This window comes from Salvelinus fontinalis, chromosome 6, assembly GCF_029448725.1.
Source record: "Salvelinus fontinalis isolate EN_2023a chromosome 6, ASM2944872v1, whole genome shotgun sequence".
Lineage (NCBI taxonomy): Eukaryota > Metazoa > Chordata > Actinopteri > Salmoniformes > Salmonidae > Salvelinus > Salvelinus fontinalis.
The window spans coordinates 13,592,105-13,736,283 of NC_074670.1; the positions used below are offsets into that span (position 1 = coordinate 13,592,105).

The following is a 144,179-nucleotide window of genomic DNA, read 5'->3' on the forward strand; positions in this document are numbered from 1 at the left end:
AACTGTGGCAAACCAGGGACTATGAAATGTAGGGAACAGGATGTCATTGGGGATACAGCCTGTCTGGTTTATATGATTAGAACCTCCTTGACATTTTAGTCATTTAGCAGACCCTCTTATTCATAGCAATTTACATGAACAATTAGGGTTAAGTGCCTTACTCAAGGGCACATCAACAGATGTTTCACCTAGTCAGCTCAGGGATTCAAACCAGCAACCTTTTGGTTACTGGCCCAACGCTCTTAACCACTAGGCTACCTGCCGTCCCGGTTTGATATTTGAAAGGTAAATAGTAGCTTGTCGACTCCAGCCTGCTGCTTGATTTGCCTAACGGGATTTCCATAGAGGTGCTCCTCCCTCACTCTCTTTACATGCAGATCAGTATGTGATTTGCATAGACTCCTAAGTCTCGCTCCTCTCTATCTCTTTCTCTATACTCTCTCCCTCCTCTCCAGGTGATTTCAAACCACTGAGAATTCATTCATCCTGTGTGTTCAGCATCCCTCTCAGGTCATGGAGTCCTGAAGTACAGTGGGGAGAACAAGTATTTGATACACTGCCGATTTTGCAGGTTTTCCTACTTACAAAGCATATAGAGGTCTGTAATTTTTATCATAGGTACACTTCAACTGTGAGAGACAGAATCTAAAACAAAAATCCAGAAAATCACATTGTATGATTTTTAAGTAAATAATATGCATTTTATTGCATGACATAAGTATTTGATACATCAGAAAAGCAGAACTTAATATTTGGTACAGAAACCTTTGTTTGCAATTACAGAGATCATACATTTCCTGTAGTTCTTGACCCGGTTTGCACACACTGCAGCAGGGATTTTGGCCCACTCCTCCATACAGACCTTCTCTAGATCCTTCAGGTTTCGGGGCTGTCGCTGGGCAATACAGACTTTCAGCTCCCTCCAAAGATTTTCTATTGGGTTCAGGTCTGGAGACTGGCTAGGCCACTCCAGGACCTTGAGATGCTTCTTATGGAGCTACTCCTTAGTTGCCCTGGCTGTGTGTTTTGGGTCGTTGTCATGCTGGAAGACCCAGCCACGAACCATCTTCAATGCTCTTACTGAGGGAAGGAGGTTGTTGGCCAAGATCTCACGATACATGGCCCCATCCATCCTCCCATTAAATACGGTGCAGTCGTCCTGTCCCCTTTGCAGAAAAGCATCCCCAAAGAATGATGTTTCCACCTCCATGCTTCACGGTTGGGATGGTGTTCTTGGGGTTATACTCATCCTTCTTCTTCCTCCAAACACGGCGAGTGGAGTTTAGACCAAAAAGCTCTATTTTGTCTCATCAGACCACATGACCTTCTCCCATTCCTCCTCTGGATCATCCAGATGGTCCTTGGCAAACTTCAGACGGGCCTGGACATGCGCTGGCTTGAGCAGGGGGACCTTGCGTGCGCTGCAGGATTTTAATCCATGACGGCGTAGTGTGTTACTAATGGTTTTCTTTGAGACTGTGGTCCCAGCTCTCTTCCGGTCATTGACCAGGTCCTGCCGTGTAGTTCTGGGCTGATCCCTCACCTTCCTCATGATCATTGATGCCCCACGAGGTGAGATCTTGCATGGAGCCCCAGACCGAGGGTGATTGACCGTCATCTTGAACTTCTTTCATTTTCGAATAATTGCGCCAACAGTTGTTGCCTTCTCACCAAGCTGCTTGCCCATTGTCCTGTAGCCCATCCCAGCCTTGTGCAGGTCTACAATTTAACCCTGATGTCCTTACACAGCTCTCTGGTCTTGGCCATTGTGGAGAGGTTGGAGTCTGTTTGATTGAGTGTGTGGACAGGTGTCTTTTATACAGGTAACGAGTTCAAACAGGTGCAGTTAATACAGGTAATGAGTGGTAGGTGAGTGGGCTTCTTAAATAAAAACTAACAGGTCTGTGAGAGCCGGAATTCTTACTGGTTGGTAGGTGATCAAATACTTTAGTCATGCAATAAAATGCAAATTAATTACTTAAAAATCATACAATGTGATTTTCTGGATTTTCGTTTTAGATTCCATCTCTCGCAGTTGAAGTGTACCTATGATAAAAATTACAGACCTCTACATGCTTTGTAAGTAGGAAAACCTGCAAAATCGGCAGTGTATCAAATACTTGTTCTCCCCACTGTATGTAGTATCTTCTATGAAGAGTGAACTGCAATCTGAGCCCTTTTATACAAGGTGAGACGACAAAATAAATATGATTGCAATAAGACTGTTGAATTTTCTTTCCTTCGCTATTTGTACATTTTCCTGGTTTATTTCCTGGTGTATTCATTTTTTTCTTCTTTATTTTACTTCATCAAGTCCGACAATCAAGACGAATTTAGACAATACACACACACATGCAAATACACACCTTTATTTGTTGAAGACAGACATACTATGTACAATGTATGTTCATAACGAGACCTCACGGACTTCAGATTACCTTGTGGTTTCAAAGGCCATTTGTATTTAGGGGCGGCAGGTAGCCTAGTGGTTAGAGCGTTGGGACAGTAACTGAAAGGTTGTTGGCTCGAATCCCTGAGCTGACAAGGTAAAAATCTGTTGTTCTTCCCCTAAACAAGGCAGTTAACCCACTGTTCCTAGACCATCATTGTAAATAAGAATGTGTCCTTAACTGTCTTGCCTAGTTAAATAAAAAAGTATTTGTATTAACCTGGGGTCTAGGAGAAATGAAGGCAGTAATATACATTATAATCCCATTTAAACATTAAAATACATTTTACAACAGATTTCACAATATATTAAGTGTGTGCCCTCAGGCCACTATTCTACAACAACACATAATCCAGGTGTATGTGTGTAACCTGAGAAACTCAATGGTATATTAACCTGAGTTTATATTTTATGTACAGTCGGCAGAACCCTGATAAGACTGAGACATTGCATACTCCTGGGAGCACTTCTCCTTGATACATCATAGCTCATACATATATATACAGTATAACATGTACAGTAGTTATTCATATTCCTAACACGACAGATATGCAACAATGAATACAGTAATATGAGCATGTTTTGAAGATACACTTACATATTTAAATGTATACATGTATATAGGATGTAATTGTATAGCACCAGATATCCAATATCCCTGGATATGAAATGTAATTCCTCTTATTTCGTGGTTTATGATCTCACCTGATGACATGTTTGTCACAGGTAATACATGCTCTTTAGGACTGGTTCTGGGTTTGACCTTCACTTAGCTACTGTATCTTCTTAGTGGCTTTTATGAACTGATGCAACTAGTATGGAGGGCAACATGCTATGGCTTCAAATTCTTCATCGCCTCCATTGTTGAATAGAAGTTTCAAATTAAAGCATGCTTCTACATTATAATGACATTCAGAGTATTATTTTGTTGCCTTATTGCCAGATTCTGGCAGAATAGAAATATCAGACAAAGTATTAGAAGGCAGAGAACAAACCAGAGAACTTTAAAATGAAGTTCCATTTCATTTGATCATATTAGATCATTAGAGATAATTAGAGTTAGATAATATTTCACCAATTCATAAATGCAGGATACGTGTCACCCTGCGTTTAGACAGGCAGCCCAATTCTGTTTTTTTTTACACTAATTGGCCTTTTTTGACCAATCACGCTAAATCTTTTCACATCAAATCGTTTTCAGAGCTTTCGGTTTCGATACTTTTTTTAAACATTAAATGCACTATACATAATGCGGGTTCAATGCTGTAACAACACAGAACAAAACAATTTTAAAAAGTCCTATGATGGTAGTACTGCTTATCACATATTAACCATCATTTATTCAAATGACTTTACTTTTATAAAATATTTCAATTGTTGTGAGCTCACAGAGAAAAAACAACGACGTACAATTAAAATAATTGAACCAACGTTGGTCAATCAGTTGTTTAAAAAACTAAAAATAGCCAACATTCGGTTAATTGCGCAGCACTAGTGACCAATTAGTGAAAAGATAAATGAGTTGACAAAATAACAGAAGTAGGCTGCCTGTGTAAACGCCGCCGATGTGGCATTAGTCAAGTACATCAAACACGGTGTCCTTAAACAACATAATGGACTTTTAACCAATCTAATCTTTTCATTCATGCGCTACACATCACTAAGTCTGTTTACACAGGCAGCCCAATTCTGATATTTTTTCCACTAATTGGTCTTTTGACCAATCACATCAGACCTTTTCACATCAGATCTTTTTCAGAGCTGATCTGATTGGTCAAAAGACCAGTTAGTGAAAAACAGAACAGAATTTGGTTGCCTGTATAAACGTAGCCTAACACAAAGTAGCCACACCAGTGGCGTGTATTCATGGATGCCAAGGGAAGCCAGGCTTCTCCCCCCCAAAAAAACCCATACAATCATGTATCTTTAGTCTCTCTGTGTTTCATAATTTTCCTTCAATTCGCAAGAGGCTGAATATATCCTGTCTAGGATCAGCGTGGCGCTAGCGGCACACCCCCCCCCCCCCCCACTGAAAAACCAGTGCCGCGAAATTCAAAAAAAATATTTTTTTAAAATATTTAACTTTCACACATTAAAGTCCAATACAGCTAATGAAAGACACAGATCTTATGAATCCAGTCAACATTTCCGATTTTTAAAATGTTTTACAGGGAAGACACAATATGTAAAGATGTACATCTATTACCTAAAAACACATTAGCATAATCCACCATCTTTTATTTGTCCACCAACACCAGTAGCCATCACCAATTCGGCTAAACTAAGATATTTATAGCCCCTAACCAACAAAAAAACTCATTAGATGACAGTCTGATAACATATTTATGGTATGGGATAGGTTTTGTTAGAAAAAAGTGCATATTTCAGGTATATGGCATAGTTTACAATTGCACCCACCATCACAAATGGACTAGAATAATTACAATGAGCAACGTGTTTACCTAACTACTAATCATCAAACATTTCGTAAAAATACACAGCATACACGAATCGAAAGACACAGATCCTGTGAATACAGACAATATTTCAGATTTTCTAAGTGTCTTACAGCGAAAACACAATAAATCGTTATATTAGCATAGCACATAGCAATTAGCAGCCCAGCATTGATTCTAGCCAAAGTGGGCGATAACGTCAACATCGCCAAAAATATATTAATTTTTTCACTAACCTTCTCAGAATTCTTCCGATGACACTCCTGTAACATCACATTACAACATGCATATACAGTTTGATCGAAAATGTTTATATTTAGCCACCAAAATCATGGTTAGACAATGTGAAATGTAACTCAGCTGGTCAGAATTTGTCCTTGCGCCACTTAGACAGTGATCTACTCTTATACATAAATACTCATAAACGTGACTAAAAAATATAGGGTGGACAGGGATTGATAGACAATTTAATTCTTAATACAATTGCGTTATTACATTTTTTAATTTATCCTTACTTTTCAATACAGTTTGCGCCAAGCGAAGCTACGTCAAAAAACATGGCGTCCTAAGCCACTAAAATGTTTCGATAGAAACACGATTTATCATAATAAAAATGTCCTACCTTGAGCTGTTCTTCCATCAGTATCTTGGGCAAAGGATCCTTTCTTGGGAGAAATCGTCTTTTGGTGGAAAGCTGTCCTCTTGCCATGTGGAAAAGTCAACTGCGTTCGGGATGAACTGAAAAGCGTGCCCAACTTTTCACATCGTTGCAAAAATAAATGTCCCAAAATCGCACTAAACGGATATAAATTGCTATAAAACGCTTTAAATTAACTACCTTATGATGTTTTTAACTCCTATAACGAGTGAAAAGATGACCGGAGAAATATAACAGGCTAAACTAACGCTTGGAACAGGTGCGCGCCGGTGTCCACTTTGCTCATGACGCAGCTCCCAAAGAATGACTAGCTTCAGGGTTTTTTCATTTGTAGGGCCTGTGAACGTGCAATCGACCCCGTTGGAATCGTCATCACGTAAAGGCATCCAGGGGAAGACGTAAGAAGTGTCCGTATAGTCATAGCAACGACAGTGCCCTTTTAAATGACTTCAGAAGAGAGGCCAACATTTCTCAAATCTGACTCCATGTCAGGGAAATTGCTGTAGAATGGGCTCTGTTCCACTTAGAGACAAAATTTCAACTCCTATAGAAACTATAGACTGTTTTCTATCCAATAATAATAATAATATGCATATTGTACGATCAAGGATTTTGTGGGAAGCCGTTTAAAAAATTAGCCACATTAGCATAAGTAGTCTAAACAGCGCCCCCATCCCCAACAGGATATCTCACAGGAGAAAGCATCCGAGTGAGCGAAACAGCGTTCCTCTGTTTCTCTTTGTGTAGACCATCTATCTGATGCTGTCTGGTCCAAACGAGTATGAAATTGTTGCCGCCGTAGCATTGAAGGCAAGGGAAGCCAGCGAGCATCTGGACTCCCTTGACAAAAAAAATATATAAAAAATGCGCCAATCAACGTTGAGCTAAACTGAGCGAGCTCAACTGTGAATGGTCTGGCGCACCAAAAAAAGTGTCAAATGGAGCCAGCTTGGATTTGACGTCACTCATATCAAATCCCATTGAAAGCACATGTCATTGACAGAAAAACTTGGATTGTTGCATCTCATTGTGTTGTTGTCCTCCGGTGGCTAGCCAGCTAGCTAACATTGTCCCTTTCCTAAATTAGCCATGGATGTTGATAGGGATTTGGACTTGTGGTTTTACTTAATTCTCTGTACTGGCCAATGACTATAACGACGATTCTGATCCAACCATTAATTCATACATTGTTGCGCCCCTGGCCTGAGAAGATGAAAGTTCAATATGTAGCTAGATGTAGAAGGCTAATGTTAGCTAACGCTGCCCATGAATGGAAGTCAGGCTAGGGAACAAGCATTTTAGCCAGGTAGCCTAGGACAACAAAAAATAAAGGCGTGTACTGTATGACAGAGTCATAGACCGTTTCTTCAACATGCAAGAGAGGAGGATGGCATTGACGTTTCTCTACAAGTATGGTGAGACATGTTTTTCTACTTGCATGAATGTACACACACACACACACACACACACACACACACACACACACACACATAAATCAGAACCATGGACAGCCACATCATATTTAGCTTACCTCAATTGGACTAAATTGTTTTTGATATATTTTAGTTGTCACTGTATCAGACCCAGCATAGGTGATTTGATGTTGAAATGTTAGCTCCTGTTTTCTTTGCGACTTGCGGTAACTCTCTGTGGTTCTAAATCAATAGTTGTTTAGTGGTCCGAAAATGTCAGAAACATTAACTTGCTTTACCATGCTGTAGGGGAAAGGGGGGATACCTGGTCAATTGTACAACTGAATGCATTCAACTGAAATGTGTCTTCCGCATTTAACACAATCCCTCTGAATCAGAGAGGTGCAGAGGGTTGCCTTAATCGACATTAACGGCGCCCAGGGAACAGTGGGTTAACTGCCTTGCTCAGGGGTACAAAGACAGATTTTTACCTTGTCAGCTCAAGGATTCAATCCAGCAACCTTGCGGTTACTGGCCCAATGCTCTAACCACTAGGCCACCTGCTGACCTGTAAGTCATGTAACTGTCTGTTACTGTACATGCAATGTGCTTTGTGGACGTCACTGGACAGAGGTTGCTGTCCAGTTTTGTGATAAAACAAAGGTGTGGTTGAATTTATTCTGCCACTGTGTCTTCTTGTCTTGGCCTTTAGGCCTCTATATCAATGTAGCAAGGCATGTGAACTAGCAGGTCATAGAGCAAACAACGCAATTATCACAACACATAGGTTGTAATATGGCTTTTTTCAGGAGGGCTTCCTCAGTGATTTTACCCACGTACCGCTACTGGCCTACACTAATCTAATGCCGCTAATCTTTTATTCCAGAAATGATCACTCTAAGCCCTGATTTTTTTCTGAATTCCAAGAGGAGATTCAACAGGCTTTGGGATATCTTATCCCTCTGTCTTTTATCCCTCATATAGATCAGGATTCCCCTTCTATGGTGGCAGATACTGGTGACCCGGCCTTTCTCAGATATCTGAACAGCAAGGTGTGTCAGTGAGAGCATGAGGATGGCTTGTGTGAGGGGACAGCCCGAATGCAGACATTTTATGCTACCCAGAGTTTCTTTATTATCTTTATTGGGAAGTAATTCCTTCAGCACCTCTTGGATACTAGAAGGCTTTATGGGTTCCAGTTTCTCCATCAGGAAGGGCCAGTTTATCAACTGTGGCACTTTCTTAAAAGTAACAAAGAAATGTGTTTTTCTAGTTGTTTTTTTCTTCATCAAGTTCTTCATATATACCCCCAGACGACTGGAAATTATTTTGGAAAATATCAAGTAGTCAACATTAAAAAGGTGCCGGTTATTCTGAATGATCGAATTTTTGAAAGGTTCAGGTATCGATTTGTGTTGAAGCATTAGATTGTAATTGATCTTTAAGATCTCTGTCATTGGAAAGCAAAAGCGTTTGTAGTGGTCCACCTTTAAACCATCTGGTGTTGGTTGTCCATAGATGATTAAGGATTTCAGGGCCATCAAAACCTCTGCTCCACTTATTTTTCCTGGCTCTCGATTTATTCTCATACCCTTTTCCTTTCTCTTCTCACTATATCCAAACTCCCTCAACATTGAGGAAACCTCAGTTATATTACCGCCATGTTCAAGGGACGATGTTTGTGCTTCAAGTAGACAGAGCTTCAGAGAAACTGGCTTATGATCTGAAATATTTTGTCTTTCTCCTGACTTTCCTATCATTTCTACATCTATCTCACAGATTTCACAACTGTGAACAGGAAACTATAGTCTCTTGCATGAAAAACATGTCTAATCTGGATTTTGTTTCTGATTTGAGGTATATTGTATTTTCATGGGGTGCAGTCTGCTCCAGATATCCACTAAACTAAGAGAGGATATGAAAGTCTCAAGATGATCTCTTAAGATATTGTGCTGAGGGTTGTTTGAAGTAGAGTTCCTGTCAAGGTCAGGGTCTAGAACTGTATTGAAATCCCCTGCGACCACTAAGATTCCAGTGGCTGTCTCCTGAAGATAGTGATTTAGTCCTTCCAGGATTGTGTGGTCATCTGTGTGATTATATACATTCACAAGAGTGAAGAGTTGACCATACAGTCGGCAGAACAGTACAATGTAGCCACCAGCGTTATCTTCATCGTGGCAGATGTATTGAAAGTCTGGTTTTATAGCGTTATTTATCAGTATGGCCACTCCTTTGCTTTTTGAATCAAATACAGTGAAGTAAGATTTCCAACCAGCCACTTCCTCTAAAAGTCTCACATCGTTAGGTGTGTCCCCAATGTGTGTCTCCTGTAGAAAAACTACAGAGGAATTTATCTTCTTCAGGTACTTTAGCAGAGGATGTAATTTGGGGAAATTCAAACCTTTCGTTGGGGTTTTTGATACCCCTGATGTTCCATGTGACAAAGTGAAGCATATTTTCCCCTGTCATTGTCATGGTTCCTAATCTTGACCCTCTGTTGTCCAATGCAGAGTTGACTCCTTCAATGAGATGAGTTCATTTTATGAATGTAGTTGTTGAGCTTGTAGTCTTTACTTCTTTCTCGTGGTGCCTGGTCATGGACCAAGGTTATTCAACCCCTGCCAGAAAACAATTACATAATTAGTGTGTTAGGTGACGCGACAAACAACGGACACTATGCAAGAATTCTACAAAACAAATCTGTTTTCACTAAATGTTAATCATGTGGTTGTCAAAATACTGAATAAATCATTTGAAAATATTAATTGTGGCAGTTGTTATCCATGTCTAAAAATCCCAATACTGTACACTCTTAGAAAAAAAGGGTTCCGAAAGGGTTCTTCAGATGTCCCCATAGGAGAACCCTTTTTGGTTCCAGGTACAAACTCTTGTGTTCCGGGAAGAAACTTTTGGGTTCCATGTAGAACTCTCTGTGGAAAGGGTTCTACATGGAACTCAAAACGGTTCTACTTGGAACCAAAAGGGTTCTACATGGAACCAAAAGGGTTCTCTTAAGGGGACTGTCGAAGAACTCTTTTAGGTTCTAGATAGCAGTATGTTATGATATCTATGTGATATGAGCCCGAATTTAAAGGAAGTGCTATGTTATTTGTGGGACAGCCCTTTTTGTGAAACACGTAAAAACGGTGTGTTCATATTTGCTCTTTGGGATGGGTATTCCTCAACCTATCAGAGTAAGATCGATGTGACATTGTATTGCCAAGAAGTATGGGAAAGTCCTGAGGGTGTGCTTTGTAGCTACGTTTTGATGTATGGGTTGTCAGGGATTGGATCAAATTCATGTTTTGCCACCCCCATTTCCATGACGGGTGCTTGATTGCTAGCTGTGTGGAAGTGCCTGACGCCGTTTGCTGAGGCAACGAGCCGGGCGAGAGGCAGCGCTGCGCGGCATTGGCTGTATTGTGCCAGCGGCAAATTTTGTGATTGACGGTTTTATTCTTTCATGTAAAAACGACCACAATTCAGTGGCTACAGCCCTACAATCGATAAAAACAGAGCTAAATACCAGTGAATTGAAAATGTGTACCATCTATCAGTGCCGTGCATTTCCCAAATGTTTTAACAATACGGAGGACTCTACATAGTTCTGTATAGATCCGCAGTGACATGATTGGTTGACGCTAGGTTGGTGTGGTACATCCTGCATAAACACAAACTCACTTTCTTGACAACAAACATGGAGAACTTTGAATAAATGCTATCAGAACAAGTTTACAAATAAAACACATTTTTATGATACCTCGTGTAAGGATTTCAAAGACACAAAAATGAAATCCCCAGGAAAGAGATCGGGGAGGCAACTGGGATAGATGCTGTAAAGAGGTCAATGGAACACAGACCGTGGGGGATAGAAAAACGCTGTATTGGTGCACATTCAACAAATCTGATTTAACAAAATGGATATTTCTCACATCCGTCATGATTGAAGTATTGTAACAGGTCCACAATGTGGTTACTAAAATCCGATTTTGGATATATTTGGCTGTTTTCGCTGCATAATATTTTTAAGTTTTCAGGTTTAGAAAAAGTGACTGCTAAATGCTATTCCTGTTTGTATCAGCTGGGCAACAGAGCTAGCATAGGGAAATCGGTGGTGGTAGTCAGGGTCGTTTTTAACTGTAATGCAGTTGATTGATGACAATGGCATGACCATGTATTGGGGTTGACATCCAGACAAGTGTTATACTCAGATTTCTATCTCAACAAAGTGTGAAATACACATTTTTATTTTGTTGTTGGCCAATGGGGAGATTCGGGATAGAGATACAGGGGGGAAAACGGTGCAGCCTTTTTTCTTCATGCTATCTTAGTTGAGCTTCTGTGTCAAGCACCGGGAAATGGACTCCAATATCTCAGAAGAGGTAAGGTCTTTTCGTTTAGCCAGTTACTTGTAATTAGCTGGATGGCTATGGAGATTAGCCCTGAATCACTACGAGTGGTGCAGACCAATTTATTGAATCCTCTGACTTCTGCGGAGGCCGTCATATTGACTACGGAATGACCATGCAGAGCCTTTAAGTTAGAAGTGTGTGTCTGTGTTAGGCTGTGTGTTGGTGTGTGCGCATGTGTGTGTGAGAAGTATCTCATTTGCAAAAAGGAGTATAAATCAAATGTTATTGTTCCCATACACATATTTAGCAGATTTTATTGCGTCTGTAGCTAAGTGCTTGTGTTCCTAGCTCCAACAGTGCAGCAATATCTAACAATACACACCAATACACACAAATCTAAAAGTAAAAGACTGGAATGAAGAAATATATAAATATTAGGACGAGCAATGTCGGAGTCTGGAGTATAAATATATATGTGTGCAGTGGTGGAAAAAGTACCCAATTGTCATACTTGAGTATGGATACTAGAAGGCTTTATGGGCTCCAGTTTCTCCATCAGGAAGGGCCAGTTTATCAACTGTAGCACTTCGTTAAAAGTAACAATGAAACTTCTGTCCTTACATCTTATTTTTGTGCTTCAGATGAATCCAAAATTATTTTGGAAAATATTTAGTAGTCAACATTAAAAGAGGTGCTGGTTATTTTGGAAAATATTAAGTAGTCAACATTAAGAGGTGCTGGTTATTTTGGAAAATATTAAGTAGTCAACATTAAAAGAGGTGCTGATTATTTTGGACAATATTAAGTAGTCAACATTAAAAGAGGTGCTGATTATTTTGGAAAATATTAAGTAGTCAACATTAAAAGAGGTGCTGATTATTTTGGAAAATATTAAGTAGTCAACATTAAAAGAGGTGCTGGTTATTTTGGAAAATATTAAGTAGTCAACATTAAGAGGTGCTGGTTATTTTGGAAAATATTTAGTAGTCAACATTAAAAGAGGTGCTGATTATTTTGGAAAATATTAAGTAGTCAACATTAAGAGGTGCTGGTTATTTTGGAAAATATTTAGTAGTCAACATTAAGAGGTGCTGGTTATTTTGGACAATATTAAGTAGTCAACATTAAAAGAGGTGCTGGTTATTTTGGAAAATATTAAGTAGTCAACATTAAGAGGTGCTGGTTATTTTGGAAAATATTTAGTAGTCAACATTAAAAGAGGTGCTGATTATTTTGGAAAATATTAAGTAGTCAACATTAAGAGGTGCTGGTTATTTTGGAAAATATTTAGTAGTCAACATTAAAAGAGGTGCTGATTATTTTGGAAAATATTAAGTAGTCAACATTAAGAGGTGCTGGTTATTTTGGATGAGCAAATGTTTTAATTGTTTAGATATTGATTTGTATCCAAGCATTAGATTGTAATTGATCTTTAACTTCTTGAGAATACAGGGGGTGCTGTTTTCGCATTAGCATAATTTCCTCTACAGATTAAACTGCCTCTTATTCAATTATTGCTGTTACTATATGCATATAATTAATACCATTGGATAGAAAACAAGCTATGGTTTCTAAACCGTTTCAATTTTGTCTCTGAGTGAAACACAAGTCATTTGACAGCACTTTCCCTGAGCAAGAAGAAGATTGCAAGATGTGTATGCTCGCTTCAACGCTCTGCCTATATATGGTCACGCCACCTATGACCCGAAACACACTTCATTCGTCTTCCTCTGGGTGTCAGGAAGACGTCAGAGGAGAAATTTTTTGTTTATCTTGTACTGACGTGAAATAAGACCTATTTCTTTAGCGTGACCGACAACTTCCGGTTCTCTGAAACGCGCGTTTTAGAGGTGCAATTGTCTTTTGTTATGCTGCCGTTACGGATGAAAACTATCTCCGTCTCGAAGTTTGTTTGATACATGTGACCATATCATCTTAATGTATGTTTTTTCAATATAGTTTAATCAGATTATTTGAATTTTTTCGGGAGTTTTGCCGTGTTCCGTTCTGTGAGTTTTTTAACTTTGGACAGAACCGTGCTAGTCGACCAGTACCTATGCTAAATGAAGAGGGAAAGTTGCCATTGTGAATGGATTGAACGACTCATCAGGACTAAGGACACCTTTATCAACATTCTGATGAAAGATCAGCAATAGTAAGACCCAATTTACGATGTTATTTCATATATCTGTCGTGCATGTGAACTGGTCGGGCGCGCCCAGCTGGTTCTGGCTGGCGTGGCTATGCTAATTTAGCGCTACATTTTGTTTTCGCTATAAAACATTTAATAAATCTGAAATATTGTTTGGATTCACCAGATGTTGGGCTTTCAATATCTGTACGCTGTGTATTTTTTCTGAAATGTTTTAAGACAAGTAATTAGTTATATGACGTTGGTCTCTGTAATTGTTCTGGCTGCATCAGCACTATATCAGATTGCAGCTGCAATGTAGAACTGTGATTTATACCTGAAAAATGCACATTTAAAAAAAAAACAACTATGCTATACCATAAATATGTTATCAGACTGTCATCTTATGAATTTGTTTGTTGGTTAGTGGCTATATATATTTTCATTTAGTCGAATTAGTGATAGCTACTGATGCAGGAAAAAACTGTTGGAGTAAAAAAATGGTGTCTTTTGCTAACGTGTTTAGCTAATAGATTTACATATTGTGTCTTCCCTGTAAAACATTTAAAAAATCTGAAATGGTGGCTTTATTCACAAGATCTGTGTCTTTCATTGGGTGTCTTGGACTTGTGATTTAATGATATTTAGATGCTACTATTTAATTGTGACGCTATGCTAACGATGCTAATCAGTGTGGGGGGGGGGGGTGGGGGGTGCTCCCGAATCCGGGTTAGGTACTCGGTAGAGGTTTTAAGATCTCTGTCATTGGAAAGCAAAAGTGTTTGTAGTGTTCTGCTTTTAAAACATCTGGTGTTGGTTGTCCAGGATTTCACGGCCATCATAGGATGCTGTTAGTGCTTCAGGTAGGCAGAGCAGAGAGAAACTGGCTCATGATCTGAAATCTTTCCATTTTTTCCTAACTATCCCCTTGTAATTTCTACATTTTGCATATTTCACAACTGTGGACATGAAACTGCAGTCTCTTGAATAAAACATAGTCTAATCTGGATTTGGATTCTGAGTTACCTTGGTTTCTCTTTAATTTTACATTGTTCTTTTGAGAGCGAATATATTGTATTATCCCGGGGTGCTGTCTCCAGATGTCCACTAGCTTCAGAGAGGAAATTAATTCTTGAAGATAACCTCTAAAAAAAAATTATTTTTTTTATTTCACCTTTATTTAACCAGGTAGGCTAGTTGAGAACAAGTTCTCATTTGCAACTGCGACCTGGACAAGATAAAGCATAGCAGTGTGAACAGACAACAACACAGAGTTACACATGGAGTAAACAATAAACAAGTCAATAACATGGTAGAAAAAATAATCTATATACAATGTGTGCAAAAGGCATGAGGTAGGCAATAAATCGAATAATTACAATTTAGCAGATTAACACTGGAGTGATAAATCATCAGATGATCATGTGCAAGAAGAGATACTGGTGTGCAAAAGAGCAGAAAAGTAAATAAATAAAAGCAGTATGGGGGTGAGGTAGGTAAATTGGGTGGGTAGTTTACAGATGGACTATGTACAGCTGCAGCGATCGGTTAGCTGCTCGGATAGCAGATTTTTTAAGTTGTTGAGGGAGATAAAAGTCTCCAACTTCAGAGATTTTTGCAATTCGTTCCAGTCGCAGGCAGCAGAGAACTGGAAGGAAAGGCGTCCAAATGAGGTTTTGGCTTTAGGGATGATCAGTGAGATACACCTGCTGGAGCGCGTGCTACGGGTGGGTGTAGCCATCGTGACCAGTGAACTGAGATAAGGCGGCACTTTACCTACCATAGCCTTGTAGATGACCTGGAGCCAGTGGGTCTGACGACGAACATGTAGCGAGGGCCAGCCGACTAGGGCATACAGGTCGCAGTGGTGGGTCGTATAAGGTGCTTTAGTAACAAAACGGATGGCACTGTGATAAACTGCATCCAGTTTGCTGAGTAGAGTATTGGAAGCTATTTTCTAGATGACATCGCCGAAGTCGAGGATCGGTAGGATAGTCAGTTTTACTAGGGTAAGTATGGCGGCGTGAGTGAAGGAGGCTTTGTTCCGGAATAGAAAGCCGACTCTAGATTTGATTTTGGATTGGAGATGTTTGATATGAGTCTGGAAGGAGAGTTTGCAGTCTAGCCAGACACCTAGGTACTTATAGATGTCCACATATTCTAGGTCGGAACCGTCCAGGGTGGTGATGCTAGTCGGGCGTGCGGGTGCAGGCAGCGAACGGTTGAAAAGCATGCATTTGGTTTTACTAGCATTTAAGAGCAGTTGGAGGCCACGGAAGGAGTGTTGTATGGCATTGAAGCTCGTTTGGAGGTTAGATAGCACAGTGTCCAGGGAAGGGCCGGAAGTATACAGAATGGTGTCGTCTGCGTAGAGGTGGATCATGGAATCGCCCGCAGCAAGAGCAACATCATTGATGTATACAGAGAAAAGAGTCGGCCCGAGAATTGAACCCTGTGGTACCCCCATAGAGACTGCCAGAGGACCGGACAACATGCCCTCCGATTTGACACACTGAACTCTGTCTGCAAAGTAGTTGGTGAACCAGGCAAGGCAGTCATTAGAAAAACCGAGGCTATTGAGTCTGCCGATAAGAATATGGTGATTGACAGAGTCGAAAGCCTTGGCCAGGTCGATGAAGACGGCTGCACAGTAATGTCTTTTATCGATGGCGGTTATGATATCGTTTAGTACCTTGAGCGTGGCTGAGGTGCACCCGTGAATGGCTCGGAAACCGGATTGCACAGCGGAGAAGGTACGGTGGGATTCGAGATGGTCAGTGATCTGTTTGTTGACTTGGCTTTCGAAGACCTTAGCTAGGCAGGGCAGGATGGATATGGGTCTGTAACAGTTTGGGTCCAGGGTGTCTCCCCCTTTGAAGAGGGGGATGACAGCGGCAGCTTTCCAATCCTTGGGGATCTCAGATGATACTAAGGAGAGGTTGAACAGGCTGGTAATAGGGGGTGCGACAATGGCGGCGGACAGTTTCAGAAATAGGGGGTCCAGATTGTCAAGCCCAGCTGATTTGTATGGGTCCAGGTTTTCCAGCTCTTTCAGAACATCTGCTATCTGGATATGGGTAAAGGAGAAGCTGGGGAGGCTTGGGCGAGTAGCAGCGGGGGGGCGGGGCTGTTGGCCAAGGTTGGAGTCGCCAGGTGGAAGGCATGGCCAGCCATTGAGAAATGTTTGTTGAAGTTTTCGATTATCACGGACTTATCAGTGGTGACCGTGTTATCTAGCCTCAGTGCAGTGGGCAGCTGGGAGGAGGTGCTCTTGTTTTCCATGGACTTTACAGTATCCCAGAACTTTTTGGAGTTAGAGCTACAGGATGCAAATTTCTGCTTGAAAAAGCTGGCCTTTGCTTTCCTGACTGACTGCGTGTATTGGTTCCTGACTTCCCTGAACAGTTGCATATCACGGAGGCTCTTCGATGCTATTGCAGTTCGCCACAGGATGTTTTTGTGCTGGTCGAGGGCAGTCAGGTCTGGAGTGAACCAAGGGCTATATCTGTTCTTGGTTCTGCATTTTTTGAACGGAGCATGCTTGTCTAATATGGTGAGGAAGTAACTTTTAAAGAATGACCAGGCATCCTCAACTGACGGGATGAGGTCAATATCCTTCCAGGGTACCCGGGCCAGGTCGATTAGAAAGGCCTGCTCGCAGAAGTGTTTCAGGGAGCGTTTGACAGTGATGAGGGGTGGTCGTTTGACCGTGGACCCGTGGCGGATACAGGCAATGAGGCAGTGATCGCTGAGATCTTGATTGAAGACAGCAGAGGTGTATTTGGAGGGCAAGTTGGTCAGGATAATGTCTATTAGGGTGCCCATGTTTACGGATTTAGGGTTGTACCTGGTGGGTTCCTTGATGATTTGTGTGAGATTGAGGGCATCAAGCTTAGATTGTAGGACTGCCGGGGTGTTAAGCATATCCCAGTTTAGGTCACCTAACAGAACAAACTCTGAAGCTAGATGGGGAGCGATCAATTCACAGATGGTGTCCAGGGCACAGCTGGGAGCTGAGGGGGGTCGGTAGCAGGCGGCAACAGTGAGAGACTTATTTCTGGAGAGATTAATTTTTAAAATTAGAAGTTCGAACTGTTTGGGCATAGACTTGGAAAGTATGACAGAACTTTGCAGGCTATCTCTGCAGTAGATTGCAACTCCTCCCCCTTTGGCAGTTCTATCTTGACGGAAAGTGTTATAGTTGGGTATGGAAATCTCAGAGTTTTTGGTGGCCTTCCTAAGCCAGGATTCAGACACGGCAAGTACATCAGGGTTGCAGAGTGTGCTAAAGCGGTGAGTAAGGCAAACTTAGGGAGGAGGCTTCTGATGTTGACATGCATGAGGCCAAGGCTTTTTCGATCACAGAAGTCAACAAATGAGGGTGACTGGGGACATGCAGGGCCTGGGTTTACCTCCACATCACCCGAGGAACAGAGGAGTAGTAGGATGAGGGTGCGGCTAAAGGCTATCAAAACTGGTCGCCTAGAGCGTTGGGGACAAGGAATAAAAGGAGCAGATTTATGGGCGTGGTAGAATAGATTCTGGGCATAATGTGCAGACCAGGGTATGGTGGGGCACGGGTACAGCGGAGGCAAGCCCAGGCACTGGGTGATGATAAGAGAGGTTGTATCTCTGGACATGCTGGTCTCAATGGGTGAGGTCACCGCATGTGTGGGGGGTGGGACAAAGGAGGTATCAGAGGTACGGAGAGTGGAACTACGGGGTCCATTGCAAACCAAAACAATGATAACTAGCCTGAACAACAGTATGCAAGGCATATTGATATTTGAGAGAGACATACAATAAGGCATAAAGTGATTGCAGGTCATGATTGGGAGAGCTAGCTAAAACAGCAGGTGAGATAACAGCAGCTAGTCAGCTAACACAGCAACAGAAGGTAAAAATGGCGACGACTGGGCAGAGAGGGTCGGATTAACTACACACAGATCCTGAGTTAAGGCACAGAGCCAACAGATAAAACACAAATAAACAGAATGGAGTACCGTGAATTAATGGACAGTCAAGCAGGCATCAGCTATGTAGCCAAGTGATCATAGTGTCCAGGGGGCAGCCGTAGATGGAGTAGTGAGGCCTCCACTAAGCTAGCCCGCGGCGTTTAAAGTTAGTAGCCCGGGGGGGTGGTCTGCTCAGACGGAGGGGGTCTCCTCAGACGGAGGCCGGTTGAGGGCACAGCGGATAGGGTATTTGTCTGCAGACCAGACGTGGTCGTGTCGACAGAGAATCCAAGCCGGATGGCGGTGGCGAAAGAGAGGTTGTGAGTTGTAGAATTGTGTTTGCTAACTGGTGCTAGCTTCGTGATTCAGACAGCTAGTCATGGGTAGCAAGCTAGCAGAAGATGGAGGTCTGTTTTTAGCCACGCCGTGCAATTCCGTCGGTAGATTAGTGGGGTTCCGTGTGGTAGAGGGGACCAATCCAATTGTCAAAATAGTTATAGTGGCCTAAGAAGATTGTTCGATAGACCTGTTCAGATAGCAGCCGATATGCTCAAGACAGCTAACGATTAGCGGGCCGCAGTTAGTATATGGACGTTCAGGTTACGTCGCGATGGAGGGGCCGGTTGAAATACTCCCTCGGGCAGATAACGTCGGTATCCCAGTCGTGAAGGCCCGGTGGGGCTCCGCATCGGCAGTAAAACGGGTCCGGATAGGTGATTGTAGCCCAGGAGTGGCTGATGGAACTCTTCAGCTGGCTAGCTCCGGGATAATTGGTGTTTGCTCCGGAATTGATGTTAGCCGATAGTCACTCGGATAGCAGCTAGTTAGCTGCAAGATCCAGGTGTAAATGTCCAGAGCTTGAGGTAAAAATCCGGGGATATGGAGAGAAAATAGGTCTGGTATGCTCTGGTCTGAGTCGCGTTGTACAAAACTGGCAATAGTTTTCCGAGCTAAAGGATAGCTGATGAGCGCTAGCTGTGGTTAGCTGAACTACTAACGTTAGCTTGTGAGCTGGCTAACTTCTGGTTAGCTTCTGTTGTAGATTTCGGATACGAGGTGAATAATACTTTTGAGGAAGAAAAAAAAACAGATCCGCACCACATTTGGTGAGGTGGGTTGCAGGAGAGTGTTTTGAAGTTGAGTTTTTAAGAAGAAAAGAATATATATATAAAAAGATATGCAAAGAAAAATATATAAAATATATATACACGGGACAAGACGAAGACAAAGGACATCTGACTGCTACGCCATCTTGGATTCAACAGTGCTTTGTGCTGCCGATTATCTAACGTGGAGCTCCTGTCACTTTTAGGGTCTAGCACTGCGTTGAAATCTCCTCTGACCACTAAGGTTCCGGGAGCAGTGTTTTCAAGATACTGACCCAGTCTCTTCAGGATTGTGTGGTCATGATCCACCTTTTACCCTTAGAACAGTCTCAATTCGTCGGGGCATGGACTCTACATGTTGACTCCAATGCTTCCCACAGTTGTCAAGTTGGCTGGATGTCCTTTGGGTGGTGGACCATTCTTGATACACACAAGAAACTGTTGAGTGTGAAAAACCCAACAGTGTTGCAGTCCTTGACAAAAACCAGGGCACCTGACACCTAATACCATAACCCGCTCAAAGTCACTTCAATATTTTGTCTAGCCCATTCACCCTTTCAATGGCACACGTACACAATCCATGTCTCAATTGTCTCAAGGCTTAAAATCCTTCTTTAACCTGTCTCCCCCCCTTCATCTACGCTGATTTGAAGTGGATTTAACAAGTGACATCAATAAGGGATCATAGCTTTCACCTGGGTTCACCTAGTCAGTCTATGTCATGGAAAGAGCAGGTGTCCTTAATGTTTTGTACACTCAGTGTACATTCACAACAGTGAAGAGTTGACCATGCAGTTGACAGAACAGTACAATGTAGCCACCAGTGTAATCTTCATCATGACAGATGCACTCAAAGTCTGTTGTGTCGGAGGGCTTAGAGGGATTTCTTATAAGCTTCCGGGTTAGAGTCCCGTTCCTTGAAAGTGGCAGGTCTAGCCTTTATCTCATTGCGGATGTTGCCTGTAATCCATGGATTCTGGTTGGGGTATGTACGTATGGTCACTGTGGGGACGACGTCATCGATGCACTTATTGATAAAGCCAATGACTGATGTGGTGTATTCTTCAATGCCATCGGAAGAATCCCGGAACATGTTCCAGTCTGTGATAGCAAAACAGTCCTGTAGCTTAGCATCTGCTTCATCTGACCACTTTTTTATTGACCGAGTCACTGGTGCTTCCTGCTTTAATTTTTGCTTGTAAGCAGGAATCAGGAGGATAGAATTATGGTCAGATTTGCTAAAATGGAGGGCGAGAGAGAGTTTTGAATGCGTCTCTGTGTGTAAGTGGAGTAAAGGTGGTCCAGAGTTTTTTTCCCCCTCTGGTTGCACATTTAACGTGCTGATAGAAATTTGGTAAGAAGGATTTAAATTTCACTGCGTTAAACAGGTCAACATTCACAAGGCCACAGGGCCAGACGGATTACCAGGACGTGTTCTGCGAGCATGCGCTGACCAACTGGCAAGTGTCTTCACTGATATTTTCAACCTCTCCCTGTCTGAGTCTGTAATACCTACATGTTTTAAGCAGACCACCATAGTCCCTGTGCCCAAGAACACTAAGGTAACCTGCCTAAATGACTACCGACCCGTAGCACTCACATCTGTAGCCATGAAGTGATTTGAAAGGCTGGTCATGGCTCATATCAACACCATTATCCCAGAAACCCTAGACCCACTCCAATTTGCATACCGCCCCAACAGATCCACAGATGATGCAATCGCTATTGCACTCCACACTGCCCTTTCCCACCTGGACAAAAGGAACACCTATGTGAGAATGCTATTCATTGACTATAGCTCAGCGTTCAACACCATAGTGCCCTCATAGCTCAGCATTAAGCTAAGGACCCAGGGTCTAAACATCCTCCCTCTGCAACTGGATCCTGGACTTCCTGACGGGCCGCACCCAAGTGGTAAGGGTAAGTAACAACACACACGCCACGCTGATCCTCAACACAGGGGCCCCTCAGGGGTGCGTGCTCACTCCCTGTTCACTCATGACTACAAGGTCAGGCACGACTCCAACACCATCATTAAGTTTGCCGATGACACAACAGTGGTAGGCCTGATCACCGACAACGACGAGACAGCCTATAGGGAGGAGGTCAGAGACCTGGCCGTGTGGTGCCAAGACAACAACCTCTCCCTCAACGTGCTCAAGACAAAGGAGATGACTGTGGACTACAGGAAATAGAGGACTGAGCACGCCCCCATTCTCATCAACGGGGCTGTAGTGGAGCAGGTTGAGAGCTTCAAGTTCCTTGGTGTCCACATCACCAGCAAACTAACATTTTCCAACCACACCAAGACAGTCGTGAAGAGGCCACAACAAAATCTATTCCCCCTCAGGTGACTGAAAAGATTTTGCATGGGTCCTCAGATCCTCAAAAGGTTCTACAGCTGCACCATCGAGAGCATCCTGACTGGTTGCATCACTGCCTGGTATGGCAACTGCTCGACGCTTCAGAGGGTAGTGGGTACGGCCCAGTACATCACTGGGGCCAAGCTTCCTGCCATCCAGGACCTCTATACCAGGCGGTGTCAGAGGAAGGCCCTAAAAATTGTCAAAGACTCCAGCCACCCTAGTCATAGACTGTTCTCTCTGCTACTGCACAGCAAGCGGTACCGGAGTGCCAAGTCTAGGTCTAGAGGCTTCTAAACAGCTTCTACCCCCAAGCCATAAGACTCTAATCAAATGGCCACCCAGACTATTTGCATTGCCCCCCCCCCCCCCCCCCCCCCACACAATCCGTTACCAAGTGTGACACTGTGGGATATATGGTAAGTAATTATAGATAGTTAACAGGTACCAATTTTTTTTTTTGTTTGTTACGAGAACCAAGCTATCATAAGTGCTTTTTATAGACCTATTATGCATTTTGTATAAACAAATAGCATATTCTATAATTGTGGTACAACAAAGGTACCACAATTTACACCGCTGCTACTCTCTGTTGTTATCATCTATGCATAGTCACTTTAATAACTCTATCTGTATGTACATATTACCTCGACTAACCGGTGCCCCTGCTCATTGACTCTGTACCGGTACCCCGCTGTATATAGTCTTGCTATTGTTATTTTACTGCTGCTCTTTAATTACTTGTTACTTTTATTTCTTATACTTATTCTTTTTTTTTTTACTGCATTGTTGGTTAGGGTTAGTAAGTAAGGAGTTCACTGTAAGGTCTACACTTGTTATATTCGGTGCATGTGACTAATAAAATTTGATTTGACTATATCTTCTGTCAGTATGGCCACTGCTATGCTTTTTGAATGAAATACAGTGAAGAAAGACTTCCAACCCGGAACATCCTCTAAAAGTCTGCCATCCTCAGGTCCAATGCGTGTCTCCTGTAGAAACGCTACAGAAGAGTTTATATCCTCCAGATGGTCCAGTACAGCATTCAGTTTAGGGTCATTATCTGAGGCTTGTCTGTGGGGTTTGATACCACAGGTGTTCCAGGTGATAAAGTGAAGAACAGGAGACCCTGGTAAAGGGAGACTCTGATCGTTCTCTGTCTCTGATGATGATTCCGATGAGTTCATTTAAATTGATGAGTGTTTTATGAGCGATGGTTGAGGTTGTACTTGTGACTTGTTCTTTGTCAGATCACTGTTGTTTAACACCTTCTGGGCAACATGACGAAAGGAAAACGTTGAAGAAGAACAATATCATGGGGAGGAGAGGGAGGTGATGTAATGTTGACATGCTGTTAGGTAGATCAAGACGTATATATTTATCCTGTAGAATGTATGAAAACTTGACTACAGAGTTCTTGTTCTAAACAAAATAATGCAGTGGATAAAGACAGAGCAACACACCTAAATGACACTCAGCAGCTAAATCAGAATTTATAATTCAAGTAAGCATTACATACAGTATAGTGATGTACAGTAAGCTAGCCTTCTCTGGACAAAGAGGCCAGTATATTTTTATTAAATGTAGAAAAAAATCGAATGTGTAACATCCATATTTTCAAGTCAATATTTTAATATCTATATATTCTCAGAAACATGTTAAATGAAATCCACAAATAACTAAACCAAAAATGATTGGAAATGCATACACATTGTGTTATGAGTATTGCAGCTCCCTTGTGCTATAGTCCAGACTATAGTTTTGTTTTCTTACAATGTACACACATTTTCTCTCTTCCCCCCCCCCCTTCTCTCTCCCCCCCCCCCTTCTCTCTCTCTCAATAAGACCATACTGTTTTTAACATGTTTTGATAACCTTTCTTCATTTCTACTGAATAGTAACAAAATATCACTTGTGATTTGTCTTTAATCTCCAAATGCATAGAACAATCTTTCTTTTTAACCCCATCGTAACTGTTTGGTCAAAAACTCCATAATACGGTATCAATATGATCTTAAAGTGTGTGTGCCTACCCCTAAATAACCTATTCCTCTAACCCAGTGAAGGACTCACCTGAGTTGTTGATCCAGGTGTCTTCCCTGCTGTGCTGTATGACCCGTAATACTCAGGTGAGTCTCTTTAAATATTAAAGGTTGTGTGAAGCCATATCAACATCTACACCCACTTCTGTGTCATCAGATACTTTGTATTGTTAACTGTTAAAGCTCCATTCTAGTCATTTCCGTTTCATCTTACATGCTTAATGGGCAAACAAGTGTGTCGTGGTGTTTTAGTTTAGTTTGTTTCCTGAGAAAATGGCAAGACATTCTTTCAACACAAGTTCAGTGATATTTGTATTTAATTAGTTGTATAGATCTGGATAAAACGTCTAACATGTGACAAACCGCTACAGTTATTACTAGATAACTGATTATATGATTCATAAATGAACGTTTGCATGTGAAAACTTAAGGACAAATTAAGTTCAGCTTACGTACAAGCTCTTAATCAAATAAGTGTTATGAAAGAATTTGCTAAATAAACTGAAGTAAATAATGTAAATAAAAAAAGAAAAGCAAAATATGTTATTGTTGAAGTAGGAACTACTGCCAATGTCATCAAAATAAATAAATAATTAAAGTCCCTTTCTTGTATTTTATAGAACATCTCACGTGTATGTTTCTTAAACCTTCAGAAGAAATGCAATCTGCAGGGTTACATTTGTCTCTGTGCTTTTCTATTGTACGGTGTAGGATAGTTATATATAGTTATATTCTCCTACATTCATTTCACATTCCCACAAACTTCAAAGTATTTCCTTTGAAATGGTATCAAGAATATGCATATCCTTGCTTCAGGTCCTGTGCTACAGGAAGTTAGATTTGGGTATGTCATTTTAGGCGGAATTGAAAAAAAGAGTCCGATCCTTAAGAGGTTTTAACAAACATTCACACCCACCTCTGTGTCATACCATGCCGAAGATTAGTCTTATGGAATTCCCCCCAACCATAAAACAGTTACATATGAGTTTCTATTTTTAATCCAGGTTTTGAATCACTACTTAGTTAGTTTTGGTCAAGCAAATTATATGATATTGTTGAAGTAGGAATTACTGCCAATATCAAACAATTGTTGTTAAACTTCACAGGGTGGTGAAAGTGTACAGTGATCTTGATGCTCCTTTCCAATTAGTATCAAGGGTCTTATTCTGGTTTCATGATGATCGATGCTTGACTGCCATCTGACAAATATAAATATTCTCACTCTTATCCATAATAATCTCTTCACGTAGACTATTTTAACAGCACAACCTACGCGCACTGTCTGCGAGCTGTTGGCTAGAGCGCAGGTGCCAAGACCAGAGTTGGCACATTTGCTATTTAACGTAACATATTTTGTGACTAATCTATCAGTGGAGTTGAAAATGTGATGGAAACACATTGAACTTTAGATTTTTATTTGGTGCATGAAAACTTAGGTGAAAAAGTACATTTTGTGTGCACTTTTTTTTTTACCCTTATTTTACCAAATAAATTGAGAGAGAACACATTCTCATTTACAGCAATGAACTGGGGAAGATAAATGAGCCAATTGGAAGCTGGGGATGATTAGATGAGGGCCAGATTGGGAATTTAGCCAGGACACCAGGGTTAACACCCATACTCGTATGCTAAGGTACCTTTGGTGACCACAGAGAGTTAAGACAACTGTCCCTTCCGAAAAACAGCTCCCCTACACAGGGCAATGTCCCCAATCACTGTCCTTGGGAATTGGGATATTTTTTTCAGTCTAAAGGAAAGTGTGCCTCCTACTGGCCCTCAAACACCACTTCCAGCAGCATCTGGTCCAGATGCTGCTATGCTGCTATGTATATATACACACACACACACATATATATTTATACACATATAAATAAATGCCATTTAAGATCCATTTATTGAACTGGTTATATCATATCATGTAACACAATCTTCAAAAAGGCAGTAACCTCAGCAGTGGCTTTTACTTGTAGAAGCCTTATGTTAGGAATCAAAGGACTATGTAAAGGTAAGTTATTAAGTAATTAAATATGATCTGAAATCAAATTGTCCCATATATACACTACCGTTCAAAAGTTTGGGGTCACTTAGAAATTCTTGTTTTTGGAAGAAAAGCACATTTTTTGTCCATTAAAATAACATAAAATTGATCAGAAATACAGTGTAGACATTGGTAATGTTGTAAATAACTATTGTAGCTAGAAACGGCTGATTTTTTTAATGGAATATCTGAGGCCCATTATCAGCAACCATCACACCTGTGCTCCAATGTCACGTTGTGTTAGCTAATCCAAGTTTATAATTTTAAAAGGCTAATTGATCATTAGAAAACCCTTTTGCAATTATGTTAGCACAGTTGAAAACTGTTGTTCTGATTAAAGAAGCAATAAAATGGGCCTTCTTTAGACTAGTTGAGTATCTGGAGCATCAGCATTTGTGGGTTCGATTACAGGCTCAAAATGGCCAGAAACAAAGAACTTTCTTCTGAAACTCATCAGTCTATTCTTGTTCTGAGAAATGAAGGCTATTCTATGTGAGAAATTGCCAAGAAACTGAAGATCTCTAAACCTTTAGAAGTAAAACATTTGTTCTCTCTATTTGACCTTCCACTGTGTAAGGTGTAATGTATACCTGTTAAAAGCATTCCTTTGAGGGGGTGGGGGAGTGTGGAGTTTTCTCTTGCTTTCAGAGGTAGGGAATGTCTTCTGAGAGTTGTGTGTGTGAACACTCAGACAAATGACATTATTTTCCTACAAGTTTAGTGATGGTAGAGCAGGATGTACTGGATAACTGGGTTATGGTCTTCATTATGATTCAATGAACTGTCTTGAGGTCCCTTCTATAAATTCACTATTATTATTGTGTCTCAAGTGTTACATGTATGTTTGTGATTCCCTTCAGTTATTACAGTGGAAATGTTGGTGTGTCATCCCTGTGGTGCTGTATGACCAGTGATACTCAGGTGAGTATCCAAGGTTGCGTGAAGCCACATAAACATCCACACCCACCTCTGCATCATCATGTTAACTGTTAACCCTGTGAGACTCAATGTTGCAAAAATGAGTTTCCTAAATGGCATCCTGTACCAGTCCTAAACTAAAGGATTATGTCAAACACCTAATGCATCTCCTTAGACCCAGATGTATCTCTCATCCTGTACCAGTCCTAAACTAAAGGATTATGTCAAACACTACCTAATGCATCTCCTTAGACACAGATGTATCTCTCATCCTGTACCAGTCCTAAACTAAAGGATTATGTCAAACACTACCTAATGCATCTCCTTAGACACAGATGTATCTCTCATCCTGTACCAGTCCTAAACTAAAGGATTATGTCAAACACTACCTAATGCATCTCCTTAGACACAGATGTATCTCTCATCCTGTACCAGTCCTAAACTAAAGGATTATGTCAAACACCTAATGCATCTCCTTAGACCCAGATGTATCTCTCATCCTGTACCAGTCCTAAACTAAAGGATTATGTCAAACACCTAATGCATCTCCTTAGACCCAGATGTATCTCTCATCCTGTACCAGTCCTAAACTAAAGGATTATGTCAAACACTACCTAATGCATCTCCTTAGACCCAGATGTATCTCTCATCCTGTACCAGTCCTAAACTAAAGGATTATGTCAAACACCACCTAATGCATCTCCTTAGACACAGATGTATCTCTCATCCTGTACCAGTCCTAAACTAAAGGATTATGTCAAACACCTAATGCATCTCCTTAGACCCAGATGTATCTCTCATCCTGTACCAGTCCTAAACTAAAGGATTATGTCAAACACCACCTAATGCATCTCCTTAGACACAGATGTATCTCTCATCCTGTACCAGTCCTAAACTAAAGGATCATGTCAAACACCTAATGCATCTCCTTAGACCCAGATGTATCTCTTAGTAGTATTTGTTGTGCCACTATGGTTATTGTGACATCAGTAGCCTGAAACATGAGAAATTGTCCTCTCGTCTGACACCTCACTGGTCCCCTACACTGCATATGCAGTGCATGACTTGAAACATGTTTCCTGTCTTCTCAAGATGTAGTAATTATGTAGAAAAAAACAAGTTGAGAAACAAACATTCCAGGCTAGAGCTAGAGGTAGTTTTGTACGTGTTGGAAAATCGCAACATTGGGTTTAAAGGGTTGCCAAACTAAGCCAGGGCCACATTCATATGTTGATAGATAAGTTAGAGCAGTGTTTCACAACTCTCTCCTTGGTGCCCACACAGACATTTCACATTTTTGTTTTAACCTGAAACTGGGACACCTGATGCAATTAGTGAACTAATCATCAAGCCTTTAACTAGCTGAATCACGTGTGCCAGTTTAGGACTAACTAGAGTCTATTTCAGCAGGCCCGCGGAAATCTAATTAGAAGAATAAAAAGTCCCCATCAAAATCCGTCAGTTTAAGCTGGAGAAATCTGTTTTTTGTATTTGGACACCTGCTCGTTGAACATCTCATTCCAAAATCATGGACATTAATATGGAGTTGGTCCCCCTTTTGCTGCTATAACAGCCTCCACTCTTCTGGGAAGGCTTTCCACTAGATGTTGGAACATTGCTGTGGGGACTTGCTTCTATTCAGCCACAAGAGCATTAGTGAGGTCACGCACTGATGTTGGGCAATTAGGCCTGGCTTGCAATTCATCCAAAAGGTGTTCGATGGAGTTGAGGTCAGGGCTCTGTGCAGGCCAGTCAAGTTCTTCCACACCGATCTCAACATTTATGTATGGATCTCGCTTTGTGCACGGCGGCATTGTTATGCTGAACCAGGATCAGGCCCCACCCTAAACTGTTGCCACAATGTTGGACGCTTAGAATCGTCTAGAATGTCATTGTATGCTCTAGCATTAAGATTTCCCCTTCACTGGAACTAAGGGGCCTAGCCAGAACCATGAAAAACAGCCTCCACCAAACTTTACAGTTGACACTATGCATTGGGACAGGTAGCGTTCTCCTGGCATCTTCCAAACCCAGATGACACGTGATTCATCACTCCAGAGAACGCGTTTCCACTGCTCGAGTCCAAAGGCGGCAAGCTTTACACCACTCCAGCCAACGCTTGGCATTGCACATGGTGATAACAGCACACACTAAACAGCATTGTTTACCGGGGCAACTCTAGCAGGGCAGAAATTTTATGAACTGACTTGTTAGAAAGGTGGCACCCTATGACGGTGCCACGTTGAAAGTCACTGAGCTCTTCAGAATGGGCCATTCTACTGCCAATGTTTGTCTATGGAGATTATATTGCAGTGTGCTTGATTTTAACCAGTGTAAGGGAATTCTGCACTATGTGCACACAAGTGACCACAGGAAAACGTATTTGATCAGAGGTTAGTTTGTTTAATAAGGATTGCAACCCGGAGTTTACACTTACAGCAATTTGCAAGCAAGACACTCAGTTCAAAAGATGGTGTTTTCCCTTTTTATCCCCTACTGAGGATCACCCCGCCCAGGGTGATGTCCCTTAACTTTAATACCATATAAGCTCATAATTAATAGTTGCTAATACAAAGATGTTTCTGCTAGGCGGAGTTCAGCTTATTGTTATTTGCAGTTCGTTTCCCAATCCTTCTTCCATAGTTTCAACAAACAGACATATGACTTTTGTACAGTTGATCTCTTCATGCACTTAGTCTCTACCACTGATTCTTAATCTCAAGATAAAGCAAAACATTACTCATTGTACTTTTGTAATCACAGGTAGAATTGTAATGTACAGATATCATAACATTGCTTACACCAGGTGTGCAGTTATTTCGACTGTCGCTGAACACTTACCCAGGTGAGGCCCTCCATCAATGAGGAGAGGCTTAAAGTTGGTGTTTGTTTGAATGGAGGTTTTTGTTTTAGCGCAGTAAACACTCTGCTTTAGGTGTTTCAGTTAAATGTTGATATTTATTAGAGGTCCAGACATGTTTTGGCATCGATTTTTATTATTTGAAACATTCTGAAAATCTCCTACTATTTACATGGCTGAACTTTTACAATAAATGTTTACAGGTGTAGATGAACTCAGTATAGTTATGCTTGTTGCTCAATCAAGAATATCTGAAGCTCGTTAGTACAGGTTACCCTGTATTGTCTTAAGTTATAAAATATATATTTTTTATAGTCTGTTCATTAAACAAATAACATAAATTACTTACATTTCATTATGAATGCAATTTAAATTCATTACTTTTATTTTGATTGTGTAATATCTGTTTATCTATTGGTTAGATATGAATTTTACTTCCATTCAATTTCATTTTCCAATCACAAAAGTTATATCAGGGAACACTAAAGTGCACTTACCGTAGAAGTGTGTTAAAAATATCATAAACAAATATACATGTTTTTTTGTTTAAAAAAGTGCATGGGAGAATTAACTGAAATTATTGTTAATAATTACTTTACACGCACATTTGGTTGTCAATATTCCTTAATGACAGTTAAATATTTTTTTCTGGTCTACGCAGGTTATTCAGGAATATAATGATTATTCCAGTGGTTTAAATACCTTGTTGTATAAATCTGGTGCTTCCAGATTTAATATTTATTACAATCAGTTCAAAGGAAAAAATATGAGTTTTGTTTTTTCGTTTTCACCTTTTAGTGAAGTAGGTAGCATCTTCTATGAAGCACCACGTGCTCTCACCACTGGTGTCCCCCAGGGCTCTGTTCTAGGCCCTCTCCTATTCTCGCTATACACCAAGTCACTTGGCTCTGTCATAACCTCACATGGTCTCTCCTATCATTGCTATGCAGACGACACACAATTAATCTTCTCCTTTCCCCCTTCTGATAACCAGGTGGCGAATCGCATCTCTGCATGTCTGGCAGACATATCAGTGTGGATGACGGATCACCACCTCAAGCTGAACCTCGGCAAGACGGAGCTGCTCTTCCTCCCGGGGAAGGACTGCCCGTTCCATGATCTCGCCATCACGGTTGACAACTCCATTGTGTCCTCCTCCCAGAGCGCTAAGAACCTTGGCGTGATCCTGGACAACACCCTGTCGTTCTCAACTAACATCAAGGCGGTGGCCCGTTCCTGTAGGTTCATGCTCTACAACATCCGCAGAGTACGACCCTGCCTCACACAGGAAGCGGCGCAGGTCCTAATCCAGGCACTTGTCATCTCCCGTCTGGATTACTGCAACTCGCTGTTGGCTGGGCTCCCTGCCTGTGCCATTAAACCCCTACAACTCATCCAGAACGCCGCAGCCCGTCTGGTGTTCAACCTTCCCAAGTTCTCTCACGTCACCCCGCTCCTCCGCTCTCTCCACTGGCTTCCAGTTGAAGCTCGCATCCGCTACAAGACCATGGTGCTTGCCTACGGAGCTGTGAGGGGAACGGCACCTCAGTACCTTCAGGCTCTGATCAGGCCCTACACCCAAACAAGGGCACTGCGTTCATCCACCTCTGGCCTGCTCGCCTCCCTACCACTGAGGAAGTACAGTTCCCGCTCAGCCCAGTCAAAACTGTTCGCTGCTCTGGCACCCCAATGGTGGAACAAACTCCCTCACGACGCCAGGACAGCGGAGTCAATCACCACCTTCCGGAGACACCTGAAACCCCACCTCTTTAAGGAATACCTAGGATAGGATAAAGTAATCCTTCTGACCCCCCCACCCTTAAAAGATTTAGATGCACTATTGTAAAGTGGCTGTTCCACTGGATGTCATAAGGTGAATGCACCAATTTGTAAGTCGCTCTGGATAAGAGCGTCTGCTAAATGACTTAAATGTAAATGTAAAAGCAAAATATGTTATTGTTGAAATAGGAACTACTGCCAATGTCACCAAACAATTGTTATTTATTAAAGTCCCATTCTTGTATTTTATAGAACATCTCACATGTATGTTTCTTAAACCTTTAGAAGAAATGCAATTTGGATGATTACATTTGTCTCTGTGACTTTCCATTGTAAGGTGTAATGTATAATTGCTGCATCCTTTGTTTTGAGGGGGTCGGGGCGTGGGAATTTAAAAATATATATTTTTGTCCTCCTTTCAGAGTTAAGGAATTGTGTGATCTTCTGAGAATTGTGTGTGAACACTCAAGGACAAATGACATTATTTTCATATAAATTCAGTAATGGAAGTGCAGAATTTACTAGAAAACTGGATTTGATTCTTGATTCAGATATGATTCAATGAACTTTCTTGAGGTCATTTCTATAAATTCACAAGTTTCTCATGTGTTTGTTTAGTCTTTACAGGGACAATGGAGGATTAGTTTGTCTAGAGGTAAATGTTATTTTGTGATTATCTTTACTAATCACTGAGACAATGTTGGTGTTTCATCTCTGTCGTGCTGTATGACCGGTGATACTCAGGTCTCTTTAAAGATTAAAGGTTGTGTGCATCAATAAAAACAGCCACACCCACATCTGCGTCATCAGATATTTTGTATTGTTAACTGTTAAAGCCACATTACAGTAATTGATATGTTTATGTTTCTGAAACCTATTAGGAGCATTTATAAATATTTTCTCTTCATTTGACTTTCCAGTGGGTTTTTGAATAGCTTAACTTTATTTAGAGCAGACATACCGTATACTATTAATCATGCTTAATTAATAGACAGACAGGTGTTGATATTTTCTGTTTACGTTTGATTTCTTGAGAAATGGTAAGACATTCTTTGAACACACGTTCAGTGACATTTCAATTAGTTGTATAGATCAGTGTGTCTAATGTTGTGTTCATAACCAAGTGGGAAGGTGGTTTTTACCATGACGTAATTTCTATAACTTCAAAAAGCTTGTGTTTGTTCAGTCTTTACAAGAACAATGGAGGCCTACCGTTCACTGAGCCGCGACAATCTCAAGGATATTGCAATTAGCAACTTCTGGATATATTTTGCTGTGTTAATGTTCTCAGTACAAAACATGAACCCCACAAATCCTATCTCTGTGAATTTTCTCAGTAGTTTTAGAAAACCGGTTATGAATCTGTAAGCCATGGTGCATTTATTTTGAGTGAACCCTGTGATGTCTGGTTTGAAAGGCTTTTCAGAAACTCCATCATGTACCCCAATACAAGCAGGGGTCTAGGTTTTATTAAGTGAACTCAGAACTGTGGCAAACCTGAGATTATGATAATACCTTTGTGTAGAAACCAAAGCTAGACACAAAGTTAAATAACCTCACATGACACGATTTAAAGAGCTCTCTCTCCCTCTTTCTCTACCTCTTCATCCTCTTTAAATGTGACACTTTGATACTGAACATCACATTTCCTGCGTTCCTGTTGGTCGAATTTACATGCCGATCAGTTTGTGATTTGCATAGACTCAAAGCTCTCGCTCCTCCAGATGATTTCTAACCACTGAGAATCCATTCATCCTGAGTGTTCAGCATCTCTCAGGACAGGGAGCTGAATCGCTGTCTCATGCTGCCTCGTCTCCTCTAACACAGAGAGCCAGCATGCAATTGGATTAGAGACCTTCTTCTATAGAACACAAACACTATCTGAAGAAGGTTTACATCTGGGGATGTTAAGGCAATAGCTCTCTACCAAATCAAAGTCTGTCAGATGTTTTCACACCCTTTTCATGTAAACAGTGATTTAAAGTCAAGCTGTGTCTGTATTCCATTCCATCTGTTGTGTAAATACATTCAGCAATATGCATTATGGGAAATCTGCAGAGCTCCATCCCAGACAAATGGGAAAGATTGGCACCATCTAGCTCCTGTTTATGAAACGGTAAACTCTGAAAGTTGGACATTAAAGACTAGAGGGAATAAGGGTCAGCAGGGGGAAGGGAGTGATGAAGGAAAGGATATGAGGATGGAGGAGTGAGAGAGGATGAGAGAGAGAGGGTATGGGGTAGATCTTGGGGAAGAGGGGGAAAGTGAAAGAGGGAGACACCTGCTTCTCTGAAATAATTACATACTGAACACCTGCCACACACACACACTACATTTGTAATTGACAAGCATCTTAACCAATATAAAGTAATCACTCCAAATATACCTACATCATATTCCAGACAATCTCCTATCAAGTCCCACACCATTACTTTTATAATTGTAATATCTCATCTTATTGTCTCTCTTATTAATAATAATCTAATCACGCCATAACAGTGAAGTTGGGGGACACAGGAGTGAGACAGAGCGAGGGCAGAAGGTAATTGATGGTGTAACATTGTGTGAGGCCTGGGAAGGCCTCGTAAGCGACCCGCTTGATTAGATCGGCCTGTATCGATCCCTGCTGCCGGAGCATCGACTAATCTCCTGGCGAGGAGGGGAATCGATACGCCGGGATTCAGTCACGCTTGAAAACAGAAAGGGTAATTTATTGTAATCAAAGGGCCAAATGAAAAACGTGAGAACAACACCCCCGTGAGGTTGGACACTGAAACTGCATCTTAGACCTACTGTAAAATGAATGCTGTCCCATCCTGAAATCAACTGATCTGTGTGAGAGAGACATAGTTAAAACCTTTCTTCTGTATGTTTTGCTTAATGGCACAGATATTTCCATATAATTAGGAATTAGAATACCAGAATGGACATAAAAGGTCTTATGACTCCATAAAAGGTCAGCCATTTTGGTCAGGGAGTCGGTCAACCATGTCCATCCAGTGTGATGTGAAGGTAGTGTAAAACAATTCATTTGAAGATTATCTGCACGTTATGTTTATATCAGTGGAGGCTGGTGGAAGGAGGTATAGGAAGACCGGCTTATTGTATTGGGTCAAACATTTAGTTTCCATATGTTTGATACCGTTCCATTTATTTCATTCCAGCCATTACAATGAACCCGTCCTATAACACTTCCCACGTGCCGCCACTGCAGTATACAAATATGCTATAATATACACCGAGTGTCCAAATCATTAAGAACACCTGCTCTTTCCATGACATGGACTGACCAGGTGAAAGCTATGATCCCTTATTGATGTCACTTGTTAAATCCACTTCAATCAGTTTAGATGAAGGGGAGGAGACAGGTTAAAGAAGGATTTTTAAGCCTTGAGCCATAGATTGTGTATGCGTGCATTCAAAGGGTGAATGGGCAAGAGTAAATATTGAAGTGCCTTTGAACGGGGTATGATAGTAAGTGCCAGGCGCCCTGGTTTGAGTGTTAAGAACTGCAACGTTGCTGGGTTTTTACACAACAGTTTCCTGTGTATCAAGAATGGTCCACCACCCAAAGGACATCCAGCCAACTTAACACAACTGTGGGAAGCATTGAAGTCAACATGGCCAGCATCCCTGTGGAACGCTTGACACCTTGTAAAGTCCATGCCCCAACGAATTGAGGCTGTTCTGAGGGAAAAGGGGGGTGCAACTCAATATTAGGAAGGTGTTCCTAATGTTTTGTACACTCAGCGTAGATTAAAAGACGTAGTTTGTAGTGTAAAATCGTGAACTGAGGAATATTGTTAAAATGTACAACAGAAGAATTACTCTCTCATCAGCACCTTAACAATCTTTTGCCAATAATTGATCAATAAGTAAACTTGTGACAGATTGATATTTTATTACAAACCATGTAAATCCCTATCATTAGATTCTAAGCCACTCAGACATGCACTCAGACACACGTTTTCCACTCAAACACACACTTTTCCTTCAAAATTCACTCATTCTGTGATCAGTCTCTGGCTCTTTGTCTGTTCCACTTTCCTCAATCCGTTCCCTCTTTCTCTCACTCTCCTCTTACTTCCTGCTCCTCTCTTCAGAAGTTGCCTGTATGTTCAGTTTTGTCTAATGGTTAAGGTTGGGATTTGAGGAGGATATGCTGATCCTAGGTCTGTCCCTACAAGCATCTCTTACCTGGAGCACCAATCAGGAGGGGCGGATAAAAGATCAGGACATGACATTACAAACAAGGAAGTGACATCATTCACGTGAGTCGCGCTCCATTTCCTCATTCTCCAAGAGGTGGGCAGGTCTATAGCGGCTCACGCCCCTCCCATCTACCACTTGGAGAGCGGGGTTTCGGCATGTGTCGTCCATGCTGCCCAATGAGGTGTACCTGTCAGAAGACGGACAGAGGACTCAGTCAGAGACTAGGACGGGGGAGTAGACAGTGAGAGGAAACAGAGGACATGCTTGATTAAGAGGTGTGTATGTCTTCTAACCCTTTATCATATAGAATACAGTAGGGCACATATAGCGTCCTCAGGAATGACCAGATATCATGATACGTCCAGTCCTGATGGGGGGAGACAGAGAGGGGGAGGGAGAGAAACCAAGAAAGAGGGTGGAGAGAGACAGACAAGAGGGGGGAGACAAGTGAGAGAAGGAGAAAGAGGGAGGAAGAGAGAGCATTAGAAGTATATCACACACACACACACCCTCAGAAAGGGAACATTGCAAGCATCATGTCTCACCAGCAGGGGGTTGACCCTCATGTAGTCCGGCCATCCAGGGTCAGTGAGACACATGGGTGTGAGTGTGTGTGAGTAGGGGTCACTCCTCCTGGTGCCCATACACACAGCTCTCAGCTCCGGCCTCCTCTCCTGTACCTCACTCAATGCCTGCCGAATACTGCCCTCCACTGAGAAAATCTCCAGGGCATACCTATGGGAGACAGGATGGAGCTCTGCTAAATAGTGAGCCAAAGTCTCTGTATAATAATACATTTTACTTTCAGAGTTTTGCTCAAACTCAAAGATGCAAGGCAGACCAAACTACAACCATACAGACTTGTTGGGGACAGAAAAAAGTACATAGCTAACAGAGGTGCAGTATATAGGGATTGAGGAAATGACCTAGCGATGCTAACGCTAACTACAGAGACCGATAGCGCACCTCTTTATTGTGTCCTGGAGGAATCTCTCCATCTCTGGGAAGGGAGAGACGATGCGAATGTACAGAGCCTTTACCTTGTCCTTACCCTCCGGATACCGCCTGTGAGGGAGGGGAAGAGAGAAGGAAAGAATAAATACGAGGTAGATGTTCCCAGTAAACAATCAATTCAGACAGGATAACACAAAATATGGGTTAAAAGTCACATATCGTCTCATTCCTTCATTCCGTCTTTATTGCCATCTCTCTCTCTCACCGTTTCAGTGCAGCGTAATATAGATGTAGTAGAGCAGTGCAGTCTTTGCCTCCATTGAAGCCCACACAGATCTCCCCTGCCGAATACTGATCCAGAGCAGTCTCTATGGTCTTCAGAGCGTTTGCCACTTTATCACCCAGAGGCGTGCCTATGGGAGATGGAGTTCATACGGACAGTTGGGGTCATGGGGAATGTAGTCACTGTCATTTTTTATGGGTACCCTACCTGTCCGTCCCTCCACCACCCCTCCCCCCTTTGCTCACACACACACACACACACCGCTGTTGGCCAGTGTGTAGACCTCCTCAGTAGCGATGGACACAGGGTCCGTGACCAGGGGAACCACACTGCCTTTGGGCATCTCCTCCAGCAGCTGAGCCCGGGCCTTCTCCACCTCCTCAAAGCTGTCTGAATCCAGCACTAGCCTGACCCGGTGGTAGTTACTGAGCCAGTCAGGGTAGGAGCCCAGAGCCGCCCTCTTCCCCCAGCCCGCCTGCAGGCGGGTCAGCACCGGGGCGATCAACGCCTCGTCTGCATCCACAAACACCTACAACACAACGCAGGGGAATACGTAACATTATAACAGGCATCCATTGCAGCAGTGGTCCTGTGCAGGCTTTGTTCCAGCCCAGCAGAAACACAGCTGATTCAGCTCATCAAGGTCTTGATGATTAGTCGATAAATTGAGTCAGATGTGTTAAATCTGAGCTGGAACACAAGCCTGCCCACCCTGTGGGTCTCCAGGCCCAGGAGTCATGCGACGTTTGTCTACATATTGAAGACGTCCTGGCGACTGTATTGTAGTGGAGCCAGACGGTTGGTCACCTCACCTCTCGTGTGTGGAAGGTGGTCCCTGAGCCAGCGAACAGGTGCTCCAGACCATTGAAGGCTCTCTCCAACAGAGACGGGATCCCAGGGAAGATGTAGACGTTACGCACACTCACCTGGGAATGACACAGAGACGGAGTCTGACACCAGCATGACATCAAGCATGTCCAGACTCTTAAGCTGGTGGCTCCAACGCACTCATATCTCCTATCATTAAAATATATTTGACCTGGTTTCAGACACTGACCATCAGGTAGAATGTTCATGTTTTCTACATGATATCATGTTATATTACAGCGTTGAAGAATCCTAATTTCTGATTGGCTAGAAGGGCATTCTAGAATGGACATTAAAACCAGATAACTGGACTAGAGGTCGAACCGATTAATCGGAATAGCCGATTAAATCGGGGCCGATTTCAAGTTTTCATAACAATCGGAAATCGGTATTTTTGGGCAGCAATTTTTTTTTTTTTTTTTTTTTTTTTACACCTTTATTTAACTAGGCAAGTCAGTTAAGAACACATTCTTATTTTCAATGACGCCTAGGAACGAGGCAGAACGACAGATTTTTAACCTTGTCAGCTCGGGGGATGCAATCTTGCATTGATTACATTGCACTCCACGAGGAGCCTGCCTGTTAGCAAATGCTAAGGTAAGGTAAGTTGCTAGCTAGCATTAAACTTATCTTATAAAAAACAATCAATGACTGTCATTGCTCCAATGTGTACTTAAGAAAGGCATTGATGTTTATGGTTAACATCAATACACAAGTATATATTTTTAAACCTGCATATTTAGCTAAAAGAAATCCAGGTTAGCAGGCAATATTAACCAGGTGAAATTGTGTCATTTCTCTTGCGTTCATTGCACGCAGTCAGGGTATATGCAACAGTTTGGGCCGCCTGGCTCTTTGCAAACTAATTTGCCAGAACTTTACGTAATTATGACAACATTGAAGGTTGTGCAATGTAACAGGAATATTTAGACTCATGGATGCCACCCGTTAGATAAAATACGGAACGGAATAAACGTTTTGTTTTCGAGGTGATAGTTTCCTGATTAGTCAAAGGTATATGGTTTAGAGAGAAATAGTCGACGCGTTATAATTCCTGTAATAACTTGCGGCTGAATTTGAAAGGGGTTCCTTCGTTATTTTACCGTTCATGTCTTCCATAGAGAATGTCTTGATCTACTTCAAATAAGGTCTGTGTTTCGTGCAGGCTTAAACCGCCTCGACGTTTTGATACCCGTGTAAATCTCACTAGGATAAGGTAACGTTTGTCAACATATTTTCATAAATCCACTCTATAAGCGAAGATTTAAAAAAATGTATTTAGCCAATATTGATCAGAGTTACCTTGTCCTATGGATATCTACACAGTTATAAAATTGGCACGGTGATGTAAGCCTACACGAAACACAGACCTTATTTTAAGTGAATCTAAATATATCCTATGGAATAAATGAAGGAACCGCTTTTCGGATTTTGCTAGAAGGTGTCATGGGAATTATGACTCGCACTTTGGTTGTTAATTCTTACCATGCCCATTATTAAAATAGGATTTCCTGCATATAGAAATTAAAGTTTTTGTTTTCAACATTCATCACAGGTAACTTAAACTCTATTTTTATTCAAACAGTTGAGAGTATTTGTCTCCTAAGCAGACTCTTCAGTATCATTGTCACTTCATAGCTGTGTGCGTGTGTGTATTTATGTATTATATTAAGGTAAGTCTTCATTGTTCATTCAGTATTGTTGCAATTGTCATTTTTACAAAAAAATGTGTGTGTGTGTTTGATATATTTATATATATATTTATAAAAATAAATATTTTTTTAAATAAATCAGCGATTAATCGGTATCGGTATTAAAAAAAATCATAAATCGGTCGACCTCTAAACTGGACAGTTGGAAAAGATATTGGGATGCCTTGCAATCATGACGCAATATGCGCCTACACTTGCAGACCGTACTTGTTACTGGAAGTGAAAACTGAGAAACTGAAATTTGATAAATTGTAAACGCAGGTCCGTGGAAAAAAAACGTAGCTAGCTAGCGTTGATTTGTTTTTGCAGAGACATTTTTTGGAACATCTGGTGACCTAACGTGGTGAGTGATAAACATGAATCTCTCAATGTTCCTTCTAAACTGTGCGTGTGCACAGGCACGACACAGTAAAAATAAAAGCCTGCACAGAGAAGCACGAGATTGAATTTCACTTAACTTTCTAGAGTTTTTCCCCCTTAGTTAACACTATGAACGTTTGTTTCCCTTTACTGTGGGAATTGTGATCGAATCAACGCAATATTAGCCACTGGCAATGCAACATATTTAGTATCCTAAACTAACTATGCAATAGATTTTTGGTAGGCAGAACGCGTCGGAGAAGGATTCTGTTGCATTGACATGCACTACTCAGCCCTTACTCTACAGACAGGTGCGGCATAACCAATCAGAGCAGCAGTAGCCTACATGCAAATAGACCATTGCCATATATGGATCTGTACAAAAACCGAAGAACATACGCACATCCACGTACTTTTCGCAGGTGAATTTATGGAAAACGCTCCACACTGCTTCCAAACTGTTTCACTAAGTGACGTCACTGAGTATGCCCATATATATATATATATATTTTTTTTTTACCTTCATTTAACTAGGCAAGTCAGTCAAGAACAAATTCCTATTTTCAATGATGGCCTAGGAACAGTGGGTTAACTGCCTTGTTCAGGGGTATATATACACACACACACACACACACACAACTCAGAAAAAAAAGAAACGTCCCTTTTTCAGGACCCTGTCTTTCAAAGATAATTTGTAAAAATCCAAATAAGTTCAGTTTGAGCTGGTCATGGGTGCACCTCAGCCACGCTCAAGGTCCTAAACGATATCAGAACCGCCATCGATAAAAGACAGTACTGTGCAGCCGTCTTAATCGACCTTGCCAAGGCTTTTGACTGTCAATCACCACATTCTTATCGACAGATTCAAACAGCCTTGGTTTCCCAAATGACTGCCTCACCTGGTTCACCAACTACTTCTCAGATAGAGTTCAGTGTGTCAAATCGGGGGGGCCTGTTGTCTGGACCTCTGGCAGTCTCAATGGGGGTGCCACAGGGTTAAATTCTCTGGCCGACTCTTTTCTCTGTATATATATCAATGATGTCGCTCTTGCTGCTGGTGATTCTCTGATCCACCTCTACGCAGACGACACCATTCTGTATATTTCTGGCCCTTCTTTGGACACTGTGCTAACAAACCTCCAGACGAGCTTCAATGCCATACAACTCTCCTTCCATGGCCCCCAACTGCTCTTAAACACTAGTAAAACTAAGTGCATGCTCTTCAACCGATTGCTGCCTACACCCTCCCACCCAACTAGCATCACTACTCTGGATGGTTCGGACTTAGAATATGTGGACAACTACTAATACCTAGGTGTCTGGTTGGACTTTATAAACTCTCCTTCCAGACTCACATTAAGCATCTCCAATCCAAAAATTAATCTAGAATTGGCTTCCTATTTCGCAACAAAGCCTCCTTCACTCATGCTGCCAAACATAGTATGTTTAACATACCCTCGTAAAACTGACTATCCTACCGATCCTTGACTTCGGCGATGTCATTTACAAAATAGCCTCCAACACTCTATTCAGCAAACTGGATGTAGTCTATCACAGTGCCATCCGTTGTGTCACCAAAGCCCCATATACTACCCACCACCGCAACCTGTATGCTCTCGTTGGCTGGTTCTCAATACATATTCGTCGCCAAACCCACTGGCTCCAGGACATCTATAAGTCTTTGCTTGGTAAAGCCCGGCCTTATCTCAGCTCACTGGTCACCATAGCACCACCCACCCATAGCACGCGCTCCAGCAGGTATATTTTTCCTTCCAGTTCTCTGATGCCAATGACTGGAACGAATTGCAAAAATCATTGAAGCTGGAGTCTTATAACTCCCTCTCTAACTTTAAGCATCACCTGTACACAGCCAATCTGTAAATAGCACACCCAACTACCTCATCCCCATATTGTTACTTATCCTCTTGCTGTTTTGCACCCCAGTATCTCTACTTGCACATCATCATCTGCACATCTATTACTCCAGTGTTAATGCTAAATTGTAATTATTTTGCCTCTATGGCCTATTTATTGCCTTACCTCCCTAATCTTCTACATTTGCACACACTGTACATATATTTTTATTTTGTGTTATTGACTGTATGTTTGTTTATGTGTAACTCTGTTGTTTTTGTTGCACTGCTTTGCTTTATCTTGGCCGGGTCGCAGTTGTAAATGAGAACTTTTACTCACCTGGCCTACCTGGTTAAATAAAGGTGAAATAAATCAAATTAAAAAACAGATCTTCATTGTAAATGGTTTAAACACTGTTTCCATGCTTGTTCAATTAACCATAATTAGTGAACATGCACCTGTGGAACGGTCGTTAAGACACTAACAGCTTACAGACGGTAGGCTAGGGGTCACAGTTATGAAAACTAAAAGAGGCCTTTACTGACTCTGAAAAACACCAAAAGAAAGATGCCCAGAGTCCCTGCGTGAACGTGCTTTAGGCATGCTGCAAGGAGGCATGAGTACTGCAGATGTGGCCAGGGCAATAAATTGCAAGGTCCGTACTGTGAGACGCCTAAGACAGTGCTACAGGGAGACAGAATGGACAGCTGATCGTCCTCGCAGTGGCAGACCACGCGCAACATCACCTGCACAGGATCGGTACATCCGAACATCACACCTGCACCAGGTACAGGATGACAACTGCCCGAGTTACACCAGGAACGCACAATCCCTCCATCAGTGCTTAAACTGTCCGTAATAGGCTGGACTGAGGGCTTGTAGGCCTGTTTTAGGCAGGTCCTCACCAGACATCACCGGCACTTTTCTAGCTATACCAGGCAAAAATCGGGCATTATCAGCTCATTGTTATCGATTTATTCAAATGAATGTCAATAGAAAACATCTACTTTGCTGTTAATCTTGCTGAAGAGTTTGTGACTGTGTTAGCCATAGCTAGCGGGCTAGCTAGCAAGCAAGGGATAAGAATGTTGGCAGCAAGCATGGCAACGGGACAAAGAACAAACGACTGGTTCACGTCCATAAATATCGAACTAATCATAACGAACCACTGGGTCCAGTCTTTAGCAACCAAAATATGAGTATGAATTTGCTTAAATAAGTGAAAATATCAACAAAAAATTATACCGGAAAATGTGTGCTTAGTATTGTTTTCTTTGGCAAATGTGGTAGAAACGGGATAAATAGCTTAAACAAATGCAACAAAGTAAACTTTGCTGTTATTCGGCTGCAGAGGTCAGGACTGTGTTGCTGTAGCTAGTTGGCTCCGCCTCATCCCGCTCTGCCGTCCGTTGTTTCCAACGTAATGTACAGAACGTGGGCGTTTATCCCTTACATGTTAAAGGAATCCGATGATGCATTTTGCATCATAATGATGTGGCAAGTGACGCTTTACTTCTTGAAAGTCCAATATCTTGACTTGACTGCTAACATTCAAAACATTTAGGGACTGTATCAACAGTGGACTAATGAGAAAAACAAAAAATATGTTTTGGTATTTTTTAACAGTAGTCAACCACTGACCAGTGGGTAGCGTAGTGGCTGTCCAGTCTGAGGGTCAGTGCCGTAGTTGAGCTTGGCCGAGCGGGGGACCATGGCTAGCTTCATGGCTGCACTCTCCATATCCACCACCCCAAAGAACTCCTCCACCAAACGGGTCAGCTCCGGGTGGGCATGCAGCTCCTCCTCAAACGCCATGGCAACACTCTCGAAGGTGACATCATCGTGGGTGGGGCCTATTCCCCCAGAGGTGAGCAGGTGTGTGTACTGTGGGGCCAGGAGGGCCACCTCCTTTGAGATGACCTCCTGCTGGTCAGGGATTACTGTGACACGCTGGACACACACTCCCAGCTTCCTCAGCGCTCGCGACAGGAAGGCGCTGTTAGTGTCCACCGTGTGACCCTGAAAGAGAGTGGGGATTAGAGAGAGGGAGAGAGACTCTTTAGATTAGCTAACTCCTAAGAGATAGGGACTTGGGGAGGATATTGTTGTCATAGATCAGGCATATTCCACTCAGTACCAAAGTGCCCATCTCCAGTATCACCTTGAGTATCTCGTCCCCGATGATGAGGATGGCTGCTGTGACAGCACCCCCTTTCTGTTGACAGGAGATACCGCAGCTCTGGTGATTCTGAGCCATGGTTACAGTGGTGACTTGGACCTGGGCGGCCACTCTCCTCACTCGCACCGCTGCTCTACTCAGCCTGGACACAGCCTGCAGCATCCAGACCTGAGACAGAAAGAGTGGGGGAAGAGAACCAACTAGAGAGGTAGGTAGGGAAGGAGAGGGACATGGAGGGTGAGTTATGGAGGAGGAGAGGGAGAAAGAAAAGGGGAGAATGGGTACTGAGCAGTACATACTAGTTCCAACAAGATCAAAATGTAGTCATTGGACAGCAATAAGTTTGTCATCTTATTTACATAAGGCAGGGAGGGTAAACCAGGGGAGGAGTGTTACATACACAGGGCTTCACCATAAATTATGGTCCAGTTAGCTACCTATTCTATTTGAAATCCAAGCATTAACTTGATGAAGTTAAGGTGGCTCAAATGTATTGCTGTCTAAGTTCAAGACGTGGTTCAAGACGTTCACACGTGGTCCCGTGTGGCTCAGTTGGTAGAGCATGGCGCTTGCAACGCCAGGGTTGTGGGTTCAATTCCCACGGGGGGGGACCAGGGTTCAATTCCCACAGGGGGACCAGGGTGAATATGTATGAACTTTCCAATTTGTAAGTCGCTCTGGATAAGAGTGTCTGCTAAATGACTTAAATGTAAGATACATGCCTGCTGTAGTTATAAGCCACCTGCCTATCTAGAGTGGCAGCCCTCATTCTCCACATACAACACCCGTTCTGCCAGTCACATTCTGTTAAAGGTCTCCAAAGCACACACGTCCCTGGGTCGCTCCTCTTTTCAGTTCGCTGCAGCTAGTGACTGGAACAAGCTGCAACAAACACTCAAACTGGACAGTTTTATCTCAATCTCTTCTTCAAAGACTCAATCATGGACACTCTTACTGACAGTTGTCACTGCTTTGTATAACGTATTGTTGTCTCTACCTTCTTGACCTTTGTGCTGTTGACTTTGCCCAATAATGTTGGTTCCATGTTTTTGTGCTGCTACCATGTTTTTGTCATGTTGTCATGTTTTGCTGCCTTATGTTGTTGTCTTAGGTCTATCTTTATGTAGTGGTGTCTCTCGCTGTGATGTGTGTTTTGTCCTTTATTTATATTGTATTTGTTTTTTTAATCCCAGGTCCCCGTCCCCACAGGAGGCCTTTTGGTAGGCCGTCATTGTAAATAAGAATTTGTTCTTAACTTAACTGACTAACCTAGTTTAAATAAAGGTTCAATTTAAAAAAGGGCGTTCTCGCCACGGTCATTCCGCGAGGAACAAGCCAGCCACAACCATTGCATTGGACCAGATACGGAAAAGGAAGCGAGACATCCCACTCGCACATATTTTTCTGGTTCATATTAAGTCTATGAACTAAGCAGACCAGATCCAGCTGCTATCCCTAAAACAGACCGGAACTATGACAACTATTTAAGGTAAACGGCCTGCGTAAAATACCTTAATTTAGCCTATGATTGGACATCATATGCTAAAAGCTAGCTAGTTACCCCCTGCGCGACGCGCACATGAGCTTGTATGTAACCATGATCATTAGTTTAATGGCAACGTGATACCCTTTCTACAGATCATAATCTATCTCTGCTGTGACAATAGATAGCAACAATCATGTATTTGATAACCCGTGTAATCAACAGACAAGTGCTTACCCTAACGTCGCATACGTCCTCGTAATGTATTAGCCGACCAACTGCATGTCCTTCAAACCCCGGGCGGTTCTGGGGAGCCAATCAAGAGCAATAAAGTGCAATCTCTGAATCCAGAAAGCCAATGAGCTGTGAGAAGGCGAGACGGAAAAGTTATCACGTGTTTGTGTAGCGGAAGTACATGGTGTGCAGTGTTGCGCTGATAACGTGGTTTTGTCTAGAAGGGATACAACTTTTTTTTTCGTATTAGGTTTAGCATAACGTGAGCAGTAGGTAATGAGAACTAGGTCAAGGTTATGAAAATAGTTGGGATTAGCTAAAATAAAATACTTTTTACGTCAAATTTCACAACCTGTATCCCTTCTAGACAAGACTCTGATAACATGCACCCAGAGTATGCCTACAATATTATTTTATTATAACATTATTAATATATTAGCCTCGACCAAGCAAAAACACGTGTTTTAAGCCTATCTGCAACAGAGTTTACAATTCTTATAATGATTTGTGATAAACCATAAGAAAAATAAGAAGTAGGCGATAGAATGTACACTATGTAGATATGTAGACTGTCTTTTGTAGCTTAATTGGTAGAGCATGGCGCTTGGGTTGTAGGTTCGATTCCCACGTTGGATCAGTACAAAAAAATATTCAAATATGCACTCACTACTGTAAATCGCTCTGGATCGTCTGCTAAATGTAAATGTTTTTATTTTTTATTTTCTAATACTGTCAAGTACAAATATTAATATGTGCGCGTGCAAATATGGTATCTACCAGCAGAGGACTCCAGTGAACAGTATTCACTATGCATAAATGACTGGGCTACATGGAATTATCTAGACTATAGGCTATTTATCATATTTTACCTATTCAATAAGGGCCTATTCTATTATTGAACATTATTTGGTCTCAGTGATCCAATCATAAACATTATGAACTGTTCTCGTGCTCCTCGGTCAATAAATGTTGTAGCCTATAACATAGGCATTACAGTTGCACTATGCAAATAATGTGTGATTCAACAAAGACTGTGTCTATGTGGTTTAATGTCAGTTTACTCGGTAATACCGTAGGCTGGTTTGTTATTGTGGGAAGTTATCTTTTTGCGCAATCCCTTTCTGTCAAGGCCACTCAACCGCGGGCCAGGTGCAGAGAACCACACAAACTGACTGGCAAATGACATTACCATTTGTTCGCGGAAGTGGCTTTTTTTTGTGTTGGTAGAAAGGGGGAGGAAAGGAAGAGAAACTAAAGAAGAAAAGTTTCAGCCCTCTTTCTAAATAAATTCATATGCACACTGTACGACAGCTGGCGATTTGAACCTTCACATTCAGCCACTTGTGTCATTTAGTTAGAGGTAGGCCTACGGGACAACAACAGCTGGGAGAAAACAAGAGGCACAAAAGGGACAAGGAGTAAGATAGCTGGTAAGTTCTTCTGACAAAAGTTCACCACACTTCTCTGGGCATGGTTTGGGCTTGAATTTTAAGGGCTGCGTGTTGTAACGTGGTAGAGAGACGTTTTAGGACATTCGAATACTAAAGCAATAACATTCTGTCTGACAGATTAATATTATTTGCTATAGGCCGATTGTAGCCTGCCTTACTTTTTGTTGTGCCATCAGTTCGATGTTGGCGAAACAATATTTTGCTGATATCTATTCTAGCAAGACCTGCTGAGTTGTGTGGCCGTACAACGAAAATATGTAGTTAATGTAACATAGCGAAATATAGCCTAGTGATACAAAGTAACTAGCCTAGGCCGCACATTAAACATTGTATCCATTCAACAGAAGTCGCAAACAACCGTGTTGTCACTTTTGGGTGTTTTCAAAATAAAAGTGGTTTTCTGCATGGGCTACTAGAAATAGTCAGTTCTGTAGGCCTGGGTCCCTGGGATATCATTACTTTCCTCACACCAAGTTGTCCAACTCTGTCATTTAAACTGTTCTGGAAACACTTTATAGACCTACATGAGTACTAATACTGTAACAAGAAAAGGAACAGCATTGTTTGTATTGACATGTTGTTTATGTACTACTATAGCAATATGGAGTTTTGTTTGTTTTTCTACACGTGGAACAGGAACTGACCACTATTCCGCTTATGTAAACTCCACAAGACCTACTATGCAATGGAAACTATGCTACCATTTTTACTATGTAATAACATGTTAATGCAAGAATATTACTAAATGAATCCCAGTGTTACCACACAGGTTTAGAGAAACTGAATCTAAAGTCTGACTAAACAGGCTGGTTTTGGCTTTCTGTAAATGCTCTAGTTATTTTTCAGCAACCTAATCAGAAGTTAGGATTAAACTACATTTAGATCTTAGATCTTTAGCATATTGTCAAGATGGCATTCTCATGGAGATTATTTAATGTTTCAATAGGTCTAGGTTCTATATTGTCATGGAGATGATTTAATGTTTCAATAGGTCTAGGTTCTAGATTGTCATGGAGATGATTTAATGTTTCAATAGGTCTAGGTTCTAGATTGTCATGGAGATGATTTAATGTTTCAATAGGTCTAGGTTCTATATTGTCATGGAGATGATTTAATGTTTCAATAGGTCTAGGTTCTAGATTGTCATGGAGATGATTTAATGTTTCAATAGGTCTAGGTTCTAGATTTGTCATGGAGATGATTTAATGTTTCAATAGGTCTAGGTTCTATGATTGTCATGGAAGTGTAACTATTTGTTTCAGACAACAATGATCATTTAAATCATCTGTAACAATCTCTGACTAAAACAGTGCTATGTAGTTGGATACGTGCCATAAAGAACATTCAACAACAAGCTGTGATTCTGGGCCCTTCATTAGCCTATGATTTGGGTTGTATTGGTGTGGCCAGATACGTAAACACACACAGTTGTTATGGTTACCTACAGCTCAGTCTGTGATGGGACTACTGTTGTTTGACAGCTGGCCTGGTCCTGAGCCCTATACTACGCATGTGGTTTGAGGAGTTAGCGAGGTAACTTTGGTCAACTCTGAGTTCTACTCGGGATAACTGGTACCACGACAGTGGCTCACCTTTTAGCCAGGTACATTTCTATGGCAACAAATCCAGAACTAACCTGCCCCTGGGCAGGCTTACTCAGGGTTAACTCCATGTATCCTGAATGAAGTGTCACGAGTTAAAGACCAATAAAATCAAGTAAAACGTGTGTATAACTTAATACAATTCTTATATGGTTAGGAGTGGGGGAAAGGTGCTCGTGTATTGATAAGCACACTAAAGAAGGCATTAACGGTAATCAAATAAAGGCGGCACTTCAACAAGCCTATTTTACACCACAGCCTGCTGAAATTGCAGCATAACTCTTTTCATTTTGCACAAATTAAGACGTGGCACTGACTCGCCCATGGATGGATGTTTCAGCCTTGTCTCAATGAAAAGTTTGGCGTTCCACCAGACACGTGTGACATGCATGCGCAGTTACAAGCCTGCTAGAGTTAGCAGCAGGCATATAAGCAATATCCACGGTTGTAGTACGGATGAAGCATGAGCTGGAATGTGACTAAAGCTGGCTAGCTTTAGAAAACCCTGAGTAGATCTAGGTTTAATCATAGTATACCACTCTGATGGTTTGGAGACACCCCAGACAGACAGGGGTCAGGGATGGAGTGGATAGAGGTAGGCCTATGTGTCTGAAAAGACTGCTTCATAATATGCCCAGCTCCCATATCACACACTCACACACTCCTTAAGCTCACTGTCAGTGGGTTATCTCTCTGATGGTGATGAAGAGGAGGAAGGCTTGACTGACTGCTGCATGGCTGGGCCTGGGGATAATACACTCAGAGACAGAAATGTCAGTGATAGAAACATACACACACACACACTACCAACGAATCTATTAGTCTATCTGTCAATCAAAGACATCCTGTCTGACACAGAGCTTCACAATCCACCTCAGACCCTCTCAATCAAACAGGGTCTGCCCAATCTAATGCAGACCCTATCAATCAAAAGCAAAACCAATCAGTCCTGTCTGTGTGATAAGCTTGGCTGGGAGACACCTTTCGTTAACTCCCTTTTGATTTGTCAGACAGGTGTGTGTATCTCCGCTCAAAAATAAGTGTGTGCGAGCGCGTGCACGTATGCATGTGTGCGCACGTGTGCCAGCCCTTAGTTGCAATTGGCAACAGTCTTGGATTTCACTCAGCGTCAATTTGTGTATCAATATGAGGCAGTGTCTGACATGTAGCTCACTGCCAGAGAAAAAAGCCAAGCAGCTGGCTAGATACTGCTCTGTGTTAGCTGGCAAGATACTGTTTCAGCTGTTGTGAGCAGCAGCAGCTTATCTGCTTCGAGAAGAGATTTTGTTTCCATGGTTTTAAGAACATTCATATGTATGACCTTTGACTTATTTGGGTCCTTCACTGTAACACTTAATTGTGGACCCAACTAGTTTTCAGCGTGGGTGGAAACACTGTAGGAGCAGTTATCTGGGTCTCAGTGTGTGGTTGTCCGTCTCTTACAACGTAGCGGAAGAGATGGTGAGACCTGAGCTCCACTTCCTGCCCTGCAGCCCTGGTCTGCCTCCTACTCACTTCACATAGACACTTAGACTACATGCTGAGCTGCAGACAGATTCACTCCCACATAGATACATTTAAACTAAAGTTCCACTAGTATTTACTTGATGTACATATAACTAACTGTAAGTCGCTTTGCATAAGTGTCTTCTAAATGGCATATATAATAATCAAGTCCCAAAGTAATTATTATGATACCACTATTCATAGATTATTAGATTTTTTGTGATACAAAACTGGGAGCTTTATCAGGGTTGCACATGCTTCATACTCAGGCCAGTAATATACTGATGCTTCCTGCCGGTCACATTTGGTCAGCACAGTTAGAGATGCACAATCCTAATGTCGGATGTTATTAACAGGAGTACATATGAACAGGGAGCGAAAGGAACTCCTGTCTGCTGAATGGAACCGAATTAAATGAATAGACTGGTTAGCTCCCGTCTCCTTTATGACATCTCTGTGCCTAATTCTGTTTTCTGCCATCCTAGGTTCATGGCATTGGGTCTGTGTGGTGTGACCTCTGTGTGGGAGGTTAAAAGGAAACTGTTTCAGTCTCACATCCTGCTCTGGCCCAGAGGCTACAGTTTCCAGGGATTTCTTATTGTTTCTCTGTAAAGTGTTACACTCTGAGTTCCCTATGGTGTGCATTCTTTGTAGTGTTACACACTAATAGTTCCCCTGGCTGGCTGAGCCTGTAGTCAGAGCAGTGGTGGAGGAGTTCTCTGTCTACCATACCAGTATGTTTGTGAATAAAGTGATACGACTCTAGGTTTCTTTGGGCTGTTGTCTTGAAATATCCAATTTATGTGGGCCATGAGGCTATGAGTCAGAGCGAGTCTGTATAGATTTGGACAGGACAGACCTGTCCTGTGTGTTGTAAAGTATTGATCTCCGTTAAGGCCTGTTGTTCTGGACAGTAAGGTGTGTGCGCGTGCGTTTGTGTGTACAGCATTTATGGGGACCTGTAGAATTGGTTAATATTCATCAAAGCAGCAACACAGAAGGGAGAGGGACATGGGGAGAAGAGATGGAGAGAGACTGATGGGAGATAGATATCTTGTTATTCAATCAATTCTAGCAGTGACTGCCCTGAGAATCTTTGGTTTATATATGATAGCTTTGCGCACTCTTAGTGAAGACATCAAAACTATGAAATAACGCCATTATTCTACAATGTAGAAAATAGTGAAAATAATGAGTAGGAGTGTCCAAACTTTTGACTGGTACTGTATATACATTTTTACGCCCAGGTTAAAACACTCACCAGACAGATTATTAGGTACACCTATCTAGTACCGGGTCAGACCCCCTTTGCCTCCAGAACAGCCTGAATTCTTTGGGACATTCTACAAGGTGTCGGAAACGTTCCACAGGGATGTTGGTCCATGTTGGCGTCATGGCATCATGCAGTTGCTGCAGATTGGACAGCGGTACATACAAGCTGTGAACGGCCCGTTCCATCTCATCCTAAATATGCTCTATTGGGTTGAGGTCTGTGGACTGACCAGGCCGCAACAGTAAACTGAACTGGCTGTCATGTTCCAGGTGATGTTTCCACTCCTCAATTGTCCAGTGTTGGTGATCATGTGCCCACTGGAGCTGCTTCTTCTTGTTTTTAGCTGATAGGAGTGGAACCCGGTGTGGTCAGGACAGAAGGCAGGCAGAATGGGAATGTTTGTGTGTTTTGAGTCTGAGAGTAGCTAAGTATGTGAGTCGGCAATAAAAAAAAAAAAACTTTACTTTCAGACTGCCTGTTCCTTTTTAATAGCCGGGCAGCGGCACACATTCCAGCAAATAAACACCTGTTTCAAATAAATGCTGTGTCTAAATGTGATTGTTTACGAGTGAACTTCAGTGAGTACAGTAAAGATTGTTCAAAAGAAGATAAAGGAGAGCCATGGATGAGACGGCAGTGTGGTTTGACATGGTCGGCACCACTACGGTGGATACAAGATTGAGTGAGACAATGGTGCTGAAACGTGAAATCGGGGGTGTATGATAGGCAGCCTAGTCTTTGCATGTCTGATCTGCGATGGATTTGTTATTACAATGTTTATACTGGTCACAATCAGTGTGGTAGTCTTTTCAACATTTTATTGAACAAGAGCTGTGTGCGTTAAGGAAATAGACGCCTGGCTCAAATAGAAGCCTGTCTCTAATAAGCGCCGGTTGTGTTCAGTGATTAAAGCAAATAAACACCTGGGATATTAGTTGAAGTTTTACAGTATTTGGTATTGAGGGATAGAGGAGGGGACAGACTTGGAGATCCTGAGAAGAAAAGAGAAAATCAATGAGAGAGAGCAGACAAAAGAGAGAAAGGGAAACAGACAAGAGTAAGTGAAGGAAGGAGAGCGGAAAGAGTGAGAATAAATCGAGGAGAGCGGAAGGGAGAGTTTCGTTTTGTTTCCCCCTATCTGTTTGTCTCACATGTAGAACTGTTAACTGGTCGGTAAGGTGGTTGGGCTTGCTGAAGGCCTGGCTAATCTAATGTCCATACCACCCCCTAATCACATTGATATACCCTCAATAACCTGACTATTTCTGGACCTGTTGTGTCACATTCCCAACACACCACCTGACACGGATATATGTTGTGCGTGTGTGTACACTTATGACGGATTTTGGGAAGGAAAGCTGTTGTCTGGATTTATTTGACTAGTTCCTGTTAGTAATTCCTTGCATTCCACAATGTGTGTCTGAACATGCTCAATACACACTAGAGGTCGACCGATTTATGATTTTTCAATGCCGATACCGATTATTGGAAGACCAAACAAAGCTGATACCGATTAATCGGCCAATTATTTTTTTTTACATTTATTTATTTATTTGTAATAATGACAAATACAACAATACTGAATGAACACTTATTTTTATTTAATATAATACTTAAATAAAATCAATTTAGCCTCAAATAAATAATGAAACATGTTCAATTTGGTTTACATAATGCAAAAACAAAGTGTTGGAGAAGAAAGTAAAAGTGCAATATGTGCCATGTAAGAATGCTAACGTTTAAGTTCCTTGCTCAGAACATGAGAACATATGAAAGCTGGTGGTTCTTTTTAACATGAGTCTTCAATATTCCCAGGTAAGATGTTTTAGGTTGTAGTTATTATAGGACTATTTCTCTCTATATGATTTGTATTTCATATACATTTGACTATTGGATGTTCTTATAGGCACTTTAGTATTGCCAGTGTAACAGTATAGCTTCCGTCCCTCTCCTCGCTCCTACCTGGGCTCGAACCAGGAACACATCGACAACAGCCACCCTCGAAGCAGCGTTACCCATGCAGAGCAAGGGGAACTACTACTCCAAGTATCAGAGCGAGTGACGTTTGAAACGCTATTAGCGCGCACCCCGCTAACTAGCTAGCCATTTCACATCGGTTACACCAGCCTAATCTCGGGAGTTGATAAGCTTGAAGTCATTAACAGCGCAATAGCTGATGGCAAACGCACGAAAGTGCTGTTTGAATGAATGCTTACGAGCCTGCTGCTGCCTACCATTGCTCAGTCAGACTGCTCTATCAAATCATAGACTTAATTATAACATAATAACACACAGAAATACGAGCCTTTGGTCATTAAAATGGTTGAATCCGGAAACTATAATTTCGAAAACAAAACGTTTATTCTTTCAGTGAAATACGGAACCGTTCCGTATTTTATCTAACAGATGGCATCCCTAAGTCTAAATATTGCTGTTACATTGTACGACCTTCAATGTTATGTCATAATTATGTACAATTCTGGCAAATTAATTACGGCCTTTGTTAAGAATAAATGGACTTCACACAGTTCACAACAAGCCAGCCGGCCCAAACTGCTGCATATACCCTGACTGTTTGCACGGAACGCAAGAAGTGACACAATTTCCCTAATTATAAGAAATTCATGTTAGCAGGCAATATTAACTAAATATGCAGGTTTAAAAATATATACTTGTGTATTGATTTTAAAGAAAGGCGTTGATGTTTATGGTTAGGTACATTGGTGCAACGACAGTGCTTTTTTTGCAAATGCGCTTGTTAAAAATCATCACCATTTGTCGAAGTAGGCGCATCGACTATATGCAACACAGGACACGCTAGATAAACTAGTAATATCATCAACCATGTGTAGTTAACTAGTGATTATGTTAAGATTGATCGTTTTTTATAAGGTAAGTTTAATGCTAGCTAGCAACTTACCTTGGCTTCTTGCTGCCCTCACGTAACAGGTAGTCAGCCTGCCACGCAGGCTCCTCATGGAGTGCAATGTAAGGCAGGTGGTTAGAGCGTTGGACTAGTAAAAAACAAATTGGCCATATCGGTGTCCAAAAATACGGATTACCGATTGTAATGAAAACTTGAAATCGGCTCTAATTAATCGGCCATTCCGATTAATCGGTCGACCTCTAATACACACACACTCACAGTCTTTGGTATGTGGGGATACAAAAACAGCTTGCCTAACGTGTGTGTGTACCTTTTGCGCTCACCTGAGCAAGGAGGTCACATGACTCTCCACAGCTGATCCCGGGAGCAATGCATGCTCCAAGTGTTTGTGAGGGGATCCTTTAGGAGATCTATGATTCGCTACATGTACAACGCACAGTGATTGGTTAAGAGTGTGTGTACCGTGTGCTGATGTGCGCTTGGTGTTTTTAGGGTTACAGACACTCACAGGCAGTCAGTGTTGTCCCATGGAATACGTGGTAAGAACTTGAGACACACACACACAGAGGCATATGGGTTGCTGGTTGCTCCTCCCACTGTCAGCATCTCCCTGCTGTAAAGGACATTGTTTATTTGTCTGTCTAAGCCATTTAGAGCTATATATATATATATATATGTGTGTGTGTGTGTGTGTGTGTGTGTACGCTGGTGCAGGGCCTGGTGTGGGGTTGCTGGGTGTGCGTTCAACAATCACAACAATCACTCTGTATACCGCTGTGATCTGTATGGTGAACGGTGTCATCACACTGTGGGTGTGCGGTCAACAATCACTCTTTCTGTGGGCAACGCTTTGTAACGCTGAGGTGTTGACCTGGGTTCTGTGGTTCTCTCCCTGATTCTGTCTCTCTAGCGGTTCTGCAGTTCTAGATCTTCTGTGTTTCTGTCTGAATCTCGGTTCTCACTTGGTCCACTGATCACTTTGGTTTTCTCTTTTCTTTTTAAGACTTGAAGAATATGTATCTTGACAGCCACATCAAGTGTATTGTTTCTGTTGTTACTGTCCTGTTTGTGAGATAATAACCTGTTCTTTACCAGCGGTGAACTCAAGTGGTACTGTAGCTGCTTGGCATTGTCAGGTTAAGTGTCCATATTTGGCAGTGTACATCAATGCCCTCAAATCAGCCTGCATCTCTGGTCTGTGTGGTCTGTCTGTCTGGTCTGTCGAGAGAGAGACTCTCCCCTCTCTTCCTCTGTCTGTTTCCCTCCATCTCAATTCAATCTCTCCCTCTGGTTCTCAGGTTACCAAACAGGAATAAGGGGGAGGAGCCTTTTAGAGGGGAAACAGCCCATGTGGGCTCTACTATCTCCATCCCCTCCTCCATCCATCCCTCTCTCCTTCCCCTCCTCCATCCATCCCGTTGTCCTTCCCCTTGTGTGTGTGTGTGTGTGTGTGTGTGTGTGTGTGTGGGGGAGAGAGAGAGCAACGCTCAGTGCACACGTGTGCATATACTGTTAAATGATTTAGACTGCAAAATGGGAGAGGAGAGAGGGAAATGGAGGGAAAGGGGAGGGAAATGGAAGGAGGGAGGGAGGGAAATGGAACGAGAGAGGGAGGGAAATGGAACGAGAGAGGGAAAGGGAAGGAGGGGTGAGCGGATGAGACAGAGGGAAAAAAAGCAGCAGCGCATGAGCGAAAGAGAGAGGCGGCATCACCCAGACAGACAGATAGACAGAGAGGGAGAAGGAGAGGATAGACAGCGGGCTCGTCTCTCACTCAGACAGAGCTGGAAGGAAAGCAAAGGGTGATGAGAGAGCGAAGCAAGAGGAGGAGAGGAAGACAATGAAGGAGTGCCGTTGTTCAGCCCTGCCGTTCTGCTGTTTCACATTCCTCTGAGACGGAGAAGAGAGGAGGAGGACAAGCGGAGGAGAGGATAGATGGAGAGGATATGAGATCTGGCAATGACTTTGTGATTTAAACGAGTGGAAGAGAGGAGAGGGTGTTTAAACATGAATATGGTTCTGATGTGAATATGGAGCTCTGTTAATACCATGCTACGGATAATCACCTCTACTCTGTCTAACCCAAAATAAGGAACAATTGTTTTACATTTTTCATTCACTCTTGAAGCAAAGGAAGAGTTCTCAAGGAATTTATTCACAACTCAAAACAACAAAAAAACATTTTGGGGGGTAAAATAAACAATTATAGGTGGAAAAAAACCTGCTCTGCAGATTATTATACAATCACCACCTTTGTCGTTACTGACCTAACAGTTAGGACTGTACAGGAAAACATTCAGGTTGTTGTTATGCAATTCTTTTCTAAAGTGTTAGCTTTTGTGATTAGTAAAGTTGATTAATATTGACTATCATATATGAAAGTATTTCATCCTCTGAAGCAATATATGTTGTGTTAATCCATGTGTCCTAGCCAGAGTCTGGAATCAGCCAGGTTGGGATGTCAACATTGATTTGGTTTTATGGCCGGTGCGACGTGGGCCAAACTTTGATCATTTCCTGAGTGGTATTGATCCCTCCAGGAGTCTCTGGCTGGCCGACCGGCTGTAGTTTCTCCAGTTAGATGTTAAAGACCGTAATGGGTCCGTCTCAGCTCTGCTTAGCTGCTGCGGGGCTCTGATTTGTGGAAGCAGTCTTATCTCTTTGTCTGAGATGTTTCTGGCGCTGTCAGGATTTCTCAATATAGATCCTTAGCAGGTTTCTCTTTTAATGTCTGTTGCCATGGCAACTTGCAACCGCCGCAGTCGGAGACAGACTGAGATGTAAAGGTCTTTTTCTCTTTTTTTCAAACACTGGTGCTGTTCTATCTATACGTGTCTGTCTAGGGTGGTGACGACCAGGAGAAACAGTCTAGACAGGACCAGACTACTGGTGGGGTGGTGACGACCAGGAGAAACAGTCTAGACAGGACCAGACTACTGGTGGGGTGGTGATAACTAGGAGAAACAGTCTAGACAGGACCAGACTACTGGTGGGGTGGTGACGACCAGGAGAAACAGTCTAGACAGGACCAGACTACTGGTGGGGTGGTGATAACTAGGAGAAACAGTCTAGACAGGACCAGACTACTGGTGGGGTGGTGACGACCAGGAGAAACAGTCTAGACAGGACCAGACTACTGGTGGGGTGGTGACGACCAGGAGAAACAGTCTAGACAGGACCAGACTACTGGTGGGGTGGTGATAACTAGGAGAAACAGTCTAGACAGGACCAGACTACTGGTGGGGTGGTAACCAGGAGAATCTGTGGACCAGACTACTGGTGGGGTGGTGATAACTAGGAGAAACAGTCCAGACAGGACCAGACTACTGGTGGGGTGGTAACCAGGAGAAACAGTCCAGACAGGACCAGACTACTGGTGGGGTGGTAACCAGGAGAAACAGTCTAGACAGGACCAGACTACTGGTGGGGTGGTGACGACCAGGAGAAACAGTCTAGACAGGACCAGACTACTGGTGGGGTGGTGATAACTAGGAGAAACAGTCTAGACAGGACCAGACTACTGGTGTGGTGGTGACGACCAGGAGAAACAGTCTAGACAGGACCAGACTACTGGTGGGGTGGTGATAACTAGGAGAAACAGTCTAGACAGGACCAGACTACTGGTGGGGTGGTGATAACTAGGAGAAACAGTCTAGACAGGACCAGACTACTGGTGGGGTGGTGATAACTAGGAGAAACAGTCTAGACAGGACCAGACTACTGGTGGGGTGGTAACCAGGAGAATCTGTGGACCAGACTACTGGTGGGGTGGTGATAACTAGGAGAAACAGTCCAGACAGGACCAGACTACTGGTGGGGTGGTGATAACCAGAAGAAACAGTCCAGACAGGACCAGACTAGTGGTGGGAACCAGGAGAAACAGTCTAGACAGGACCAGACTACTGGTCTGGTGGTGATAACCAGGAGAAACAGTCCAGACAGGACCAGACTAGTGGTGGGAACCAGGAGAAACAGTCTAGACTGGACCAGACTACTGGTGGGGTGGTGATAACCAGGAGAAACAGTCTAGACTACTGGTGGGGTGTTAGTGTGTAGAACCTCTAACCTATTTATGTAAATATATGCTCTGTCTAGAATTCTAGACTGAATTTGATGCAGTGTTCTTACTGGTTTGCCATGAGATGTATCTCTCGTTCTCTCTCTTTAGCTTGTGCTGTGCCATCTTTGCCGGTAACTAGCATCCTGACCTGGACAGGTGGTATACCAAGCCGATGTCAGAAATGACTGGACAAGTCTGGATTATAATCAGATGATTCTACTGATACTGTATGTGGACATATTCACTTTGTACAGCTGTGGAACTGTGTAGTCTTAACTGGTATCGTCAACTGTGTGTTGTTTATGTGTTAGTGTAGTGGTGCCTTTCTCTACTTGTTGTGTGTGTTTTCTATCTGTGTGTGGGAGAATCAAGACATCTCCTCAGGTAGAGGGCGCTGTACTCTGCACTCGTCTGACCTACACTGTGTTTTATTCTGTGCACTAACATCTGGCAGGGCGAGGGTTAAACCTGCTGTACTAGCATTTACTAGTGTTAACCTATGTATGTTTGCTAACTGACTCGTTGGCTATGTTTGTGACATCTCGTCACTGTTAGTGAGTGTTGCTAGCGTTTCACAATTGAACGCAACTCTATACGTTCATCTGTGTTGACATTTATATTTGAGCCATTTAGCAGACACTCTTTTCCAGAGCGACTTAGAGTTGTGAGTGCATACTTGTTCGTACTGGTCCCCTGTAGGAATCGAACCCACAACCCTGGCGTTGCAAGCCTAATGCTCCACCAGGTGAGCGACACGGGACACGTTGGCTACAGCCACTAATTGACCGTCGCAATCTGACCATCTAGCCTGCAGTTAGCATTCCACTGGTAGTGCTACAGCACTAGGACAAATAGACATTAGAGCATAGACTATAATGGAAGATTCTTGTAGTTATGCAAAGACACTTAGGCTGTGCTAAGAGCCTGACGTAGGCTGTCGTAAGACCTTCATAGCTAATCCCAGTCTGTATCCTGATGTGTTCTGGTGCTCTCTGTCTGGTAGGAGACGTTAGCTAGCGAGTGCTGTGGCAGGCTCCGTAGACAGACCCTCTGGTGCTAGACTGGTGTGATCGAGCGAGCGTCCCTCTGTCTGTTGCTAGGCAGCCAAAATCAAACGGCTGCTGGTAACCCTCTGCTTCCAAACATACAGGGCTTTAGCCGTTAGCGCTTGTTGTTGAAAGTCTACTTTCTCTGGTATCATCGTGAAACTTTTGGTGCCAAATTGTCAATCTGTTACAAAGTTTTATCTCAGTGGGTCAAACCTGGCAGAGTAATGGTTAGAACATGTGTAAAGTGCTGGAAACAACACTGATATGTGAGCTGACAAGCCCCTGGAGTTATATTACAGGTTCAACCTCCACTATTCACTTCTGTGAGTTGTGTCTTGCAGCTGGAGACTGTTCATGTAAGACAACTTTAGTTTTCTCTTTGGATGGACTATGCAGATTGTTCGGACTGTAGTTAGCTCCTGTGTTTCTAGTTAGGCTAGTACTGGACCATACTGTGTCAAGAAATACACATGCTTCTCTCAGGTAACTGACTATTGGCTTGTTTAAACAAGACTGCTTCTGTTGTATCAGTAAGGAGAGCGAGAGAGAGGGGAGGGAGGTTTAATTGAGTGTAATGACTGGGTGATTGAGTTCTCTAACAAGCCTCCAGTACCATTCAGGTCTCATTGTCATCAAAACAATCCCACCGGTGGTGTCATCAGCCAATTACCTACATTCTCTCTTGTTACATCACCACTGTGTGTGTCACTGTTTCTGTATCCAGAAAAAGGCAACTTCTCCAACTCTAGCACCTCTGATGCTATGGTGCTCCAGAACATATCCACTCTAACCAGGGCAGCAATGTTCTAGAACAGCTCTACCTACTGTTTTAGCCATATCAAAAACTTCAGTCAGGGACAAGCCCAGCATCTGGTGTTTTCTTATCTATTGGTCTTTTTCTTAACCTAGTAACAGACACCACTAGATATGTGCATTGTATAGACTCTGGCTGTAGTTAGAGTGAGTGATTGTGGAGAGAGACAGACAATCTTTAAAGTAGAGGGACTGTTTAAGAGGACAGTCTGGAGAACGGGAAAGGAGACGAGGGGCGGGGAGAGGGGGAGCGAGAGATCATTTGGAAGAGAAGGCAGGAAGTGGTGGAGCGAGAGAAGGAGGAAGTGCAGCGGCTACTGAGGGAGGCACAGAAAACAGTGTGGAGGAGGAGAGAGGGATTCCAGGAGAGGATAGGAGAGGACAAGCTGAGGGGAGAGAGAAGTGCAGAGAGAGGGAGAGAAACCGCCCAAGAGGTGATCTGGAGGAAGAGAGAGGAAGAGGGGGAGCAAGAGAGGGAGAAAGCCAAGGCCATCCAGAGAGGACACGAGACCATCTGGAGGAAGAGAGAGAGGGAGTGAGGGAGAGAGGGAGAGAGGGAGTGAGGGAGAGAGGGAGTGAGGGAGAGAGGGAGTGAGGGAGAGAGGGAGTGAGGGAGAGAGAGAGAGAGAGAGAGTGAGTGAGGGAGTGAGGGAGAGAGGGAGAGAGGGAGAGAGGGAGAGAGGGAGTGAGGGAGTGAGGGAGAGAGGGAGTGAGGAAGAGAGGGAGTGAGGGAGAGAGGGAGTGAGGAAGAGAGGGAGTGAGGAAGAGAGGGAGTGAGGAAGAGAGGGAGGGAGGAAGAGAGGGAGGGAGGAAGAGAGGGAGGGAGGAAGAGAGGGAGGGAGGAAGAGAGGGAGGGAGGGAGGGAGGGAGGGAGGGAGAGAGGGAGGGAGGGAGAGAGGGAGGGAGGGAGGGAGGGAGGGAGGGAGGAAGAGAGGGAGGGAGGGAGGGAGGAAGAGAGGGAGGGAGGGAGGGAGGAAAAAAGGAAGGGAGGGAGGGAGGAAGAGAGGGAGAGAGGGAGGAAGAGAGGGAGAGAGGGAGGAAGAGAGGGAGAGAGGGAGGAAGAGAGGGAGAGAGGGAGGAAGAGAGGGAGAGAGGGAGGAAGAGAGGGAGAGAGGGAGGAAGAGAGGGAGAGAGGGAGGAAGAGAGAGTGAGGAAGAGAGAGTGAGGAAGAGAGAGTGAGGAAGAGAGAGTGAGGAAGAGAGAGTGAGGAAGAGAGAGTGAGGAAGAGAGAGAGAGGGAGTGAGGAAGAGAGAGAGAGGGAGTGGGTGAGAGAGTACAGAGGAGGAATAGTTAAATTTCTTAGAAGTATTGTCCAGCAGCCTTCGAACCTGAAAACAAAGCTGCTCACAGGAGAGAAAGAGGAATAAAAAGCAAGAGGAATAAAAAGCAGGAGGGATGAAGAGAGAGAGGAATAAAAAGCAGGAGGGATAAGAGAGATTTTCCCTGCCAGAATTGGTGTCTGGCCATAGATCAGGGGTTCTTAACAGAACTTTGCTATATTAAGCTCTGCAGATAATCTAACTCTGTTGTATCGACCCGTCACTGCTCTGTTTTGGCAGTGTGTGTGTGTGTGTGTGTGTGTGTGTGTGTGTGTGTGTGTGTGTGTGTGTGTGTGTGTGTGTGAATCAGCACTGTGTGTGTGTGTCAGCCCTGTGTGCGTGTGTGTCCCTTCTGATCTACTCGTTGGCAGCTGATAGGGTTTTTATGGGCCCGTGTCAGGCAAGAGAGGCTAGTGAGCTACTGCCCCGACAGACAAGCTGAGACGCGCACACACACACACCACTCAGACTCGCACACTCTGTGCCATTTACAGGCAGTAGAGTAGGTTTCTACTCCAACACGTGCGAACACACACAGACACATGAGGGTAGGCCCCTTGATGCAGTAACTCATACCACCTGAGTGTCTGTGTCAATAGACAATCACATTCTGAGGTTGTATGTGGAATCTCCATGGTGCTCAAAGATGAACAACTGGACTTAAGTGCCATGCTACATTAGTTGACATGCTGATGTGCTCAAACAGCAGTTTTCAGAACAGCTGCTGCATACTTGATCACAAAAATCCTTTTGGATTCTGTCTATTGGAAAGTGGCATTCATTTCTGTGGATTGAAAGTCATAAAATGGTGTAAGACTGACAGCGTAGACACCAAACAACTCTGAGTATCACTCCATCAGTGTGCTGGGTTAGACTCTTAGAGAGTGATCCCCTCTGATCTTCAATCGCTCCTCTTGCTGCTCTCCTCTGTCTTGTAGATGAAGGTGTTTCTTGCGCAGTGTCTGCCCCACTGCCTGACAATGACGGGAGGAAATAAAACAGGGCGGACGGACAGACAACGGTCACTGAGAGGGAAAGAAAGACGAGCGTGTTTTTGAGTGAGAGACTGATAATACAGAGAAAGAGAGAATGAACCACCGTTGTTGTTCAGACTGAATCACACCAGAGAGTGTGGACTTGTTAGAGAAACACTGAAATAACATTGAACATCTCAGATCCATGATGGAGCTGGTCCCTAAAACTAAGTACACTCACTTCCGGAGTGAATCTCTCAGTTCGAATGACGATACCAACTCCAACCCTTTCTCCCTCCCCCCTTCCACCCCCGCAACCCCCCTCACCCCTCCTGGGCTACCCTCCTCCCTCTCCTCCTCCTCTCTCACCCCCATCCTCCCCCCTTCCTCCCCCCGCCGGGCCGAGAACAGCCCCACCACGCTCTGTTCCTTCTTCCCCAGGATGGGAGCCCTTCGCCTGGGTGTCTCTGCTACTCTACTCCCAGGCCTCAAGGTCTCCAGCAGGCCTCAGCGGGCTCAATCCCCCTTGGGGTCTTCAGGGGGTAACAGTTCCAGCTCTCCCACTCCTCACCCCCCTCCCTGTCTAACAGCCCCCTCTCCCCCCCATCGCCCCCCTCTGCAGGATATGAACCGGCTGGGTGGTGCGTCCAGGAGGGCGCGGGTGGAGGGGGGGCAGCTGGGGGGAGATGAGTGGACGCGCCACGGCTCCTTCGTCAACAAGCCCACCAGAGGATGGCTACACTCAGACCACGTGGTCAGCACCACTGGGGTTGCCTACTCAGTACGGGTAAGAGTCGGTTGTTCTGTCTGTTTTTCAGTTTGTAGGATGTAGGCCTATAGGCTAGTACTTGCATATTTCTTTAACTTTCCATATATGTCAATTTTTCTGTTGCTCTCTCAAAATGATCTATTCTCTTGTCTGTCCATCTTTCCGTCTGTCTCTATCTGTTTCCATCTGCCCCTCCGGTCAGTGTGGGTGTTCTGGAGGAAATGGAATCTTAGTTCATATGAGTTCCTTTCCTGTTTCCTGTGTAGTGTATGGGCCGTGTGGAGAGGAGTGCTGTAGGAAGTGGCATCCCTGTTCATATGTGTCTCCTCTCTTTCCTGTGTAGTATATGGGCTGTGTGGAGGTGCTACAGTCTATGAGGGCACTGGACTTCAACACCAGAACTCAGGTCACCAGGTGAGAACCTCCAATTGTTCAAGGGATAGTTCACCCAATTACAAAATGTCATATTGGTTTCGTTACCCTGTAAGTAGTCTACGGAAACATTATGACAATCAAAATCCCCCAGAAGTATCTAAAATTGATTGTGAAGCTCAACAAAGTCACTTAAAAATGATTTGAACATGATGCGCGGAAAATATCGGTACCATGACTTGAATGGGATTTGTGGAACAATTGCTAAAACGTTAGCATTTGGAAACAGTGCCAGGAAAACTAAACCAAGGCATGGATTGCTGTCATACCTTGTCCTTAGACTGCTTACAGGGTAAGGAAACCAATGTGTTATTTTGTCATTTGGGTGAACTATCCCTTTAAGCTGTTGTTTAGGGCTAATGATCAAGTTAAGTTGAATTTGGGGTGGCAGGGTAGCCTAGTGGTTAGAGCGTTGGACTAGTAACTGAAAGGTTGCAAGTTCAAATTCTTGAGCTGACAAGGTACAAATCTGTCATTCTGCCCCTGAACAGGCAGGTAATCCACTGTTCCTAGGCCGTCATTGTTAATAAGAATTTGTTCTTAACTGACTTGCCTAATTAAATAAAGATAAAATTTTAAAAATAAAAGTTACTGCACGCAGATAAGTGCTGTATAGGGCTCTGGTTCAAAACATTGCAAATCACAAAAAGTATTCTTACTAGCTAAAATACATTATTTATCTCCAGTTCATGAGGAGACCCAGTTCTCTTTTTTGCCCTGTTCTATTTTGGTCCCTAGCCGCTACAGTGTTTGCCAATCTGAAAGGACTGTATAGGTTTAACAGTATTGTGTGTGTGCCTACCGCCCTCGCAATCTCTAAATTAGCATGTTCTGGAATCCTGGTGGTTTCCTTCTGGTTTCTATAGTAATGTTTGTATCCATGGTGAGGATGAGTGTGGTTGTCAAGATGATCAAGTCTGTGTCACATGTTGCCAGATTTCATCTAATCTGCTGCACAGTGTGAAATCTGCACAAGTGTGTTACAGAGAGATTCTCTCACGTGTTGTTGTTTCAGAGAGGCTATCTCAGTGGTGTGTGAGGCAGTGCCTGGAGCCAAAGGAGCCCAACGCAAGAGAAAGGTACACCAATATACACACACACACACACACACACACACACAGAGTATTATTTATTTATGTGTTAAGTGGAGGACTGTAGTCAGGGCGTTGTTGGATCTGGATTTAGCTGGATTGTCCACTCTGTGGTCAGTGGTACTTCCAGGTAATTACCTCTCTCTCTTTCTCTCTCACTGTCTCTCTCTCACACATGTACACACTGCCCCTTGTATGAGGGAGACTTGTGACTAAGTTGTGTGTGCCGAGACTAAGCCAACTCCAACTGGGCCGGGCCCAGCCCGTCTTTATGGGGAGGGGGGCATTCCTGTAAAACTTAAAGCATCCACCCAAACACTACATAAAACAGCTATATACACAACAGACTGGTTTGGCTAAAGCATGTCTGGCCCTGGGAGACTGTGGACTGTGTGGGACTTGACTAGACAAGCTTACGTTTGTGTTGACCATATGAACCATTGAACAGAGCAGAGTCAGACAGGATCACTGGCAGCCTGCAGCTGTTCTTCTATATACACACACACACGGCTCAGACATGCTTCTCCCTCTCTATTGCCTTCACACACACATTCTTCTCTGTATATTGTACAGTACGTTTACTATGCTCTGTTATCTTCTTTTAGAATAGCTTCTGTTTAATCTTCCTTATTGGTGAAATATTTCTTTCCCTGTTGGCCTTCTGTTTAACATGAATGGTTAATAAAGAGCTTTTAAAAGTTCTCTCCCTCCCTCCCCTCCCCCTCCAGCCGTCGTCTCGCTGTATGACGTCCATTCTGGGGAAACGTAACCTGCAGTTTGCTGGGATGACCATCAGCCTGACGGTATCAACCAGCAGCCTCAACCTGCTGGCCTCCGACTGCAAACAGGTGACACACACACACACACGCACACTCGACATGGATCCTGAAAGAGTGTTTGTTATTATTGATCTATCTGGGTTTGTTATTACAGACTGTTACATAGTGTTAATTACATCATCCAGTCAGTTAGGTATTTAGTATACACTATATCTAACTGTCAATGGAACCAACCCCTACTGCTGAATGGAGAAACATGACCTGTCTCTCTCTCTCTCGCTCGCTCTCTCTCTCCACCTCAACATCTCAACTCTTCATCATTCATCACACTATCATGCTCAAATCCCTCTCCCTCCCTCTCTCTCTCTCTCTTTTCACAGATAATTGCAAATCATCACATGCAGTCCATCTCTTTCGCTTCTGGAGGAGACCCAGTGAGTCATACAGCCCTCTCCCTCGCTCACCTCACTATCCATCCTCTATCCCCACTCTATTCATTGCTCTGCCTCTGTCCACCCATCTACTCCTCTATGCCTCTCTCTCCCTGCTTCACTCTGTCCACCCATCTACTCCTCTATGCCTCTCTCCCTGCTTCACTCTGTCCACCCATCTACTCCTCTATGCCTCTCCCTGCTTCACTCTGTCCACCCATCTACTCCTCTATGCCTCTCTCCCTGCTTCACTCTGTCCACCCATCTACTCCTCTATGCCTCTCCCTGCTTCACTCTGTCCACCCATCTACTCCTCTATGCCTCTCTCCCTGCTTCACTCTGTCCACCCATCTACTCCTCTATGCCTCTCCCTGCTTCACTCTGTCCACCCATCTACTCCTCTATGCCTCTCCCTGCTTCACTCTGTCCACCCATCTACTCTCTCTCTCTCCCTGCTTCAAACTGTCCACCCATCTACTCCTCTATGCCTCTCTCCCTGCTTCACTCTGTCCACCCATCTACTCCTCTATGCCTCTCCCTGCTTCACTCTGTCCACCCACCTACTCTCTCTCTCTCTCTCCCTGCTTCACTATGTCCACCCATCTACTCCTCTATGCCTATCTCCCTGCTTCACTCTGTCCACCCATCTACTCCTCTATGCCTCTCCCTGCTTCACTCTGTCCACCCACCTACTCTCTCTCTCTCTCTCCCTGCTTCACTCTGTCCACCCATCTACTCCTCTATGCCTCTCTCCCTGCTTCACTCTGTCCACCCATCTACTCCTCTATGCCTTTCTCCCTGCTTCACTCTGTCCACCCATCTACTCCTCTATGCCTCTCCCTGCTTCACTCTGTCCACCCATCTACTCCTCTATGCCTCTCCCTGCTTCACTCTGTCTACCCATCTACTCTCTCTCTCTCCCTGCTTCACTCTGTCCACCCATCTACTCTCTCTCTCTCTCCCTGCTTCACTCTGTCCACCCATCTACTCTCTCTCTCTCTCCCTGCTTCACTCTGTCCACCCATCTACTCCTCTATGCCTCTTTCCCTGCTTCACTCTGTCCACCCATCTACTCCTCTATGCCTTTCTCCCTGCTTCACTCTGTCCACCCATCTACTCCTCTATGCCTCTCCCTGCTTCACTCTGTCCACCCATCTACTCCTCTATGCCTCTCCCTGCTTCACTCTGTCTACCCATCTACTCTCTCTCTCTCCCTGCTTCACTCTGTCCACCCATCTACTCTCTCTCTCTCTCCCTGCTTCACTCTGTCCACCCATCTACTCTCTCTCTCTCTCCCTGCTTCACTCTGTCCACCCATCTACTCCTCTATGCCTCTTTCCCTGCTTCACTCTGTCCACCCATCTACTCTCTCTCTCTCTCCCTGCTTCACTATGTCCACCCATCTACTCCTCTATGCCTATCTCCCTGCTTCACTCTGTCCACCCATCTACTCCTCTATGCCTCTCCCTGCTTCACTCTGTCTTCCCATCTACTCTCTCTCTCTCCCTGCTTCACTCTGTCCACCCATCTACTCTCTCTCTCCCTGCTTCACTCTGTCCACCCATCTACTCTCTCTCTCCCTGCTTCACTCTGTCCACCCATCTACTCTCTCTCTCTCTCACTGCTTCACTCTGTCCACCCATCTACTCTCTCTCTCTCTCTCTCACTGCTTCACTCTGTCCACCCATCTACTCTCTCTCTCTCTCTCTCTCTCTCTCTCCCTGCTTCACTCTGTCCACCCATCTACTCTCTCTCTCTCTCTCTCTCTCTCTCTCTCTCTCTCTCTCTCTCCCTGCTTCACTCTGTCCACCCATCTACTCTCTCTCTCTCTCTCCCTGCTTCACTCTGTCCACCCATCTACTCTCTCTCTCTCTCTCTCCCTGCTTCACTCTGTCCACCCATCTACTCTCTCTCTCTCTCTCTCCCTGCTTCACTCTGTCCACCCATCTACTCTCTCTCTCTCTCTCCCTGCTTCACTCTGTCCACCCATCTACTCTCTCTCTCTCTCTCCCTGCTTCACTCTGTCCACCCATCTACTCTCTCTCTCTCTCTCCCTGCTTCACTCTGTCCACCCATCTACTCTCTCTCTCTCTCTCCCTGCTTCACTCTGTCCACCCATCTACTCTCTCTCTCTCTCTCCCTGCTTCACTCTGTCCACCCATCTACTCTCTCTCTCTCTCTCCCTGCTTCACTCTGTCCACCCATCTACTCCTCTCTCTCTCCCTGCTTCACTCTGTCCACCCATCTACTCCTCTCTCTCTCCCTGCTTCACTCTGTCCGCCCATCTACTCCTCTCTCTCTCCCTGCTTCACTCTGTCCACCCATCTACTCCTCTATGCCTCTCTCTCTCTCTCCCTGCTTCACTCTGTCCACCCATCTTCTCTCTCTCTCTCTCTCTCTCCCTGCTTCACTCTGTCCACCCATCTACTCCTCGCTCTCTCCCTGCTTCACTCTATCCACCCATCTACTCTGTCTCTCTCTCTCTCTCTCTCCCTGCTTCACTCTGTCCACCCATCTACTCTCTCGCTCTCTCTCCCCCCGCTTCACTCTGTCCACCCATCTACTCCTCGCTCTCTCTCTCCCCGCTTCACTTTGTCCACCCATCTACTCCTCTATGCCTCTCTCCCTGCTTCACTCTGTCCACCCATCTACTCTGTCTCTCTCTCTCTCTCTCCCTGCTTCACTCTGTCCACCCATCTACTCTCTCTCTCCCTGCTTCACTCTGTCCACCCATCTACTCTCTCTCTCTCTCTCCCTGCTTCACTCTGTCCACCCATCTACTCCTCTCTCTCTCCCTGCTTCACTCTGTCCACCCATCTACTCTCTCTCTCTCTCTCTCCCTGCTTCACTCTGTCCACCCATCTACTCCTCTCTCTCTCCCTGCTTCACTCTGTCCACCCATCTACTCTCTCGCTCTCTCTCCCTGCTTCACTCTGTCCACCCATCTACTCTCTCTCTCTCTCTCCCTGCTTCACTCTGTCCACCCTTCTACTCTCTCTCTCTCTCTCCCTGCTTCACTCTGTCCACCCATCTACTCTCTCTCTCTCTCTCCCTGCTTCACTCTGTCCACCCATCTACTCTCTCTCTCTCTCTCTCTCCCTGCTTCACTCTGTCCACCCATCTACTCCTCTCTCTCTCCCTGCTTCACTCTGTCCACCCATCTACTCTCTCTCTCTCTCCCTGCTTCACTCTGTCCACCCATCTACTCCTCTCTCTCTCTCTCTCTCTCTCCCTGCTTCACTCTGTCTACTCCTCTATCCCTGTCACGCTGCCTCTCCGTCTTGCTCCATCTATCTTTCTTTTCCTCTATCCATCTCTCTCTGTATTCCATAGCTCCTTTCCTCTTTTCCTCCCTCCTTTGTCATCATCCACGTCAGTGGAACTCCCTACCTCTCTTCCTCAGACATGTATTCTTTCTCTGCCAGCTCTTCTTCCTCCTCCTCCCTTCCTTCTCTCTAGATCATTGTGTGTTAATAGCTCTTCCTCTCCCTCCTCTCTAGATCATTGTGTGTTAATAGCTCTGCCTCCTCCTCCTCTCTTCCTCCTCTCTAGATCATTGTGTGTTAATAGCTCTTCCTCCTCCCCCTCTCTTCCTCCTCTCTAGATCATTGTGTGTTAATAGCTCTTCCTCCTCCTCCTCCTCCTCCTCTCTAGATCATTGTGTGTTAATAGCGCTTCCTCCTCCTCTCTAGATCATTGTGTGTTAATAGCTCTTCCTCCTCCTCTCTTCCTCCTCTCTAGATCATTGTGTGTTAATAGCTCTTCCGACTAAATGTCTTTGCTTCCTTCTCTCTTCCAACTCACCCACTCTCCCCTTTTCTCCTCACCCTCCTCTTCATATTTCCTTCTCATTTACCCCTCCCACCCTCTCTTCCTCCTCCCCCTCCCCCTCTTCTCTTCTCTCTCCCTCAGGACACAGCAGAGTATGTAGCATACGTGGCCAAAGACCCAGTCAACCAGAGAGGTGAGACTCAATGTCATCCCTCCAATAGATTTATCCAGCAGCACATCCAGTCCTTGTTCAGTACCTTACATCAATGTCATTCCTCCAATAGATTTATCCAGCAGCACATCCAGTCCTTGTTCAGTACCTTACATCAATGTCATTCCTCCAATAGATTTATCCAGCAGCACATCCAGTCCTTGTTCAGTACCTTACATCAATGTCATCCCTCCAATAGATTTATCCAGCAGCACATCCAGTCCTTGTTCAGTACCTTACATCAATGTCATCCCTCCAATAGATTTATCCAGCAGCACATCCAGTCCTTGTTCAGTACCTTACATCAATGTCACCTGCCAATAGATTTATCCAGCAGCACATCCAGTCCTTGTTCAGTACCTTACATCAATGTCACCTGCCAATAGATTTATCCAGCAGCACATCCAGTCCTTGTTCAGTACCTTACATCAATGTCATCCCTCCACTTTGTTGTGTTTATGTATTTTGTTTTGTTGCTTTTTGTGCTGTTGCTCTGTCTGCGTGCTCACTGCTCATTGATTGGCTGTATTGTTATTGTAATTGTTTTTAATAACCTGCCCAGGGACTGCAGTTGAAAATTAGCCATCTGGCTAAAACCGGCACTTTTACTGAAACATTGATTCATGTGCACTGTCCATGTAAAAATAAACACAAACTCAGTATATTCATCCAGCATCACATCCAATCCCTTTTCAGTACCTTTCTTTGGACAGCGAGGCAGTGCCAATATTCTGTTTCCTTACCTCTGTTGTTTACCCTCCTCTCTGCTTCCTTTCTGTCCAGCGTGTCATATCCTGGAGTGTTCGGAGGGCTTGGCCCAGGAAGTCATCAGTACGATAGGGCAGGCCTTCGAACTGCGCTTCAAACAGTACCTGAAGAACCCCCCCAAACTGGTCACCCCCCATGACAGGTGTGTGTGTGTGTGTGTGTGTGTGTGTGTGTGTGTGTGTGTGTGTGTGTGTGTGTGTGTGTGTGTGTGTGTGTGTGTGTGTGTGTGTGTTTCTCACTCCGGAGTTCTGACTCCTCTCCCCTTTCTCAGGATGGCTCCGTTTGACGGTTCAGCGTGGGAGGAAGAGGAAGATGAGGGAGCACCACCGCCTACAGATGTTCCGTACTATAATAACTTCCCCGGGAAACAACCTCCTCCTGGGGGACTGGTGGACATGAGGGCCCGCCCTGGGGCTACGCTGGTGAGATGTATATACACACACATCAATTGTATTGAATCCAGGCTGCAGCTCCAGGGGAGAGAGAGCAGTTCAGTATGTAGGCTAATCATCTGACCCAGTCTCACCCTCACATCACAGCAGGCCTTAGTCTTCCACTCTCTCTGGCGCTCTCCTTATTCACCTCACAGTGTGTGTATGTCTCGTCAGTTGGTCAGTGTAATGTATGTTTTTCCATCTATCTTAATTGCTTCTGGTGTGTGTGTTTTCAGCCCTATGGACAGCCGGGTCAGAATGATATTCACAAGCAGCCGCTTCCCCCTCTACCAAGTGAGCCATCTCTCTCTCACACACACACACTCTCTCTCTCTCACACACACACACACACACACACACACACACACACACACACACACACACACACACACACACACACACACACACACACACACACACACACTCAGCTAAAGGATATGAGGTGACACATAATACAATGACTTGCAGTGAGAGAATGACATGGACACAGTGAGAGGAAATTAGTCAGATTGACCCTGTGTGTGTTACTCTAGGACAGTGTGTGTTACTCTAGGGCAGTGTGTGTTGCTCTAGGGCAGTGTGTGTTGCTCTAGGGCAGTGTGTGTTGCTCTAGGGCAGTGTGTGTTGCTCTAGGGCAGTGTGTGTTGCTCTAGGGCAGTGTGTGTTGCTCTAGGGCAGTGTGTGTTGCTCTAGGGCAGTGTGTGTTGCTCTAGGGCCATTCTAGGGCAGTGTGTGTTGCTCTAGGACAGTGTGTGTTGCTCTAGGACAGTGTGTGTCAACTGGTCTCTGTGTTCCCATAAGGGTGTCGTGACGTGAATACCATTGATGCGATGACAATGATTTAATCAAGTCAATTTACTACGTTTAAATTATTATGTGATTAAATTAATGATGTAACAATTAACTCATTAGCAATCTTGGGACACCACAGAAAAAGTTTGTTTAATGAGTTACCATTTCCCCGAATTGACTGAAGAATATACCTTTATCATATTAGTCATCCATTAATTATTATTACCTCATATCAGTCTCATTCTGAACGTCGTTGACTTAAATCTGCACCAACCCTAATCTGCATGATGATTCAGCGATACACAAATTGGCTTAATTATTTATTTAATAACTAACTAAATAATCACACAGAATGACATAAACACACACACAGGATAGATTATACGTTGATTACTAACATAATGCAATGAAAAGTCCCTAGTGGACTAACCCGATATGACGGCTGGTTACACAGTGAAAGGGCTGGGGAAAGAAAGAGCGGGAGAAGGAGAGACAAAGGAATTCAACTATCGTACATGCAGTTGAATAATAATACGTTCATCGTAAATATGGATATTTAGCACCCTAACACCTGCTCATTCAGATTTAGAAATGCAATGAACATATTTACGCTTGTATGTCTTTGTCGACTCGCTCTGCTGAAATCGCCCGATCCGTCTGTGACGAATAGTTCAACAGAAAGTCTCTGGTTGTGTAAGTCTCTGGTTGTCCACTAGAGGTCACCATGTCCTTAGTAGTTGTAGTAGGTTTCATCTAAATCCATCTCCTCCCACTTCCCGCCACTGGACTTCCTCTCATCACCATATCTGGTGGTGAGAAGAAGTTCTAAACGGATGCCTCAGATTTATACATCCTGTGAATTATCTGGGTTCTTCTATCTGTGACATCGCAGAGCAGATATTCTATATATCTGTTCTACTCTAAATGTTTCCCATCACTGAACACCTCCCAGGTGATACCGACAGACAGTTATGTGATTAAACTCCTCTGATTGGTTGTTTCAGTGGGAGCAAAGGAGGGAGGACGGGACCTGTGTGATGACCCCTCATACGTCAATGTGGATAAACCCCGCCCCACAACAGCTGCAGCCAATGGCAACGCTCACAGAGATGCGTTCGACATGAGTGAGTCCCAGTTGGCCCTATCAGCTAGAGTCTGTGTACAATACATCGACTGGCCCTGCAGTCTGTAGCAGTCACTATCAGTCATCTCAGATAAGACTAATTAGAATGGTTATCAGCTATATTGCAGTAATTACACTACAGTAGAAGTCATTAGTTTATTCATTTGGGTTTGGACATAGGGGAAATTAGAATATTGGTATATTGGTATCAAGAATGAATCTGGTCTGGTCGTATAGTCTCACAACGTCTCTCTAGCTCTGCCCTCTCTCCTTCTCCTCTCAGAGCCGTTTGATGATTCCCTGGGTGTATCAGGTCTGGGGGTCTCAGCGGCGCCCCCTCTGGTGGAACAGCTGCAGTGCGAGGCCTGGTTCCACGGCAGCCTGAGTCGCAGGCAGGCTGAGAGACTGCTGACCCGTGACGGAGACTTCCTGGTCCGAGAGTCAGGCACCACCCCTGGACAGTACGTCCTCACTGGACAACAGGGGGGTCAGCCCAAACACCTACTACTGGTCGACCCAGAGGGAGTGGTGAGTTGCAGGGAGAGGTGTCTGAGTTAGAGCGAGCCATCCGACCCCTTCCCACTTATCAGCTGTGACGTGCTATGTTTTGTTGACCCTCTCTCTTTCTCTTTCTCTATCTCTCTGTGTGTGTGCGCATGTTGTCCTCAGGTACGTACCAAAGACCACCACTTTGAGAGTGTGAGCCACCTGATCAGTTACCACATGGACAACAGACTGCCCATCGTATCAGCAGGCAGTGAGGTGTGTCTGCAACAACCAGTGGAGCACAGGGCCTGAACACACACACAAATACAGCAATGCAACACACACACACACTCTCAGAAACACTACACACATAAGCAGTGCTGACCACATTAAGGAAAGCCAAAAAAACACCTCTGTCACTCTTTCTGCCAAAATCATTTGTTCTCTGCTTTTCCTCACACCCTCCTCTCCTCCTGGACGACTCACTGTTACCTCCGTGATCCCTCCTTCTGTTCATCCTTCCGTCATCGAGGTCCACCTCCATTCCTCCATCCCTCCAAAGAACGTGGGAGTAACATCTAGGAACACTTTTTATTTTCCTTCTCAGTGGGACAGAAATAATACAATTGAGTAAAAAATGTAGCATTATTAATTAAATCATGCCATAGAATGATTCAGAAATGATACAATCATAGTAAAGGAGGACCTTGGAGGGGAGGAGTGAAACGTAGAGAGAGGGATGGGGGGGAGAGGTCTTGATCCAGACATGGCAGAGGAAACAGTTTCTCTCACCGTCACAGAAGCACTCCAAAGACTTGTCTGATGATTGGACTCATCAGAGAGCTCGGACATGGACCCTCCAATCAGATATCAGTGGAACACAGGAACAGCCAATCAAATATCAGTGGAACACATGAATAACCAAACATGACTGAGATCAGGCCTCCTGTTAATATGCATAGACATACATTTTTGTGTCCACACCAATCAGGGCCCTCGCTCACCCTCAAGCCACTCCCATTAAAATACTTTTCATCTTTGACCATTGACCCCCTGAGTGATACCCGGTGATGTCACGGAGGACGTCTCTGTATGCAAAAAGGGGGTTGCTATGCCAACAACCATTGTCTCCGTCTGTCCAAATATGGACACGGTTTCTTTCCGGCCTCCGAAGGTGGAGTTTGATAAAAGGATGTGATTCATGCCCATCCGACATCCGCCTGTCTGTCTGCAATGGACTGGTCTCCCTGTCTGTCTACAATGGACTGGTCTCCCTGTCTGTCTGCAATGGACTGGTCTCCCTGTCTGTCTGCAATGGACTGGTCTCCCTGTCTGTCTGCAATGGACTGGTCTCCCTGTCTGTCTGCAATGGACTGGTCTCCCTGTCTGTCTGCAATGGACTGGTCTCCCTGTCTGTCTACAATGGACTGGTCTGTCTGCAATGGACTGGTCTCCCTGTCTGTCTGCATGGGACTGGTCTCCCTGTCTGTCTGCAATGGAATGGTCTCCCTGTCTGTCTGCAATGGACTGGTCTCCCTGTCTGTCTGCAATGGACTGGTCTCCCTGTCTGTCTGCATGGGACTGGTCTCCCTGTCTGTCTACAATGGACTGGTCTCCCTGTCTGTCTGCAATGGACTGGTCTCCCTGTCTGTCTGCAATGGACTGGTCTCCCTGTCTGTCTGCAATGGACTGGTCTCCCTGTCTGTCTACAATGGACTGGTCTGTCTGCAATGGACTGGTCTCCCTGTCTGTCTGCAATGGACTGGTCTCCCTGTCTGTCTGCATGGGACTGGTCTCCCTGTCTGTCTGCAATGGAATGGTCTCCCTGTCTGTCTGCAATGGAATGGTCTCCCTGTCTGTCTGCAATGGACTGGTCTCCCTGTCTGTCTGCAATGGACTGGTCTCCCTGTCTGTCTGCATGGGACTGGTCTCCCTGTCTGTCTGCAATGGACTGGTCTCCCTGTCTGTCTGCATGGGACTGGTCTCTCTGTCTGTCTGCTCTGATCATGACAAAGAAAGTGGACTTGGTTGGACTGGGGCAGCAGAAACCATGGAGATGACTCCTACACCAACATACAGTGTGTTAGTCTGTATCTGTCATGTGTACCTTCATTGGGTGTATAGTGTCTTTACATAGAGATGGGTGGAGAGAAGACTGGGAAGGGGCAGGGGGGAGGTTCCACATCTAGAGATGTCATCAGACTTAGACACGATGTCATCTGAAAGAGCTCAAAACCAATTCTACGACGATGTCAGTCAACCCAAATGCGGCTGTCACAATTTAATCGGTACTGTGTTGGAATTGTAGTTCAGATTATTGCCAATATTTTCTTGCTTTTCAATGGATTTGTTGTTAATATCTGTTTGCCTTGACAATCTATAGCCATGTTTCTGTCTGGACGGGTAGGGGGTGGAGAGGTTGGTGGGCATACTGGATGAAGTGTGTTTAATGCCGAAAACATTCGATCCAGAGCATTCAAAGCAATGATTTTCTCTCCTCTCCAAATGTGCTGCAACACTTGGTCAGGAGATTAGCTTTTAGCGTTAGCATTAGCGTTAGCATTAGTGTGTGATGTGTTTCTTCTCAGCTGACTGCAGGGAAAACTGTTATCAGCACTGTTCACAACGGAATCTGGGAGCTTCACGAACGTTGGTCAGACGTTGGACTTTGACGTGTTGTTTTCCTTGGAATTAGAAGATAGTAGAGGGAGAGAAAGTGGAGGAATCATCCTCTCCCTCCTTCTCTTCATGATATTTTTTGTATCTTTTACTCGTGCCTTGTTTCTTCGATGCAGTCACCTCAGTGCAGTCTGTCACCTAATGTACTGTGCTTATTGTACAGTCAGTTGATGTACCTAATCCAAATGTAGTGGATCCTGTCACATGGTCTCTCAGTCCATCAAAGACTGCAAAAAGGACACTGACTCTCACCACCCAGGTCCAGTGATGGCAATCTGCTCCTCTATTGCACATTTGTTCTTACTTCCTGTTGTCACTTGTTGTTGTCACGGTTGCTCGATGTCGCAGCTCTCATTGGAGGGATTTCCACTCCACCTGTAAATAACATCAGATCTGATTGGTCGGTTTGAGTTCTTGGTTCTGAAATTAAAGTCTTTATTGTTTAGATTTTATTAATAAAATGGGTGGGACAGAACCAGATACTGTATTTCATATATAATACTCACAGAATACTTTTCTCTCTGAATCCAAGTCATTTTGATTCTAGCCAATGAACCATGTCCAGATTTTTGAGGGTGGCTGAAACCAAACTGTAAACGTGGAAGTGAAGAGTAAACTGGGATCTGCCACCTGCTGTACAAAATATTTCAGTCTCATCAGGAGGGTTCCAGAAATCCTGGTTGGAGGATTCATGGAATTCCTGTTAATTCGCTCGTGTAATTCTAGGATTATTTTAACCAGGATTTCTGGAAAACCGGGGAATTTGGGGAAAGTTATCTGAATTCTGCAACTCTAGTCATGAGAAAGGGTTCTCTGAGCCTGGACAGGTAACTGTTTTATTCATCTTTCTCATCGTGCTTCTGTGTGTTTGTGTTGTGAGAGAGGATGTGTGGATGATCAGAGTTTATGGTTGGGAGTGTAGGGGGTTGTGTAGTTCTTACATGGTGGCACATGTGCTCTGTGTGAGGCCTTTGCTTCATTCTGTCACAAACACACAGGAGGGACAGCTGTGTTAGACACCGACTGTTTAAGTGACTATAGGTCCTGGATAGGCAACAAGGAAACTAGTATACAAGCCCCAAGGTGTGTGTGTAAAAGGAATAATCTATCCTCTACATTATTTGTGAAGCATTCTAGCGTTGCCATTGTTCATCACAGTTGCCTTTGTTGCATGGAAATCATTTTTTACAGTTTCTACATTGTTGTTTTGATGTACTTTTTGATTTGAGTTTTGAAAGCCAAAGGGTTATTTTCAATTATCCTTCACAAATATTGATTTACTTTTTTACTTTTTACAGCTCTGTTGTAATACTCTTGTTCTTTTGGGGGGAAATACATCTGTTTACACCTGTATCTGAAATCACAGATTGCATATATCATGAATCTTTCTTGGTGAGTTTGGTTTTAAAATGCAGTTTCTGGATTTACTCTTTGGTCTCCTGTGATGTTTTCTTAAATGTTGATTCATAACTATTAAATAGAACATATCCCCTTTACTTATTTATTCTGCTAAATACAGGTGAAGACTATATATTGTTTTAATTAAAGTTCTACACTTCGAGGAGACGACCAAGGAGATTATGAGAGGACAGGACAAGGAAAGAGACAGGATCGGGCAGGAAGAAGTTACTTGAGTTACCACAGGGGGAGGCTTGTTGAGTTACCACAGGGGGAGGGGGAGGCTTGTTGAGTTACCACAGGGGGAGGGGGAGGCTTGTTGAGTTACCACAGGGGGAGGGGGAGGCTAGTTGAGTTACCGCAGGGGGGAGGCTAGTTGAGTTACCGCAGGGGGGAGGCTAGTTGAGTTACCGCAGGGGGGAGGCTAGTTGAGTTACCGCAGGGGGGAGGCTAGTTGAGTTACCGCAGGGGGGAGGCTAGTTGAGTTACCGCAGGGGGGAGGCTAGTTGAGTTACCGCAGGGGGGAGGCTAGTTGAGTTACCGCAGGGGGGAGGTAGAGGCTAGTTGAGTTACCACAGGGGGGAGGCTAGTTGAGTTACCACAGGGGGGGGGGGGGGCGTGTTGAGTTACCATGGGGGGGTTGTTTAGTTACCACAGGGGGGAGGTAGAGGCTAGTTGAGTTACCGCAGAGGGGAGGCTAGTTGAGTTACCGCAGGGGGGAGGCTAGTTGAGTTACCGCAGGGGGGAGGCTAGTTGAGTTACCGCAGGGGGAGGTAGAGGCTAGTTGAGTTACCGCAGGGGGGAGGTAGAGGCTAGTTGTGCCTCTACATTAAGTGCCAAGGCCTACAGTAGGGTCTAGGGTTAGATAATGTGTATTGGTGCAGGGTCCATGTCAGCAAATGTTGTATATTCAGACCTCTGGTGAGAACATGTCCTATAGCTGTCATTCACAGAATAATTTCAACCTGGACGATGACCACCACGCATTCATCCAACAGAATAGAAATCAGAATAGTGGGGCTTACTTATTTCAACCTGTTCAGAACACAAAACACAGATTACCAGAAGAGAGAAACAATAGGCTGTCACACAGTCCTGGACTAAGAGAGGAGGCATATTGTGCGCTTTTACAGTAGAGCTGCATTGAGCAGGTGATACTGGAACTATCCTGAGGGGTGTACTGTAGGTGTGGTGGATAGATTATGCTTTACATAGAGAGAGACGGAGAGCACCGAGCTAGTCTGTTCCAGACTGGCAAAAACCCTAGAGATGCAGAGAGAGAGGGGTGAAGGGAGGGAGAGAGAGAGGGGTGGTGGGGTGCAGAACACACCCAGAGCCAGTGAACAGAATGTTTCACAACCAGGGGTGACTGGTGTGTCTGTGTTCCAGAGTGTAGAAGAATAGAATAGAGAAAGATCAGGAGCTGAGAGAACACCCCCTGGTGTTGGTAGTGTTGATGTCACTATAGGAGGAGCTCTCTGTCCACTCACACCCAGTCCAACCCTGGTCTTCTCCTCTTCCTTTCCTCCTCTACTCCTCTGGGATTGACCTGACCCCTATTCCTCTCATCTCCCATTTCTATAATTTCTTCCTCTTGTCCTTCGTGTGGAACAGAGCCATGCACCCCCAGCGTCCTATTCCCCAGGCCATGCCCTCCTCCCTCGGGCAGAACCTGCGTGACATGGCCATGGGCCTAGGCAGAGGGAAGAACTTCCTTGGTGGTAACATTGCCTACGGCTTCATCCAGTCCCTCAAGGAGTGCCTCTACTTTGTACTCTGCTGCTGGTGCATCAAGGAGATACTGGACTGACTGACTGAGACACTACGAGAGGGAGAGAGGGGCATGAGGGTGAGGTTCTCTTTCCTGCGTGTCTCTCTGGACGTGTTTCTCTTTTCCTCCTTTTCACTCTTTCTCTTCCGTTTTTCTCTCACCAGCTAAGATGTTAAACACAGCGTGTGAAGCGGTGTAAGTATGAGTCTTGTCATTACATACATTAGATACTGTGCATAGTTTGACTCCAAAATAGAAGATGTTTGCCAAACTGTTTTCTGACAACATAATTTCCTTTCAGCTACGGTACATGTCACCTGTTAAATATTCTACCAAATATGTAGGACTGTGTAGTATGTTATGGTTTACATGTTGTACTATATGGCCCTGGTGTGTGGATTTGCTCCTCTTTGTGCCCATGATGCAGTTCTGTATTCCTGCCTGGAGGCTTGAGAAACTGATGTGCTGCCTGGTGTATCAGAGGATCTCTGTTATTCTCTGATCCTGAGTCAGTCGGTCTGGAGACCTGCAGTGTGTGTGTGTGTGTGTGTGTGTGTGTGTGTGTGTGTGTGTGTGTGTGTGTGTGTGTGTGTGTGTGTGTGTGTGTGTGAAAAATCGTCTTAACACCAATCAGCTGATCCTAGACCTGTGGAGAAACCAAACCTGTGAGGCAATGGACATGGCTTTTGATGCTGCTTAGGTCATATTTAATTCCAAGTTTTATTAATTTCTGTACAGTCTTAATATGCAAGGAATAAAAATGAATGTAATATCTGATTTTGTTTGTGTGTGCTAACCAGAGTCAGGTGATGTGTGTGTGTGTGTGAGAAACAAAAAAGTGGAGCGTGACATCTGCCAATGTCATCATAGTGTCAGGTGGCACCACTCAACATCGGAAATGCATTGCGTATGGTATATTTTGCATACCCACTCTTATCACCTGCGTGTGTCAATCAATCTGAAAGTGTGCCCATTGAGCGACGCGAGAGAGCGATGATCATTGGCGAGATGGGCAAGGAGGGGTGGGACGTCAGAGAATGTCCTTCCCGGTTGGACAAGAGAGCGTGGCTCACGCAAGTGTCAAAGAGACTCTTCCAAGTACCGAAGCTGGATGCATTCAATTAATTTGGCAGAAAAGGATTGATACACAATTGCCATTTTTATAAGGTAAACAACGCGTGCTGTAGAAAATGTCATGTTACTTTGTGTTCTTGTTACTATTTTGTCGTTAGATGTGACTGTTTCCTGTTTCTCGACAGAGGTTAAAGTAACTATCTGTATTTTCGGTGGAAGGGATTAAAGTTTTTCATAGTAGGTTGACAGATTTAAACCTGTTATCTTTAATTGAATAGTACATGTTTTATAACGGATGTAGGAAAGTTTCAGTATTAATTAGTTCTATATTGTGATTATGATTATTTTTTTCTTGGTTCATCAATGTAGATGAGGTGTGACAGTTGTTGACATTTGAATACACACCTTCTTTGTCGACACTGAGATGACTAACATGCAAATTATGTGTCAGAGAGCGATGATTCATTGCCAGGTTTAGGATGAACACTTGTTTAAACATTTTACAGCCTAGCATCGACTACACAAGGCCAGCAGTGTAGCGTTGTGACCATTTTTGGTAATTTTCTTTCGCGGAGACACAGATAAAGATATATAATAGGCTGTTGGCACACAGACGGAAGAAGCATGTGACAATGCAAAAATATGTAATTTCAGATTAAAGAGAAACTCGTTTCAAAGCACATCGTTCTCTATTACCCAGGCCTATTTTAAGCAAATATAAAGAGGAAAAGGTGGTTTGCAGTGGACGCTTGTATAGGCCAAGTCTACTACCACTGGCGCCGATGCGTTTGTGAAGTTGATGGGTCAAGAGTGTGTCTCAGAAGTTCGCTACTCTGTCGAGAGCTCCATGGCTGTCAAATTAATACACCACTTCAGAGGTTTTGTCTAGAAGGGATACAGCTTTAGTCAAAATTGACTTTTCATAGCAGGTTTAAGATAAATTCTGCAGCAGGTTAGGCGAATGAAAGTAACAGGTTAGGTGAGCTAGGTTAAGATCAGGAAAAGGTTTGAGTTACCTAAAATGCAACTTTTGACTTCAATTTGACAAAAGCTGTATCCCTTCTAGACATGATCCACTTCAGAGAGCGAGTACGGAAGAATGAGGGTATCTTTCATTGACACATTTTTTTTCTTTAAACAAGCTAGATTTATTTTATATAAATATAATTATAGGCTACTTACTATAGGTTTAGAGAACATGTACTATTTACAGTGGCTATTTTAACATGTAAATCTTGGTGGGGCAATATATATATATCAACAATACATTAATTGCACTATAGTGGTGACAAACGGTGCTTTCTTATTGGCACCATGGAATGAATCCTTACCACTGCTACACCTGGCTATCAGCGGAGTCTTGTCTGGCAGCGACAGTTCATTCAGACTCATTTACTGTCTTTTATAAAACATAGCTGATTTGGCTGACTTAATGTTGAGGACAGAGGGTGCAGTTTTCACTTTGGGGGAAAATCGTGCCCAATTTAAACGGCCTTGCACTCAATTCTTGCTCGTACAATATGCATATTATTATGACTATTGGATAGGAAACACTCTCTAGTTTCTAAAACCGTTTGAATTATATCTGTGAGTAAAACAGAACTCATTTTGCAGCAAACTCCCTGACAGGAAGTGGAAAATCTGAAATCGATGCACTGTTCTAGGGCATGCCTATAAATGTCCTTGATATTTATTAGTATACATGCACTTCATAGGTCTTCCACTAGATGTCGACAGGCAGTGAGAGAAGAAATGGAGTGTATAACTTGATCTGGGGTCGAATAAAAGCTCTCGGCATGACGTGTCACCAGTTTCCTGTTTTCTGGAGAGCGTGTGAAGGGACCTGGTATTGCCTTCTGAAAGGCTGTCGTTATAGACGACTAATATCTCCGGCTTTGATTTTATTTGATAATGACAATATCATCGTAAAGTATTTTTTTCAATATAGTTTTATTAGATTATTGAAATTTATTCGGGACGTTAGGCGTGTTGCGTTGTGTGCCTTTGTTCAGGGGCTATGTACTGGTGCAGTGATCTGTGAGCTGCTCTGACAGCTGGTGCTAAAAGTTAGTGAGGGAGATATGAGTCTCCAGATTCAGTGATTTAAAAAAAAAAATAATAATAATAATAATTTTTTTTTTTTAAGTATTTCGTTCCAGTCATTGGCAGCAGAGAAGTGGAAGGAAAGGTGGCCAAAGGAGGAATTGGCTTTGGGGGTGACCAGTGAAATATAACTGCTGGAGCGCGTGCTACGGGTGGGTGCTGCTATGATGACCAGTGAGCTGAGATAAGGTGGGGCTTCACCCAGCAGACTTTTAGATGACCTTGAGCCAGTGGGTTTGGCGACGAATATGAAGCGAGGGCCAGCCAACGAGAGCACACAGGTCGCAGTGGTGGGTAGTATATGGGGCTTTGGTGACAAAACGGATGGCACTGTGATAGACTGCATCCAATTTGCTGAGTAGAGTGTTGGAGGCTATTTTGTAAATGACATCGCTGAAGTCAAGGATCGGTAGGATAGTCAGTTTTACAAGGGTATGTTTGGCAGCATGAGTGAAGGATGCTTTTTTCGAAAAAGGAAGCCGATTCTAGATATAATTTTGGATTGGATATGCTTAATGTGAGTCTGGAAGGAGAGTTTACAGTCTAACCAGACACCTAGGTATTTGTAGTTGTCCACATATTCTAAGTCAGGACTGTCCAGAGTAGTGATGCTGGACGGGCGGGCAGTTGTGGGCAGCGATCGGTTGAAAAGCATGCATTTAGTTTTACTTGCAGTTGGAGGCCACGGAAGGAGAGGTTAGTTAACAGTGTCCAAAGAAGGGCCAGAAGTAAACAGAATAAGTGTCTTATATCGACTGAAAGCTTAAATTCTTGTTAATATAACTGCATTGTCCAATTTACAGTAGCTATTACTGCGAAGAAATGGCATGCTATTGTTTGAGGAGAGCTCCTAACAAAACACTTTTTTCACCGCGATAGGTTTGATAAATTCCGCTCTGAAGGGGAAATGTGTACTTAAGTCCTGAAATCTTGCTCTGATTTATCATCTAAAGGGCCCAGAGATAACATGAAGTGTCGTTTTGTTAGATAAAATAATTTTTCATATCCTAAAAAGGTCCATATAGCATGCACGATCAATTTTGTATTTCCACTCGTTCAATTTGCCATGAAAGGAATCTGTGAAAAGCTCACCCTAAACGTTGTTAGAACGAGTCAAATCACATTTATATGTATTCCTCAGAGATCCTAGAAGGTAACAAGACTTCACTATGTCGTTAGGGGTGTAGTATATCCTATAGGACACCATATTTGGTCAGAGTGCGATGCCTTAATGGCACGCCGATGACGCGGGCGGTCATCACTTGAACTACTGTAGCTTTGTCAAATATGCACCAATCGGGGTCAAACAAGGCCAGCTAGATAGCCAATGAGCTGGGCTTTACCATGCATATGTCGTAAAATGTAGCTACTAACCTTGTACGACAGCATCCCTTTTCATTTTGTACAAAAATTATAAGGGTATTCACAGTTATGAAAACGGGTTTTGCAAATGTTGAACGTATAATATGGCTACTAAAACTTGGAAAGCTAAAGTATACAGATTTGATGATATTCTTGCTGAAAAATGTTATATGAATGCGAATGTCTCCTTCATGATTTGCCCAAATGTACCTGGGGACTTCACACTAAAAGTCTTGTAGTTCACTCATACTTCAAGTTATCCATCTGAAACTTTGCACATACGCTGCTGCCATCTTGTGGACACCATCGGAATTACAACCAGTGATGGCTACAACTGTGACCTTTCTCTTCCATTTCAAAGATGGTGGTAGAAGACCGGTTGTTTTTTCCTTTGTATTTTCTTCTACCAGATCTATTGTGTTTATATTATCCTACATTCAATTCACATTTCCACTAACTTCAAAGTGTTTCCTTTCAAATGGTACCAACAATATGCATATCCTTGCTTCAGGGCCTGGGCTAGAGGATTATAGATTTTGGTATGTCATTTAGGTAAAAATAAAAAAAGGGGGCTATCCCTAAGAAGTTTTAAAACAAATGTGGTTTCTACTGACAATTGAGATGTACTAACTATGTCATAATGGGACAACGAGCGGATAAGAAGCATTCCATAATTTCGATTAAGACAATGAGTGAGCTAGGATGGACATAGTCAATATAACTTTGTTCAGCAGTTTTGAAATGTACAGCGACAGAATTCAGAACATGGGCTGTTCCTCTGGTTCTGACTTGGTGTACAGGTAGAAAACAATAATAAAAATAAAGGGGGCATATATGCAGACAATGAAAGCTCTTACAATATTTGATGATTACGTTTCTCTAAAACATGGCTATAGGCTACTTGTACACCACCAAGTCAGAACAGTACAGAACAGGGCGGCAGGTAGCCTAGTGGTTAGAGCGTTGGACCAGTAACCGAAAGGTTGCTAGTTCAAATCACCGAGCTGACAAGGTAAAAAAAAATAGTTCTGTTCCTGAACAAGGCAGTTAACCCACTGTTCCTAGGCCGTCATTGAAAATATGAATTTGTTCTTAACTGACTTGCCTAGTTAAATGAAGGTAAAATATATATATATATATATATATATATATATATATTTTTTTTTTTATTATGAGGGGGAAAGGGACCAAATTATTAGGGTGAGGCACATGGCTTACTACACAACATATTACTTTCTTAGCTATAGTATACATATCTCCCTGCAATATTACATTTATGCAGCAGCATACAATACATTTTTGGACTCACCTTGTGTTGTGGTCACTTGAACAGGAAGGTGGCGCAGCGGTCCTTTGTGGGCAATTTCTGTCATCAAACTTTGTCATCAAAGTCTGGCATTCTCTGGATTTATGGTGCTTTCTAGACAGCTGGGAACTCAGTGGGGGAAAAACAAGGTGAGCTCTAGAAAGAGGCCCAAGTCCCGACTTGTTATTTAGAGATGGATGACCGTTCAAAACGTATTTTCCCAGTCTGAGCTTTTTTTTTTTTTTTTTTACACGTTCCCAGTTGTCTGAAACTCACTGAAGTCTGAGATTTCCCAGTTGTTTTGAATGCTGTAGAAGTCTGAGTTGACAGCATGGCTAATGTATTCACCCTTTTATGGCCCATGGTGTTTGAATGTTTATACTTTTAAGCTTGGAAAGAGACCCTCAAACCCAGACTTGGACTACACACCACCTCCACTGAATAGCAGGCTAGTGATTGCTTTGCAATGTTTGTAGTTAGCCACTGATTCCTTCCAAACCACTCATTGTTGAATTTTAAATTTCCAACTTGTTGTGTAATGTTTATGTCCAATTACCGATGAGCAACGATACATTTTATGTATAATTTCTCTTCATATGACAAGTATTGAAAGGATTTGCCAGTAGATTGTTGACTTGGTTCCTGATTTTGACTGTTAGCTAGGACATTGAAAGTATGATGTTGACATGATCAGTCCAATCAAAGCTTCGGTAGACATGTGATTTGACAACATTTTATCTGTGGCCAAAGACCTTGAGCCTTCTTGGATGGGTACCCAAGTGGCTTGAATTTAAGCTCTACACGTAGATTTTGCGGTGACTCAGTGTCCCCATGAGACACCTGCATTTTGGAGCTGCCTTGCTCAAGAAAGCGAAAAAGAGACTATGCGGATTTATTAACTCAATGATTGTTTGCAAACTGACATTAATGCAAAAAAAATACATGTATATATGTGTTATTTGTATATTTTTAGCTCTGCCCTGAATGACGGGTCGCCACTGCCTCTTTAAATGCTCCACAGTTGAGACAGTGGCGCTCCTTCAGAATGCGTGTGCATGTTTGATTGATTCACCAGGGCACTGTTCGCTCTCTCTGTCTTGGAGTCTATCTCATTGGCTCTATATTTAGCTAGGCTAATATCTATATTTAAGTCATTCCGCGATATGCTCCACAATCCTCCGTTGGCCCTAGGTGACGTTCAACAGGCCTCTCATGGGAAGAGCCTGATTAGAAGACCTAAATGACTGTGGGACAGAGAAGAGACATGGGGGACTGAAGTGTGTCATGCTGTGATCTGACAGAAGTGGCATGATTGAAGATGGTGTCAGACACAATGACAATAATAACCCGTATTGGAAGTAGCCTAAAGTCCAATTTAATAGAAGAACATACTTTTGAAAGTAGACAGGATACTTTTTTCTAGGCTTTCCAGAAACATACTAATGCATGTATGCAGTTTATTGCACCGTTTTATAATCCTGTCAAGTATTTTCAGTCAGTTGGTTTCTGCTCCAGTAATTTCAGCCTGAGTGGAGGTGCCTCCTGCACTTCCTGGCCAGACATAGAATCACAATGACTAGAATGGACTAGCTCTCTAAAATCCACCATACAATAAACTTTGAGAAAGGCACAATAAAATAGATTGTGTTTGGCATCAATTAATCGAACATTAAATAAATACTGGGCCTTCCTGCACCTGATATGGCTCCTGGTGTAGGCCAATCCACTGCTCCTTTGGGAATGTCTGTTCTACTAATTCTAATTCTACAATGGCCCGAGCCATAGTAACCCCTGTCTCTGCCAAAGCATGCGTCAGCCAGTCAGAAGCCAGGGTAGCCACAATGTTAGCAACACACACTATACTACTAATGAAGGACTGAATGCAATCACATGAGTGTGCACTTCATGTACGTACACACACACACACACACACACACACTTCCCGTGCATGTAAAAACAGAGGATGTAAATGAGGAGTTTAAGCAGCAGAATGAGGAGTGGAACAGTACTGTAGCATACTGATGCTGTAGGGCCTTCAGTAGCAGAATGAGGAGTAGAACAGTACTGTAGCATACTGATGCTGTAGGGTCTTCAGTAGCAGAATGAGGAGTAGAACAGTACTGTAGCATACTGATGCTGTAGGGTCTTCAGTAGCAGAATGAGGAGTGGAACAGTACTGTAGCATACTGATGCTGTAGGGCCTTCAGTAGCAGAATGAGGAGTGGAACAGTACTGTAGCATACTGATGCTGTAGGGCCTTCAGTAGCAGAATGAGGAGTGGAACAGTACTGTAGCATACTGATGCTGTAGTAGGGCCTTCAGTAGCAGAATGAGGAGTAGAACAGTACTGTAGCATACTGATGCTGTAGGGCCTTCAGTAGCAGAATGAGGAGTGGAACAGTACTGTAGCATACTGATGCTGTAGTAGGGCCTTCAGTAGCAGAATGAGGAGTGGAACAGTACTGTAGCATACTGATGCTGTAAGGTCTTCAGTAGCAGAATGAGGAGTGGAACAGTACTGTAGCATACTGATGCTGTAGTAGGGCCTTCAGTAGCAGAATGAGGAGTGGAACAGTACTGTAGCATACTGATGCTGTAGGGCCTTCAGTAGCAGAATGAGGAGTGGAACAGTACTGTAGCATACTGATGCTGTAGGGTCTTCAGTAGCAGAATGAGGAGTAGAACAGTACTGTAGCATACTGATGCTGTAGGGCCTTCAGTAGCAGAATGAGGAGTGGAACAGTACTGTAACATACTGATGCTGTAGGGACTTCAGTAGCAGAATGAGGAGTGGAACAGTACTGTAACATACTGATGCTGTAGGGTCTTCAGTAGCAGAATGAGGAGTGGAACAGTACTGTAGCATACTGATGCTGTAGGGCCTTCAGTAGCAGAATGAGGAGTGGAACAGTACTGTAGCATACTGATGCTGTAGGGTCTTCAGTAGCAGAATGAGGAGTAGAACAGTACTGTAGCATACTGATGCTGTAGGGCCTTCAGTAGCAGAATGAGGAGTGGAACAGTACTGTAGCATACTGATGCTGTAGGGCCTTCAGTAGCAGAATGAGGAGTGGAACAGTACTGTAGCATACTGATGCTGTAGGGTCTTCAGTAGCAGAATGAGGAGTGGAACAGTACTGTAGCATACTGATGCTGTAGGGTCTTCAGTAGCAGAATGAGGAGTGGAACAGTACTGTAGCATACTGATGCTGTAGGGTCTTCAGTAGCAGAATGAGGAGTGGAACAGTACTGTAACATACTGATGCTGTTGGGCCTTCAGTAGCAGAATGAGGAGTGGAACAGTACTGTAGCATACTGATGCTGTAGGGCCTTCAGTAGCAGAATGAGGAGTGGAACAGTACTGTAACATACTGATGCTGTAGGGTCTTCAGTAGCAGAATGAGGAGTGGAACAGTACTGTAGCATACTGATGCTGTAGTAGGGCCTTCAGTAGCAGAATGAGGAGTGGAACAGTACTGTAGCATACTGATGCTGTAGGGTCTTCAGTAGCAGAATGAGGAGTGGAACAGTACTGTAGCATGCTGATGCTGTAGGGCCTTCAGTAGCAGAATGAGGAGTGGAACAGTACTGTAGCATACTGATGCTGTAGTAGGGCCTTCAGTAGCAGAATGAGGAGTGGAACAGTACTGTAACATACTGATGCTGTAGGGCCTTCAGTAGCAGAATGAGAAGTGGAACAGTACTGTAGCATACTGATGCTGTAGGGCCTTCAGTAGCAGAATGAGGAGTGGAACAGTACTGTAGCATACTGATGCTGTAAGGTCTTCAGTAGCAGAATGAGGAGTGGAACAGTACTGTAGCATACTGATGCTGTAGGGTCTTCAGTAGCAGAATGAGGAGTAGAACAGTACTGTAGCATACTGATGCTGTAGGGTCTTCAGTAGCAGAATGAGGAGTGGAACAGTACTGTAGCATACTGATGCTGTAGGGTCTTCAGTAGCAGAATGAGGAGTGGAACAGTACTGTAGCATACTGATGCTGTAGGGCCTTCAGTAGCAGAATGAGGAGTGGAACAGTACTGTAGCATACTGATGCTGTAGGGCCTTCAGTAGCAGAATGAGGAGTGGAACAGTACTGTAGCATACTGATGCTGTAGGGCCTTCAGTAGCAGAATGAGGAGTGGAACAGTACTGTAGCATACTGATGCTGTAGGGCCTTCAGTAGCAGAATGAGGAGTGGAACAGTACTGTAGCATACTGATGCTGTAGGGCCTTCAGTAGCAGAATGAGGAGTGGAACAGTACTGTAGCATACTGATGCTGTAGGGCCTTCAGTAGCAGAATGAGGAGTGGAACAGTACTGTAGCATACTGATGCTGTAGGGTCTTCAGTAGCGTGGAACATTTAAAAAAAAAAATAATAATAATGTGTCATTTAGCTGACGCTCTTATACAGAGCAATTTGGGTTAAGTGCTTTGCTCAAGGGCACATCGACAGATTTCTTTTTTTTTACCTAGGCTGGTCAGAGAATCAAACCAGCAACCTTTCGATTATTGACCCAACGCTCATAGCCACTAGGCTACCTGCCGCCCCTACAGTGATGAACTGTAATGTAGCATACTGACTCTGTAAGGCCTTCAGTATCAGAATGAGAAGTGGAACAGTGAACTGTAATGTAGCATACTCTGTAAGGCCTTCAGTAGCAGAATGAGAAGTGGAACAGTGAACTGTACTGTATCATACTGACTCTGTAAGGCCTTCAGTAGCAGAATGAGAAGTGGAACAGTGAACTGTAATGTAGCATACTCTGTAAGGCCTTCAGTAGCAGAATGAGAAGTGGAACAGTGAACTGTAATGTAGCATACTGACTCTGTAAGGCCTTCAGTAGCAGAATGAGAAGTGGAATAGTGAACTGTACTGTATCATACTGACTCTGTAAGGCCTTCAGTAGCAGAATGAGAAGTGGAACAGTGAACTGTAATGTAGCATACTCTGTAAGGCCTTCAGTAGCAGAATGAGAAGTGGAACAGTGAACTGTACTGTATCATACCGACTCTGAGCGGATGGTCGGGGGGCCGGAACAAAATTACAAATAGTTTTAGACTGTAAATTGACCGCAAGAAGCCCAAACAGATACTTTTTCTTGACACTGTATCTGATCCCTTTGGAAATACCTGGATTTCTGCATAAATTGGTCATAGAATTTGATCTGATCTTCATCTAGGCCACAACAATAGCAGAAAGTCTTCTTAAACTTATAACACACAAATAATATGTTTTCTTGTCTATTGAACACACCATGTAAACATTCACAGTGCAGGGTGGGAAAAGTATGTGAACTCTTAGATTTAATAACTGGTTGACCCTCCTTTGGCAGCAATAAGCTCAACCAATAGTTTTCTGTAGTTGTGGATCAGACCTGCACAACGGTCAGGAGGAATTTTGGACCATTCCTCTTCTTTTTTTTTATAGGGCAGGGCAGCTCTAACCAACATCTCCAATCTCGTTTCATTGATTGGACTCCAGGTTAGCTGACTCCTGACTACAATTAGCTTTTGGAGAACTCATTAGCCTAGGGGTTCACATACTTTTTCCAACCTACACTGTGAATGTTTAAATGATGTATTCAATATAGACAAGAAAAATACAATAATTTGTGTGTTATTAGTTTAAGCACACTGTTTGTCTATTGTTGTGACTTAGATGAAGATCAGATCAAATGTTATGACTAATTTATGCAGAAATCCAGGTAATTCCAAAGGGTTCACATACTTTTTCTTGCCACTATGTTTGACTAAAATAATAATTTCAAACCTTGCTTACATTTGTATACAACACGTGTCTCTCTGTTATGCATGGGAATACTTGAGAACAGACTTATTGAATTAAAATCTCTTGGAGCTGATTTCCTGGTGATTTTACAGTCTTTTTAGTATCTGTACATAAAGCCTATAGCAATACTATTTAGGCCCTGGGGGCCTCTCTGCAGGTGTGCTGCCTTTCTCCTCTCCCTCTGGCCCTTACTCTATCAATCAATGTCATGTAATCGCCCATGACAGGCACACACTTGGTTTCCCAGGTTTAAATCAGTTGAAGGAAAGAATGAAAACCAGTAAACTGTGGACCTGGATTTCAATAATACTGGTCTACTGTAGGTCTATCTATAGCCTGTGCTGAAGTACTGTGTTTGACTTGCAGGTGCTGGACAGAGCCACGAGGGGACAATGTCTGACAGCAGTGGTGCTGCCAACAGCAATAGCTGGACTGTCCTCACAGCTGAGGTACGCTCTCTTTACACTTTAGTGTGTGTGTGCACTGCAGAGTTTACAAAAGTTTGAGTTTTGAACATTTGTTTTTCAAATGGGATTAATGTGTCACCATATGGGTCAATTAAATAATGTGTGTGTCTCAGGAGACTGTTGCTGAGACACTGAGGCCTGTAGAGGAGGGAACAGAGCACCATGAAGATACACCCAGTCATACTGCTGCAGAGAAACCTACTGGTACTCCCAGTCATACTGCTGCAGAGAAACCTACAGGTACTCCCAGTCATACTGCTGCAGAGAAACCTACAGGTACTCCCAGTCATACTGCTGCAGAGAAACATACAGGTACACCCAGTCATACTGCTGCAGAGAAACCTACAGGTACACCCAGTCATACTGCTGCAGAGAAACCTACAGGTACACCCAGTCATACTGCTGCAGAGAAACATACAGGTACACCCAGTCATACTGCTGCAGAGAAACCTACAGGTACTCCCAGTCATACTGCTGCAGAGAAACCTACAGGTACTCCCAGTCATACTGCTGCAGAGAAACCTACAGGTACACCCAGTCATACTGCTGCAGAGAAACCTACAGGTACACCCAGTCATACTGCTGCTGCAGAGAAACCTACAGGTACACCCAGTCATACTGCTGCTGCAGAGAAACCTACAGGTACACCCAGTCATACTGCTGCTGCAGAGAAACCTACAGGTACACCCAGTCATACTGCTGCAGAGAAACCTACAGGTACACCCAGTCATACTGCTGCTGCAGAGAAACCTACAGGTACACCCAGTCATACTGCTGCAGAGAAACCTACAGGTACACCCAGTCATACTGCTGCAGAGAAACCTACAGGTACACCCAGTCATACTGCTGCTGCAGAGAAACCTACAGGTTTATTGTAATGGTGAGAGATTAGCATGTCTTGGGGGTATGATATATAATGCCAGCCTCTCCTGTTATTGTAATGGTGAGAGGTTAGCATGTCTTGTGGGTATGATATTTGTGCGTCTAACTTTCTGACTCATCATTATTCACGATTCATTCAGGACTATCCATAATCATGGTAGCATCCACATAAATGTAGAAGTGTGTTTTGAAGTGTTTATTTACAGTAAAAGTGACTACAAAATGACACTACATTATTTACCATTCATTTCCATTGGGCGCAACACAATATGAAACACAACCAGAACAAACTGCAAATGCATCCAACAAGTTAGTAGAGTAACACGCTTACTGCAATCATTGTGTGCTAGGAATATGGGACCAAATACTAAACTTTGGACTAATTTAATACACATAATATAAATTAATTTGTCCCAGTACTTTTGGTCCCCTAAAATGTGAGGACTATGTACAAAAAGTTAGGTAATTTCTAAATGATATGGATGAATATACCCTCAAATTAAAGTTGAGTCTGTACTTTAACCTCAAGTCACTTTATCATTTCAAATCCAAAGTGCCAGAGTACAGAGCCAAAACGACAACAAAAGATTCCCTGTCCCAATACTTTCGGAGCTTACTGTATTGCCACATGAGAACCTACAGGTACACTACACATATTGCCACATGAGAACCTACAGGTACACAACACATATTGCCACATGAGAACCTACAGGTACACTACACATATTGCCACAGTGGCGATTTTAGCATGTAAATCTTGGTGGGGCAAACTCAAACATTTTTTTTTGATTCATGCCACTAAAGCCACTAAACAACACTACACAATACATGAATTGCACTATAACAGTAACAAACAGTGCTCACAAACTGTTGGGCCTACATAAAGCTGTCCCAACAGCAGAGCTTTCTTTTCAGCACCATGGAGTGAATCCTTACCACCACTACACCTGGCTGTCAGTGGAGCCTTGTCTGGCAGCGAAACAGTTCATTCAGCCTCATTTACTGCCTTTAAAAAAACATAGCTGATATGGCTGACTTGTTAAAACAAATGTGGTTTCTACTGACAATTAAGATGTACAAACTTGTGCCATAAGGGAACGATGAGCGGATAAGAATCAATCCGTCATTTTGATTAAGACATTAATGAGCGAGCTAAAATGGACGTAGTCAATATAACTTTGTTCAGCACTTTTGAAATATACAGTGACAGAATTCAGAACATGGGCTGTTCTTACAGTAGTATCCCTGTACACCAAGTCAGAACTGTAGGATCAATAAAGTGGTCATATAAGCAGACAATGAAAGCTCTTACAATATTCAGTGACTATATTTCTCTAAAACAGGCTATAGGCACAAGTCAGAACAGTAGGCTAAATTATGAGGGAGAAAGTTAACAAATCTATTAGGGTGAGGCACATGAGCTACTAATAGCTTACTACACAACATACTTCGCTTGAGTATACATATCTCCCTGGCATATTATATCATTTATGCAGCAGCATGCAAGACGTGTTTGGACTCACCTTGTTGTGCTCACTTGAACAGGAAGGTGGCGCAGCGGTCCTTCTTATGGGCAAATTTTGTCAGCATACTTTGTCATCAAAGTCTGGCATTCTCTGGATTTATGGTGCTTTCAAGACAACTGGGAACTCTGGGTGGGGGGGGGGGGGACAAGGTCAAATCATGATCTTTAGGTTGGAGCTTTAGAAAGAGGCTTGAGTTCCCGACTTAGAATTCAGTTGGATGACCATTCAAAACATATTTTCCCAGTCGGAACTCGTTTTATTTCCCAGAGTTCCCACTTGTCTTGAACTCACTCAAGTCTGAGATTTGTTTGTTCAAAACAACGGGGCAGATTTCGGAACTGGGAAATCTGACTTGAGTGAGTTTATCCTTTTAAGCTTGGAAAAGAGACCATTAAACCCAGACTTGGACCACACACCCTTTCCACTGAATAGCAGGCTAGTGATTGCTTTGCAACGTTTGCAGGTAGCCAATGATTCCTTCCAAACCACTCATTGTTGAATTTGCGATTTCCTACTTGTTGTGTAATGTTGGTCCAATGGCCGATGAGCAACGATGCATTTTGTATAATTTCTCTTCATATGACAATTATTGAAAATGATTTGCCAGTACATTATCGACTTGACTCATGATGACTGTTTACTAGCTAAGATTTTGAAAGTATCACGTTGACATGATCAGTCCAATCAAAGCTACGGTAGATAGTGTATTCAGACCCATTGACTTTTTCCACATTTTGTTACATTACAGCCTTATTTTAAAATGGATTAAAAAAAACTATCTACACACAATAACCCATCATGACAAAGCAAAAACGTTTTTTATTTTAGCAAATTTATGTATCACATTTACATAAGTATTTAGATCCTTTGCTCAGTACTTTGTTGAAGCACCTTTGGCAGCGATTACAGCCTCAAGTCTTCTTGGATATGACGCTACAAGCTTGGCACACCTGTATCTGAGGAGTTTCTCCCATTCTTCTCTGCAGATACTCTCAAGCTCTGTCAGGTTGGATGGGGAGCATCGCTGCACAGCTATTTTCAGGTCTCTCCAGAGATGTTTGATTGGGTTCATGTCCAGGCTCTGGCTGGGCCACTCAAGGACATTCAGAGACTTGTCCTGAAGCCACTCCTGCATTGTCCGGGCTGTGTGCTTAGGGTCGTTGTCCTGTTGGGAGATGAACCTTCGCCCCAGTCTGAGGTCCTGAGCTCTCTGGTGCAGGTTTTCATCAAGGATCTCTCTGTACTTTGCTACGTTCATCTTTCCTTCAATCCTGACTAGTCTCCCAGTCCCTGCCGCTGAAAAACATCCCCACAGCATGATGCTGTGGTCGCAATTGTAAATGAGAACGTGTTCTCAATTTGCCTACCTGGTTAAATAAAGGTTAAATAAAAAAAAATAAAAAAAAATTAAAAAATGCTGCCACCACAATGCTTCACTGTAGGGATGGTGCAAGGTTTCCTCCAGACGTGACACTTGGTATTCAGGCCAAAGAGTTCAGCACTCCACTATGGAGTGCTGTCAAAGTGACCATAGGGTTCTCGGGCCTTTCTCCCCCGATTGCTCAGTTTGGGCGGGCGGACAGTTCTAGGAATAGTCTTGGTGTTTCCAAACTTCTTCCATTTTAGAATGATGGAGGCCACTGTGTTCTTGTGGACCTTCATTGCTGCATAATCTCCCCGTAGATTTTGCGTTGACGTAGTGTCCCCATGAGTGACAGAACACTGACCCAATCACGACCCAACTAGAGAACATTTCCAACCCCTTCGATCTGTATTTTCCGCTGGCTGCCCCACCACCACAGAAAGCGCTGAGCCTGGCAAAAACACCTGCATTTTGGAGCTGCGATACTCAAGAAATGTGAAAAGAGACCATGTTTGTATGCAGCGTTATTAACTCATTGTTTGCAAACTGATATGTGAAACGTATTAATGCCAAATAACATACAAAACAGGTGGGGCTCTGCCCTGCCGTGAATGACGGGTCGCAACTGCAATAGTAGAACCTACAGGCACTAATACTGTTATACTACTTAACCTCTAACATGTCTGTCTGTCTATCAGAGAGTAGGCCTGGGGAGGATGCAGTGTCTGCTGAAGAGTCTCACTCTGTGAAGCTACAGCAGGTTAGAGATCCATCTCTATTGATACCCCACCTAGGATCATATCTAGCTAGAGGAAACACTGACTGGTCTTGGACTCTAACAGTTGTTTCACATCCATCCCCAGGAGACCCAGGAAACACAACCAGAGAGAGACAAGGATTACACCCCTGTTGTAGAGAGTCCCACCCATGACCTTCCCTTTGACCCTGCCCTTGACTCCACCTCTGCTAGTGTTGCTCCTCCGAGCTCTCTGTTAGAAGTCCCCGCCCCCACAGGCCGTGACCCAGATACACACAGCCAATCCAGAAGCCTTCCTGGGAATCCAGCCCCTCCCATCTCTGACCCTGATTCGTTCTCTGACTCCTACACCCACATTAGCTCCTCCCCCGACCTTGAAGAGCCCCCTGCCTTGCTGCTCAACACTGAGCCACCGGAAGAGGTGGGGCTTGTACAGGAAGCGGAGGGGTATATACAGGATGTGCATCATCATTATGAGGAGGGGCTTGGGCCGGAAGAGGAGGAGTCTGATCTGTCTGAGGTCGGGGCCAAGACAGGTGAGACACAAGGCATCTGTCTGGAGCATCGTAACAACATTAGCTTCACTGTCACTTCTCCTTACAATGTAGTTTGTGTAAACTGTCCCTTTTAAAGCTAATGTTCAGTGGCTATAACTCCTCTCTTTCTCCCTGGGCCAGACTCCCATCTGGAAGCAGAGGTGGTGGGGGAGGAGGAAGGGGTGTCAGGGGTGAGGAGGAGGAGGGGGTCTCTCCTGGCGGCTCTGGAGCGGATCGGAAGGAAGGAGGACGAGGAGGAGGAGGAGGATGAGTTCCGGATTCCGCAGCAGAGGGAGCAAGAGGAGACTGGTTTCTCTCTCAACAAGTGCATCCTAGGAGCTGTCATACTGCTGGGCCTCGGAACCATCTTCTTCTCAGGTGTGTGTCTCTGCAGTTTCTGTTGTCATGGTAACATACAATATTGTTACCTTTAAGTGACCTGTGTATGACCTACACACACCTGTATGTCACCTGTGCCTGTCTCTTCTCTATGACGGTAACACAACGTGCTTCACATAATGATGAATGATTAGACTAAAGGGATTTGTCCCCCACATCACAGCTAGTCAGTAGTGTGTTGGTTGAAGTAGTGGTCACAGATAAAGGTCTATCTGAGACTGTATTATGTCTACAGGTGTCTTCATGGACCTGGATGGTGGTAGGTTGTGTATGTGTGTGTGTGTGTGTGTGTGTGTGTGTGTGTGTGTGTGTGTGTGTGTGTGTGTACCAGAGGAAAAGAGGAGTGTTATGCGATTAACACTCGCATGCTTGGTTGATAGTGCTCTCTATGCTTTCCCAAGATGCACTGCTCTTTCTAGATCTACACTGTATATAATATTACTATTCAATGAATGTTAGAAATTAATATTCGCTTAATGATTTAGTTTTTTCCCCCCTGTGTAACTGAAGGGCTACTTAGCCAATTGCAAATGACAAGTGCATGTTGATAATGATAACATGTGTGTGTGCATGCTGAGGGGGCTTTGTGCAGGTGATGTTGCCTGCCCATCCTCATGACACCGTTTGACTGTTTTGATGCATCATGTTGTTTCTCAATGCTTTGATGAGGAAGCTCCTGACATGCACTGATGCACTGTGTGTTGCATTCCATCCTTGTGTTTTGTTGTCATGGTGATAGTGCATCCTAGTGTTTGTGTGTAGAGTGACGTGTATTGTCCCCAATGATCTATCTATTATGTGATATGATGTCTGTGGTTGTCTCCATTGTCTTTATGATGCATTATACTTGTTATAACAGTGATATAATGCATTGTAACATTCTGTGTCAGTCTTGTGATGTGTTATAACAGCTGTTGTCCTTCCAGAGGGGGACTATGATGCCAGGGAGCTGAGAGAAACAGAGGTGGTGGGAAAACAGGTCAGCCTCTTTCTCTATATATCTTATTCCCCTCTAACTTCAAAATTCAAATGGTAGTGTGTGTGTAATGTTTGTCTGTGTGTCTGTTTGTCTGTGTGTCAAAGGAATGGCTGAATCCTGAGGTTCCTCTTCCTCTTGACAGTACAGACCAACTGAATAAACTGGCTAAAGAAGACCCACGGATAGCTGTACTGCAAGCCCAACTCATGGTAGGCCCCTCGCTGTGTCTCTCTCTCTCTTCCTCTCTCTCTCTCTTTCTGACCTAATGTACAACTGTGTGTGTGTGTGCTGCCTATATTCTCAAAGGGTCCTCTTTTCTTTAAAAAAAATGTAATCAGGCACAGAAAGAGGAGCTAAAAGTAGCCCAGCAGGAGGCGGAGGATGGAGGGAAGGAGAGAAAGAAGAGAGAGGAGGTGGAGAAGGAGCACGGTAGGCTGAAGAAAGAGATGACATCGCTCCCTGTCCTTCAGAAGGAGAACGAGAGGATGAAGAGAGAGCTGGAGTCTGTTCCTGTCTTACAGAAGGATCTAGAGACACTCAGAGCCACAGTGACTGAACTAAAACACAGCACAGGTACTTAGGAGTAGACCTGGCTTCAAATACTATTTAAAATAATTTACAATACTGTACTTCAGCTGGGCTTGATTGAGAATGCCTGGCACAATAAAATTGTCTTAACTGCAAACCCCGCCCACCTGGTACACCAGGCATGCTAAAGCCATCCCTAAAAGTATTTGGAAGATTTCCAATAGTATTTGAACCCACAGGTCTGTGTAGGAGAGAGGGAGGGGAGTAGGGAATGTGAAGGCGGGAGGAAGAGGACAGGGGGAAAGAGCTAGCTAGTGACACTAATAGCCACAGTGACTGAACTAGCACACACACACAGACACACACACACACACAACATGTACATGTACACAAACACAAAAATGTCTAATTCTCTTAATTTCTTTCCTTAGCCAAAGAAGCAGCATCACCTCCAGTCTCTGCCTCTGTCCCGCCCCACTCTGGCCAAGCTGGGGATGACAGCCAGAACACAGCCGGAACAATAGAGAGGGAGGGCAAGAAACCAGGGAAGGGAGAGAAAACAGATCAAAAAGAGTTGAAGGAAGAGAAAACGGATTGGAATAAGGGAGGGAAGACAGATTGGAATAAGGTAGGGAAGACGGATTGGAATAAGGTAGGGAAGACGGATTGGAATAAGGGAGGGAAGAAGGATTGTGAGGTAGAAAAAGAGTGGAGAAGTGGAAAATATGACCAGGAGAAAGAAGGAAAAGAGGAGAAAGAGTGGAAGAAGAAAGAAGACAAGAAGGGAGAATGGAAGAAAGATAAATCTAGCAGAGGGGATGAGGGCAAACCATGGAAGGACAGAGGAAACATTATTGAATGGAAGGAGAAGAGTGAGAAAAAAGACTGGAAGGTGGAGAAAGATTGGAAAAAGGGAAAACCTGAAAGATGGAGTGATAGCAAGGAGTGGAAAAAAGGCAAGGGCGAGCAGAAGGGAAAAGAAGAGAAAAATCAAAAGAAAGGAGGTTGGGTTGAGTGGAAGGGAGAGAAGGAGTGGAAGAACGACAGGGATGACTACAAGGACCTTGGCAAAGGATGGAAGGAGAGAGGAGAGAAAAAGGAGTGGAAGGGAGAGAAGAATGGAAAAGAGGACAAAAATCTAAGAAAAGGAGGTTGGAATGAGGGCAGGGATGAGTGGAAGGGAAAGAAGAATGGAAAAGAGGACAAAAATCTAAGAAAAGGAGGTTGGAATGAGGGCAGGGATGAGTGGAAGGGAGAGAAGAATGGAAAAGAGGACAAAAATCTAAGAAAAGGAGGTTGGGATGAGGGCTGGGATAAGTGGAAGGGAGAGAAGAATGGAAAAGAGGACAAAAATCTAAGAAAAGGAGGTTGGGATAAGGGCAGGGATGAGTGGAAGGGAGAGAAGGAGTGGAAGAACGACAGGGATGACTACAAAGACCTTGGCAAAGGATGGAAGGAGAGAGGAGAGAAAAAGGAGTGGAAGGGAGAGAAGAATGGAAAAGAGGACAAAAATCTAAGAAAAGGAGGTTGGAATGAGGGCAGGGATGAGTGGAAGGGAAAGAAGAATGGAAAAGAGGACAAAAATCTAAGAAAAGGAGGTTGGAATGAGGGCAGGGATGAGTGGAAGGGAGAGAAGAATGGAAAAGAGGACAAAAATCTAAGAAAAGGAGGTTGGGATGAGGGCTGGGATAAGTGGAAGGGAGAGAAGAATGGAAAAGAGGACAAAAATCTAAGAAAAGGAGGTTGGGATAAGGGCAGGGATGAGTGGAAGAGAGAGAAGGAGTGGAAGAACGACAGGGATGACTACAAAGACCTTGGCAAAGGATGGAAGGAGAGAGGAGAGAAAAAGGAGTGGAAGGGAGAGAAATATTGGACAAAGAAAGACGTCAGTAAAGAGTGGAAGAGTAAGGACAACAGGAGAGAAAATGAGTGGTCTGATGGAAATAGAAAGATGGAAGGCTTGAAGGAGAGAAACGGTGGAAACTGGGAAAAGGACAGAGGGAATGAGAAGGACCACCACCACTACTCTAAGGAAGGGGAGAAAGAGAGGAGAAAGAGAGAAAAGGGCCCACCCCAAACCCACCGCAGACCCCACCTTGAGCAACCTGACTACTGGAGTCACCAGAGAGAACGACTGCAGCACAAACCCAACCCTCAAACCCACTGCAGTTCAGTGGAGGCCTGCGCCCAGGCAGAGGGGCTGCTCCCTGTCACCATGCCGGAGTTTGAGGCCCTGCTCCTGGGTTACCTGGTCAAGGCAGAGAGGGTGGGGGTGGAGGCCTCCAAGAGGGAGGAGCTCAGTAAGCTAACCAAGGAGTTCTTCAGTGACGGAGTGTTCGTTCATGACCAGATGAGCTTCAAGGACTTTGTGGAGGATGTGGATGACATCTTAGAGGATATGGTGGAGGATGAGGAGGTAGAGGAGGAGATGGATGACTTTGAGGAAGAAGCCATGAACAGGTTTTCAGTTCCAGGGGGAGGAGAGAGGGAGAAGTGGAGGAAGGAGAGTGGGAGAGGACGGGTGTGATGGAGTGAGAAAGGGAGTCAATGCATGTCAGGAGGAGCGGAAAGATGGAGGTTTAGGAAAATAGATGGATGTGCTGCAAGGTAGAATTTAGGAGGAGCAACACACACATACATATATATACTACCACCGTTCAAAAGTTTGGGGTCATTTAGAAATGTCCTTGTTTTTGAAAGAAAAACACTTCTTTTTTTTTTGTCCATTAAAATCAAATTGATCAGAAATACAGTGTAGACACTGTTAATGTTGTAAATTACTATTGTAGCTGGAAACTGCTGATTTTTAATGGAATATCTACATAGGCGTACAGAGGCCCGTTATCAGCAATCATCACTCCTGTGTTCCAATGGCACGTTGTGTTAGCTAATCCAAGTTTATAATTTCAAAAGGCTAATTGATCATTAGAAAACATTCGTGTCTAGTTTGAGAAACAGATGCCTCAAGTCCTCAACTGGCAGCTTCATTAAATAGTACCCGCAAAACACCAGTCTCAACGTCATCAGTGAAGAGGCGACTCCGGGATGCTGGCCTTCTAGTCAGAGTTGCAAAGAAAAAGACAAATCTCAGACTAGCCAATAAAAATAAAAGATTAAGATGGGCAAAAGAACACAGACACTGGACAAAGGAACTCTGCCTAGAAGGCCAGCATCCCGGAGTCGCCTCTTCACTGTTGACGTTGAGACTGGTGTTCTGCGGGTACTATTTAATGAAGCTGCCAGTTGAGGACTTGTGAGGTGTCTGTTTCTCAAACTAGACACTCTAATGTACTTGTCCTCTTGCTCAGTTGTGCACCGGGGCCTCCCACTCCTCTTTCTATTCTGGTTAGAGACAGTTTGCGCTGTTCTGTGAAGGGAGTAGTACACAGCGTTGTATGAGATCTTCAATTTCTCGCATGGAATAGCCTTTGTAGATATTCCATTAAAAATCTGCTGTTTCCATCTACAATTGTAATTTACAACATTAACACTGTTTCTAATCAATTTGATATTTTAATGGACAAAAAAGTTGATTTTCTTTCAAAAACAAGGACATTTCTAAGTGACCCCAAACGTTTGAATGGATATATATATATATATATATATATATATATATATATATATATATATATATATATATATATATATATACACACATACACACATACACACACACACACACACACAGTCTTGTATATCTAACCTTGTATAACTAACCCATTCAAAATCCTCTACCCAAAATGAATCCTTAAACCTAGCTCCTAACCCTGAACTTAATTCTAACCATAACACTAATTCTAACCTTAACCATAAACCCCCTAGAAATAGCATTTGACCTTGGGGACTAACAAAATGCCCCCAGTTGGTCAAATTTGTTTGTTTACTATTCTTGTGGGGACTTCTGGTTCCCACAAATATAGTGAAACATGTCCAAACACACACTATCTACTAATGTCTTTAATCTTATGCTGTTTTCCATTTCAACAGTTTAAAAGTCTGAATGAATCATGTATTACACACACACACACACACACACACACACACACACACACACACACACACACACCTCAGGCATTCATTTGAGAGGGATATGTGAAGTTGTTGATGGGAGTAGAGAGAGAGACTAGCAGGCCAGTGGCACTGAGGAAACGGAGACCCATCCAGCAGTCTTAATAAAGATAGTGGGAGGGGACTAGAATTTGTCTCTCAATGGCCAATCCCAAATCAACCCCTCGCCTAACCTCTTACTGTACTGTACCCAAGCACATAGGAAACCAAACCACCCAGGATCGCTAGCCTAAAACAGGGGTGTAACACTTGTCTGTTTCATAAAGAGGAGTGTGTTTCCCCTGTAGATTACACTATGCATCGTGCACTGCCAAGTTAACCCTTTCACTGGCCGCGTGTAGTGTTGGTAGCTCTCATTCATGTCAATCATTTCTGTTAACTTATTTATTAATAACTTCATTTTTGTTTGTGAGACGTGGTCTTTAAAAGTCATTAAAGGATAGATTTCCAAAGTGACTGAAGTACTGAGGAGGAGTGAATGTAACGTGATGCAGGCCTTTATTTTCATGTCAATGTTTAACAGGTTGTAAATAGTGCAGTAAAACACCACACACTTACAAAACATTTGAATGATATATTATATTTAAAATAAAATAGAGGATTTTAGAAATGTCAGAAGGCACATTAACTTGCTTTGGAGACAATGTAATATGTTGACCATGCATCCATCCTTTTGGATAAAGAGGGAATGTATTGAAAACACTAAAACGTCTTTACTTTTGCTTATGTTGCAACAGTTCTTATGAAGCAGAATGCTCATGGTACTTAAGATAAGGATTGTCTTCAGGAAAGAGAAGAGATGGATGTTGTGGTTCAACTTGACTTTACAGTCCTGTATTTACCAGTTATTTACTTACATAGTAGAATGATCATCAGAATAACCACCTAATAACTTTTGTATTATTTTTTAAACTATTAATTGTAATAGTTTCTAATTCTGTTGAATTCTTTGAGATAAGTACCAAAAGGTATGACTTGTTACCATAGTTTTATAGTAAATACCTGGTAGATACCAGATGAAGCAGGGCTGTAAAATAAAGTCTTACTGATGCCCTATGTTTACATGATGGTAACTGTGTAAAACTGATGATTGACAAGCCCATATCCACTCATTAAAACATTGATTGAATGGACATTCAAGTTGAACCAGGTGGGCTTACAGCAGCATCTTTGAAAACTCCTTTGTGTGCTTTAAATGTAATATGGTACGATTGTGATAAAAGCAACCTAATAAATGAAGCTTTGACCTTCTGAAGAACAGTTGTCGTGTTGTTGTGTCCAAAATGTCAGCTTCATGCCAACTGATGTGAGAATGAAAAGGATTGCTGTTCTGTCCATTACAGGTCTGTTCTGTCCCTTACAGGTCTGTTCCGTCCCTTACAGGTCTGTTCCGTCCCTTACAGGTCTGTTCCGTCCGTTACAGGTCTGTTCCGTCCGTTACAGGTCTGTTCCGTCCGTTACAGGTCTGTTCCGTCCGTTACAGGTCTGTGCCGTCCGTTACAGGTCTGTGCCGTCCGTTACAGGTCTGTTCCGTCCGTTACAGGTCTGGTAATTCCCCTTCAGCACTTCACAGCAACAGTGAACCTCTATCTGACTATTTTAAACCTGCACAACAACTTCTGCAGTCAAGACATTGTTTTCACTTCCCTTTTCTCAAGACATATTTAAAGGTTGTTCTCTAGTATTCTGCACCAGACTGGAGCTGTCTAGGTGTCGACAGAAGTACTGTAAGCAGAAGTACAGATCTGTCCCTCCATAGAAGCACAGAGGTCTGGCAAAAGAAGACAGTTTTTAAACACGGAACACTGAGGTGAGCAGTCCTATTTCACTTTGACTGTCCTATTCTTCACTTGTAAAGTCCATTTTAGTTTCCTATCAGCTGGTATGTACTTGGTATTTAATGATTGTGTTAAAGGAATTTTGATTCCTGTTTATTAACCAATTCAATTAAAACACTCTGCCCATAAATAAGAATTTGTAAGATAACTATCAGCATAAAATGGACAGATACCAGTCTTAAAATCAATCAATCAATAGTGTTTATTCTCGAGAGTACTGAATCATAGTACAATTTACATCAGGTTATATAATAAAGATGATGTCATAGGTTTTAATGTCCAACCTCCTCTCGGATACAATGGCAATACAGTTCGAGTTCTCATTACTGTCTGCCACCTGTTCAACTATCTACAACCAACTCAAGGTCTTTCCCCTCCCTGGGTAGAGACATCATTCTAGCCTGTCTGAAGATACCCATTTTTTTCTAACAAGGAACACATAACATTCAACATTTATGAGTTATAATTCTAAGTCAAATGTATACATATTTTAGTCATTCAACACAAAAATCCCGTAACATATCCACCCTATGACTAAATATTATACCTTTAATCGTACTTCTAGTTTTATTAGAAATATTAAAAAGCACAATTCTATTTTTATTAGAAATATTTCTTGTTTTCCAAATACAACCTAAATCAACCACAACACAACTGTTTGTAATGTGCCAGGCCATACAATAATAGTGTCCTTCTGTAACTGTGAAAGGAGGAATGGAGGTAATGGGCACATGGGGATAAAGGTTATGCAGATCAAAGCAACTGTCATTGTCTGGCTTCACTGCCTTCATGAACAGCTTCATCATACAGGCCATTCCCCTGAGTATATCAATTCCATCAAATGGAAAGGAGATGGTGGTCAGCTGTGGTTTGGCAGTAGCACAGACATTTTAACCAACGTTGGAATCCCCAAACCCAGTCTCCACCTCTATCACTTCTTTAAGGTAATTGTCTGAACTATTCGTACAGGTCCTTTACCCTGGATGTTTATACTAGGAATGTCCGTGGTGTTAGGGAGATGAATTGAACTCTGGCCGACCATAGTCTCCTTGCCAGCTCTAACCTCTGCCACCTGGAATGGTACCATAGTATCAGTTGAAAACTGGTCAAAACCAACATACCATAACCCGAAATCCTGGGACTTTACCGTTTTAATGTTAATTCATACCTTATATACAATACTTCCTCTGCTCGGGAACACAGTCAGAAACTATAACCCTTACTATACTCCATCTGTTCCTAAATTGGATGTATGGGTTTACATAGCCCTCTCTCTCCGTATGTGAGCTATGACCTGTGTCCATGAACCACACGGGGACCTACACAGATATATTCTATAATGGCTCTTAGTCCTAGACTGCCCAGGAGTCAGAGACCCCATTTTGTTACATAAAACTCCATTGAGACATCCTTCCCAACCTCCACTCTAACTTCCTGTCTATCCAGATCAAGGGATCTCTTATGCTTGGTTAATACAAAACTCTCATCATCGAAACCATGGGTTAAGTTACCACCTTCTGCATACTCAGGTGGGGTGTGGTGTATTAGGAATATGGCTCCCACAAGAAGACAGCTCAGACCAATCAGCGCCCCTGTAAAGCCCCACCCTCTCCCAGAGAACACATCAACCGCCAGAGGCCAAGCCATACTTTCACTTCTATGAAAGCTCACAGCGGGGAAAGGTCGGGTATAAGGGAATCTTCAGTAAGAGTTGGCCCCCAGTACCCTGTTGGTTCTGGTTCTGCTCCTACCCCTGTGATTGTTCGACAGTGTCAGTGTGTCTTACCCTCCTACAAGTGTGAAATGCCCCCAGGTAGCTCTTTCAGCTATTCTCACTGTGAATGCAGTCACAAGGAGTGCTTGGTCTGGCCCCTCCCAATGGGGCTGCATTCCATCTATTCTCCTCAGGTGATTGGACCCAGACCCAGTCCCCTGGCCCAATCATGTCGGTAATCCCCTCCTGTAGTTCTCCCGTAGAGCATAAAATCTTGGACATACAGGTTTGGTTAACAAACAGTTTTTCATTTGTTCTAGTTAAAATTATTATTATTTTTTATTTATTTTTTATTAGTTTATTATCCAATAGGCCCCATCCTATCCTAGACCATCCCCCCTTTTATACTTGGCTCCGCCCTTGTATCAATACTGGATCAACCTAACAATTCTCTGTTAAGTGTTTTATCTACTTTAAAAGTTATCATTGTTGCCCCTTAGTTCCTGAAACCAACTAAGTTTTTCATTCCCTCTGTCTCCCCTCAGTAACCGTGACCCAGTCTGTGCCACTCCTATCTCTCTGCTCTGCTCTGCTCGCACCCACCCTTCTAAGTTCTGTGTAATGGTACGGCTTATATCGGGACGCATTCCACTGATTATACTGGGCCTTGAGTCCCTTCACTGCCTGTAGCTTGGTCCCAAACATTAACTAAGTGTCTCTCTGTTATCTGAACCCATGGAATTACAAACCAAACAAAAAATGTCTATGGTGGCAATTTCTAAAGTCCTACATAGGTTAAATAAGGTTATCTCGATGCTGTCAATAATCCTGAATCACCACAGATAGCTCGCCACTTTTTACAATTCACACTATGATCATATGAGGCCAAAACGAATGCCAACCATATCATATGCTTTCTGTACTAATGAGATATCTCCTTCAGAAGCCCACTGTATTTTATCTAACCTTACATAAACCTCCATAAGTTGACCAATGGCGCCCTCTAGTGACTTTTCATCCTCCACCAATACCTACAATATCAACCTTGTACCACCTCAGAATCCATCAGCCATACCACCACTTCAAAGAAGTGTTATTTATTATATTATACAAAATAAAGAACCCTTTATCTAAAAAATTAACGTATTTATGAAAAATCAGAAAACAAAACTTCAAATATTCCATATTTGTGTCCCTTCAAGATATTTACACATGGAATTCCCCTCTAACCCAAACGTTTACCACAAACAAAACATCCTTTAATTATGATAATACCCTCAAATCATTCGTTTTAAATTTCCTCGATGTTTCATGTAACTCATTCAGTCTTTTTTTCAAATTGTCTCCCCAAAATACTTTATACCCTGCCATTACACTCACACAACTGTGATAAACGTGTACTGTCCCTTTAAAATAAAACACTCCCAGCCAGCCATACCAGTTTGCGCGCCGTTCATTTTTCCCCATAATGAAAACAGATCATGTTTAGAATACGTTTACTTCTTGTTCGAATTCCCTGGTGATATCAAAAACCAAAAACTTTTAGCCACTTTTGAAAAGTGACTCAAAGCTATAATGCCCGCATTTTCCGACACAAACCATTTTCTCTGTCCCACCCTCAGTCACAACATCATTGCCTGGTTGCAAAAGTGCATTGTGAATTATGTCAACAACGAGCGCTCAACCCGTGTTCAGACCGCAGCAACTTTCAGCGAACTGTAAATCATTGTTGACTAACTGCAACAGGCAATAGTACGGGTTCGATAAACCAAAACCAATTCATCACCAAGGTTGGATCTTGAATAGAATTTACAACATCAATCAATATCTCTCAATCAAAACCATACTGCCAGAAGTACAGAAAAGAGTGTACCTGAACAATGGCCAAATCCATTCGAGTAACGTTATTGTGTATCCCACCTAATGACGTTGTTTTACGTCGTTACACAACAAATCAACCTGCCTCTAGCAACGTACCCTGAAAATTAGTAGCCAATACAATACCAAAACTAACTCTCTTATTCCTGCCTCTAGGCAAAAACATCTACTTACTCCAACTGAGTTTTGCACCAAAACTATCGTATAAGTAAAATCAACTTCTCAACTTTCTCTACTCCAAAATGTAAACTTACCATATACTTCGCTAAATTTATATCGCATGTCATTCATCCATAATAATTATAACATTCCGATGGGCACAACTTTATCGTATTTCTCCGTTATTCTTTAGAATTCATCAAGTTTAGGTAACTGTCACTTCTACGATTCAGTAATATAAATACGACTCACGTCTCCATACATTATTCATGCAGATCATTGAGGCAAAACAACTTATCACATCGAAAGCGCATCGCTATCATTTAGAATTAGATTAGTCTTTCATTTTAACCTAAACAAGTTATTACAACGTTTCAGTTTATATCCTATATACATTTTACAGATCCCATGTGTTTTACATTGTTTATCTTGTTATTAGTCCCATCCTTCAGCTCCATTCAACCCCTCCCATCTATCTCTCAACATCATCCATTTCTGATTTCTGTTTGCCATATATTTTTCAACTGTGCTGTGATGCTTCACAAAATAATTGAACCTTCCTATTCTCAAGCTTCTACAGATTGTAAATTAAAAATAAACATTTTTGCTAAAATAATTATTATACACTGCTCAAAAAAATAAAGGGAACACTAAAATAACACATCCTAGATCTGAATGAATGAAACATTCTTATTAAATACTTTTTTCTTTACATAGTTGAATGTGCTGACTACAAAATCACACAAAAATTATCAATGGAAATCAAATTTATCAACCCATTTATCAACCCAATATGGTACATTTATCATAATTTGGTTTTAATCCAGAGAGGATAGCAAATGTATCTAGATCCTCTAAGAGGCCGTGGAGAGACTCTAATTGTGGTTTTAAAAGAAAACATGAATCATCAGCGTACAATTAGTTTTTAAGCCACGGATATCTAATCCCTTAATATTATTGTTTGATCTAATATTAACAGCTGTTAATTAGGTGTTTGTTATAAGGATCATGTAATTACTGTATGCCATGTAGTTCTAATAAAAAGTGTGCTGTAACATAGATGTTCTGTGTTTCATTTAGGTCTAACACCAAGAATGACATTTGTGTTTTGGGTGTGGAGGCCCAGTGTGAGTGTGCTGCTGCTCTTGTGTGTGTGACGGAGCAGAGGGGGTGATCAGGCGTCACTGTGACTGCTATGAGGAGGATATGTATGTACAGAAAGACATCGGAGGGTTCATACAGTGTTCCCTTAAGCCTGGCCTGGGACCCTATGCTGAGTGCACAGAGATCACTGACCTCAGGTAGGTTACATACAACCAGGACAATAGAACAGAGATCACTGACCTCAGGTAGGTTACATACAACCAGGACAATAGAACAGAGATCACTGACCTCAGGTAGGTTACATACAACCAGGACAATAGAACAGAGATAAGCACTATACAATATTACATCCTCATACAGTCTATAGTTTGTAGTCAGATATGCTCTGTGGGCAAACAGACAGGGGGAGACCTGTCTTGAAAAAGCCTGTGTGTGTGTGTATGTATGTATGTATGTATGTATGTATGTATGTATGTATGTATGTATGTATGTATGTATGTATGTATGTATGTATGTATGTATGTATATAGAGTGTGCAAATCTGTCATCAAGGCAAAGGGTGGCTACTTTGAAGAATCTGAAATATAAAATATATTTTGATTTGTTTAACACTTTTTTGGTTATGACATGATTCCATATGTGTTATTTCATAGTTTTGATGTCTTCACTATTATTCTACAATTGTAACCTCTGTTTCCAACTCACACTCTCAAACACGTAGATCCCCTGAACGCAGCTCACTCTCCAGATCCCAATCACCTGAACTCTGATCACCTGTTCACACACCTGTATGTCATTTACACACACTATTTAGTTCAGTTCTTTGCACCCCATCATTGTGAGGTATTGTTTGTTTTGATTCACTTTTCTATTCGGGGCTCTGGTGTTTTCCGTATCAGTCCTCCGGTGTACCATAGTTTTGGCCATCCTCACTAACGACGCCTTTTAGCCTATTCCCTGCTTGTACTGTACGCCTGATCTCCTGCACTACGTCATTAGCCTTCTCCATGCCTGTACTGTTGCCTTTTTGGACCCCCTGTGTATGACCTTCTGCCTGCCCTGGACCCAGCTACCTGCCTCCTCCTGTGGTCCTTTACAAATTAACACCAGCTGCGCCCTGCGCTTGAAACCAGCTCTCTGTCTCCCATTGTATTCATTACAACAATGAAGAAAATAGTTAAAACATAGAAAAACCCTTGAATGAGTAGGTGTGTTCAAACTTTAGACTGGTACTGTGTGTGTATGTATATATAATATAAAGAATCAATCACCAATCTTATCTTTCGTTATCTCAGGTCTGGGCTGGAGGAGCTGTTTCCTGATGTGTGTTCTCTTTGTATCCTTCACTCCGCCTCCTCCCTGCCTGCAGACTCCTTCTCTCACATTCCCCTCCTGGAGCACCTCTATTTGGATGGCTCACACCTGGCAAAGGTACACTTGGTTTCTGATCTGACTCATCAGACTCAAAGGAGTTGGATAAAGCATAAACAGACTGGTAACCAAGCAGTTGTCATATATAATCATAGAATAACAAGCATAAACAGACTGGTAACCAAGCAGTTGTAATATATAATAATATATGCCATTTAGCAGACACTTTTGTCCACATCACCAACAAACTAACATGGTCCAAGCACACCAAGACAGCTGTGAAGAGGGCACAACAAAACCTATTCCCCCTCATGAGACTGAAAAGATTTGGCATGGGTCCTCAGATCCTCAAAAGGTTCTACAGCTGCACCAGCGAGAAAATCCTGAGTTTCTGCATCACTGCCTGGTTTGGCAACTGCTCGGCCTCCAACCGCAAGGCATTATAGAGGGTAGTGCGTACGGCCCAGTACATCACTGAGGCCAAGCTGCCTGCCATCCAGGACCTCTATACTAGAGGAATGCCCTAAACATTGTCAAAGACTCCATCCACCCTAGTCATAGACTGTTTTCTCACAACGCTGGTCCCCTCTGTTATAATCTATGCATAGTCACTTTAATAACTCTACCTACATGTACATGTTACCTCAATTACCTGGACTAACCGGTGCCCCCGCACATTGACTCTGTACCGGTACCCCCTGTATATAGTCTCGCTATTGTTATTTTACTGCTGTCTTTAATTACTTGTTACTTTAATTTATTTTTCTTTTTTTCTTTTTTTTTACTGTATTGTTGGTTAGGGGCTCGTGTGTAAACATTTCACTGTAAGGTCTACACCTGTTATTATCGCAGCATGTGACTAAACAGTTTGATTTGAAAGCGACTTACAGTCATGCATTCATACATTTTACGTATGGGTGTTCCCAGGAATGGAATCCACTATCCTGCCGTTACTAGTGCCATGCTCTACCTACTGAGCTACAGGACTCCTATTGATCTTTTGAATGTGAAAATGAATTGCCATGACTATGAACAACAAATGAGCACAGGAACAGATCTGTCAACCAGGCTAATGTTGTAATATGCTAACCCTGACTCTGTAGGTGTGGTCCTGGTCTGAGGCAGCTGTCTGTGACTTCTGAGGATCTGTCTGGTATGGACCTGGGGTTCTGGACTGGTACCGGTCAGTTACAGGGTCTGATGATGGTCCTGACCAAGCTGACCAATGCCTTGTTCTGCTCTGCAGGGGGAGGGAGGGTGTGGAACCTCACCTCTCTCATTCTCCATGGCAACCACCTCACTGAGATCACCACTGATCAGGTCAGTCTGTGTCACTTCTGTTTAATGTCTATACCTCAACTAACTGAGATACAATAACTTTGCTGACAAATGTATTTGAATTGAGATATTTGTATGATGCTATATAAAATCAGTATGGCGATGAGTATGATGTTTGTCATGATCATTCTCAGTTCTCCTGTATGCCCCTGCTGGAGCGTTTGGATCTGAGTAGGAACCATATCTCCTCCCTGGCCCACCGGGCTCTCCAGGGGATGCCGCTCCTCCGCGTCCTCGACCTCACCCACAACAAAATCTCCCTGCTGGGAGAAGACGACTTTGAGGGCCTGCCTGCTCTAGAGGTCAGATCAGGATATTTGTGTTGATGTGGTAACTGCTATATGTTTGGAGGGGAAACAGATTATGGTAATCATTTATTGATGATGTGACTGTAGGTTCTCCTCCTGGAAGGGAACAAGATCTCGGGGGGCATCGCTCATGGGGTGTTCCGTAGACAGCATCGACTCCGAGACCTCAGCCTGGGAGAGATAGACATTATCTACCAGCTCTACCTCAACATGCTGTTCCTGGGCTTCCCCACCAAGCTCCAGCACCTCCTCATCGACACAGGCCCAGGAACCTACCTCACCGTAGGCCATGTTCCCGCTCCTGAGTTCCCCATGGTCCTGGAACTCAGAGGGAAGATGATCCAGTCCTCTGACTGTGACAACAACATGTTCCCCATGGTCCGAGAGCTGAAGGTGGGCCAGGATGAGGAGTTACTCTGTGTTGTATCTCAATGTGATGTCTAGCAGTAATCTTCAACCATGGTCCTGGCGGAAGTAAAGGTGTGCATGCTATTGCTCCATCCTCCAGTACTAACACACTTCCCACTGGGCAAAAACTAATTGAATCAATGTTCTTTCCACATCATTTCAAGCAACAACAATGTATCTGTAATGACGATGAATCAAAGTGGAAAACTGATTGGATTTGCAAAAAGTCATCAACCTAAGAACATTTAGTATTTTCTTCACCAAACTTTAAATCTAATGACATGGTGACATTTGTTGTTGATTTCATGTTCAATTCACGTTAGTTGACAAGTCAACCAAATGATGTCTGTGCCCAGTGGGTTGGTTCACCTGATCAACTTATATCAAGCTGTGGTTCCACAGGACCAGGAGTGAAGAACACTGCTTTATAGCTAAGCAGCAGATCTTGTTCAGGAAAATGTATCATACTGGTAGCTATCACATTTTATTTGTCACATACACATGGTTAGCAGATGTTAATGGAAGTGTAGCGAAATGCTTGTGCTTCTAGTTCCGACAATGCAGTAATAACCAACGAGTAATCTAACCTAACAATTCCACAACTACTACCTTATACACACAAGTGTAAAGGGATAAAGAATATCTACATAAATATATATGATTGAGTGATGGTACAGAACGGCATAGGCAAGATGCAGTAGATGGTATAGAGTACAGTATATACATATGAGATGAGTAATGTAGGGTATGTAAACATAAAGTGGCATAGTTTAAAGTGGCTAGTGGTCCATGTATTACATAAAGATGGCAAGATGCAGTAGATGATATAGAGTACAGTATATACATATACATATGAGATGAGTAATGTAGGGTATGTAAACATTATATTAAGTGGCATTGTTTAAAGTGGCTAGTGATACATTTTTACATACATTTCCATCAATTCCCATTATTAAAGTGGCTGGAGTTGAGTCAGTATGTTGGCAGCGGCCGCTAAATGTTAGTGGTGGCTGTTTAACAGTCTGATGGCCTTGAGATAGAAGCTGTTTTTCAGTCTCTCGGTCCCTGCTTTGATGCACCTGTACTGACCTCGCCTTCTGGATAGTCATAAGTTTCTGCTACTGCCAATTCATGTTATTGTCATGCCTCAACAACGTTGTGCTGAAGGACTTGGCTGCAGCAGACACTGACCTGGCTAGCTACCAGTAATTTTCCTGTAAACTTAGTAATACAAATATTCTGAAAATAGGTGGGCGAGGGAACAACATTTGACTGCAGCAACCTTTTCCTGGCCCCCTACTTCCTCAACCTGGAGTCGTTTGAGTTCTCAGCCAACCCTGAGAAGTTTGCCACCCCCTACACCACCATCAACCAGCTACGAAAGCTGAAGAGGCTCAAACTGACCAACCACACAGACCCCAGTGTTACCTTCAGGAACCACACAGACCCCAGTGTTACCTTCAGGAACCACACAGACCCCAGTGTTACCTTCAGGAACCACACAGACCCCAGTGTTACCTTCAGGAACCACACAGACCCCAGTGTTACCTTCAGGAACCACACAGACCCCAGTGTTACCTTCAGGAACCACACAGACCCCAGTGTTACCTTCAGGAACCACACAGACCCCAGTGTTACCTTCAGGAACCACACAGACCCCAGTGTTACCTTCAGGAACCACACAGACCCCAGTGTTACCTTCAGGAACCTGACAGAGCTCAGGAGCCTCGTGCTGATCAACTGTCGACTCCACTTCATCACCAGGGTACTAACTAGCTATTGGTCCATCAATCGAATCCTTCATTGATTGATCATTTTCCCAACCGCTTTTAGTTTCATGCCTACTGATAATGACCCTGGTGTCTCTACCTTCACATTGAGAGTCCTTAGATCCTTCTAGTGATGGCATCACGTGTTACTGCCAATGCTGTCTTCCACATTACTGTATGTCTCGCTCTCGCTCTCAATTCAATTCAATTCAAAGGGCTTTTTTGGCATGGGAAACATATGTTTACATTGCCAAAGCAAGTGAAATAGATAATAAACAATAAAAAATGAACAGTAATCATTACACTCACAAAAGTTTCAAAGAAATAGAGACATTTCATATTATGGCTATATACAGTGTTATAACGATGTGCAAATAGTTAAAGAACAAAAGGGAAAATAAATAAACATAAATATGGGTTGTACAACCCCTTTTCTTGTGGAAACAGTTCACAAATCTTGCTGCTGTGATGGCACACTGTGGGCAGTGTCTCCTCTTGAGAACCAGGTCTGCCTATGGCGACCTCTCAATAGCAAGGCTATACTCACTGAGTCTGTACATAGTCAAAGCTTTCCTTAATTTTGGTTCAGTCACAGTGGTCAGGTATTCTGCCACTGTGTACAGTCTGTTTAGGGCCAAATAGCATTCCAGTGTTTTGGTAAATTCTTTCCAATGTATCAAGTAAGTGTATTTTTGTTTTCTCATGATTTGGTTGGGTCTAATTGTGTTGCTGTCCTGGTGCTCTGTGGGGTCTGTTTGTGTTTGTGAACAGCGCCCCAGGACCAGCTTGCTTAGGGGTCTCTTCTCTGGGTTAATTTCTCTGTAGGTGATGGCTTTGTTATGAAAGGTTTGGGAATCACTTCCTTTTAGGTTATTGTGGAATTTAATATCTCTTTTCTGGATTTTGATCATTAGCGGGTATCGGCCTAATTCTGCTCTGCATGCACTATTTGATGTTTTACGTTGTACACAGAGAATATTTTTGCAGAATTCTGCCTGCAGAGTCTCTATTTGGTGTTTGTCCCATTTTGTGAATTCTTAGTTGGTGAGCGGACCCCAGACTTCACAACTATAAAGGGCAATGGGTTCTATAACTGATTCAAGTATTTTAAAGCCAGTTCATAATTGGGATGTCGAATTTTATATTCCTTTTGATGGCGTAGAAGGCGTTTCTTGCCTTGTCTCTCACATCGTTCAGAGCTTTGTGGAAGTTACCTGTGGTGCTGATGTTTAGGCCGAGGTAGGTATATACACTGCTCAAAAAAATAAAGGGAACACTTAAACAACACAATGTAACTCCAAGTCAATCACACTTCTGTGAAATCAAACTGTCCACTTAGGAAGCAACACTGATTGACAATAAATTTCACATGCTGTTGTGCAAATGGAATAGACAAAATGTGGAAATTATAGGCAATTAGCAAGCCACCCCCAAAAAAGGAGTGATTCTGCAGGTGGTGACCACAGACCACTTCTCAGTTCCTATGCTTCCTGGCTGATGTTTTGGTAACTTTTGAATGCTGGCGGTGCTCTCACTCTAGTGGTAGCATGAGACGGAGTCTACAACCCACACAAGTGGCTCGGGTAGTGCAGTTCATCCAGGATGGCACATCAATGCGAGCTGTGGCAAAAAGGTTTGCTGTGTCTGTCAGCGTAGTGTCCAGAGCATGGAGGCGCTACCAGGAGACAGGCCAGTACATCAGGAGACATGGAGGAGGCCGTAGGAGGGCAACAACCCAGCAGCAGGACCGCTACCTCCGCCTTTGTGCAAGGAGGTGCACTGCCAGAGCCCTGCAAAATGACCTCCAGCAGGCCACAAATGTGCATGTGTCTGCTCAAACGGTCAGAAACAGACTCCATGAGGGTGGTATGAGGGCCCGACGTCCACAGGTGGGGGTTGTGCTTACAGCCCAACACCATGCAGGATGTTTGGCATTTGCCAGAGAACACCAAGATTGGCAAATTCGCCACTGGCGCCCTGTGCTCTTCACAGATGAAAGCAGGTTCACACTGAGCACATGAGCACATGTGACAGACGTGACAGAGTCTGGAGACGCCGTGGAGAACGTTCTGCTGCCTGCAACATCCTCCAGCATGACGGGTTTGGCGAGGGGTCAGTCATGGTGTGGGGTGGCATTTCTTTGTGGGGCCGCACAGCCCTCCATGTTTTCGCCAGAGGTAGCCTGACTGCCAATAGGTACCGAGATGAGATCCTCAGACCCCTTGTGAGACCATATGCTGACACAAGCACATTTGTGGCCTGCTGGAGGTCATTTTGCAGGGCTCTGGCAGTGCACCTCCTTGCACAAAGGCGGAGGTAGCGGTCCTGCTGCTGGGTTGTTGCCCTCCTACGGCCTCCTCCACGTCTCCTGATGTACTGGCCTGTCTCCTGGTAGCGCCTCCATGCTCTGGACACTACGCTGACAGACACAGCAAACCTTTTTGCCACAGCTCGCATTGATGTGCCATCCTGGATGAACTGCACTACCTGAGCCACTTGTGTGGGTTGTAGACTCTGTATCATGCTACCACTAGAGTGAGAGCACCGCCAGCATTCAAAAGTGACCAACACATCAGCCAGGAAGCATAGGAACTGAGAAGTGGTCTGTGGTCACTACCTGCAGAATCACTCCTTTTTTGGGGGTGGCTTGCTAATTGCCTATAATTTCCACATTTTGTCTATTCCATTTGCACAACAGCATGTGAAATTTATTGTCAATCAGTGTTGCTTCCTAAGTGGACAGTTTGATTTCACAGAAGTGTGATTGACTTGGAGTTACATTGTGTTGTTTAAGTGTTCCCTTTATTTTTTTGAGCAGTGTAGTTTTTTTGTGTGCTCCAGGGCAACAGCGTCTAATTTGAATTTGTTTTTGTGATTCTGGCAACTGACCTTTTTTGGAACACCATTGTTTTTGTCTTACTGAGATTTACTGTCCGGGCCCAGGTCTGACAGAATCTGTGCAGAATATCTAGGTGTTGCTGTAGGCCCTCCTTGGTTGGTGACAGAAGCACCAGATCATCAGCAAACAATAAAAATTTGACTTCAGATCTCTCTCTTTCTCATTACTGTATCTCTATCTCCCTCTGTCTTTCTCTCCCTCCCTCACATTGTCATTACTGTATCTCTCTCTTTCTCTCCTCTTTCTTTCACCCCCTCTCCCTTTTCCTCCCTATTTCTTTCCCTCCCTCCCTCCCTCCCTCCCTCCCTCCCCTCCCCTGCGGTCCATGTTTACAGACCTGGTGTCTCTATGTGTGTTGAGGCTGTACAGTGAGAGCCCTCTGATCCTGTTGGAGGGGGTCTTCATTCCCCTGCTGTCTCTCTCCACGCTGGTCTTTGACCAGGTCGACTTCCGCTGTGACTGTTCCAACGGCTGGCTTCTGGACTGGGCCGACAACTCTCGTAAAACACAGGTAGAACAAGTCAGGTGCAACTAAAGCTCTCATCTGCTGATAACATATAGATTATTGTTGATCAATAACAGGTAACAGTTTTTTACTAAGGATCATGTATTTATGTTTGATTTCTGGTCTTTAACGGGTGCTGTGAACAACAAATTATATTGATTATAATCTTTCAACAACAGACAATTTATAGATTTTTGATAATTGACTTTAAGAGGTGGTGTTGACTAGGGTTGATACAGTAAATTGATTACAGATGATTAATGATTGATTGGTTATGGATTCAAGTGATGCTCCTGCAGCGACAGCAGTGCATCTGGCACTACCAGCGACTCAACTTCCTGTCCACCATGGAGTGCCTCTGCCAGACCAAAGACGACTTCCTGTCCTACGTCTCCACAACGGCCGCTGTGTGCACCCTACTGTGCCTGGCGCTAGGATACCGCTTCCTCCGCTGGCCCTGTGTCGTTCTATTCTTTCGTCTGAGAGGATGGGTGGAGCGACGTGTGGGGAAGAGGTGGTGGAGGAGGAGGAAGAGAAGAATGGGGGGACAGTGGGAGGAGCTGATAGAGGGGGAGGAGGTGAGGTATGATGCGTTTGTGTCGTGACGAGGCGTGGGTACTGGGAGAGATGGCTCCGATGCTAGAGGAGGAGGGGGGACTACTACTGTGTCTGCACCACCGAGGCTTTGAGGTGTGTGTGTGTGCGCACGTGCTTCGACATGCAAGTGTGAGAATGGAGAATATGGTGCTATAATGGTACAAATACAAATACATTAGATTAGATTGATAAACAGCACCCAGCCTGTTGTGTCCTGTCCTGTCCCAGGTAGGGAAGGGCATCGTGGATAACATCGCTGAGAACATCTACTGCAGCAGGAGGACGGTGTGTGTGTTGACCAGACGCTACCTGAGGAGTGACTGGTGTGGCCTGGAGATGAGAGTGGCTACACACCGCCTGTTATCTGAGCACAGCCACAGACTCATCCTCATCTTCCTAGAACCCATCTCCCCCTTCGAGCTGTCCGCCTTCCACAGGTAACACACACCAACTCATCTCCTGAATGGACTTAACTTAGAATGGAATACATTGTATATGAACAGTAATGATATGAACAGTAGTGATATGAACAGAAATTATATGAACAGTAATGATATGAACAGTAACGATATGAACGGTAATGATATGAACAGTAATGATATGAACGGTAATGATATGAACAGTAATGATATGAACAGTAATGATATGAACAGTAATGATATGAACAGTAATGATATGAACGGTAATGATATGAACAGTAATGATATGAACGGTAATGATATGAACAGTAGCGATATGAACGGTAACGATATGGACAGAAATTATATGAACAGTAACGATATGAACAGTAATGATATGAACAGTAATGATATGAACGGTAATGATATGAACAGTAGCGATATGAACGGTAATGATATGAACAGTAATGATATGAACAGTAATGATATGAACAGTAACGATATGAACAGTAATGATATGAACGGTAATGATATGAACAGTAGCGATATGAACGGTAACGATATGGACAGAAATTATATGAACAGTAACGATATGAACAGTAATGATATGAACAGTAATGATATGAACAGTAATGATATGAACAGTAACGATATGAACGGTAATGATATGAACGGTAATGATATGAACAGTAATGATATGAACGGTAACGATATGAACGGTAATGATATGAACAGTAATGATATGAACGGTAACGATATGAACGGTAACGATATGGACAGAAATTATATGAACAGTAACGATATGAACAGTAATGATATGAACAGTAATGATATGAACGGTAACGATATGAACGGTAATGATATGAACAGTAATGATATGAACAGTAACGATATGGACAGAAATGATATGGACAGAAATGATATGAACAGTAGTGATATGAACAGTAGTGATATGAACAGTAGTGATATGAACAGAAATGATATGAACAGAAATGATATGAACAGAAATTATGAACAGTAGTGATATGAACAGTAGTGATATGAACAGTAGTGATATGAACAGTAGTGATATGAACAGTAGTGATATGAACAGAAATTATATGAACAGAAATTATATGAACAGAAATTATATGAACAGAAATTATATGAACAGTAGTGATATGAACAGAAATTATGAACAGTAGTGATATGAACAGTAGTGATATGAACAGAAATTATGAACAGTAGTGATATGAACAGAAATTATGAACAGTAGTGATATGAACAGTAGTGATATGATGTACTGGGTGTTTGTGTTGCAGGCTGGCTAAGCTGGCCAGAACCTGGACCTACCTGGACTGGCCCCAGGGTGAGGACGAGAGGGTAACGTTCTGGGAGCGTTTACGACGAAAGATCGTAGAGAGAGACGCAGACGAACTGGTGAGAGAAGGGGTCAGATCAGACATTGCACCATTTGTCCTGCTGTTCTCATGAAAGTAATCTATTTCTATCTGAAGTGTAACCACTCCACTGTAATGAGTAACTTTGTAACTCAGTTACACAGAAGGTCAACCTGACCCTAGTACTGTTACAGTATATACCATACTGTATGTGTTTTCAAATGTCCGTTCATTCTACGTTCATTTTGCAGCATGATCCTCCGGAAGCATCCTGAAGTCATCTGCATGTTCCCCGCGATGTTCTACATTCTACGTTTAGAGAGATAGTGTTAGCTACTGATCTCAGATAAGGGTGACGTCAAGGGACTCCTTTCTGGACTTTTTTTTTTGCATCATATTTTGACGTTGATTTCTTTGCCTTCCATTTATCAGACGCTCTTATCCAGAGCGAAAGTGGGGGGTTAAGTGCCTTGCTCAAGAGCACGTCGGCATATGTTTCACTTAGTCGGCTCTGGGATTCGAACCTTTTGGTTACTGGCCCAATGCTCTTAAACGCTAGGCTACCTTTCCTTCGTCTCCTTTCTTTCATTCACTGATTGTTCAATTAACTGTTCTTGGATCTGTGCTGTGTGTATTTGAGCACAAAGACAACATTAATATGTTAAACATTCTCCCATGGAAACAACACATTTCAATTGGTTAGATATTGTTTCCAGTATATGACCATTTGTTTTAATACATGCTGCACTCTGTAACTCATTGATGCAGTGGGATTTTACAGCAGCTTTATAGTGCAACACTCCTCCCATCTAAAGCAGAGGCCCACATAGTATAGCTGCTGTCTCAGCTATACTGACTACAATGTGTGTGTGTGTGCATGCTTGCAAGAGTCCTTGTCTGTGTGTGTGTTTGAAAGTGGTGTATGCTGTCTACCTGCCCTCTCCTCAGTAAGTACCAGGGCCTGTTCGTTCTAACCCTCTGCAGCAGAAGGACAGTGTGTCTTGTCATCACGAGACATCCATTGCTACAGGCTGAGAGATGAGGGTTAATAAGCCATTCTGGTCTGTGTGATAGCTGCTGACTAATCATGCTGATGATGCATTTCTACAGCTTTGCATGAATAAATGGGGGACGTGTCTTTTTAAGATTTGGAATAGTCTAAACCTTCAGACAAAGCCCTGTGTGTGTTTCACTTTCAAATACAAAGATAACAGAGTAGTGTTGGACAAATACAAAAGATAACAGAGTAGTGTTGGACAAATACAAAAGATAACAGAGTAGTGTTGGACAAATGTTTTTGTAGTTATATCCTCATCACTCTGTTTGCTCAATTATTAAACTGACATTCAACTGCAATGGAATTAAACTGTGCATTTCCTGTGAGTGTGTGAGCATGAATGTATACGTGCATGATGTCACATCAAACCGCTCACTCAGTGGAGTTGGATTCAGACTCCTCTGTGTCTCATTAGTTGTGAGGTTAATGTCAGATATTGTTTGACTAGGAGAGGAGATGCCACTCATGCCAGAGGGTGGGAATAATTTGCTTCCCTTTGACTCTGGTCAGAATGAGAGACTCACGTAACTACACTCACAGTAAATCTGACTTTATAACACTGATGTTAGATATGAATCAAGACAGACTCATATCAATAGAATATTCTAAATGCAAGCCAAAGGGCGAAACATGCAATACACAATCCCTCATTTCTGCTGATGATGAAGTTGATTTGTCCCGCCCAAAGTGAAGTAAACCAGAAGAGCTGCTCTGAGAGGTTTTAGCATAAGCATAGCGACTTTTTACATTCATATGGCAGCCAGACAGGAAACCTGAGTGTTGCATCAGCTGATATTGCATCAATGAGATCCTCACTCTACGTTAATATGGTGGTCTATTTAGTCCACCAGGTTCTGCACACACTTCCATGATGGCTGCCACACACAAGCTATGCGCTGGTGTTCTTGGTGACGTACAGTACTATTGCTGTAACATGTCTGTTTTCTGCTTACCCACCAGCCACCACAGCCTCCACCTGTTAGGTTCTGTATTTCATTCCTGCAGGGTGATTGGTATAGCACACCTTGCTCTCTGGCTGTAATTAATATTAGTTTAATATTATGGATGCTCTAGCAGTGAGCTACCCCGAAGGAGCAAAGCCTAACGCCTAGACTAACGTATTGTAATCTTTAATAATAAATGGTTAAATGAACACATGTGGTTTCCTGTCTGAAGGTGAGTGCTGTTCAGGGTTGTATAAATCCAATAATCACGTCATGGAAAGAAACCAGTGGTCAGTGTGGGGTCATTTAGCTTACACTATTACAGACACCTTAACCTTGAAGTGGACGGAATGGACGCCATGACATGAGAAATATTTACAAGAGATGAGGGGGGGGGCTTGATTTTATGAAGAGGAGGTGAGTATAAGAGCAAGAAAGAGAGAGAGAAAAGCTTACCTTCACACATACCACCTCAACACACTCACCACCTCAGCCACCGGCAGCAGTGTCCAGGTGAGTTAATCATTCTAATCTACCTCCATATTTCTCTATAAGTTGAATATACATATTCTATCTCCCTCTCTGTTTAAGGTTTCGTTCTCCTGTCCTCCCATCTTTCTCTCCTCCTCTGTAACACTTGCTGTTTTTCCTCAATGCTGTATTTGACCTGACTTGGTCTGTAGTATTTTATCTTCGTATTTATATGATTTTCAGTTCAATAACCTCTCCCCTGAGTCTGACTTGTATTCTGTTTAGTCCCATTAGAACACAACCTCTTCTCCATGCTTTCTTCCTGTTTCTCTGTCAGTGATGGAGTCAGCCATTGGTGTACTCGTGTCCCAGTTCAAGGCGTTTGCTGGAAGTGATGGATCCTCAGACACACTGAGCAGAGATGAGTTCCATAGCCTGGTCAAAACCCAACTCCCCAACTTCGTTAAGGTAATTACATGTTAATTATACTGTGGTAACGTTTGAGTAATACTATAATAACCAGTGATCACCATCCCCTGCCCTGGTGTGCAGGCTTTTATTCCAGTCCAGCTATAATACAACTGATTCAGCTTGATGATTAGTGCTGGGCTGTAACAAAAGCGTCCACCCTTTAGCTCTCCAGGAGCGGCGTTGGTGAGCCACAACATCAGCTTGTGGTCCACTTCATTTCCTCTAGATGGAGACATAGACAGCACAGATGCCTCTTGTCCTTCCAACCTCTGCCTCCTGTGGTATATCAGTATGGCCATGCTAAAATAGACATTTGCATGTGTGCTTGTAAAGTGCTGTTCCGCCATCCTTTCTAGAATGGCCAAATAGTGACACCCAGCAAATAGCTTAATTTCCTTGTTCCCTTCTGATGACCTCAGATGGTAGAAAGGTTTCTTCTCGTCACATGGCTTTTCTGACAAGTATAATCAGATCAGTCAGTGTGGTTCTGAATCTGAGGAGAAGAGGAAAGGAAGCCTCTTAATTAGTGATTCTGACGGCCCTTATTGACCCCCTGTAGAACGCTGGTGACCCAGCTGTCATCGACCGACTCATGGACTCAATTGACGAGAACAACGACGGAGAGCTCACCTTCCTGGAGTTCTGGCAGCTGATTGGACGACTAGCAAATCAACACGGCGGCTTTATCCAATAGGATGTCTCCATGTCTTGTTCTGTTACTACCATATAATTACAATGATAACTTATTCTAATGGTATGGTTATCCCCATGTTGTGTTTCTAAATTGTCAAGTGTTTGCTAAAGCTATGGAGGATTGGTCCAGCAAAATAAAAACATGGATGAATCATACAACTATAGTATCTATGACTACCTGACCTTACTCACTCTCTCCCTCTCTCTCTCCTCTCTCTCCCTTTCTGTCACAGCCAGAATTCCCTCCTTGTTTTGAGAGCATAATTATGTCTCGCCAAACTAGCCAGACTAAAACTAATACTGCATACACACACACACAGAGCAGTGATGGCATCATACTGTGTCTGCATTGTCTGTGTAAATTGAGAATGTAAGCAGAATTTATTCTGTCCCTGTTGTGAATGAGACTGCTAGTGTTTTCCAGGAGGTTGTACCTCTTGCCAAATGAACAGGAGGCTGTAGGACGGAAAGAGAAAAACACCATTGTTAAGTGTATAGTCACTAGGCAGGAGTAAAGAATTGTGGACATAGCCTGGATGTCAGTCTTGCAGTCTTACTGCTTCAGCCAATGATGATTGCTATGACTAAACATGTTTGGTATGACAGCAGGGAAGGAGTTGGCTAAAGCAGAATATCTGGCTCCCAGACTATGGAGAATCAGTAGCAGTGAGTTGGTCAAATCAATGGGGAAGCCAAGACAGAAAAAATAAAAGCCATATTACAACCTTTGTTTGCTCTATAACCTGTTAGTTCATATACCTTGACACCGTGATGTATAGGCCTAAAGGCCGAGACAATAAGAAGACACAGTGACAGAATAAATTCAACCATTTTTTTTTCTTTTTCAGATAGCAACCTCTGCCCAGTGAAGTCCACAAAGCATATTGCATGTACAGTAACATAACCTACAGCATGGTCAAGCAAGTTCATGTTTTCAACATTTTTGGACTACTATACAACTATTGATTTAGAACACTGGAGAGTTACCGCAAGTCACAAAGAAAACAGGAGCTGCCTCCACTATTCCAGCACCATTTCAACATCATCAACTCACCTCTGCTTAGTCTAATACAGTGACAGCTAAAAGATTCCAAAAACAATTTAGTCTAATCAACTTAATCTGTGTGTGTGTGTGCGTGCGTAAGTAGAAAAAAACATGTTGACTCACCCTACTTGTAGACACACCAATGCCATCCTCCTCTCTTTCATGTTGCCGAAACAGTCTATGACTTTGTCATACAGTACACGCTTTTAGTTGTTGTTGTCCTATAGGCTGGCTAAAATGCTTGCTCGCTAGCCTAACTTCCCTTCATGGGCAACGATTAGCCAGCTTGTTTATATTAGCCTACTACATCTAGCTACATTGATCTTCCATCCTCTCCGGCCAGTAGCACAATGTATGACTATGGTTGGATCAGAATCACCATTATAATCATTGGCCAGAACAAAGAATCACAGTGGGTTCTGAAAGTATTCAGACCCCTTGACTTTTTCCACATTTTGTTATGTTACAGCCTTATTCTAAAATGGGTTAAATAACACATGTTCCTCATCAATCTATACACAATATCGCATAATGACAAAGCAAAAACAGGTTTAGACATTTTTGCAAATGTATTACAAATAAAAAACTGAAATACCTTATTTGCGTAAGTATTCAGACCCTTTGCTATGAGACTCAATAATTGAGTTCAAGTGCATCCTGTTTCCAGTGATCATTCTTGAGTTGTTTCTACAACTTGATTGGAGTCCATGTGTGGTAAATTCAATTAATTGGACATGATTTGGAAAGGCACACACCTGTCTATATATGGTCCCACAGTTTACAGTGCATGTCAGAGCAAAAACCAAGCCATGAGGTCGTATAGGAATTGTCCGTAGAGCTCCAAGACAGAATTGGGTTGAGGCACAGATCTGGGGACGGGTACCAAAACATTTATGCAGCATTGAACACAGGAACACAGTGGCCTTCATCATTCTTAAATTGTGCTCCCGAGTGGCGCAGCGGACTAAGGCACTGCATCTCAGTGCAAGAGGCGTCACTACAGTCCCTGGTTCAAATCCAGGCTGTATCACATCCGGCTGTGATTCGGAGGCCCTTAGGGCGGCGCACAATTGGCCCAGCGTCGTCCGGGTTTGGCCGGGGTAGGCCGTCATTGTAAATAAGAATTTTGTTCTTAACTGACTTGCTTAGTTAAAGGTTAAATTAAATTTGAAAACACCAAGACTATTCCAAGAACTGGCTGCCCGGCCAAACTGAGCAATCAGGGGAGAAGGGCCTTTGTCAGGGAGGTGACCAAGAACCCAATGGTCACTCTGACAGAGCTCCAGAGTTCCTCTATGGAGATTGGAGAACCTTCCAGAAGGACAACCATCTCTACAGCACTCCGCCAATCAGGCCTGTTTCGTAGAGTGGCCAGACGGAAGCCACTCCTCAGTAAAAGGCACATGAAAGCAGGCTTGGAGTTTGCCAAAAGGCACCTAAAGGACTCTCAGACCATGAGAAACAAGATGCTCTGGTCTGATGAAACCAAGGTTGAACTCTTTGACCTGAATTCCAAGCGTCACGTCTAGAGGAAACCTAGCACCATCCCTACATGAACATGAAGCATGTTGCTGGCAGCATCTTGCTGTGGGGAGGTTTTTCAGCAGCAGGGACTGAGAGACTAGTCAGGATCGAGGGAACGATTTACAGAGCAAAATACAGAGCGATACTTGATGAAAACCTGCTCCAGAGCACTCAGGACCTCAGACTGGGGCAAAGGTTCACCATCCAACAGGATAACTACCCTAAGAACACAGCCAAGAAAATGCAGGAGTGGCTTCAGGACAAATCTCTGAATGTCCTTGAGTGGCCCACCCAGAGACCGGACTTGAACAAGATCTAACATCTCTAGAGAACGGAAAATAGTTGTGCAGCTTGAGAGGATCTGCAGAGAAAAATGGGAGAAACTCCCCAAATACAGGTGTGCCAAGCTTGTAGCGTCATACCCAAGAAGACCCAAGGCTGTAATCACTGCCAAAGGTGCTTCAACGAAATACTGAGTAAACGTTCTGAATACTTATGCAAATGTGATATTTCAGTTTTTTCTCTTTTTTTTGCAAACATTTCTAAAAACCTGTTTTTGCTTTGTCATTATGGGGTACTGTGTGTAGAATAAGGCTGTAATGTAACAAAATGTGCAAAATGTCAAGGGTTCTGAATACTTTCCAAATGCACTGTAAGTAAAACCACATGTTTTTTAGCCTCTCCATCCATGGCTAATTTAGGAAAGGGACAATTTTTGCTAGCTAGCTAGCCACCAGAGGATAACAACACAACGAGATGCAACAATTCAATTTTTTTCTGTCAATGACGGTTGGCTTTTGATGTGATGTGATTGGTGTGAAGCCAAATCCAAACTGGCTTCCCTTGACACTTTTTCAAGCTGGGCCTGGACCATTCACAGCTGAGTTTACTTAGCCAATCAGCATTGAGATAAACTATCATTGTAAAAAATATATATATATCAAGGGAGGCCAAATGCTCACTGGCTTCCTTTCCCTGCATTCAATGCTACAGGCGGCAACAATATCATTCTCTTTTTGACTAGACAGCATCAGATAGATGGGCTACACATACAGAGGGCCGCTGTTTCGCTCGCTTGGTTGCTTTCTCCGGTGAGATCCATTCAACCTCTTGTGAATTGAAGGAAAAAAACGTATCAAACACAGAGACAAAAGATACATTCTTTTATCTGTTTATTTTTTTTAAACATTTCTTGGGGAAGCCTGGCTTCCCTTGGCATCCATGAATACATGCCACGGAAGAATGTAGCCTACGTGTAAATAACCAACAGACTAAAAACATGGCTGTGAATATGTTCTTAATGTATCTGTCTGTGAGGTCTACATGACTAAGTTTCTCCTTGCTTTGTGAATAATTATACATTAAGGTTTGTGTTTCTGAGCAATGTGGTTGAATAAACTCAAACTGATGTTGACTTTAAGGGTGTGGTGGAAATATGACTTGGTCTACTACCATGCACAGACACACACACCTTATTGCCTGTTTATACTTGCTCACTCAAGGTGCTGATGCAATGTGGTGGCTAAAATATTTGAGCCATCCCTAACATTAATCTGTGTAAAGTAATTTTAAGTAACTTATGTTTTGTGGAGGGTTCATAATAGCATACCTAAGTATCATATTAAGGCTACAAATTGTTACTTTTTTTCTAAATACAACATTGCATTATGTTTTTAGAATCAAACTATAGGCTATAGTCCACAATAAACCATCTATTGTAAACATGAAAATAAAATAACTGGCAAACTACAGAGTAGTTAACACCCCATTCAGAACCAATCAGTCGATATAATCGAGAAAATCATCAGAAATCACGCGGTATGAAACAGACAGTGGGGCGCCGCCTGGCCCACTAGTTGATCAGAAGGTTCAAATCAACGTTTCATATCGTAAAGAGTAGTTATTAACACAATAAAATGAATCTGTTGGCAGCCCTTCCCCCTTCGTCTATTTCCTATCTCCCTTGCTCTTTCCCATCCACACGCCCCCCTTTCCCAGGCACACGCCCTTCTGTGACACAATACAAAAAAGTTTGGTGAAGAAAAATTCTATCACGGAAGAGATTCTTTTGAGTGCAACTAGTTGATCAAGTTTGAGCCTTGAGAAGAGTGCCTGAGAGACAGAGAGAGCCTGGACAAGATAATTGACATCGAGCACATTTGTTTTTTCTCATTCACAATCTAACGGTGAGTAGATAAAGTAACTGAAGTATGTAGCCTAGCTTGTTTGTCTGAAGTTCCGTTGACTTAAGCAGGCCATTGCGTTGATGGATCCAAATGGGCCTCCCAGAAAATGTTCCTCCGTTCGAACATTAATAATGTATAGTTTGCGAGCGGATCTATTGTCCTAAACCCACCTAACATGATAGCACTGGGATCGGCTTCTCCTTGTCGGTAACCCAATCCTCAACCCCTTTACAATTCAGGACAAACCAGAGAGCGCGTCTTTATTTATTTATTTCCCCTGTCAGTCTTACCTCGGGACCACTCTACAAATCGACCGTATTAGTTCGGCTAAAGGCGGCGGCGGGGGGGGGGCGCAAAACCACGGTGGGTAGGCTACCCACAATCGTCTCAAATTATGCACGAGTCGAAGAGTGAACCGTTCGGTTGTAGTTACAAGCTTGTGGACAATGACATTCGTTCGAGTCTGTCTACAACCTCAACACCGACCGTGGCCCTGTGTAACAGCAGCTAGGACAGCTCGCTCTCTAGTCTTTTCACCCTGAATTATTAACGAACGGTAAGACGCTGGTAGCGCGAGTCGAATGGCAACCCAAGGTGTATTGAATAGCGCGGGGAGAATTGGCTTGTGGAAAACGGCGTTGACAGTACCATGCAGGTATGGTTGCGGAAGTGAGCCAGTCACACCTTGTAAGTTATTGAACACATCACATCCCCGCTGATTGATTCTGGTTGGCCATCGAAATAATCAAAGCTCATGCAGGTGAAACGAGTCCACTGAACCGAGCTTCACACAGTTAATAGGCATGGAGAGAGTGAGTAGACTTGGCTCTAAATAAGCTATTGTGTGAAAGTCTGCCCGTTTATGTAGTTAGGCCTGTAGTAGTGGTTCTCAAACTTTGCTGTGACCCACCCAAAGCCTTCTGAATATGATTATCCTAATTAGACTGAAGCAAGTTCTCTGCCATATTCAGGCTGCCACATGTATCTATCCCCTAAATGTGTTAGGAAAGGAGAAAAATATGTACATTTTCAGGTTGATGATCACATTGCAAGCCATACCATCCCAGGTCAAGCCAGGTATAACCCACAATGCTTTATAGACACACAACCCACTCGGCATACACTGGTTGAATTAACGTTGTCTCAACATTTATTTGCTAGCGTATTGTGACGTGAATCAACATGGTCAACCAGTACTGTTTTCATCTCGTTTCAACTAGCATGGGAAACATTGAAATGTGGGTAAAACTTCAACTTAAATACATTGACTTAACCTGACGAAAAGGTTGTTACAGTACATCAGTCTAATTTCAACATAATAATCAGAACTATGTATACGTTGAAATCCTTAAATTCCCCTTAAAAACATAAAGAATCATTTTATCATTCAATATGGATGAATTTACGTTGAGTTTCATATTTGGTTAGACATATTTTACGTCATTGTTTCAACGTCATGGCATTAACCTAAATATAGAGGTACATCGAAATAGTGACGCCACAGTTCTACAACTCCTGCCTGAACATTGTCTCCTAGTGGAATACAGGAGGAAATTCCCTTCAGTCAGATCAAGTCTACCATCTAGATACATACCTCTATTGTACCCTGCTTAGCTATGGAAACAAGCTGTTAGATTCAACTGAGATATCATGTCAACACATAAACATTATTCAGCTTCCATACTCATTTGTGTAGACTACCTAAATAACGTTGACTAGTTGAAAGTAACTCTTAACTTTTATTACACAAGTTGGATGTGAAAGTAAATTCATAGTGAGGTTTATTAAACATCAAACATGTCTCTCCCGAGTGGCACAGCGGTCTAAGGCACTGCGTCTCAGTGCTTTAGGCGTCACTACAGACTCCCTGGTTTGATTCCGGGCCGTATCACAACCGTCCGTGATTGGGAGTCCCGTAGGGCGGTGCACAATTGGCCCAGCGTCGCCTGGGTTTGGCCGGTGTAGACCGTCATTGTAAATAAGAATTTGTTCTTAACTGACTTGCCTAGTTAAAGGTTCAATTTGAAAAAATATATAAAAAATGTCTTGTTGGAGCCAGCACTGACCTGGTTTTCCCAAGTCATTACTTCAAACATAAAACACCAAACTAGTGTCACCTACTGAACTCTGCTGTCTCTTAAGTTCTCCTCTCCTTCCTCCCGCTGACCGTGTCCTGTCCAGGGTTCTGTTCTGTATTCTGGTGCAGCCCGGGCAGCTTGCTTTCACACCAGTTAGTCTCATTACATCCTTTGTTTGGGTCTAACAAGATACTCATGGATCGATCTGCTCATCAATCACTCTATCTAGGGCTCAAACACACACACACACACACACACACACACACACACACACACACACGATATATATAACAAGGATGGGCAACTGATGGGGGTGGGGTGCCACAGTAGCTTGCGGGTCTGCGTACCCGCATCCATACCCACACATGCAGTCAGAGCCGGCCCTAGCCTTTTGGGGGCCCTAAACAAAATTCTGCGTGAATTTCCTGCGATTCCCATGTATCATCAGATTAAATGAATATTAAAAACAGCAAACATTGGTCTCATGGCAAATGAGACCAATGTTTGCTGTTTTTAATATTAATTTAATCTGATTATACATGGGGGTCCCGGTCGGTAATTTGACCATGATTACCTCACGTTTAGATAGCTGGCCGCTAGACTCGTTTACCAATATAACATGTTTAGCTGACATGGCTAATTGAGTGACTGACATAACAAGAGAAACTGTTGATGCACAACCACATGTAGAAATGTCACCTTGTCTATTCTACTATTGTAACTCTCAACATTAAGTTGAGACCCTGACTGAGGTCCTGAAAATGTGTGGAAATTGATCCGCGGGCCTACAAAGGGGTCCAGGTGCCCATCCCTGATATAAAAATAAGATTCCATTTAGCAGACTCTTTTGTCCAAAGCGACTTAGTCATGCGTGCATACAAACCCACTACCCTGGCGTTACTGGCACCATGCTTTACAAACTGAGCTACAGAGGACCACACACAGCGTGTCCTAATTATGGGCCATGTGCGTAGAAGGTGTCTCTTGCTCGGGACACCCGCAGGCTGGTGAAATAGTGATGAGAGGGATGAAGATGATGACAGATGTCCAGCGGTGTGGGTCTGGTTGGCTAATGTGTTTGTTACAGCGGAACTCAAACAGGATAGTGTGTGGCATCAAGGTGGGATATGAAACAGAATCCTACACCTGGCATCAGACCATGGGTGTGTTCTGCTCTCGCTCACCCACTAATTAGGCTAATGTAAGAGCAGTCCTAATTGGCCTAGGCCCAGGGGACAGGTGTGTGTGTTTGTGGGAATGCGCATGCATTTTGGTGTGTGTGTGACAGTGTCAGATGGGAGATTTATTTGTGGATTGGGGCTCTAGGGTTACCCTCATCAGGACCTACCCTCAGGACATCACCTGACCTACCCTCAGGTATCACCCTAATGTTAAAAGAGAAAGGGTTAGAGATACTGTAGAGGGGGTAGGGTAGCGATATATATCTATATTAGAGGTCAACCGATTAATTAGGGCCGTTTTCAGAACAATTGGAAATCGGTATTTTGGACACCGATTTGGCCGAATTATAAAAAATATATTTTTTTAAAGTTTATTTAACTAGGCAAGTCAGTTAAGAACACATTCTTATTTTCAATGACGGCATAGGAACGGTGGGTTAACTGCCTTGTTCAGGAGCAGAACGGCAGATTTTTACCTTGTCAGCTCTGGGATTCAATCTTGCAACCTTACGGTTAACTAGTCCAACACCCTAACCACCTGTCTTACATTGCACTCCACGCCTGTTACGCGAATGCAGTAAGAAGCCAAGGTAAGTTGCTAGCTAGCATGATTTTTATAAGATAAGTTTAAATCAATCAATCATAAACACTAGTTAACTACACATGGGTGATGATATAACTAGTTTATCTAGCGTGTCCTGCGTTGCATATAAGCGATGCAGTGCGCATTCGTGAAAAAGGACTGTCGTTGCTCCAACGTGTACCTAACCATAAACATCAACGCCTTTCTTAAAATCAATACACAAGTATATATTTTTAAACCTACATATTTAGTTAATATTGCCTGCTAACATGAACTTCTTTTAACTAGGGAAATTGTGTCACTTCTCTTGCAACAGAGTCAGGGTATATGCAGCAGTTTGGGCCGCCTGGCTCGTTGCGAACTGTGTGAAGACTATTTCTTCCTAACAAAGACAGCTAACTTCGCCAAACGGGGGATGATTTAACTAAAGCGCGTTTGCAAAAAAAGCACAATCGTTGCACGACTGTACCTAACCATAAACATCAATGCCTTTCTTAAAATCAATACACAGAAGTATATATTTTTAAACCTGCATATTTAGTTAAAATAAATCCAGGTTAGCAGGTAATATTAACCAGGTGAAATTGTCACTTCTCTTGCAATGAACGCAGAGTCAGGGTATATGCAACAGTTTGGGCCGCTTGGCTCGTTGCAAACTAATTTGCCAGAATTTTACGTAATTATGACAACATTGAAGGTTGTGCAATGTAACAGGAATATTTAGAGTTATAGATGCCACCCATTAGATAAAATACGGAACGGTTCCGTATTTCACTAAAAGAATAAACGTTTTGTTTTCGAGATAGTTTCCGGATTCGACCATATTAATGACCCACGGTTTGTATTTCTGTGTGTTCTGTTATAATTAAGTTTATGATTTGATAGAGCAGTCTGACTGAGCGGTAGTAGGCACCAGCAGGCTCGTAAGCATTCATTCAAACAGCACTTTCGTGCGTTTTGCCAGCAGCACTTTGCAATGCTTCAAGCATTGCGCTGTTTATGACTTCAAGCCTATCAACTCCCGAGATTAGGCTGGTGTAACCGAGGTGAAATGGCTAGCTAGTTAGCGGGGTGCGCGCTAATAGTGTTTCAAACGTCACTCGCTCTGAGACTTGGAGTAGTTGTTCCCCTTGCTCTGCATGGGCCGCAGCTTTGTGGAGCGTTGGGTAACGATGCTTCGAGGGTGGCTGTTGTCGACGTGTTCTTGGTTCGAGCCCAGCGAGGAGAGGGTTGGAAGCTATACTGTTACACTGGCAATAGTAAAGTGCCTATAAGAACATCCAATAGTCAAAGGTATATGAAATACAAATCATCATATAGAGAAATATTCCTATAATAACTACAACCTAAAACTTCTTACCTGGGAATATTGAAGTCTCGTGTTAAAAGGAACCACCAGCTTTCATATGTTCTCATGTTCTGAGCAAGGAACTTAAACGTTAGCTTTCTTACATGGCACATATTGCACTTTTACTTTCTTCTCCAACACTTTGTTTTTGCATTATTTAAACCAAATTGAACATGTTTCATTATTTATTTGAGGCTAAATTGATTTTATTGATGTATTATATTAAGTTTAAGTGTTAATTCAGTATTGTTGTAATTGTGATTATGACAACAACAAAAATAATCAGCCGATTAATCGGTATCGGCTTTTTTTGGTCCTCCAATAATCGGTATCGGCGGTGAAATATCATAATCGGTCGACCTATCTATATATATATATATATATATTACTACAGCTAAGACCTGTCTTGTCTGTTACTCTCTCTCTCTCTATATATATATATATATATATAGAGGTCAACCGATTATGATTTTTCACCGCCGATACCGATTATTGGAGGACCAAAAAAAGCCGATACTATATATATATATAATATATATATATATATATATATATATATATATATATTATAATATATATATATATATTATAATATGAGAGAGAGCGAGTAACAGACAAGACAGGTCTTAGCTGTAGTAATGTGAACCCATGGCCTTCTGCTGGCTTATGGTGATCAGGTATCCCTCTCCATCAGACATCACAGCTCCCATTGTTTACGTCAGACTCCTCCCGTCCCTCCCTCTCTCTCGCTCCATCCTTTCCTTAGTTTACCTCACCGGGCTCTCCTTATCTTCCTCCATCCCTCTTTCATTCTTTTTTTTATTCTGATGTCCTCTTTCTACACTCTTAGATAAAAAGGTACTATCTAGAACCTAAAAGGGTTTTTCAGCTGTCCCTATTGAATAACCCTTTTTTGTTCCAGTTCGAAACCATTTGGTTCCAGGTAGAACCCTTTTGCGTTCCATGCAGGACCCTTTCCACAGAGTTCTCTATATGGGGACAGCCGACAAATTCTTTAAGAACCCTTTTTTCTAAGAGTGTACCTTGTCTTAACAGTTCCATCTAGTTCCAGTGAAACAGTTGCTGCATTCAATTGTCTAAACTTTAGATTTTTCTGCACCTCTCCTCTCTCCCAGTAGCTATGGAGTCGGCCATCCAGACAGTGGTAGGAGTGTATCTGAAGTCTGCCAAAGGGAAGGACAGTCTCGGAGATAAGGACTTCCAGGGCCTCGTCAATAAACAGCTCGGCAACATCATGACTGTAAGTTCCACCTATCCTTGTATTACTACTCCTCAACCCTGACCCTAGGTTCGTGTCCACGTCCCGGTTAAACGTGAGTCTCAACCACAACCCTGACCCTAGGTTTTTGTCCACGTCCCGGTTAAACGCGAGTCTCAACCACAACCCTGACCCTAGGTTTGTGTCCACGTCCCGGTTAAACCCGAGCCTCAACCACAACCCTGACCCTAGGTTTTTGTCCACGTCCCGGTTAAACGCGAGTCTCAACCTCAACCCTGACCCTAGGTTCGTGTCCACGTCCCGGTTAAACGCGAGTCTCAACCACAACCCTGACCCTAGGTTTGTGTCCACATCCCGGTTAAACCCGAGCCTCAACCACAACCCTGACCCTAGGTTTTTGTCCACGTCCCGGTTAAACGCGAGTCTCAACCTCAACCCTGACCCTAGGTTCGTGTCCACGTCCCGGTTAAACGTGAGTCTCAACCACAACCCTGACCCTAGGTTCGTGTCCGCATCCCGGTTAAACCCGAGCCTCAACCTTGACCCTAGGTTCGTGTCCGCGTCCCGGTTAAACCCGAGCCTCAACCCACGACCCTAGGTTCGTGTCCAAGTCCAGGTTAAACCCGAGCCTCATCCACGACCCTAGGTTCGTGTCCAGGTTAAACCCGAGCCTCAACCCACGACCCTAGGTTCGTGTCCAAGTCCCGGTTAAACCCGAGCCTCAATTCACGACCCTAGGTTCGTGTCCGCGTCCTGGTTAAACCCGAGCCTCATCCTCGACCCTAGGTTCGTGTCCGTGTCCAGGTTAAACCCAAGCCTCAACCACGACCCTAGGTTCATTTCCAGGTTAAACCCGAGCCTCATCCATGACCCTAGGTTCGTGTCCAGGTTAAACCCGAGCCTCAACCCACGACCCTACGTTCATTTCCAGGTTAAACCCGAGCCTCATCCATGACCCTAGGTTCGTGTCCAGGTTAAACCCGAGCCTCAACCCACGACCCTAGGTTCGTGTCCGCGTCCAGGTTAAACCCGAGCGTCAACCACGACCCTAGGTTCGCTTCCCGGTTAAACCCGAGCCTCAACCACAACCCTAGGTTCGTGTCCGCGTCCCGGTTAAACCCGAGCCTCATCCACGACCGTAGGTTCGTGTCCAGGTTAAACCCGAGCCTCAACCCACGACCCTAGGTTCGTGTCCACGTCCAGGTTAAACCCGAGCCTCAACCACGACCCTAGGTCCGTGTTCGCTTCCCGGTTAAACCCGAGCCGCAACAACGACCCTAGGTTCGTGTCCGCGGCCCGGTTAAACCCGAGCCTCAACTCTAGTCATAATGCATATCAGCACCAGGTGTTATTGGGGAAGTAATCTTTAATGATAGACTCTTTCTCTCTGTACCCCCACTCTCTTCATCTCTCCCCCTCTCACCTCATAGGGAACAGACAGTTCCTCTGCAGTGAAGGAGATGCGTAAGGGATTGGACGAAAACAAAGATGGGAAGGTCAGCTTCCAGGAATACATGACTCTGATTGGCTACGTGGCAAACACCCTCAGCGAGCAGAGGACTGCAGCCAACACACCTGCCTCATAGGAACTACATATGGCTTCATAGACACTATAAGATGTCTTATGCAGTCTATAAGGCAGGGTTCTTCAATCCTGGTCCTAGTGACCCACAGGGTGTGCAGGCTTTAGTTCCATACCAGCACTGACACACCAGATAAAACTCGTGAAGGCTTTGATGGGATTGATTACAGTGTGTGTGACCACAGGGCCAGAATTGAAGAACACTGCCATAAGGCCCCATGTACCTATAGAGGCTCATAGACCTGTCATGGACTGTCAATCTCCCTTGGCTGTATATCACTACATAATCAGACTTAACTTCATCTCAAAATATTCTATATGCTTACAATACACTACCAATCTTCATCTCAGTTATAACAATGTTACTGGTTTTATAAATACTTTATTAAGGCATTTTTTACATTAAGTTTAACAGTTCACATGTTTTAGTATAACTACTCTAAATCAACACTTCTGCAGTAAATGGTTTGTTATCATGTTGAAATAAATGCCATGGCAATGTTTTAAAGTCTTGTCGTCTTTCACTGCTCTAACGTGATCTCTAAATGAATTCTCTAATTGGCCCTGTGTCATGATGAAGACACACCTTATAGAACCAACACGCTGATACCTGCTTCCATGGCCACCAGTGGCCCCTTCTTAATATAGTGGTGTCACGCTCCGTGGCCACCAGCGGCCCCTTCTAAATATAGTCGTGTCACACTCCGTGGCCCCTTCTAAATATAGTCGTGTCACACTCCGTGGCCCCTTCTAAATATAGTCGTGTCACACTCCGTGGCCACCAGCGGCCCCTTCTAAATATAGTGGTGTCACACTCTGCGGCCACCAGCGACCCCTTCTAAATATAGTCGTGTCACACTCCGCGGCCCCTTCTAAATATAGTGGTGTCACACTCCGTGGCCACCAGCGGCCCCTTCTAAATATAGTCGTGTCACACTCCGCGGCCCCTTCTAAATATAGTGGTGTCACACTCCGTGGCCACCAGCGGCACCTAAATATAGTGGCGTCACACTCCGCGGCCCCTTCTAAATATAGTGGTGTCACACTCCGTGGCCACCAGCGGCCCCTTCTAAATATAGTCGTGTCACACTCCGCGGCCCCTTCTAAATATAGTGGTGTCACACTCCGTGGCCACCAGCGGCCCCTTCTAAATATAGTCGTGTCACACTCCGCGGCCCCTTCTAAATATAGTCGTGTCACACTCCGCGGCCACCAGCGGCCCCTTCTAAATATAGTGGTGTCACACTCTGCGGCCACCAGCGACCCCTTCTAAATATAGTGGTGTCACACTCCGTGGCCACCAGCGGCCCCTTCTAAATATAGTCGTGTCACACTCCGCGGCCCCTTCTAAATATAGTCGTGTCACACTCCGCGGCCCCTTCTAAATATAGTGGTGTCACACTCCGCGGCCCCTTCTAAATATAGTGGTGTCACACTCCGTGGCCACCAGCGGCACCTAAATATAGTGGCGTCACACTCCGCGGCCCCTTCTAAATATAGTGGTGTCACACTCCGTGGCCACCAGCGGCCCCTTCTAAATATAGTCGTGTCACACTCCGCGGCCCCTTCTAAATATAGTCGTGTCACACTCCGCGGCCACCAGCGGCCCCTTCTAAATATAGTGGTGTCACACTCCGTGGCCACCAGCGGCCCCTTCTAAATATAGTCGTGTCACACTCCGTGGCCCACGATGCACCAGATTATTGAAATTGGACACCAATGTATAACACCACCTATTGTGAACAGCAAGGATACACACACACGTCTTCTGCCAACAGAATACAATGCTGCATTGCACCAGGGAGAGATAAACAAGTCTATACTGTAATACAGGCAGATCTATACACTAGAATCCTACTTTCCACTCCCCCGGGGCAAGCAGCCTCAGAGCTGAAGTGGGTGCAACTGTAACAGTAGTAACTTTACGTCGTCCCCTCGCCCCGACACGGGCGCGAACCAGGGACCCTCTGCACACATCAACAGTCACCCATGAAGCGTCGTTACCCATCGCTCCACAAAAGCCGCGGCCCTTGCAGAGCAAGGGGCAACACTACTTAAGTCTCAGCGCAAGTGACGTAACTGATTGAAATGCTACTAGCGCGTACCCGCTAACTAGCTAGCCATTTCACATCCGTTACACTCACCCCCCTTTCAACCTCCTCCTTTTTCCGCAGCAACCAGTGATCCGGGTCAACAGCATCAATGCAACAGTATAACTTTAAACCGTCCCCTCGCCCCGACACGGGCGCGAACCAGGGACCCTCTGCACACATCAACAACGGTTGCCCACGAAGCACGGTCGTTACCCATCGCTCCACAAAGGCCGAGGCCCTTGCAGAGCAAGGGGCAACACTACTTAAGTCTCAGAGCAAGTGACGTAACTGATTGAAATGCTACTAGCGCGTACCCGCTAACTAGCTAGCCATTTCACATCCGTTACACAACATACAAGTACGGTATGTTACATTAACATTCAGACTTAACAACAAGCCGTGCACAGACACTATACAACTCAGTGGTTGTATAAGCCTGAGTCGTGGTCAAAGAAACAGCACAGATTAACAAGGAGACATTTAGTTTCCTGTTTTGGTTTGTGGAGTGCAGTTGTCATTAAAATATACATTACAATAGCTATGCATTTGTATGAATGTAGGATTTGTGTGTAATTTTGTTTGCTTGTATACGTGTGTGTTACAGAAGTGATAGCTATGCATGGCTGCCTGTCAAGGGTGTTGTCTCCATTCAGCTAGTACCCTCTGATCCTGTATCAGCTTCCCTTTCAAACAGACGCAGGCCAGACACACACCCACTAGGCTAACCACAGCCTCTGGTCTGTTGGGCTGTTTACATTATAAACCCCCTCTGGAGCTCCTATATTACCCTGATGCCATTCCAGCATGTTCTGCCCTTCAGTTCAATAACCACTACCATCTAACCTACTGGGAGACAGAACCATTGTTTCAGGCCTAATCACCAGCTGAAATTGGCTGCTACCAACCAGTGGGTCCAACACAGCATTTGGAAACACAATGCCAGGCCAAGCAGGGCAGCTGTTGGACCAGGCCCAGCCAACAAGGTCATCACACCCCACGCCCTGAGGGGAACAGACACAGTTCACTGAGCAGATGCTTGAGAATGACAGATTACAGTTTTTCCTAATTGTTTACACACTAAAATTGGAACTTGAAACGCAGTCACCGAAACCTGAAACTCATGTACCAAATCCTTAGACCAAGTCTGCAAAATTGCAAGCTCTATAACAATGCCAAGCTCTATAAACCAATTGGCAACACCCACTCCTCACAGGTGTAAACACTAGTTGCTGAATTGTTCACTTAGAAATCAGAACTTTAGCGCTATAAAAGGCCACAGATAAGCTCTCCTCTTCTGGAGGGAAATGGAGGTCAATGGTGAAGCAAGAGCTAGAGGTGAAGGAGTGAGAAGAGGAGGACGAGGACGAGGAAGGACAGTTGTCTCAGATGAGATCAGGGCCACATTGGTTGACCATGTGCTCAACTATGGATTGAGGATGAGGGAGGCTGGCAGAGTTCAGTTCAACCTGAGCCGCTACACGGTTGGATCTATCATCCGTACATTCAGAAATGACAACCGGTAAGTTACATACCATCTACACTACTGCATCTATCATCCGTACATTCAGAAATGACAACAGGTAAGTTACCTACCATCTACACTACTGCATCTATCATCCATACATTCAGAAATGACAACAGGTAAGTTACCTACCATCTACACTACTGCATCTATCATCCATACATTCAGAAATGACAACAGGTAAGTTACCTACCATCTACACTACTGCATCTATCATCCGTACATTCAGAAATGACAACCGGTAAGTTACCTACCATCTACACTATGCTCTTTATGTTTACTGCAGTCCGACATACCAGTAGAACTATGTTAATCAGGGATTGTTGCCCAACGTTACAGTAATGTCATCATGTTTGTGGCTCTTCTGCAGAACTGAGAGACGGCCCGGCCATGGTGGAAGACACCGGCTGTTCACACCAGAACAGGAGACCGCTATTGTGAACATGGTGGTGGCAAACAATACCATTAGACTACGAGGAATCCAGAACCACATCATTTCAGAAACACAATATTTAATAACATTCACCAGGAGGGCTTGTCTACACTGGACCGTGTGTTACAGCACAACCGAATCCGGATGAAACAGGTCTACAGGGCGCCATTTGAGCGACACTCAGAGGGTTAAAGAACAGCACTATGAATATGTGCAAGTAAGTACTATACTGTGAATTTACTATCATATCAGCACTGTATAGAGACATTACAGTACTGTAATCCAGTGTATTGTGCCTCACCATACTGACTGCTCTAGGTCTATGGCACCTTGTCTTGTCTGCTTCAGAGTCTTGGAGCTGGATGCTAGCCAAAAGAAGGGGACGGAACATTATTGGCCACCGTGCCATTGTGAATGTCCCTGGACAGCGTGGAGGGAATATCACCATGTGTGCAGCCGTTAGCCAGCAAAGCGTCCTCCATCACCATGCCAACCTTAGTCCCTACAACACCGCCCTTCTCATCACATTCCTGGACATACTACAAGGCATCCTCATTCCAGCCGAGCAGAGGGGTGGACCAGAGCAGTCCAGGTATGTTGTCATCTGGAACAACGTGAGTTTCCACCGGGCTGCTCTGGTCCGCAACTGGTTCATCAACCACCCACAATTTGTTCTATACCTCCCACCATATTCCTCATTCCTAAACCCAATTTAATAGTTTTATCGGCATGGCGATGAAGGTGTATGACTGCCATCCCCTTACACGCGTGCCTCTTCTCCAGGCAATGGAGGAAGCATGTGGTGAAGTTGATGGGAGGGCTTTCGGCGGCTGGATCCATCACTCCAAAAGATTCTGTTTAGCCAGGGAGAACATCGCTTGTGATGTAGATGAGGTGCTGTGGCCAGACCCAAATTAGAGGCAGGTGTAATGAACACGAGGGGTGACAGAGCTGGTTTGAAGCGTTGTTTATTGCAAAGGACCACAGGAGGAGGCAGGTAACTGGGTCCAGGGCAGGCAGAAGGTCATACACAGGGGGTCCAAAAGGGCAACAGTACAGGCAGGGGAAAAGGCTAGTAACGTAGTCCGGGAGATCAGGCAATAGGTAGATAACAGGAAATCCGCCGGTACATTAGCCTATCGGATTTCCTGTTTTAGTTGTGTTGAGCACATCATAAACCTACTGCTGGGATATTCATAGTAGTGTTTTGTGTTGAGCACATCATAAACCTACTGCTGGGATATTTATTGTAGTGTTTTGTGTTGAGCACATCATAAACCTACTGCTGGGATATTCATAGTAGTGTTTTGTGTTGAGCACATCATAAACCTACTGCTGGGATATTTATTGTAGTGTTTTGTGTTGAGCACATCATAAACCTACTGCTGGGATATTCATAGCAGTGTTTTGTGTTGAGCACATCATAAACCTACTGCTGGGATATTTATTGTAGTGTTTTGTGTTGAGCACATCATAAACCTACTGCTGGGATATTCATAGTAGTGTTTTGTGTTGAGCACATAAACCTACTGCTGGGATATTCATAGTGTTTTGTGTTGAGCAGATCATAAACTTACTGCTGGGATATTCATAGTAGTGTTTTGTGTTGAGCACATCATAAACCTACTGCTGGGATATTCATAGTTGCGTTTTGTGTTGAGCACATCATAAACCTACTGCTGGGATATTCATAGTAGTGTTTTGTGTTGAGCACATCATAAACCTACTGCTGGGATATTCATAGTTGCGTTTTGTGTTGAGCACATCATAAACCTACTGCTGGGATATTCATAGTAGTGTTTTGTGTTGAGCACATCATAAACCTACTGCTGGGATATTCATAGTAGTGTTTTGTGTTGAGCACATCATAAACCTACTGCTGGGATATTCATAGTGGTGTTTTGTGTTGAGCACATCATAAACCTGCTGCTGGGATATTCATAGTAGTGTTTTGTGTTGAGCACATCATAAACCTACTGCTGGGATAGTCATAGCAGTGTTTTGTGTTGAGCACATCATAAACCTACTGCTGGGATATTCATAGCAGTGTTTTGTGTTGAGCACATCATAAACCTACTGCTGGGATATTCATAGCAGTGTTTTGTGTTGAGCACATAAACCTACTGCTGGGATATTCATAGTGTTTTGTGTTGAGCACATCATAAACCTACTGCTGGGATATTCATAGTTGCGTTTTGTGTTGAGCACATCATAAACCTACTGCTGGGATATTCATAGTTGTGTTTTGTGTTGAGCACATCATAAACCTACTGCTGGGATATTCATAGTAGTGTTTTGTGTTGAGCACATCATAAACCTACTGCTGGGATATTCATAGTGTTTTGTGTTGAGCATATCATAAACCTGCTGCTGGGATATTCATAGTAGTGTTTTGTGTTGAGCACATCATAAACCTACTGCTGGGATATTCATACGGTTTTGTGTTGAGCACATCATAAACCAACTGCTGGGATATTCATAGTGTTTTGTGTTGAGCATATCATAAACCTGCTGCTGGGATATTCATAGTAGTGTTTTGTGTTGAGCACATCATAAACCTACTGCTGGGATATTCATAGGGTTTTGTGTTGAGCACATCATAAACCTACTGCTGGGATATTCAAATTAGTGTTTTGTGTTGAGCACATAAACCTACTGCTGGGATATTCATAGTAGTGTTTTGTGTTGAGCACATTAACCTACTGCTGGGATATTCATAGTAGTGTTTTGTGTTGAGCACATAAACCTACTGCTGGGATATTCTTAGTTGTGTTTTGTGTTGAGCACATAAACCTACTGCTGGGATATTCATAGTAGTGTTTTGTGTTGAGCACATCATAAACCTACTGCTGGGATATTCATAGTGTTTTGTGTTGAGCATATCATAAACCTGCTGCTGGGATATTCATAGTAGTGTTTTGTGTTGAGCACATCATAAACCTACTGCTGGGATATTCATAGGGTTTTGTGTTGAGCACATCATAAACCTACTGCTGGGATATTCATAGGGTTTTGTGTTGAGCACATCATAAACCTACTGCTGGGATATTCAAATTAGTGTTTTGTGTTGAGCACATAAACCTACTGCTGGGATATTCATAGTAGTGTTTTGTGTTGAGCACATTAACCTACTGCTGGGATATTCATAGTAGTGTTTTGTGTTGAGCACATAAACCTACTGCTGGGATATTCTTAGTTGTGTTTTGTGTTGAGCACATAAACCTACTGCTGGGATATTCATAGTAGTGTTTTGTGTTGAGCACATAATAAACCTACTGCTGGGATATTCATAGTGTTTTGTGTTGAGCACATCATAAACCTACTGCTGGGATATTCATAGTAGTGTTTTGTGTTGAGCACATCATAAACCTACTGCTGGGATATTCATAGTGTTTTG

At 43.4% G+C, this 144,179-nt stretch overlaps 6 protein-coding genes across 11 annotated transcripts; 5 read left to right on the plus strand and 1 right to left on the minus strand.

Annotated features, from left to right (window-relative positions):
* Positions 1-34,214: 34,214 nt before the first annotated feature.
* LOC129857098 (FAD synthase-like) lies at positions 34,215-45,755 on the minus strand. The gene is made up of 10 exons (XM_055925029.1): positions 45,661-45,755; positions 43,923-44,140; positions 43,403-43,780; positions 37,781-37,894; positions 37,230-37,497; positions 36,951-37,098; positions 36,698-36,796; positions 36,277-36,466; positions 36,025-36,098; positions 34,215-35,918 (listed from the first exon to the last, which is right to left on the minus strand). Exons 2-10 carry the CDS (start codon positions 44,100-44,102, stop codon positions 35,783-35,785), a joined length of 1,587 nt encoding a protein of 528 aa, XP_055781004.1. The 5' UTR covers positions 44,103-44,140; positions 45,661-45,755; the 3' UTR covers positions 34,215-35,782.
* Positions 45,756-46,817: 1,062 nt separating this feature from the next.
* On the plus strand, positions 46,818-77,783 carry LOC129857099 (SHC-transforming protein 1-like). 3 transcript variants are annotated; one of them, XM_055925032.1, is made up of 13 exons: positions 46,818-47,087; positions 63,213-63,377; positions 63,703-63,773; positions 64,807-64,870; positions 65,611-65,730; positions 66,042-66,095; positions 70,005-70,056; positions 70,858-70,984; positions 71,114-71,264; positions 71,513-71,570; positions 73,073-73,192; positions 73,475-73,719; positions 73,861-77,783. In XM_055925032.1, the coding sequence occupies exons 2-13, from the start codon at positions 63,216-63,218 to the stop codon at positions 73,987-73,989; spliced, it is 1,353 nt and encodes a 450-aa protein (XP_055781007.1). In that variant the 5' UTR covers positions 46,818-47,087; positions 63,213-63,215; the 3' UTR covers positions 73,990-77,783. The 3 variants fall into 3 exon arrangements, with proteins under 3 accessions (XP_055781007.1, XP_055781006.1, XP_055781005.1); XM_055925030.1 differs by lacking the exon at positions 46,818-47,087 and having other exon boundaries at positions 61,341-63,377; XM_055925031.1 differs by lacking the exons at positions 46,818-47,087; positions 66,042-66,095 and having other exon boundaries at positions 61,340-63,377.
* A 755-nt stretch (positions 77,784-78,538) lies between these two features.
* On the plus strand, positions 78,539-80,271 carry LOC129856662 (lens epithelial cell protein LEP503-like). The gene has a single exon (XM_055924403.1). It carries the CDS (start codon positions 79,373-79,375, stop codon positions 79,562-79,564), a length of 192 nt encoding a protein of 63 aa, XP_055780378.1. The 5' UTR covers positions 78,539-79,372; the 3' UTR covers positions 79,565-80,271.
* A 294-nt stretch (positions 80,272-80,565) lies between these two features.
* Positions 80,566-103,924, plus strand: LOC129857100 (pre-B-cell leukemia transcription factor-interacting protein 1-like). 3 transcript variants are annotated; one of them, XM_055925035.1, is made up of 11 exons: positions 80,566-80,692; positions 91,528-91,610; positions 91,742-91,868; positions 96,098-96,159; positions 96,263-96,692; positions 96,834-97,070; positions 97,327-97,350; positions 98,018-98,070; positions 98,175-98,279; positions 98,409-98,499; positions 99,030-103,924. In XM_055925035.1, exons 2-11 carry the CDS (start codon positions 91,554-91,556, stop codon positions 101,123-101,125), a joined length of 3,282 nt encoding a protein of 1,093 aa, XP_055781010.1. In that variant the 5' UTR covers positions 80,566-80,692; positions 91,528-91,553; the 3' UTR covers positions 101,126-103,924. The 3 variants fall into 3 exon arrangements, with proteins under 3 accessions (XP_055781010.1, XP_055781008.1, XP_055781009.1); XM_055925033.1 differs by having other exon boundaries at positions 80,567-80,692; positions 98,409-98,643; XM_055925034.1 differs by lacking the exon at positions 97,327-97,350 and having other exon boundaries at positions 80,568-80,692; positions 98,409-98,643.
* A 16,692-nt stretch (positions 103,925-120,616) lies between these two features.
* Positions 120,617-124,126, plus strand: LOC129857101 (protein S100-A11-like). Its single transcript, XM_055925036.1, has 3 exons — positions 120,617-122,845; positions 123,141-123,271; positions 123,834-124,126. The coding sequence occupies exons 2-3, from the start codon at positions 123,143-123,145 to the stop codon at positions 123,966-123,968; spliced, it is 264 nt and encodes an 87-aa protein (XP_055781011.1). The 5' UTR covers positions 120,617-122,845; positions 123,141-123,142; the 3' UTR covers positions 123,969-124,126.
* A 4,397-nt stretch (positions 124,127-128,523) lies between these two features.
* On the plus strand, positions 128,524-137,242 carry LOC129857103 (protein S100-A16-like). 2 transcript variants are annotated; one of them, XM_055925038.1, is made up of 3 exons: positions 128,524-128,722; positions 135,049-135,173; positions 136,583-137,242. In XM_055925038.1, exons 2-3 carry the CDS (start codon positions 135,054-135,056, stop codon positions 136,736-136,738), a joined length of 276 nt encoding a protein of 91 aa, XP_055781013.1. In that variant the 5' UTR covers positions 128,524-128,722; positions 135,049-135,053; the 3' UTR covers positions 136,739-137,242. The 2 variants fall into 2 exon arrangements, with proteins under 2 accessions (XP_055781013.1, XP_055781012.1); XM_055925037.1 differs by having other exon boundaries at positions 128,526-128,722; positions 135,052-135,173.
* The last annotated feature ends 6,937 nt before the right edge of the window (positions 137,243-144,179 follow it).

Coding starts and splice junctions, on each gene's coding strand:
- LOC129857098 (XM_055925029.1), bottom strand. CDS start 44,102: ATGCTGCAGGCTGTGTCCAGGCTGAGTAGAGCAGCGGTGCGAGTGAGG. Junction 43,781..43,922: donor TCGGGGACGAGATACTCAAG/GTGATACTGGAG, acceptor ACTCTCTTTCAG/GGTCACACGGTGGACACTAA. Junction 37,099..37,229: donor CTACACACTGGCCAACAGCG/GTGTGTGTGTGT, acceptor CATCTCCCATAG/GCACGCCTCTGGGTGATAAA.
- LOC129857099 (XM_055925030.1), top strand. CDS start 62,796: ATGATGGAGCTGGTCCCTAAAACTAAGTACACTCACTTCCGGAGTGAA. Junction 65,731..66,041: donor TGGCCTCCGACTGCAAACAG/GTGACACACACA, acceptor CTCTTTTCACAG/ATAATTGCAAATCATCACAT. Junction 73,193..73,474: donor CAGAGATGCGTTCGACATGA/GTGAGTCCCAGT, acceptor TTCTCCTCTCAG/AGCCGTTTGATGATTCCCTG.
- LOC129856662 (XM_055924403.1), top strand. CDS start 79,373: ATGCACCCCCAGCGTCCTATTCCCCAGGCCATGCCCTCCTCCCTCGGG.
- LOC129857100 (XM_055925033.1), top strand. CDS start 91,554: ATGTCTGACAGCAGTGGTGCTGCCAACAGCAATAGCTGGACTGTCCTC. Junction 96,160..96,262: donor ACTCTGTGAAGCTACAGCAG/GTTAGAGATCCA, acceptor ATCCATCCCCAG/GAGACCCAGGAAACACAACC. Junction 97,071..97,326: donor CGGAACCATCTTCTTCTCAG/GTGTGTGTCTCT, acceptor TTATGTCTACAG/GTGTCTTCATGGACCTGGAT.
- LOC129857101 (XM_055925036.1), top strand. CDS start 123,143: ATGGAGTCAGCCATTGGTGTACTCGTGTCCCAGTTCAAGGCGTTTGCT. Junction 123,272..123,833: donor AACTCCCCAACTTCGTTAAG/GTAATTACATGT, acceptor GACCCCCTGTAG/AACGCTGGTGACCCAGCTGT.
- LOC129857103 (XM_055925038.1), top strand. CDS start 135,054: ATGGAGTCGGCCATCCAGACAGTGGTAGGAGTGTATCTGAAGTCTGCC. Junction 135,174..136,582: donor AGCTCGGCAACATCATGACT/GTAAGTTCCACC, acceptor CTCACCTCATAG/GGAACAGACAGTTCCTCTGC.